We start from the raw sequence: 138,799 nt of genomic DNA, 5'->3' as shown, positions 1-138,799 counted from the left end.
TTAATGGCTGGCACTCATATATATGATGTATCATTTATTGTGTAATATGTTTCACTGTGTTTTTACCCAGGGTAGGCTTGAAGGGCAGTACCTGAGATCAAGTTTGACTTTTAGTATGTTTTATCTGGATAGAATGGAAATTAATTTGTTACACATGGTGGACACTTTGTTGCGGAACTTCACCTCCCCTCCCTTTTGGATGGACTAATCACTTTGTATCTGTTGGGGATTCATTTAACAATGACTATTACCCACTTAGCAGGATTTGGAGACACAGCTGCAACTAATTGAAGGGGAGGAGTTGGAGGTGGTTACATTGTTGGTGTTTTGTTATTTATGCTCACTTTTAATTGTACCACTCACACTTGGAAAAGGGTTCTACACCCGAAACATGTCATGTGAATAAAAGCACTTTACAGTAAATTGCTGCTTGGGCTTGGTCCTTCCTTAAGAATGTTGTAGTTAGGAATTCTCTACTCTATCTATACACAATAATTTAATTAGTCCACCAGCAAGGTCATGAGCAGCCTCAGACATGGTGTTTGGCTACTGATAAATTCACACTCGTTTACTGCTACGTTTAGTGAAGTCCCACTGTGTCTTGCCTGCACTGTGTTCAAAACAGCCTTCACTCCCCGCCAGGAGACTGCTTCTTATTTGGTTGCTATGAGTAAATCGGTCAAAAACAGAGAAATGCTTGTTTCAACAGGACTCCATGGGAAACGCCATTCCATCATTTTGGAGATTTCTGGACAATGATCCAATAATTGTATTTCCATCACTTACTGATACATTTGGAATAGTATTTACAGTATTACTCTTCTGCAGATACCGTTACTTATCACCGTTTGTAACAGTGCGTACTCTCAGCAGGAGGGATACAATGAATGATTGTTACTCCAGTGAATGTTATTATTTATCAGTATAATATACTCTTGGCAGGAGGGATACAATGAAGCTGAATGATAGTGTTACTCCAGTGAATGTTATTATTTATCAGTATAATATACTCTTGGCAGGAGGGATACAATGAATGATTGTTACTCCAGTGAATGTTATTATTTATCAGTATAATATACTCTTGGCAGGAGGGAAAGAATGAAGCTGAATGATAGTGTTACTCCAGTGAATGTTATTATTTATCAGTATAATATACTCTTGGCAGGAGGGATACAATGAATGATTGTTACTCCAGTGAATGTTATTATTTATCAGTATAATATACTCTTGGCAGGAGGGATACAATGAAGCTGAATGATAGTGTTACTCCAGTGAATGTTATTATTTATCAGTATAATATACTCTTGGCAGGAGGGATACAATGAATGATTGTTACTCCAGTGAATGTTATTATTTATCAGTATAATATACTCTTGGCAGGAGGGATACAATGAAGCTGAATGATAGTGTTACTCCAGTGAATGTTATTATTTATCAGTATAATATACTCTTGGCCGGAGGGATACAATGAAGAGGAATGATATTGTTACTCCAGTGAATGTTACTATGTATCAGTATAATGTACTCTTGGCAGGAGGGATACAATGAAGCAGAATGATAATGTTACTCCAGTGAATGTTACTATGTATCAGTATAACATACTCTCTGTAGCAGGGATACAATAAAGTGGAATGATAGTGTTACTCCAGTGACTGTTACTATGTATCATTATAACGTACTCTCTGCAGGAAGGATACAATAAAGTGGAATGATAGTGTTACTCCAGTGACTGTTACTATGTATCAGTATAACATAATCTCGGCAGGAGGGATATAAGGAAGTTGAATGATAGTGTTACTCCAGTGACTGTTACTATGTATCAGTATAACATAATCTCGGCAGGAGGGATATAAGGAAGTTGAATGATAGTGTTACTCCAGTGACTGTTATTATGTATCGATATAATGTACTCTTGGCAGGAAGGATACAATGAAGAGGAATGATGGTGTTACTCCAGCGAATGTTACTATGTATCAGCAGGACCATCATCAGGGGGGAGAGTTGTAGGGGGCCCTGAGGGTAAGGGGGGGCCCGGCCATGTCACACTTACTTGATTAGCCGCCCCCCCCTGCTTTCTGAGAGCTGCTGACTTCGGGAAGGCAGAGCAGGAGCACAGGGGGAGGTATCTTCTGTCCATTACTTTCCCTTATTGGTCACAGAGTTTAAGTCCTGGCTGAGCTGCTCAGGGATTGGATAGCTCCAGATCATCCAATCACCATGCAGCTTTACCAGGACTTGAAATTCTCTGACCAATAAGGGAAGAAAATGCTGTCACTGGAAGAACATGCAGCCACCTGTGCTCCCCTCTTCGCTTCTGAAGTTGGCAGCTCACTGACAGCAGTCAGTGAAGTAAGTGCAACATGGCAGGGCCCCCCTAAAGGTAACCCTTTGTGGTCCCTGTTGTGTGGTGGGGCCCTGGGCACCAAATTTTTTTTTAAACTTCTGGGGGGGGGGCAAGTTTTTTTATAATCCGTTCAAGGGGGGCTTGGCCACAATTTTTTTTTACCATGTGGGGTCCTAGCCACCAATATTTTTTATGGGGGGCCTTGACCACACATGTTGTTTTTTATGGGGGGCCCTGACCACAAATGTTTTTTATGGGGGGCCCTGACCACCAATATTTTTTTATTTTTTATTAACATGTGGGAACCCTAGCCAACAATGTTTTTTTTTTTTTTACTGTGTGGTGGGGGTGGACCTGTTGGGTGGGGAGGGCGGACTTGTAGGTGGGGCTTGTAGTGGGTGCAGCCCAGGGGGCCCAGGAAATCATGTTGTATGGGGCCCTGTGATTTCTGATGGCGGCCCGGTGTATCAGTATAATGTACTCTCGGCATGAGGGATACAATGAAGAGGATTTATAGTGTTACTCCAGTGACTGTTACTATATATCAGTATAACATACTCTCGGCAGGAGGGATATAATGAAGTTGAATGATAGTGAATGTTACTATGTATCAGTATAACATACTCTCGGCAGGAGGGATACAATGAAGAGGAATGATAGTGTTATTTCAGTGAATGTTACTACGTATCAGTATAATGCACTATTGGCAGGAGGGATACAATGAAACAGAATGATATTGTTCCTCCAGTGAATGTTACTATGTATCAGTATAACATACTCTCGGCAGGAGGAATACAATGAAGTGAAATGATAGTGTTACTCCAGTGACTGTTACTATATATCAGTATAACATACTCTCGGCAGGAGGAATACAATGAAGCTGAATGATAGTGTTACTCCAGTGACTGTTACTATGTATCAGTATAACGTACTCTCGGTAGGAGGATACAATGAAGAGGAATGATGTGTCCCTTCAGTGAATGTTACTATGTATCAGTATAATGTACTCTTGGCCGGAGGGATACAATGAAGAAGAATGATATTGTTACTCCAGTGAATGTTACTATGTATCAGTATAATGTACTCTTGGCCGGAGGGATACAATGAAGAAGAATGATATTGTTACTCCAGTGAATGTTACTATGTATCAGTATAATGTACTCTTGGTCGGAGGGATACAATTAAGAGGAATGATAGTGTTACTCCAGTGACTGTTACTATGTATCAGTATAACGTACTCTCGGCAGGAGGGATACAATGAAGAGGAATGATATTGTTACTCCAGTGACTGTTACTATGTATCAGTATAATGTACTCTTGGCCGGAGGGATACAATGAAGAGGAATGATAGTGTTACTCCAGTGACTGTTACTATGTATCAGTATAATGTACTCTTGGCTGGAGGGATACAATGGATGAAGCAGAATGACAGTGTTATTTTAATAAATGTTACAGTGTTTAGGGAAGTACAGCAAAGACAAATTTGCTCTGGTAGTTTCGCATGCAGCGTGTGTGTGTGTGGGGGGGGAGTTAGGGAGAGAGTTAGAGTTCTACTAATTAGGAGACACTAATGCTCCAGTACAAAGCTCTGGGTAAGAAAATGTGTGTCTGCTGAGGAAGAGATGAAAATTGGCAATTCCATAAGGATATTAGATATATTAAAATGCAATAGGAGCAGGAAATGAGAGAGGGCTGGGAGTGGGTGGCTGCATCTGATTGGCTGTGAGTTGAGTGGCTGGGCTCGGTTGCAGTCTTTCTCTTCTCTATGTGTGTGACAGCAAGCACACCGCCTCTGTCCTCTCCTCGGCTGCTGCTAAAACAGGGAGGAAATCTCCCCTGGACTGGAGGGCCCCTTTCTTGGGATGAGCTTGGTGAGTACTTGGGATGTTGGGGAAGGGGTAAGGAGGAGCGGGGAGTGTGCAAAGGGGAGAAACTCTTAACTTTCAGCTGCCCCCCTTGTTGTAACTCCATGCGGCTCTTGCATCAGCCAGCCCCTCCCATAACTGAAAATGAATCTCATCGTGGGAAGGCATCTTCTTATAAGGGGGTGTTCTAAAAATGGGTCGGAACAAGGTCTCGATCTAGGGTGCAATCTCTTGTGTATTCAGAGTGAGCACATGTTGCTGTTCCCCACTAACAGAATGTGTGCGAGTTGTCTGTGTGTAAAGTTGTTGTACTGTGTTAGCCAGTCAATATGTTACAGGGAAACATAAAAAAAATCACAAAATGCTATAAAGGTGATACCTTCATTGGCTAACTAATATAATCATAGCAAGCTTTCAGAGCATTTTAGTTCCTATTTCAAGCTGATTACAATGAAGCTGCGGAGTTCTCTGGTATAGATATATATACAACATAGGTCAAAGGACCAACAACAGGAATATTTGTAAGATGTCAAAGTAATTTGTGAGTCTCCCAGAGAGAAAGAGTGAGTTTAATTTTATGTTTCTGAGAGACTGGGGGGGAGTTAAACCTGCTCAGTTTAAACCTGAGACTCCCAGAGAGACTCTGCTGGTAGGGGGGGTCTGATTTCAGGCTGAAGAATCCACAGAGAGAGAGAGAGAAGCTGGGGAGTTTCCTAAGAATTGCCTGACAACGTGTCCACTCCCTGCGAGAGCTGCCCTGTAGCTAAACAGACAGGAGTCAAATAGCTCAGTACTGGGAACATGTCGTGCCACTAGAGTTGCCACCATTTCTCAGAAGAAATACCGGCCTTCCTTTATGTTTATCTTTTTTCCATGTTAAGGGAGCTAGCACACGGGCAGCCTGGCAACTAATCGCCTCTTCTGCGGGGCGACAATCTCCCCGAACTGCCTTCCCCGTGCCTGCCGCCTGCTATAACGACAAAACACTAGCGCCAATGCACTCGCAGCACTTCAATTTACGAAGTTGCCGCACGAGGAAACTTCGGATGACTTCGGAAATCGTATCGCCGCTGGCGTTTTGTCATTATAGCAGGCAGCAGGCATGGCGAAGGAATGTTCGGGGAGATCGTTGCCCCGCAGAAGAGGCGATTAGTCGCCAGGTGACTAAATCTCCCCAAAACTGCCCGTGTGCTTGAGGCCTAATAGCATTTGGATCAACCATCATTCTTACCGACCAGCCAGATGGCAACCCTACCTGCTGCTGAAATTGGGAGCACGCAGCAATAAAATTGCCGCTCGACTTACACATGATTTAAGTCTTCCCTAGTGTCATTCCTGGTGTTTGTGTGCGAGTGACATGTGCACCCTATTCTTTCAGAAGCAACTCTATTGACATAGGGTGCTGAGGGAGCCCTGGAACTACCACTTGGTCTGGAGGTGTCATCAATACTGCATCTTTATACCGATGTTTGAGAACTGTCTTATTGGTTCCTTTAATGCACAATGATGTTATAGGTTATTGTTTGCCCTTCTCTGTATATTTGTATTTATACATATGGGAGGAAGGAGGTGCCAAATTGATTCCCTTAGACAGTACAGTATGAAGGTGTAGCTTATTGTGTGCCCAGAACATTCCTTCTCTGTATATTTGTATTTATACATATGGGAGGAGGGAGGTGCCATATTGATTCCCATAGACAGTACAGTATGAGGGTATAGCTTATTGTGTGCCCAGAACATTCCTTCTCTGTATATTTGAATTATACATATGGGAGGTGTATTGATTCCCATAGACCAGGGGTAGGCAACCTGCGGCTCCGGAGCCTCATGCGGCTCTTCATCCTGCTTGCTGTGGCTCAGTCTTGTGGCTATGCCTGTCACATCGTCTATGCAGCCCTCGCACCTGCTGGCGGCTTCTTGAGTGTGTGACCACGGTAAGCTATCGGCTTGCTTACCGCGGTCGCACACCCAGGAAGCCGCCAGCAGGTGTGAGGGCTGCATAGACGTCCCAGGAGTGACAGGCAAGACCGAGCCGCAGCAAGATGATTCATCGTGGTCCTTACCGCGGTCACACACTCAAGACAAGAGAGGGAAGATCAGCAGAATTCACATTAATCAGATGAGAACACCAGCATTTAATAGGGCTATTCAGTGTTTAATTTATTTCAAAGTAGCCCTACACATACACACTGCACTTCTGTTTGTTGTATTCTGTTGTTGTAACAGTTAAGATTACAAAAAGGTTAAAATTTTATAAGCTGTGTTTTATGTTTTGCGGCTCCAGAATATTTTTCTTTAGTGGAAGAGGGGGCAAAATGGATCTTTTGATAGTAAAGGTTGCTGACCCCTGCCATAGACAGTACAGTATGAGGATATAGTTTATTGTGTGCCAAGAACATTCCTTCTCTGTATATTTGTATTTATACATATGGGAGGAGGGAATTTTATTTAAAATGATTCAGATTTACAAAATATATGTATATTGTCAGTATTTTGATACTTTCCTCCAACTGCTCCTCCGTACAGTCTCTAACCCCAATTGGAGATACAATTCCCAAATTTGATTCCCAAGTTCTTAACTAAACCTGGGGCCACTGAAAATTTTCCAAGCTTATAGCTTGGTTCTTTGTCTAAAGTACAAAAAGCTTCTGACTTTTCCTGGTTTATCTGAGGCCCCAGAGTAGCCTCCTCTTCAGGTTTTGATATTACGAGAGTGACATCATCCACATAGGCGACAGACTTAAAGGATCCCCCCAAGCGGAAAAGGGACCCCCCAAGGCCACTCTCCTGTAGTTTCCTCAGGAAAGGATCCAAAGAAAACACAAACAGGAGCAGACTCAGTGGACACCCCTGTCTCAGACCAGCCTTCACCAAAAAGTCTTTGCCTTTCCAACCATTAATTAGTGGGAAGCTCTTAGCCCCTTCATACAATACTTTATTCCATTCTACAAATTCTTCTGGTATGCTGTATCTATGCACGATGGCCCATAGATACTCATGATTAACCTTATTAAAGGCTTTTGCCTGATCCAAGGACAGAAAGTACTTGTTTTTACCTTCTACTGAACAGAGTTGAGAGTCTGAGAGAATAGATCCAGTCACCGTACCCAACCTTTGTGCAAGCTCCTTAGCCAGAATCTTTCTATCACAGTTGAGAAGGGCAATTGGCCTTGAGTTCTCAATGTGCATTGAATCCTTTCCCTTTGATATCAAAACCAAAGAAGAGGACTGCATAGATTGCGGGAGATGTTTTGGTAACAGGCAGGAATTAAAGTGGACCTGTCACCCAGACATTAAAAGCTGTATAATAAAAGTCCTTTTCAAATTAAACATGAAATCCAAATTCTTTTTTTTTTTTATTTAAGAATTCATAGCTGTTGTAAACTCATTTAAAAATCTTAGCAGTCAATCAAATATTGTCTGCCCCTCCTTTATGCCTTAGGCATAGAGGTGTGGCAGACAAATACTTTCACTTTCCATTCAGCACTTACTAGAAGTCACTGCTTTCCCCACATTCCTCCAGTTCTCAATGGCTTCTACCAGCTTGCTATAATTATGAATTCCCAGATGGAAGGAAACAAGATTCAAATATTTTTTTTACTGTGTAATTAAAGTTTATTTTGCTTGACTAACATGATAAAATAGGATTTGGAATATTTTTTTTTGGGTGACAGGTCCCCTTGGGCTAACACTGGAACCATATCTTCCTTAAAGGGATCCTGTCATGGGAAAACATGTTTTTTTTCAAAACGCATCAGTTAATAGTGCTACTCCAGCAGAATTCTGCACTGAAATCCATTTCTCAAAAGAGCAAACAGATTTTTTTTATATTCAATTTTGAAATCTGACATGGGGCTAGACATTTTGTCAATTTCCCAGCTGCCCCTGGTCATGTGACTTGTGCCTGCACTTTAGGAGAGAAATGCTTTCTGGCAGGCTGCTGTTTTTCCTTCTCAATGTAACTGAATGTGTCTCAGTGGGACATGGGTTTTTACTATTGAGTGTTGTTCTTAGATCTACCAGGCAGCTGTTATCTTGTGTTAGGGAGCTGTTATCTGGTTACCTTCCCATTGTTCTTTTGTTTGGCTGCTGGGGGGGAAAGGGAGGGGAGTGATATCACTCCAACTTTCAGTACAGCAGTAAAGAGTGATTGAAGTTTATCAGAGCACAAGTCACATGACTTGGGCAGCTGGGAAATTGACAATATGTCTAGCCCCATGTCAGATTTCAAAATTGAATATAAAAAAATCTGTTTGCTCTTTTGAGAAATGGATTTCAGTGCAGAATTCTGCTGGAGCAGCACTATTAACTGATTCATTTTGAAAAACATTTTTTTTCCCTTGACAGTATCCCTTTAAAAGTAATGTAGAATTCAGCTGTCAACCCATCTGGTCGATGAGCCTTCATTTTCTGCTGTTTATCAATTGCCTGCCTTACTTCCTCCTCTGTTATTTCTGACAGCAAATGGAGAAAGTTCAAATTATTAGTATTCAAAACTGGGGTTACATTTAGGAAAGTGTGAATCTTTCCCTCATCCAGAACTTTTTCTTTGTAAAGATCAGCATAGTAAGCTCTTATAACCTCCAGGAAACCCTCCCTTGATACTTATAATTTATCCTGTGAGTTATAAAGGCTATCAACTTGCTTTTTCTTAATGGTCACCTTACAGTTCCGGCAAGGCTCCAGGGAACAAGATGTTCCGTAATCCCTTTCCAGAACCAGGGACTTAAGCCAGTTCAATTTTTCCCCCTCCTCCCCTTTCAAAACACAGATCTCAAGTTTCCTTCTCAAAGACTGCCTCTCTTTCTTTTCTGCCATCCTTTTTTAAGAGGCAGAAATGAAAAAGGTCTGGAAAGTATCCTTAACCGAGTCCCACCATTCTGCAACAGAATCAAAAAAATCCAATCTTGATCCATAACTTCAAGACATCTCCAAACCCTGCCTTTATCTCATCATCTTCTAAAACCTCCTTACCAATCCTCCACAACCTTTTTCTGACCTACCAAAGTGAACAGAAAGGCCTTAATGGCCTGAAAATTCTACAGCATATTCTTTTTACAAAAATAAAGTCAATCCTACTGCTCCTAGTTCTGCACCTGTATGTGTGTCAACCTTCTCTCCCATCACAGGTTGCAAGATTTTTCAGATCAGCATCAGTTAAACTTTTGAAAAATAAACATTTGTACTTATTTATTTACCCATTCTGTCTTTCTCACAAAAAACTTGATCAAAATCTCCTGCACAAATAATGTGAATTGAGGTGAAAAGAAATGGCTTAATGTCATTTAACAGTGACCTCCTATCTGAGATTGCCTGAGGTCCAAAAATGGACATAAGTCTCAATAAACATCCTTCTATAGAAACATCTAATAATAGATAGAAACATCTTCCTATTAATACATCTTCCACCTTCTTAACTATAACATGTTTGTCCCCTTTAAACAAGATGCCCACACCTCCTGCTGGTTCTGTGGCTAGGGACCAACAGGGCTGGGTTTATATAGTGGGCTCCCTAGGCGTGCTGTCGTTCATCGCCCCCATCCTCTCCCTTTTATTTGCTCAAATTTTCATCATCGTTACAGGAGCAATGGGGAAATATAAGAAAAACTATAGTATCTCTGTGCATCCCTAGTGTTTCTGCATCAGTGTGGGTGAGGTTGGGCAGCATGCCACCCCCTAAACTCCTGCTGCCCTAGGTCAGGGCCTTGGTGGCCTCTCCACAAATCCGGACATGAGAACCAATAAGAAAGACCTTCTTTCCAATCCCTTTTGGCCATTTTAATCTCATTTAAAGATTCTAGTCTAGTTTCTTGAAGAAACAGAATATCAGCTGTTGTCTCTTTAAGATATTCATAAGCTATAAACCTTGTTTTCCTATTCTTGATACTATACAGGTTAAGAGTGTAAAAAATCAACTGATAAGTTCATTTGTTTTCTTTTAAGTACAGACCTTACTTTCTAACCCTGACCTTTTTACTTGAATTCTTGAACCTAAATCTGTTTCCATTTCCTCCTCCCCCTCCTCTGTAGAATCCCATTCTAAGTCCAGAGATACATCGTCATCATCTTTTTTTACTTTTTTTTTTCTACTGACATCGTCAACTTGATTTATTCTTTTTCCCTCTCCTACTCCTCTTCCATCCTCTCCAATTATTCAGATTCCTCCTCCTCTCTCCCCAACTTTCCTCCTAATGCTTCAAACCTATGTTGATTCTCAGTGATCATCTTACCAACCACAGTGTTTTTTTTACTATTCCTATTCTATTGCCATTACTCACTATGAATTATTTTTTCCTGAGTTTTCTTACTATTGTTTGATTGTCCGCCTGTATTTGCAATTCTGTTTCACCACTAGTCATATCCTCTCTTAATTGTTCCGCAATATTGGGAACAGATTTTTTCACATTGCGCCAGGCCTCTGGGTAATTTCTGTAGGCATGACCAGTTTTGAGACAAAGGTTGCACCATATTTGCTTGTCACAATCTTAACCTGTATGGCCTGTCTCTCTGCAAAAAGTCTGCATTTATCTGTCAAATGAGTTATTGCTCCACACTAAACTAAATCCTAAAAATGAATGTGGCTAAAAATCCCATGTTTTATATAGTGAACTTATTGCACCAGCCTAAAGTTTCAGCTTGTCAATAGCAGCAATGATCCAGGACTTCAAACTTGTCACAGGGGGTCACCATCTTGGAAAGTGTCTGTGGCACTCACATGCTCAGTGGGCTCTGAGCAGCTGTTGAGAAGCTAAGTTTAGGGGTTTTCACAAATTATCAAGCAGAAAATGAGTTTCGTCTGTAATATAAGCTGGTTCTACAAGTCTGGTTATTAAATTCTGATGCTAATTGCCCTGGTTTCTGTGCTGCCATGTAGTAATTATCTGTATTAATTACTAATCAGCCTTATATTGTGACATTTCTATTCTATGTGTACTGTATATTGTGAGTGGGTCCCTAAGCTCAGTTAGTGACAGCAGAACAGAGCATGTGTAGTAAATCAGCAGAAAAGAAGATGGGGAGCTACTGGGGCATCTTTGGAGTCACAGATCTTTGTACTTTATACCCACCTATAGAGATGGCGCGAACTTGTTCGCGCGAACATCGGGTGTTCGCGCTCGCCGGAAGTTCGCGAACGTCGCGCGACGTTCGCCATTTTGGGTTCGCCATTGTTGGCGCTTTTTTTGCCCTCTCACCCCAGACCAGCAGGTACATGGCAGCCAATCAGGAAGCTCTCCCCTGGACCACTCCCCTTCCCTATAAAAACCGAAGCCCTGCAGCGTTTTTTCACTCTGCCTGTGTGTGCTGAAGAGATAGTGTAGGGAGAGAGCTGCTGCCTGTTAGTGATTTCAGGGACAGTTGAAAGTTTGCTGGCTAGTAATCGTTTTGATACTGCTCTGTTATTGGAGGGACAGAAGTCTGCAGGGGTTTGAGGGACATTTAAGCTTAGGTAGCTTTGCTGGCTAGTAATCTACCTTCTACTGCAGTGCTCTGTATGTAGCTGCAGTGGGCAGCTGTCCTGCTTCTGATCTCATCTGCTGACTGCTGCAATAACAGTAGTCCTTGTAAGGACTGCTTTTATTTATTTTTTTGTTGTTTTACTACTACTACTACTACTACTATAAGAGCCCAGTGCTATTAGTCTAGCAGTGTTGGGGAGTGGGACTGGTGTGCTAATCTGCTGCTCCTAGTAGTTCAGCAGCACCAACTTTAATTTTTTTTTTTTAATATTCATTTTTTTTTTATTTTACTTTTTTTTATTTTACTACCGCTGTAGTAGTGTATAAGTTGACCTTTTAGGCATTATTTGCCCTGTAGGCATTTTTTGCCCAGTGTGTTATTCAACCAACTGCCATCTAGCTGTGTGACCTTGTTCACATTCTGTCTAAATATCCATAATATTACCGTCTCCAGAAAAAACACCGGAGTGACTTTTTTCAAGCAGCATTCATATATTTTACGTAATCCGTATCCACCGCTGTAGTAGTGTATACGTTGATCTTGTGGGCAGTATTTGCACAGTGTTTTCTTCAAACCGCCATCTAGCTGTGTGAGCTTGTTCACATTTTGTCTAAATATTGATAATATTATCGTCTCTAGAAAAACCACTTGAGTTACTTTTTTTCAAGCAGCATTCATATATTTTACGTAATCCGTATCCACCGCTGTAGTAGTGTATACGTTGACCTTGTAGGCATTATTTGCACAGTGTTTTCTTCAAACCGCCATCTAGCTGTGTGAGCTTGTTCACATTTTGTCTAAATATTGATAATATTATCGTCTCTAGAAAAACCACTTGAGTTACTTTTTTTCAAGCAGCATTCATATATTTTACGTAATCCGTATCCACCGCTGTAGTAGTGTATACGTTGACCTTGTAGGCATTGTTTGCCCAGTTTTTTTGGCCGCAGCCACTGAAGCACAGAGGCCAGAAAAAATATGCCATATAAATGCTGAAAATAGTCATTTTTTGCCATACGTTGACTCAACGTATATGGCAAAAATTACTATTTTCAGCATTTATATGGCATATTTTTTCTGGCAACTGTGCTTCAGTGGCTGCGACCAAAAAAACTGGGCAAACAATGCCTACAAGGTCAACGTATGGCAAAAAATGACTATTTTCAGCATTTATATGGCATATTTTTTCTGGCAACTGTGCTTCAGTGGCTGCAACCAAAAAAACTGGGCAAACAATGTCTACAAGGTCAACGTATGGCGAAAAATTACTATTTTCAGCATTTATATGGCATATTTTTTCTGGCAACTGTGCTTCAGTGGCTGCGTCCAAAAAAACTGGGCAAACAATGCCTACAAGGTCAACGTATGGCAGTTGTTTAAAGAGAACAGTAGATTACTAGCCAGCAAAGCTACCTAAGCTAAAATGTCCCTCAAATCCCTGCAGACTTCTGTCCCTCCAATACAGAGCAGTATCAAGCAGATTACTAGCCAGCAAACTTACTATCATCTGTCCCTGAAATCACTAACAGCTCTCCCCCTACACTATCTCTTCCAAGCACACACAGGCAGATTTTTCAGATACATTTTTGCCCTTGATCCCCCTCTGGCATGCCACTGTCCAGGTCGTTGCACCCTTTAAACAACTTTAAAATCATTTTTCTGGCCAGAAATGTCTTTTTTAGATGTTAAAGTTCGCCTTCCCATTGAAGTCTATGGGGTTCGCGAACCGTTCGCGAACCGCTCGCATTTTTGCGCAAGTTCGCGAATATGTTCGCGAACTTTTTTTCCGACGTTCGCTACATCCCTACCCACCTACCCACAAATCCTCTTCAACATAACTCTTAACAAGGGATGACATCACCATACACTGTCTTTTAAGCCAAACTAAAATATTCTCTGGGTGTACAGATTCCTTTTTCATTATTATTGTTATGTTTTTAAGTTCTGACTTGGATATGGGAATAACCTTAAAGTTTTGCCATTCCTTAACATTTTTTTAAATTATACTGTTTCCAAAACTCCTCCAGCCCTTGTGATAATTGAAAGCTCAAATTAAAGTCAGTATCCATTATACTGATCATTGCATGTACATCTTCTGCAGGAAAAACTAGAACTTGCTTTAACAGGTTTCTGGCTAAAAATCTTCTACCTGGGAATTCCTCTCTTTCGCCTTCCCATTTGATTTTTACAGCATTCCTCCTTTTAACAGATTCCTCCTCCTCCCCCTTTTCCTGAAACAATTTATTTTTCCCCCAAATACTTTCCAAAACCTTTGCATAGGATATACTTGGGTTATTGGCCTTTTTATGATTACTTGTTTGATTTAGTTCAGGAACAATACACACTTCACCTGCTAGTTCATCCTCTAAATCTTTAAGCCAGTTCCATACCTCCCAACTGTCCCGTTTTCAGCAGGACAGTCCCTCTTTTGACAGCTCAACCCGTACAGGTTTGTATTGGAAAGTCCAGAATTTCTCTGCACTGAACAGCTAAAAAAAGAAACAATGTTTCTAACTTGTTGGCTTTTGGCAGAGAGCCCAGAACAGCCACCAAGGTGCACTTGGAAACTTTTGTAACAATTTTGAGATAAACAAATAAGTAATTATAACAATTTAGAAAACAGGTCCCTTGGTAGAAGTTAAACTAACAGCTTAAAGGGCAATTCACCTTCATTAGCAAAACTGTAATAACTGAAAAAAACACAGAAATATGTTCAAACTTTCATAAACTGCTACATTTTGTAAAATTAACATGGTAATTAGGGGGTGTGGCCACAAAAACAGGTGCGGTCTTTTGGCCGCAAATTTTTTGTCCCTCTTTTTATTTCCAAAATGTTGGGAAGTATGCAGTTCTCATACAGCTTTTGTTCTACTTTCTCCTTTCAGCAACTTGAAATCCCTTATCAGTAAATCAATTCCTTTAGTAAGGGTAGAACTACACAGGCATTTTGACATCCAATACCTTCCATTCCAACGTGACGCGAGGAAGCGCAGGTGTCACATCGGATGTGCCGAATCTAAGGTAAGTAATAGGAATGTCGGACGTTGTCTCAGTGTGCATCAGAAATGACATCACTGTCTGATGCGAACGCTGCATGTTGCGTCTTCAAAAGTCTTGTCGTGCCGGATGCACGATGCGATACCGTCCAACATTCCTATTACTTACCTTAGATATACATCCGACGTGACACCTGCGCTTCCTCGTGACGCATCAGGTATCGGATGTCAAAATGCCAGTGTAGTTCTGCCCCAAGGGTGGATTGCTTTTTCTCCAGATACTTAAATCATTTAGGGTATCAATAATCTTGTCATTTTCAATCACGGCACTCCCCTCTCCTCCCCCACAGTCATTTTCTATAGCATTTTTATTATCTGCTAGTTTTGAAAAAACAGTCTAACTTTTTTTGTCGAGTCTCTTGTGAGAGATCTCCCTCTGCAGTCTTTCTTCTTAATGAGCACAGTGTGAGTCTCAGAGCTCTGTTCCCCCAGTGTCTCTCACAGCAGCACCCTCCATGTTAGGACTGTTTTCTCCAGCAGTCTGCACCTCTGTATTCTGGTCAGTATTGCTTCCCAGTGCATTTTCTGCTACATTTTGTGCCACTGCTGCCATCGCTTCCTCCATTGCTGAGGTTTCCCCCAAGTTTTGCGGTACCTTCTGGTTTTTCGCTGATGGAACTTTGCAAACTTCCTGATCCGGTTCCTCTACCACCGCACCACAGCTCCCCACAGTTATACTAGCGCCAGGAACCTGATCTGAGCCACCATCAACTTTTTCTTTGGCTTCACTTTCCGAGGACAAGTCACTTCCCGATATTTCTTTTACTGGGGATTTATCTCTAGCGCTTCTCCTGCTGTGCTCTGCAGCTACTGCCATGCTGGCTTCTGCAGCCTTCCTTCCAAAGCCCAGACTGGATCGCTGGCTAACAGGGGCAGTATCTCTCCTCGTTCTCATTGTTCAGCTAGGAAGAGGGTTTTTTTTCCAAAGTGAAACAAAATTAAGATACCGAGATATGAACCCCCAGACCTGCAAGGACCCAGGAGAAACACTGCTTTCAGAGAACACACCAAACACAACTGCACAGTATGAGGGTATAGCTTATTGTGTGTCCAGAACATTCATTCTCTGTATAATTGTATTTATACATATGGGAGGAGGGATTGGCTATTTGGTAGCCCCTGTGTGGACTGGCAGCCCTACAGAAAGTTCTATTTGGCAATAAAACTGTTTTTTATGCAAACCAAAAGTTCCCTCCAAGCCTGGAATATAAAAATAAGCAACTGCTTTGAAGCCACTGGGAGCAACATGCAAGGGGTTGGGGAGCAACATGTTACTCACAAGCTACTGGTTGGGGATCACTGCCTTAGACAGTACAGTATGAGGGTATAGCTTATTGTGTGCCCAGAACATTCCTTCTCTGAATATTTGTATTTATACATATGCGAGGAGGTGCCATATTGATTCCCTTATACAGTATAGTATGAGGGTATAGCTTATTGTGTGCCCAGAACATTTCTTCTCTGTATATTTGTATTTATATATATATATATATATATATATATATATATATATATATATATATATATATATATATATATATATATATATATATAACAAGGGAAAGTTGTGCTCACCACTATTTTTTAAAACCATTAGGCGGGGGTGCAATGAGGGTGTGACCACAAAATACATATAGTCAACTACAAGAGGTCCTCTGCACTCAACCCATTATCAATATATTTAAGACAGAGACATTTTGTGCATACTGCTACTAAAAAATGCCTTACCCTTTAAACAAAACAGGGATTGTTTGTCCATGTATTGCAATATATTTAAGCTGGCCAACTACGTCAAAGTCATCCCATATCTGGCCAGTCCTATGCTTAATTTTCATCTGATTCATTAAGAATTCAATTGCTTCATTATACATTTTACAAAGGGACTAAGTTTTACCTGCAACTTACTAGCTGCTTTCAAGGTTAAAACTCCCAAACTTGGCTGCCCTTTTATTAGACACCAGTGGGATCACCTGACTATAGCTGGGAAGGGTGGGAGCTACAACATGGAGCTGGTCACTGCTCCTGTATAACTATAACAAACAAGGGAAAGTTGTGCTCACCACTATTTTTTAAAAAATGTCTTAAATATATTGATAATGGGTTGAGTGCAGAGGACCTCTTGTAGTTGACTATATATATATATATATATATATATATATATATATATATATATATGGGAGGAGGTGCCATATTGATTCAATTAGACAATACAATATGAGGATATAGCTTATTGTGTGCTTCTCTGTATATTTATATTTATATATATTTATGGGAGGGTGGTACTATATTATTCCCTGGAGGGTGGTACTATATTATTCCCCTACAGTATGATGGTTTAGCTCATTGTGTGCCCAAAACATTCCTTCTCTGTATATATTTTTGTATTTATAGATATCGAAGGATATTGATTCCTTTAGACAGTACAGTATGAGGGTATAGCTTTAGTGTCCAGAGCATTAATTCTCTTCATATTTGTAGCTATATATATATATATATATATAGACAAATACAAGATTCCTCTGCACTCAACCCATTATCAATATATTTAAGACAGAGACATTTTGTGCATACTGCTACTGAAAAATGCCTTACCCTTTAAACAAAACAGGGATTGTTTGTCCATATATTGCAATATATTTAAGCTGGCCAACTACGTCAAAGTCATCCCATATCTGGCCAGTCCTATGCTCAATTTTCATTTGATTCATTAAGAATTCTATTGCTTCATTATACATTTTATAAAAGGGACGAATACGTTTTACCTGCAACTTACTAGCTGCTTTCAAAGTAAAACTCCCAAACTTGGCTGCCCTTTTATTAGACACCAGTGGGATCACCTGACTATAGTTGGAGGGGGTGGGAGCTACAACATGGAGCTGGTCACTGCTCTTGTAGAACTATAACAAACAAGGGAAAGTTGTGCTCACCACTAGTTTTTAAAATCATTAGGCGGGAGTGCAATGAGTGTATATATGAGTGGGGGGTTATTATGGGTTAGTGCTCAGTTATCAGGCCCAATCACTAAGAGCCAGCAAAGTGCAAGAATCAGAGTTAATCGGATAAAGTACTGGATAACCCTGCAAACACTGCCTACTTGGTAATGTATTGGTAATATTGGTATTGGTAATAAAGAAACCCTAAACTTTGTGAGACATTGAGTTATAGTAGGTAGGAGAGGAAGCCCTCATAGATGCCCACAAAGGTCCTGATGTCTCATACGTTTCCCTTGCAGGTCATCTTACACTCAACACCTCCTTCTCCTATACCATCCTACTGTAACCAGCAGTTCACTGAACCCATTTGGCACCCACCATGGAGTTGGATAATTTAGCTGATGGAGAAGATGCGCACATGTTAAAAGGCAGCATTTCAGAGAGCCTGAATACGGACAGACTAAACATGGAGGAAGGGTGAGCACTATCATCATTACATAATGGAATGTGATGTGGAATGTGACAGGGAAGTGGCAGGATACTATGTTGGCCCTGTGTGTGGGGGCCCAGGGAAACAGTCAATCTACCCTAGAACCAGCCTTCAGTACCTCTAGTGACTTCTTGGTAACTGGAGGATATGTGAGAGAGCTAATATTATTATAATATGTAGACACAAAATTTGCTACTATGCTAAAATAGGTCTCCAGACCAGGCAACTGGGCTAATTCTGGAGTGTTTGGGCCCACAAATGATTTTACTGGTACAGTTGGTTGTACCAACTACTCACCTCCCAACTGGGGCCGTTCTGTGCCACTTAAGTATAACATTTCCTTTGGTAAAGAGCACCAGTGAGTAATGATGTCACCTGTACCGCAGTAGGGATGTCCCCCCCCCCCTTGCCCCAATAGGCCGGTTTAAATGAGCACAGTTTGTCTGTTCCTGGGTCCCTCCTAGTCACAAATCTGCCCTGAGCAGGCACTGTTGGAAATTATGCAGCACACTTGCTAGCTACAGATGCAGCAGGCTTTATTGAGGAATCTGGTGTGGCTTTCATTTAGTAATGCTGCACTTATAATATATTGTAATTCTTAGTGCCATTAGAGAGTAAGAATTTGGGAGCACCCACATGTTTGCATTATTAAGTGTACTAGGGGGTGGGGGGGTATTCTGCTTTTTGCTACATAAACCATTGAGGGGCATCATTCCAGGACCATAAGAAGGGTGCCCTTTCTGCCATACTCTAGAAGAGGCCCTTGATTCTGAGAGCTGCAGTTTGGTGGCATCTGTAGTACCAAAGGCTACCCCTAACCCATGCCCAAAGGGGCAGCAATTGAACCGAGGCCTAGGATGCTAATTGCCATCCTTTCCAGACACAAATACGTTGTGGGGAGAATAAGGCTATCCCCTCTTCTAGGAACAGATATATTTGAGGGCTAGCCCCTCCCATTCCCACAAACCGCTCCCAACTGGGTTTCTTTTGTAGGTATGAAGCAGAAGAACCAGCTCTTGAAGAACGGGAAAAGTTTCTGTCACATGTGGTTGCCCAGAAATCAAACTTCACTGATGTAAGAACCATGGATATATTTCTTATTCCCCCCCCCCATGCTCATCCTTTTTATGCCGTAAACTCCCTACATCTCTCCAACACAGCCAAATTCCTTCATATTGCCCTCCCTGCACCCTCCTATGCATGCCCCTACCTCCACATACCTTTCCTTGTACCTTCCTTAGCCAACCACTTCTATTTTATTCCAACAGTTCGAAGGGAAGACGTCATTTGGCATGTCTGTGTTTAACCTCAGCAATGCGATTATGGGCAGCGGGATTCTAGGCCTGGCCTATGCCATGGCTAACACAGGCATCATTCTCTTTTTGTGAGTACCCCTGCTGCACGATTGCACTTAGCACTAACACTCCAGCCATGCCCTCTACTCAGCCCACAGCTTATCAGCATGGGAAACAACATACCACTGACACATCATCTCGTACAACAGCTGCTTGGTTTCCACACAGGCATATAGACAGGCTAAATGAATCAAAGAATGCTGAACCCTGCTGAACCCTGCTGAACTGTACCAGCTGCACAAAGTGCATTGGTCCCACTTTATAAATGAGCTGTACAGATACACAGGCCAATCTTGTCATGTCAGTGCCACCACAAAATGTACATATGATCATTGGGCACAGCGGAGCCATGATGCATATATACGTATTATTAGCTGGATGTCCTTGGTTGGTACTACTGCGTTGAGTTGATGTGCTGAGCCTGGGCCTTATGGCTTTTTTTTGCTCTACAGAATCCTTCTGATCTCCATCGCTCTACTGTCTTGTTACTCCATCCACCTGCTTCTCAAGTGCTCTGGAGTTGTGGGTAAGCAAACTGTTGGTGTCCTCACAACAAGCCTCCTGCATCATCTCCTCCTCAATCACTTGTTTGTTTCTATTTTATCTGAAGTGTAAAATCTCCCATCTCCTCACCATTTCAAACAACCCACTCCTTGTCCCTCTCCTTATAGGAATTCGGGCTTATGAGCAGCTAGGATTTAGGGCATTTGGCACTGGTGGGAAGATTCTGGCAGCAACGATTATAACAATGCACAATGTGGGAGGTAAGAAACCCTACTACTTTCTGCTGTCTAGTCAATTCTTCTATTTAGTCGTGTTCTGCAAAATGTCTCCCCTCTACCCATGACCATTATACTTCTCTTGTAACTTGTCTTCTCTCTCATATCGACCCTCCTCTTGTATCAGACTTTCTATCTTCCTCTCACATATCCATCTTCATATTCAACAAACTGCTTTCGATTAGCCTTATATACACCTTTCATATTCTGCATTCCAGCAATGTCCAGTTATTTGTACATCATCAAATCTGAACTGCCACTTGTTATCCAAACCTTCATGGGCCTGACCAGTAACTCTGGGTAAGAATGGTTGCCACGTATGTAAGATTAGCATGTCCAAGCTCATATCTTTATCTACATGTGAGCCAAATCTTGCGTTTCTTTGTCCCTGTGCCTCATATGTGAGTTTTCTCTTCTCTACAGGGCCTGGTATATGAATGGCAACTACCTCATCATTATAGTCAGTGTCCTCATCATTCTTCCTCTGGCTCTTATGAAACATCTAGGTAAGTTGTGAAATCTCTCAGCTCCCTCTTACAGGCCAATGGTTAGATTCTCTATAGTCTTTAAGCAAGACACTGGGCAGTTTGTGAGTTTACTGTAGCACACTGACAATGCTAGGTAACACAAATGTACCCAGCACACTAGGGGGTTTCTCTTATTGAGTTGTGTTGTGTGATAAAGGGCCCAACGGTGTCTGTGGCAGTTGACAGCTGGGTGTATACAGTTTGCTAATGGATAGCCAGATACTTCTCAACCAATATTTGTGGCCACATGTAACTTGGAACAGATAGGTGGTCAGCATTCTAACATCACACTGTCCTTATTTCTGCAGGATACTTGGGATACACCAGTGGTTTCTCCCTCACTTGCATGGTCTTCTTTTTGTGTTCGGTAAGTGAAAGCCAACACTAGAACATTTCTTCCTTTACTAATACAGGGCAAAACTAGACAGCCATTCCCTAATTTCCTAGTCAGTACATGTAAGCCCACACTGTCTCAGTAAATCAAAATAGTAAAGGAAGGAGAACTCCAGCAGACTCTCTGCAAAACTTTTATTCCAGGTTGTGGTTACACCCCACACTTCATCCATTTTGTACTTGTAATTATTTTCCCCTGCTCCTCACACAAATCTAAATCTTTAAAGCTGTACCCATCTCCACATCCACAGCAAGATTGCGATTCTCTTCACGTTTTCCATCTTATCCTCCTCTTTCCTTTTTATTCTTCTCTAAGAATCCATTTCCACTTCCAGTGCAGGTTGCCACACTGAGCTCTCGTGCAAGTGTCACATGCCTGCACCTGATACTACTTACCTTGCCACTGGCTCATGCCAATTCCTTCTTCTTCTTCTCAGGTTATATACAAATACTCTATAATTCCTTGCCCGCTGAACACCACAACTACAGAAGGCCTCTACACCAATGGAAACAATGTAACAGAGAAGTGGGAGGATAAAGACATTTGCACAGCTAAACTGTTCACAGTCAATTCTCAGGTGAGTGTGAGCCAGGCCCGGACTGGCAATCTGTGGGTTCTGGCAAATGCCAGAGGGGCTGCTGTATGGTTCCATAGAAAGTTACCATAGAGTTGGCTGGTAGGGGGCTGTTTGGGCCTCTGCATACTTGGAATGGCAGGGCCTATTTTGACTCTCAGCCCAGGCCTGGTGTGAGCAGCTCATTTTACAAATGTGCCAGTGATACAACACAAAGCTCCTAGTGGCATATAATCAGGGCCGCCATCAGGGGGGGACAAGCGTACCGGGCCCGGGCATGAAGGGGGGCCCGGCAGCGCTGCATTTTTTTGAAGATCCGGGCCCCCCTTACGAGCGCCCGAGCCGTACGTCTTGCCTCTTCAGTGCCGAATGCGGAAGTGCCGAAAAGCCGAAGCCGATGCGACGAAAAGACCCGAAGTCACGGAAAAAGCCGAAGTCACGAAGCGCCGAAAAGACCCGAAGTCACGAAAACAGCCGAAGCCGAAGTCCTGAAGCAGCGCAAAGACCCGAAGTCACGAAAAACAGCCGAAGCCGAAGTCCTGAAGCGGTGAAAAGACCCGAAGTCACGAAAGGAGGCGAAGTTGAAGTACTGAAGCCATGAGTTCAATTCTACTGAACACCAGTTTGTGTTTTTTTTTTTTAATCCCCTGGCCACCAATGTATTATTTTAATATTCTATAGGCCCCTGCCACCAATCTTTTTTTTTAAAACTTTTGTTTTTGGGGCCCCAATTTTTTTTTTTAACTCGTAAGGGGCCCCTTGCCACCATTGTTTTTTTTTGGGTTTTTTTTTTTAAAAAAAAAATTAATTTTCTTTTTTGGTGGCCCCAAATTTTTTTAACTTGTAAGGGGGCCCCTGCCACCATTTTTTTTTTTTCAAAAAAATTTTTTTTTCTCCAAATTTTTTTTTTGGGGCCCAATTTGTTTTTAACTTATAAGGGGGCCCCTGCCGCCAATGTTTTTTTTTTTTTTTCAAAAAAAAATTAATTTTTTTTCAAATTTTTTTTTGGGGCCCCAATTTGTTTTTAACTTATAAGGGGGCCCCTGCCGCCAATGTTTTTTTTTTTTTCAAAAAAAAATTAATTTTTTTTCAAATTTTTTTTTGGGGCCCCAATTTGTTTTTAACTTAGAAGGGGGCCCCTGCCACCAATGTTTGTTTATTTTTTAGTTTTTTTTACATTTTTTTTTGTTGGGGCCCCAAGTTTTTTTTAACAGGGGGCCCCTGCCACCAATGTTTTTAAAAAAAAAAAATTTTAATTTTTTTTTTTGGGGGCCCCAATTTTTTTTATAAGGGGGCCCTGACCATCAATAGCTTTTTACAACTTGTGTGGGGGGGGGGTTACTTTTTTAGCGCTGATGTCTGTGTGGTCTTTTAACTGCGATGTGGGCGGGATATGGGGCGGAGCTTGGTCGTCAGTGTGGGCGGGGCCCAGGGGGCCCCAAAAATTTTGTTGTACGGGGCCCCGTGATTTCTAATGGCGGCCCTGCATATAATGCAACACAAATTTGTTAGTGTCATTTAATATAACACAAATCTTCAAGTGTCATATACTGCCCTGTGTAAGGCAGCTGTGGACAGAGAACTCCAACTCCTTGCAGAGTCTCCAGCTGAGTTTTGGATATTTCTAACTCCTCTTTACTCCTTGCAGACAGCTTATTCCATCCCAATTGTGGCTTTTGCCTTTGTGTGCCATCCTGAGGTTCTGCCCATATACACAGAGCTACGCAGGTATGTATACAATCATATGCGACTTTGCCGGTAATACAATTCTTACTAGCCACATCATTCATTTATTTGTCACCTGCAGGGCTACCAAGTCACGAATGCAGAATGTGGCCAACGTCTCCATCTTTGCCATGTTTATCATGTACCTGATAACTGCTGTCTTTGGCTACTTAACCTTTTCTGGTGAGTGCTAAGTATGGACTCTTTTGGGTATCTGTCTGCTGCACTCTAGAACATCATGGGTGAGTTCTGGGAGATTAAAGAGGTTAGAATGTAGCAAACAGCAGCAAGCTGTTTAGGAGAGAAAACATGACAGCACAGGGTGGTGAGAGGAAAGCAAAAGGATGCTTTTGGTTTTAAAAGTATTTCTGTGGGTACACCACAGGTTTATGCATTATTACAAACAAAACATAATGCCCTAGAACGTTAAAATACAATTTTAAAGGGGAAGTAAAGTCTAAAATAGAATAAGGCTAGAAATGCTGTTTTTTGTATACTAAACATGAAAATTAACTTACTGCACCACAAGCCTAATCAAACGAATGATTTATGCTTTCAAAGTTGGCCACAGGGGGTCACCATCTTGTAACTTTCTTAAACATCTTTGCAAGACTAAAACTGTGCACATGCTCAGTGTGGTCTGGGCTGCTTAGGGATCGTCATAAATTATCAAAACAGCACAACTCAAATAATATCTGCTGATACAGCAAGACTGATTAATAATCAGAATAGGCAGACTGCACTGGGTCCTGTGTTGTCATGTAATCTAATGTGGATTTTATATTTTTTGTATTGTTTAATACAAACTTTTTCCAACTCTGCAGAACCAGTGGCTGCAGCAAAATAATCCTCCAAATAGAATCCCAGTTTATTTGTTTAAATCTGGCTCCATAATCTTTGTCCCTGCAGCTGGAGTTGGAAACAGTAAAAATAAAATCCAATACAAATCTCTACACAGTCACCGACTGCTCTACAGGGAAACAAACAAAGCTGCTTGAGTTCTGCATGGCTTGGAAGTAAGGCAGGGGCTCCCCCTGCTGTTCATAAGTATGATTGTTTCCCTGCAGAGCAGTTAGGGACCGTCTGACAATTCCTATCCACAGCAGTAAATGAAGGGAGAATTTCATGTCGGGTAGATCCACGAATATCAATGTTAGAAGACTCTACACCAATTTATTTATCCAACAGGAAAAAATGGGAAAAATGGGACATAGAGCAGTGGCTTCACTAGACTCAGCAAATGCATTCCACTCTATAGATGGCTTCAGATGCTATACCACCAGCCAAGAGCAAGGATCAGATTAAATAGCTTGATATCTGCCCCATTTCGCTTAGGCAGAGGCACCCGCCAGGGCTGTCCCGTCTCCCCTTTTCTCTTTGCCTCAGCAATAGAACCACTAGCCATTGCAATCCAAGCATCAGACCAAATAAATGGCCTCAACCGAGACCCCATTACAGAAAAAATATCCCTATATGCAGATAATATACTCATCTATTTAGCAGACACCCAAAGCGCTCCTCAATGTAGTGGAGCAGTTTGGATTAATATCTTTTCTCAAAATAAACTGGGACAAGTCCCTTCTATTCCCACTAGATCTTCAAGCCCCCCAACCTCCCACCCAATGCCCTGCTAAAATGGGTCTATGAGTTTTAAGTACCAAGGCCTTACTGTACATTTAGACCTCACACATCATTATATCACCTAACAAAGCTTGTAAAGTTGTGTTCCCTGTTGTTTCCACTGAGTGAACAAAGCCAGAGACAAATGTCATTTCAAGTACAACTGTTTATTGCTTGTTTTGTTACAAAATGAAAAGTAATAAAAAAAAGTAGTAGTTCAGTGGGTGAACCATGCCTATTGTCCTTCACTGTAGATTCTGTGGAATCTGAGATGTTACACACTTACATCAAGGTGGATCCCCTGGACAAGCTCATGCTCTGTGTACGTCTTGCTGTTTTGGTGGCTGTCACACTTACTGTACCTGTTGTTCTGTTTCCAGTAAGTACCATCTGGCTCTCTTTTTTTTAAATGTGTGTTACACAATTTGCCCATCCTCACATTGTTCTCCCTTCTCTAGATTCGTAGAGCTATCCAGCAACTTCTTTGTCCAAAAGCAGCATTTAAGTGGTGGCGTCATATTCTTATAGCTGTGGTGTTGCTTATTGCTGTTAATTTTCTCGTCATCTTCGTCCCCAACATCAAGGATATTTTTGGAGTTATTGGTAATGATGCCATTTACTCTAAGAGGGAGACCCCCTCCACACACACACACACACACACACACACACACATATATATACACACACACACAGACACACATATATATACACAACACACACACACATATATATATACACACTGTAGAATTGTCTGATTATTGATGACTTTGTTCTCTGCTATTACAGGAGCCACATCAGCCCCCAGCCTTATCTTCATCCTGCCAAGCATTTTCTACATCCGCATCGTCCCCAATGATAAGGAACCACTCCGGTCACGTCCCAAAATACAGGTCATTACTGTCTTCATTCTCCACACTTGCACTCACTCTCTTTATCCTCCATAATGTCCCCACCTTTGTTTGTCCCTATTACTACTTTTCCTCAATACCCTTCTTCTCATTATTGTCTCATCCAGGCTGCTGTGTTTGCCTTTCTGGGATTCATTTTCATGATAACGAGCCTGAGTTTCATCATAGTCGACTGGGTGACGACAGGAAAGAGCAACGTTGGGGGGCACTAACCAAACCCACCCTCCTCTCCCTCTAAATATGAACATTAGGACATCTCTCCTAGGGACCCATATATCCAAAGTGATGCAGAAGCACCTCTGCAAGTGGAAGGAACAATCTTTATTTAAACCTGAGAGCCAAAGGACCCAAATAAACTAAATGAGGGGAGAAGGGCCTCCTCAAGTAACAGCACAAGATAAAGCCATATGTGCCCAAACAGACTCCGGGGGTGGAGTCACACTGTTCTCATGCTTCCCTCTCACATGACCCTCTGACACTACAGGGATGCAAAACTCTATATTACCTTATAACAGGCCCTATCTGTCTGTCCTTGGAGAAGGCACTAGGTTGGACATTAACCCCAAGCACCTGTGGTTGTGTCCCTCACCTCTGCAGCCTGAGTGTTACCAAAACTTCATTGAATCACAGTGTATCTACCTCACTATGCCCCCTCCAAGAGAGGGCACGAGTGTGTGCTGCACTCAGGGGGATAGTTAATCGCTCTCTTTAAGAGGACACTAGAGCAGCAACACAATAAAAGGCATGCTATATCATCTATCCCTACATATCACAACAGCATTTTCATTTCTACTATTTGAAAATATGTGTGCTGGTGTGCAACGTGGCTCACTACTCAACCCACATCCCCGCAGCTGGAAACACAATTCAACAAGACTAATCATTAGTGAAGGCACCAGTTCTTTTATAATCAACTGTAACTTCTCTGTAGTCACACAACTATAGTATATGTAGTCTACAGTGCAGAGTTTTACGTGTATTTGGCTCATAGTTCACTTAAGCCCCACCCTCTGGGAAGTTGGCATCAGATCTTCCTCAACCCTTTCCTCCTGATCACTGTGAATTCATTGGGATTTCCAATGCTTTGGTGCTGGATCGTGCCAAATAGCGCAGCGCCCTCCAGTTTTACACACTCCACAAACATACTATGCTGTGAGGGCAAGATCCCAGACTGTTACAAAGGCCACAAAAAGCAATGTGTAAATGTAGAATGTATGCAGAAAAGAGGTAAATAAATAATTTTATGTGAAACCTGGCTGCTATTTTCTAAACACACAATGGGAAACTGACCGCTGAATCATTTCATAGTGATAAATGGGGTTATTCATGACTATTAGGCCACAGCAGAAGGACTCACAGCAAATCAATGAGGTTCTTATTTGCCAGCTGTTCAGGGGAGACCAGAAAATTAACAGACATCTGCATGCACAGCATTTCTTGTATTTGCAATGTACTACAGAATTTCATGTCTTGGTCCTCATGCCCCCAGTACTCTCACAGGGACTTGCAATAACCCAGATTTTGGGAGAGCTGACTCCAGGGAGAGACATATATTCATTACTATATCGAGTTACCTCCTTCCAATTTGATATTACTCTAGGGCAGTGATCCCCAACCAGTAGCTTGTGAGCAACATGTTGCTCTTTGATCCTTTGGATGTTGCTCCCAGTGGCCTCCAAGCAGGTACTTATTTTTAAATGCCTGGCTTAAAGGCAAGCTTTAGTTGCATAAAAAAAACATGTATACTGCCAAACAGAGCCTCCTGTTGGCTGCAAGTCCACATAGGTGCTACCAATCACAACCCTTATTTGGAGTCCCCATTAACTTTTTGCATGCTTGTGTTGCTCTCCAACATTATTTTATACTTGACTGTGGCTCATGGGTAAAAATGGTTGGGGCTGCTCGAGGGCATTCCCATATTAGATGGAGAAACCCTGCCTCCCCTGCATCGCATTTTGCACATTTAGCTCCTTCTGATCTATCCATGACCTTGAGCCTCTGGGGTGTGATGTATAATTGGTGGATCATCTTAAATGGTACCATTTTATCCCTTCAGGGAGATTTGGAAGGTATTCACCTCTGGGTCTTTGACATGTAAACAGTTACCTGGTCCTAGAACCTAAATCATAGAAACAATGTTTTACAGAAGGCAAAGCAACAAGCCTCACTGTAATCATAACACTGGACCTTAAAAACCACCCCAACTGTCATATATCTGATACCCAAACAGACAGTTAGATTGCTGGAACTAGTGGAAGCCAAAACACACCCTCCAGGATTGTAGTATATTACCTGGTCACCTAGCTTTGGAAACACAACTCACAGACTTCCCCAAGCACATCGCCCTGCTCTGCATTCAGTTGTATGACACTGCTTCCTTCCCCTCGCCCTCTGTGCAATATCAGGCCAGTGTCTGAGTTTCACTCACTGGTGGTTTTTCAGCTTCCGTTTTATTTCTCACATACATATAGAGCAAGTTCCCCTTTCGTGTCTTCACATTAAAGGAGACAGGCAGCTCCAAGCATGAGCCGAGGGGGGCCTAAAATGGGAGCCCGCTTGCAGGACAACATCTCTTCCAGTCTCCTTTTGCCCCAGGAGAACCAGAAATTATTCCAGCTGCTTGGACGGAAGTGCACGGTGAGAGATGGGTGGCACATTGCTAAGATGGTGCTGGGTGGGGTTGGATTAGAGTAATGCAAGATCACCCCACTATTGGAGCACATACAGCACCTGGGTGTAGCTATAATTCACCTGAACTGGTCTGCAGCTCTGACCCCAGACATTGCCCCAGACACTGCTCCTGGACCCTCATGGGGGCCAGTTGCACAGTTTGGTTGATGGCCTATGCATTACGGCCATAGCGTAGTCTGTTGGCCCTGACGATGGGCTTATTAGTGGCACAGGGTAGGCCTTTGGCTGGAGGGGAGCCTGAATGCCAGCAAGGGTGAAATTAGGGTAGAAAATAATTTCCTCGATAGTCCTGGAGGTCCAGCCTAAGCACAAATTATTATTCTTGGGTGAACGACACATATGAAGTCCATAACCTGGTTGGCTACGTAGTAATTCAAGTGGATGTACATTTTAACAAGTACTGGTTTCTACATCTGAGTTGCTAACATCCAATGTTTGCTTCCCATCTTAGTTAGAATTCAGTCAGCGTGAGTTGCTATGTGACTGCTACTGACGGTGAGCTCTGTGCCCAAATTTTTCATTTATGGTGAGGTACACATTCCCCTACAAATGCGAAATGATTAGCTGGATTTGTTGTGCTGCTGTGACAAGTATTCAAGTTAAGGGAGGGGGAAGGGTGCAAACAGTTTTAATAACTCCCCTGCTTCTGCTTTCCTGTCTCTGCCCCTAGTGCAAACAAAGGAAGCTTTATTTGCAGAGTGAGAAGCAAAGGCCTGCCTTGCACAGGCAGCAGTATCACCCATATAGCTGCTCTCCCGGTTAATATAAGATACTTTCTGCTTGCTGAAGAGCTGCCACAGGGTAGAACTGGCAAAGATGCCCCTATGCAAAAGATGTAATGCAAACAGATGAAAAAGGAAAGCATATTATTCTATGAGCAGAGCATGTTCCCTGTTCTGGTTTGTGTATCTTTTCCAGCACAACTGCAAGAGAGCACAAGTGCTGTAACCCAAAGCAACCAGCCAGTCAATGGGTAATTGTTTTGTATAGGAAAAAATGTCAGCCGAAGTTAAGAAGAAAAAAACCCAAAGTCACGAAAACAGATGAAATTGAAGTCCTGAAGCTGCAAAAAGGAGGCGAAGTTGAAGTCCTGAAGCCATGAGTTCAATTCGACTGAACACCAATTTGTGTTTTTAATCCCCTGGCCACCGATGTTTTTTTTTAAAAAATATTTTTTTGGGGCCTCAATTTTTTTTAACTTGTAAGGGGGGCCCTGGCACCAATGTTTTTTTTTAAAAAAAAATTTTGGGGCCCCAATTTTTTTAACTTATACGGGGCCCTGACCATCAATAGCTTTTTATAACATGTGTGTGTGGGGGGGTTATTTTTTAGCGCTGATGTCTGTGTGGTCTTTTAACTGTGATGTGGAGTGGGTGGGATCTGGGGTGGGGCTTGGGCGCCGGTGTGGGCCATGTGTTGTATGGGGCCCCGTGATTTCTAATGGTGGCCCTGATTGTGCAGTAGGGTAAGAGACACTGCACTATTGTTAGGAACAAGGAGGGAGAAGTCACAATAAAGGAGGCCATAAATGAACTCCAAGGTGCGTGTTTATAAATTTATAAACATACAAAACCGCAAAATGTAGCATAAAATTAACTGCATATTGATATTGCTGCCATCTTGTGTATAAAAGCTGCAGGGTTTAGACATTGTCAGTATAGAACAGGAATTCCCTTTGATGAAGGCTTTTTCTCCGAAACGTCGGGGTGATTCTCATTCTCTGACAAGGGTGTCTGCTCACTGCGTGATATTCTAATTACAATTTGGTGGTATGTAAATGCAAAAAATCTTTTCTTTAACATGTTAAATGTCTGATTTACACTGACTGTATAAAGTACTGTTTTGTATGCATTTATATTACATTTAAAGAACTTTTTTAAGAATACCAATGTGTGAAATAGTTAATGACAAAACAATGTCATTACCTAGGCCATTCAATGGGAACAAAAAAAAATCATACTGCAGGGGATTGTAGGAAATTTAGAGATGGAGTCTGCTGGGAAAATGTAGAGAGCTGAGGCAAGGCAACAATACATTTGGCACTTAGGCTCATAGAATAATCATGATGGTGGCCTCTGCACCTCAGCCTGCTGCATTTAGGTTAGGCCCTGGACACACATGCCACTGGCCTCACATGGAAGCTCTAGCAATCCCATAGGTTAATGCCAGACGGGGCTGAATATCTGCCCACTGAAATACGTAAGCTGAGAAACAGCCCCTACGCTGGCATTAGGCTCCTGTCCCACAATGGCTCCAGATGCAGGCACGACAAAAGCCTAATGGCAGCGTAGGGGCTTACTCTCGGCCTGCCTATATCAGTGGGCAGATATTCAGTCCCATCTGGCATTAACCCAATGGAGAGTAGGAACCAGACTGGGAAACTTGTGGGTGACCATGATGACTGACAGCAAATGGGCTGCTGTAAGATGCCACAGACACTCACTGTTTTTGGGGCCTTTGGGGGGTTATTTTTAATCTCAGTCCAGATCTGCCTGGTCAGCGACGGTGACTGAACTCCCTAACAGGAATAGAGAGGCCCAAACAGCCCCAAAGACTATGACAACAACATACATCTGCCCCTTTGGCTACAAACCGGTTGCCTGGGCCTAATCAAACATGTGAGGTTACGGCCGTCTTTCTGGTTATTTACCTTTTATTTAATTAATTTATTTCGCTTAATAATACAACTCTGCCCAGGGTCTGTCTCCCAGTGCCCCAAATCCTGTCAGAGAGACCCCAGTATGGGGAAGATTTCTGCATGACGCCATACAGACAAAGAGCTGCCTCACACACACACAACTTTTTACTTTACTGCGGAGTATCTGTTTCCAGCGCTGACACCTCAAGCAATTTACATGCTTTAAGTGCTGCCCAGAGATAGCCAATCAGCAAATGTTAAGTGAGAGCAACACTACGTAGGGCCAATTAATGGACAGAAAGTGCGGGTGTAAGGCTACCGCATCCTCTAAGGACTGTGGTGCTGATGGGCCGAGTTATAGTGAGGCAAGGACTGTGAAGCGGAGTGATAATGGTGCTGTGTGTGGACGCAGGGTGGAATGTATGGAGGCTACAGCACTTATAAGGTCTGTAGTATGTAATCTGCCAATCACATTTTAGTAATGATGCCTTTCTGTTTACTACCACTCTAAGTACCCTTGTTTTACTAGTCCCACCCCCAGATTTTTCCGCCTCTCTAGCAGCCCATTGTTTTCCAATAGAAACCCCTCCCCCAGACTGGTTTTGCCACTTTTTCCAGCAACCAGCCCATTGTTTACAAATAAGAAACCCCCATTGCCTTTTCCAGCAGCCCATTGTTTCCACAAAACAGATTGGTGTCTTCTGGCATGTTACTACACACATTTATTTCCCTTGTTTTGTCCCAACACTTCCCATAACTACTGGGCCTCACAGGCTTCTGATGAAAGTTAAACACCTGACTAACTTATTGGTGTTTTATCCGAATTATATTACCTGCCTTGTTGGTTGAGGGGATAATGTTCTTCAAAGGTGGGGAGAAACCATTGTACCCATTGAGACTGTTGTGGAACTATTCAATGAAAAGAGCTGATAAGGGATGCCATTCCGATATTGGCACAGACAATCCTGTGTGGTAAATAAATTCCTTGCCATGGGGACACACATGAAAGACAGAAAGACACCTGGCTAGTTCATAGGCCCCATGAGAGGAGTGTGGGACTAGGTCTGCGCTTCTCTGCCCAAACTCTTCCCAATACTGACAGGTTTCCCCTTTTTACCCAGACACTGGCAACCACGGTGGTTCAGCTGTTAGTGGCGCAAGGCAGAGATTGGTGGACAAAGCAATTTGTGGGGGTCATGTGCTTGGTGAAGGACAATCCCAGGCGTTCCTACTTCTTCCAGCTGTTTGACCTGCGGGTAAGTTGTTTTCACTGAGTGTGTGCCAAACACACAACCATGTTGGGTAAGGTATGTGTAGCCCAGTAACCCCGCCTAGACAGAGAGACTGTGGATGGGGGTCACTTTGCATGGACATGCACTTGATTTTGTACATGGCTACAAGGCCTCTCTGTAATTTTGGTGTTTCTTTTGCAGGCAGAGAAGATGGTGTGGGAGCAGGAGATATACGAGCAGCTAAATTACAACACTCCCCGCCTCTACTTCCATACTTTATGCTCAAATGTGAGTTCCTTGTGACAGTCTATGTGTGCCTAGTGAGGTCTGGTCTTGCATGAGCACAAAATGGTAACCAGTTGGGGCACTTTAAATTCGACTATCCAAATTGGTCCCCATGTGTTGAAAATTGGAATGAGAGGGCTTATGCTCTTCTAATATATACATTTGGCTAGTTAGCCAGTGTAAAGCTGGCCACAGACGCAAAGATCCGATCGTACAAATCAATGTACGATTAGACTTTCCCATTTCCCGACCTGCCACTAACCATTCAGATCAAAGTCTTACCATTCCGACCAAATAAAGTGGTAAAAGAACAGATCAGCCGATGTTCTGCCCCTGACAGCAATCGTACGATAGACAAAGCTGGTGACAGTCTCCCACTGAAAATCGTACGATCGGCAATACACGCAGAGATATTACCTGCAGCCGACAGAAATTTTGTAACCTGTCCGATCGACCAAACGACCGATCTCCGCCGGACGAAAAATGTCGGGACTCTCCACAAATGTTCCGAAAATCGTACGAATCCTCGATTCAAACGATGAGATCTTTGCGTCTATGGCCAGCTTAAGTGTTCAGTTGCCAAACAGGCTGCATGGCTTCTTCAGTGATTGGCCAAAGTTCAGCAGATTGGATCTGTGCCTTTATATGTGTTTGTAAGACTAATTTCTCCTTTTCTCTCAATCCTGTCCCTCCCTTCTTCCTCTTTCTCTCATTCATCTCTTCTCTTTATTATTTTCTCTTTACTTGTTCCTTTCTCTCCTTATCCTTTTCTCTCATCTTCCCCTTATCTCTTCTTCTATACCTCTTTTCGCTCTTTCTCCCTTTGTCATTTTCCTCCAACTTCCCTCTATTCTCCCCCTTAATTCTTCTTGTTCTCTTTTTATATGCCATTTCTTTCTTTTTTACTCTCATTAACTTCTAACCCAACTATGTTCTTTTGTCTCTCTCTTTCCTCTTCTCTCTTCCATTTACCCTATTTCTGTTCTGTTCTCCCTTTTCTCTCTCCCCGTCCTATACTTTTTCTTTTCTTCACCCTCTCTCTTTCCCCTCTATCTTGTAGGATTGCCAGACTGGGCTCAATTTTGCAGATGAGGTTGAAGCTGCAGCTTTTCAATTGGTTATAGAAGAGAAACTAAAGAAAAAACAGCACAGACAAGGTAAAGAAGGGGCAGTTTGGTATCTGGCCTGGAGGCACTTGTAGGGAAATGTTAGAAGTGTAGGAGTCTCTCACTAGAGACCTATGCAAAGTGTATTGCATGTGGCACCAATCAGGGGATGGGAATGGTATAACATTATCTTTTCTCTACTCAGACAGACGACAGAATTTACCTCCTCCTCCTCCAGTATCAGATGGTAGGTGTGTCACTTATCTGCTCTCCTGTGCATATCCAGGTAGTTCCAACTACTGACCTTCTGTCTTCTTTGCAGATCGACGGACCTCTCTACCCCTACCGCTACCACCAGGACCTTTCCCTAATGGTAAGATGTCTAATTAAGGGGGATGTCAAGATGAAAGGGCTTGTTAGTAAGGTGAGAGTAGGGGGGAGATCACTGAGACCATAACAAAATTAAATAATGCAATCTATGTACAGTTTATTAATACAGAGAACCACCAGTGTACACTGTACTTTATAGAAAGACTAGCTTTAGGATACAAGGGTGATGGTTAAAAATAGCCATCACTCAGGGCCTGTTAGATGGAAAGTACAGAAGGCAAGCAGGGCAGTAGGGGTGGTTGGAAATAGAACGTGGAGAAGTGAATTCAACAGAGGAACTGGATGGGATGCCACAAGAGAAAAGGGGGAGTGACACTTACAAAAGAGCAGGAAGTGGCATGGCTGTAGAATATATAGACAAAAAAGGTTGTAAAGCTCAGGTGAGCACTGGATGGTGGTCTAAAAAGTCAGTGATAAGATGTGTAGACTCAGGCAAGCAGGCCCAAACTGCCATTCTGTATGTTCTGGCAAATGGCGGAGGGGCTGGAGTAAGATGCTACAGACAGACACAATGCCTGTGGGGCTGTTTGGGCTTCTGTATATTTGAAATTCTAATGCCTTTTTGAATCTGGCTGGCTAGAGAGATGATAAATAACTTTGGGTGGATTTACTAAAAGGGAGGAGCATGGTGAGAAACTAGGAAAAGTTAGGTGGTTATTGTTGGTAGCTGCATTTGGTTGCACAAATATTAAACTGTTAAATGTTTGCTTAGGACCCACCAGCCCGCTTCCTCTGGCCCCCTCCCAAAGCCTTAACATGCCAGCAGTCAACATTCCCAACCCAGATGTCACTTCTGCCAGGTACCGGGCCCTGACTGCACCCGCTGACAAGGGCAAGAACAAGAAAGGCAAGAAGAAGTTCTCCAAGGCCGATATTGGGGCACCAAGTGGCTTCAAGTAAGAATACTGTGATCCAAGAGAAGACAGGCCAGGGAAATGGGGTTCAGGGAGAGAGGGATATGAATCTAGGTTCTATGTGGAATGAAGTCTTCGTGGGAGATGATTTTTGGGGGTACATCCTGACATGTTGTATCTAATTCCTATTTGCAGGCATGTCAGTCACGTTGGCTGGGATCCCAACAGTGGGTTTGATGTAAGTGCTTTTCCCATAACTCTTCTGCATCCCAGGCGACATTTGGCCTTGTCCTGCACCCTCCCCCTAATTATCATCAAATTTGAAATTACGAGACTCTTCCTTACTTTTTTAGGTGAACCAGCTGGATCCCGACATCCATGATCTATTCAGTCGTGCAGGGATCAGTGATGCTCAGCTAGAAGATGCTGAAACCTCCAAACTCATCTATGACTTTATAGAGCAGCAGGGTGGGGTGGAGGCAGTGAAGCAGGAAATGAGGAAAGGAGGTAAGGAGACCTGTGCACAGGTGTCACTCTCATTATATTGATATCACTGTGGCATCCCAATGGCAGAGAGAAAACTGGGGGAATGTTTTGGGAGGAAGCGCGAAAATGACTGAAATACCTGATGCCAATGAAGCTCTTGTTTTCTCTCTGTAGAGCCTATACCTCCACCACCTCCTCCTTCCCGCAATGCACCTCCAGCACCTTCCCAGAGTCGCGGAAGGACTGGCCCATTACCGCCTCCTCCTGTTCGTGGATCAAGTGCTCCCCCACTTCCTCCTCCATCCCGAAGCACCCCACCTACTCCACCTCCAACTGTACGCTCTGGAGGTCCCCCACCTCCACCTCCTCCACCCCCACCATCAGCCCCAGCACTTCCTGCAACAGGTGGCCCAGCACCTCCTCCACCCCTGCCAGTAAGTCAGAGCACCCCATCCGCAGCACCTTCAGGAGGACGTGGAGCCCTTTTGGATCAGATTCGTCATGGGATCCAGTTGAATAAGGTAGAAGCTGGGACAATGAATGAGTGACACAACACCAGGAAAGTTCTCTGACTTCATGTTCCATGTTTCAGGTCACAGATTCTGCAGAACCTCCTTTATCTCCTCAGCCCAGCACTGAGGGTTTAGTGGGGGCTTTGATGCATGTCATGCAGAAACGCAGCAAAGCCATTCATTCATCAGGTATTTTACTTGGTCCTACTTGTGCCTCAACTACTCCCTCTGCTGGTACCAACAATACCTTCTACCATGCCTCATTCTTCCTTACTTGCCATAGCACTATACCTTGCCTTCCTCTCTGCTGGTACTAACAATACCTTCTTCTCTGTCTCATTTTTCTTTACTGCTATAGCACTGTGCCTCTCCTCTAATTCATGAATATGAAATTGTCTGGTGATCATTCGTGGGGCCATACTGTACAGTGTAGAACAACACTACAGCTTCTTCTACATGCCATCTGACTCCATTGTCACAAAGCTCCCATTAATAAGGTGCTTTCTTTCCTCTTTCCATCTCCAGATGATGATGAGGAAGATGGAGCTGATGATGATGACGATGATGAATGGGACGACTGATTGTTGCTTTTTCTCTTTGACTACTGTGATTTATCCTTATGAAGGGACCCGTAATGAGATACTGCCACCAAAATAAATGTGGCCCGAAACGTTGCCCTGTTTGAAATGCTTTGATACAATAAATTTCACGTTTGTTCAAATCTACGGTGTGCTGCTGATAACTGCTTTGACTGTCTTTGTATGTGGGTGTCATGCTGAGTGCTGGAAGTGTATTTTATGTTATTAATATTCAATCTTTATTGCCTGGCCCCATATGCCCGCTACATAGGTGAAATAAGCTTTCCAAAAATAGCAATGTGACAGCTACCACGCACAGATGCAAAAGAAATTTAGTTTATGGTTGGGAGGATCTGGCAGCACTTTCCCATATATATAACTACAGAGAAGAAATGTTCTGGGCACACAATAAGCTATACCCTCATACTGTACTGTCTAAGGGAAACAATATGGCACCTCCTCCCATATGTATGTGGGCAGACTATATGGGAGCTTCGTCCCATAGTTGCAGGCAAGGTTGGACTGGAATGGTGAGACACCGGGAAAAAAACTTATGGCCCCCCAGCTGTTCAGACTTGCTACCTGCATGAAGCCTCCCTCCCTCCTTGACCCTCTGTGAGCCTGCAAGAAAGAGAAGGTAGGCGTGGGGTGCCGGTGGTAGGGTTGCCACCTTTTCGGGAAAGTGGGTGGAAGGCGGGGTGGATATCGTCAGGGGCGAGCCAGTTACATCTCGAGAGGGACTGATGATGTGGCAATCAGTGATTGGCTGATCACCATGTCATTAAGTTCCGTGTCCTGCCCGGATTTCCCAATTTGGATATCTGGACAGGCACTTTTCACCCAGACAGCCCTTCCAAAAATGAGACTGTCCATGTGAAACCCGGACAAGTGGCAACCCCAGCTGGAGCCAGGGGGTTGTGGCTAGGGCAGGGAGGGGCTTTGTGGCTGGGTGGAGGGCCTCCGGGGGGGTACTGGGGCCCCCCAGTCCAACGCTGGTTGCAGTTGAGCCCGGAGAAGTGAGGATAAAGTTGGTTGGGGTAGAGGGATTCTATGGGGGGCAAAGTAGTGTCATTTATGAATGAGTTTTTGGCCCTGATCTCTGTGTCACAAACTGAGTATAAGTCACACTGCCCCAGGGGCTGGAATATGTTGGGAAGAGATGAAGACCCTACCTTATAACTTGTGTGACACAGTGTGGGGACTGAGGAGGAAGAAAATGGTGATACCTCCTAAAATTTTGGAAACAAAATGAGGGACTAAAAAGTTGGCGCGCATAGCACGGCATTTTTTGATCACGCCCATTGTTGTGGCCACATCCCCTAATTACCATGTCCATTTTACAAAATCTGGCAGGTTATGAAAGATTATTACAGTTTCGCTAATGACGGTGAATTTCCCGAACTTCTGCCAAGAGACCTGGTATCTTATATTGTTACTTATTTGCTTATCTCAAAATTGTTACAAAAGTATCTTATCTGAACGTTGTGGCTGTTCTGCGCTCTCTGCCAAAAGCCAATTAAGTTAGAAACTTTGTTTAATTTTCTGGCTGTTTAGTGCAGAGGAAAAACTGGACTTTCTAGTACAAACGAGGGATTGCTCTGTCAAAAGAGGGACTGTCCCTCTAAAAACAATAACAGACGGGCAAAGAAACAAGGGGAAAAAGTGATATTACAGATAGGACTTTATTTGCACAGGGAATAATGAATAATGAATAATGTGTTACAATTACGTTGTATTTTGGCAGTGTCGGACTGGGATGCCAGAGGCCCATCAGAAAACCTTAGATCTTGGGCCCACTGGAAAACTGTAGACTGCGGGACCACTTTTCAAACTATTTTTCCTCCCCCCATAAAGAAATAGGGAATGACCATGAAATAGGCTAAATGGTTAGAAGCAAGAGGGCCACTGACACCTGGGCCCACCGGGAGTTTTCCTGGTATCCCGGTGGGCCAGTCCGACACTGGAAGCCAGTGTTAGCCACTCCCTGTTTGTAGACCACACCCACTTTAAACCACACCCATGTTGCCACAAGACCACATCCACATTAATAGCACACCAAAAAACCAAATGGTTGGTGCTCACTGCAGGGAGGGATGTCACTCATATGTGAAAAAAGTTAAGTCATATTAAGACATACCCTTAAATCCATATGCCTCCTCCTCCCCTGTGTATAATACAGTATCCCCAGCATATGATTAAACACCTTAGGGGCCCCTAACAATTATTTTTAATTGCTAACAAACCCCCAGAACAAATACCAGGCTTGTGTTCAATTGGGATCATAGGCCAGGCAGAGTATGACACACACAGGGAGTATAAATCAGGCAATGTATGGCACACACAGTGAGCATAGGGGAGGCAGAGTATGACACACAGCTTGATAAAGAGTGAAGTGCCACTCATAACGTTGCATGCTTATGTGGCACCAAGATGAAATAAATAAAGCCAAATTTTAAATAAGAATTTGGAGTGCTGTCTGTGCAGAGAAATGTGTCAAAGTCAAGTCACTGCATGTTAACAATTTGCCAAATCTTTAACCTCAATTTCTTGCCTCTTGAAATTAATTTTTAGAACAAAAGGAAAACTGCCATTTTAACTGCTTGGGTTGTATCAAGGACCAGAACCCCGAGAACAGCAGCCTATCAGGTAGCACCAGTTCAGGCATAATGTTTAGAGTGGACCCACTAGCTCCTTTACACAGCCGCCCCCCAACCTATCCATAAGGGCAGGCAAGCTAAAGCAAAATAAGTGGCTGGGGGTGGTACCATACAGCTAGCCACTTGAATTGTAAAATACCAGCCAGGGCATGCTGGGGGTGGGCTGATGACATAGAAGTGTTGGAATAGTGATGTAAGTGGTAGAGCAATTACATTAATGGGAGTGGGGGTGGCATTACCAGCCAGATGCCAATCTTATATGCAACAAATACCCCCCACAGCAGGGCTGGATTTCTATTGGAAGCCAGGATTCTCCGTTGTCACCCAAGGATCACACATGTGAACCCTTTGTTCCTACATCTGGAGAACAGGGGACAGAGAGCTTGTAGAGTCAAATAACCCACAAAATCTTCTACGTGCCTAGTCCCTAATGCTCCAGAATAGCATGTCGCCTATTCATTTGTTCCACCCTGAGCCTGGGCCTTTGTGGCCTTGGCACAAATCTGTCCCCACAGGCAAACGTATCAGTCACATGGCAGTGATTGGGTTTTTCTGATAATAATGATATTTACAACACTATTCCATAAGCTGCAAGAATGGGCCAGTTGTAGCCAAGAAGCCCTGTCTCAGAGAAAGGCCTGAGCTACAGAGAACACATCAGCTAATGCAAAATAAACATGCTCCCAATGGGTGTTGTCCTGCAGTGAAAAACACACAAATATTCAACATAAAAATGTAGCCACTTGTTAGTATTTTATTTTAATACACAACAAAATAAGATTTGTACCTTCATTCATTGTAGCATTATAATAGAGATGTAGCATTAGATCCTCTCCTGTTCTGTAAAAACGTGTATTGGGATGGGGTTAATGTCTTAAAATGGACACCGTCTATATAGTCTGATTATCCTCTTTCATTTTAGGGCCCCCCTAATCAGATCAGTCAGTATCCCACTGGGCCCTCTATATCTCTTGCTCTCCCCCCCCAGAAGATGGGGGGGGAGAGCTTCTTCTAAATTAACCTTCTTCTAAATTAACACCCTGCCTAGAGCTTGTAGCACTGTGGACTTACCACTATACTCAGCCACTATCACAGGGGAGAGGGGGTCCTGTTGTGGATCAAAGTTTGACCCTAAGGGGGGGCCTGGCTGGATAGCGCAAATGTATGTAAATTGGGTAACTTACGCTAAAACATAAACTAAATCTTAAAGGGGTTGTTCACCTTTAAACACTTTCAGGTCAGTTGTTATCAGATCATTCACCAGAAATAAAAATATACTTTTCATTTTCTATTTGTGACCGTTTTTCTAAAGTGTAAAGTTTATTTTTAACGTCTTATGTATTTCTAAACAGCTCTGGGAGGGGGGTCACTGACCCTTTAAATTGTGAATCTCACAGAAATAAGGAAAGGCGTTTAAGGTGTTCCCGTGTATTTTATTACTCAAGTCATTAGAAAATAAAGCTGGTATACTTTTATACAATGGTTTATTTTTTTTAAGTGTAACAATATAAACAGGAAAAAAAAACATTATAATGTTATCAATGTTTAAAGGTCACACTGATTCTAAAGCTCCCCATAGACGCGACGATTCTTCTTGCCGAACGACCGATTTTAGGGAAGCCCGACTAATCCTTCGAAATTATCGTGTAGTTAGTGGTATTCGAACAATCGTACATCTTATGATTTTTCGGCCGACATCTGTTGGGAAATTGATCGGCCAGGTCAAAAAATCTTTGTCGGTCCCAGTGCAATGTATCTATGTTTGCAGGGCCAAGCAAGCAGCTCCCCTTTGTTTTCCTGCCACATTGGTCTTTTTAGTTGATGGTAAATTCGTACGATCGTTCTGAGAGGATCTGATCTTTTAAAAATCTCAACATCTATGGCCAGCTTAAGTCTCTGGCCACACAGGCAGATTCGGGGAGATTAGCCGCCAGGCGACAAATCTCCTTTTCTTTACGGCGACTAATCCTCCCCCTGCCTTCCGCCGGCTAAAATGTAAATGGTTTTCCAAAGTCGCCCGTAATTGCCTCACGAGGAAAGGGCTGCCGTTATTCCATTTTTTATTTTTAACTGCTCCTCCTTCGGCTTTGGTTTTTATTTCGGGAGAAGTGTCATTTCTGCCCTTTTCTTTTTCCATTTCCATTTCCATATTCTTTTTTTCTTCTTCTTATCAACTTCCTCTACTTGCGTTTCATGAACTTTCTTGTTCTGTTCACCTGTTTCCTCTGCTAATTCTGGTTTTCGTGGTTTTACTAGTTTTAGTAGTTTTAGTAGTTTTAGTAGTTTCTTCCCACCTACAAGATAATATTGATTAGTATAACGTGTAACCACCCCCCATACTGCTGAGCCTTATACATAGTGGATTGTGGTTGTAGATTGGAAGAGTGAGGAAAATCAGGTTTAGTCGGTAAAGTCGGCAGCAGTAGGACAAGATGGTAAAAGTAAGAAAACGATGTCAGTGTTACCCTACATGTAGTTCTTTAGTTCTGGTTAGAGACCAAAACTCTGCTCCAACCCATTATCTTAGAGGCTGGAATTGTTTGTTTTAATTTTACATATTTTTTCCTTAATTTAAATTCTCATCCTTTATATTATAAAGCTGATATATTTAACCTTTATCTCCCCCTTTCACTTAGTTGTACTTACTTTCCTTTAGCTCTTTATCTGTTTCCACACCGTTCTCAGGAGGTGGATTGGTTTTTTTAGTAAAAGGAAGATATTTCCTCCAGTTTTTCTTTTTTTGTTTTTCAGTGGTATCTTCGTTCATGTGCTGTGATTCAACTGTAAAGAAAAGTTCCATTAATTAATGAGGTTACTATGATAATGGGCAAACCTTTGCTCCATGGAAACCCATATTAACCAGTCAGATTTGTGATTTAAACAGCAGATTAGAAAATAGTAACTGCCGGTTGATATGGGTTACTGGATCTCAAGTTTAAGGGGGTTATTTATTAAAGTCCCAATTTATCTCCATATTTTCTGCTCCGATCAAATCCGCTGAGGTTTTTTATGCTTATTTATTACATTTTCCCAAAAATATGCTTTGGGGGAAAAAATCCGATTTTCACAATTTTTCATCCGATTTTCATGATTTTTTTCGGATTTTTAACCCGAAAACTCAGATTCTTGCCTGAAAACTCTGAAAACTTCACGGTATTGCACAAAACCCAGCACACATCAAAAAATTATTGGGACTTATTTGCAACCTTGACAGGTCTGAGATGCCAGATTTTCTGATTTGGACTTTTCCTTCCTCTAGGTTTAATGAATTCCCGAAAAATTCATGATTTTTTAAAAGTCCGATTTTTATATTAAAAAATCTAAATTTTTTCGTGATTTTTTTATTCAGAGTTTAGTAAATTACCCCCTTAGAGTCTGCTGTTTTAGCTGTTTGCTGACCAAAAATAACTCCTCTTCCCCTTCACTCATCTTAGTTTGTACTTACCATCTATAATCTCTTTATCTGTTTCAGCACAGTTCTCTTGAGGGACATCCGTTATTGTAGCAGACTCTGATATTTCTCCCACTTTATTATTATTTTCTTTATTAGGAGTCACTTCATTTTCCTTACAGTTTCCTTCTTCTCCTATGTGTATTTTTACTCCTAAAAAGTAAAAGTTTAGACATTTTATCTCTGATTTTGCTTTACGGCAACCTATAATAACCAGTCAAATGTCTGCTCTCAAAAATCCCATTAGACCAAAATGCTAACTGCTAATTGGTTGTTAGGGGTTACTAGATATATTATAATAGATATTAATAATTATATAGTTGCTTTATTGCACGCTCATTTTTGTGATGATGACTGTCAGTCAACTTCAGTTTAGAGAGCCTTCCTAATCACTCCAGCAGCCCTCCTATTTGTTATAATGCTTCTCATCAGTCCTGGATATTCTTACTCTATAGGGGCATTGCCATTTGATCTATATGAACCCATTTCAGAGATTTATTGGGGAAAACCTTCACAGACAAAAATAAACAGACAGAATTTTACCTGGTACAACTACTTGAAGACTCCGCACCTCTTCCTCACGTTTTTTTAATGCTTTCACATGCTTGTTGCTGGGAAAGAAAAGATAAAATGATTTGTTTCTGTGCAAATTAAACCCTACACTGTCTCTAGAAATCTAAAAGGGGAGCTAAACCTCAAAATATGAATTGGTGTAAATTTATTCTGAGAACTGAGATATTCAATTTCATACTGATTGGCTTGGCTCAACAGCAAGATGTTATAAAGACCAGAATATAGAAATCACTACATGTACTGTATAGCTTTATATAACAATCTTACTATGGCAATATATTTTAATTAGAAGTTGAAGAGCAATTTAATGAATGTTAGGGGGTTATTTATCAAAGTCCGATTTTATCTCAATATTTTCTGCTCCAAAATCAAATCTGCTTGGCTTTTTTACGCTTATTTAATATTAAATTTTCCCGAAAATTAGCTTTGCATGGAAAAAAAATATCAGATTTTCACGATGTTTTGTGGATTTTACACCCGAAAACTCCGATTTCTTATGTTTTTTTTGCCTGAAAACCCCCGAAAATATTGGGGTATTGACCATCAAAAAATCATTGGGACTCCTGTTGACTTATATGCAACCTCGACAGGCTTGAGATGTTTAGTAAATAACCCCTAACTATTTATCTATAGGGGCTATAAAATCCCTTTAAGCACTATGAAAAAGTCCAAGGTTTGCCCAAGGTGTGGTAACCAACCAAATAGTAGATAGCATTTACTGATCATCTGTTTAAACTGAAGATCTGGTTTTTATTGTAGGTTACTAGACCTGGTGCAAAAATAAGTCGAACCCCAGGATTCTCACACTATTTTTAAAAAGTCAGTATCCCTTTAAAGAACTCACCAGAAACGAATGCTTAATGCCAGAAGTCCAATTATCAACAAACTAATGCATGCTCCAGCCAAACGGATATACGGTTTAGGGATCTCTAAAACTAAACAAGAAAATAAGTTAATGAAGAGTATGAATGTGTAAGTGCTAGAAATATGTAGAATAGGTTTATCATATATCACTATAGAAGTGTAGGGCTGAGAGAGCATTTGTCCTGAGATACCAGAATAAAGGGGAAATGTGGTTGGTGGAAAAAGCAAATGGAAAAGGGAAATATTACAGTTTAGTGAATAAATATAATGGAATTAACACAATCAATAGAGAATAGGAATAAACAGGACTAGAAATAAAATGTAAAATTCATTTGAAATGACAGGGAAAATAGAAGAGGTGAAGAAAAATAGAAATACAAATAAAACTAATAGAGGCCCATTATGTATTAATGATTAGGGTTATTGCAAGTGACATGTAATTGGCATGTTTCAATAAGTTGTGCAACTTTACCTAATTGTTTCATAGAATCGGATGTAGTACAATCTGCCTTCTGATCACTGGGTCCTGTAAGGAATAAATACCATTAGTTGAGACATTACAATTAGATGAATGCAATGAAAATGAATTAATATATAGATACACACAGTGGCATAACTATAGAGGAAACAGACCCTGTGGGGTGGCCCAGGGAATAGGGGATCCTGTTTAACCCTTCATTAAAGGGTGATCTTTTCATTAAGGGTAAGGGCACACGCTGCTTTTTCGGGAGATTAGTCCCCCAGCGACAAATCGATTCTTCTTCAGGCGACTAATCTCCCTGAAATGCCCAGCTTCATTTTCCGGAGTCACCCGAAGGAAATATTGGGTGACTACGGAAACCCAAAGCGATACGACAGCCATCCCACCGGCGATTTACATTCTAGCCAGCAGGAAGGCAGGTCGGGGAGATTAGTAACGCGAAGTAGAAGCGATTTGTCGCTGGGCGACTAATTTCCCAAAATAGCGGCGTGTGCCCTGGCCCTAAAGGGTTTTCATTGAAGGGTGATTACAGTATCTTGTGCATTGTGCAAAATACTGCCTTTATAACATTTATTGTTATATGAACGTAAAGAAAAAAACATACAAACAAAATTCCCCTGTGCCACAGTTACAGCTCCTTTTCGTGACACCCTCCCACCTTACTATACACACTACTTCTCACTTACATCTCTTCCCAAATTAAAAAAGATAAATCTGACAAAATAAATATCATTTCAAGATACATTTGGGATACATTACCATCCAGTCTCCAAACTGGGAAGCCCACAGCAAAAATAATGAAATAATTTAATAATAAAGAAATAAGAATTTGAATAGAGAATAAACAAGCCATGACTGTCTCATTCACTCTTCTACTCCAACTGACAAGTGAGTGGTTAGAGCTCAGGATACAGGATGGGGAAATGTCACTGGGCATTGTGATGTCATAATTAACACTGTCAGGGCTGCAGTATGACCAGTAACTGGCACAGTGCAGTTAATAATGTAATGAAAATAGTTATAAGAATAATAGCTAAGGATAGTTTGTGCCAATAAAATACATTTATAATTATTTTAATATTGATTTAGTTATATCTTACTGTGTAATGTTATAATAATATTAAATATTTAATCTTTCATTAAAGGGTGATTACAGTCTCTTGTACATTGTGCAAAATACTGTCTTTATAACATTTGTTGTTATATGAAGTAAAGAAAAAAACATATACAAACAAAATTCCCCTGTGCCACAGTTACAGCTCCTTTTCCCGACACCCTCCCACCTTACTATACACACTACTTCTTACTTACATCTCTTCCCAAAATAAAAAAAAATAAATCTGACTCAAAATAAATATAATTACCATCCAGTCTCCAAACCGGGAAGCCCACAGCAAAATTGATGAAATAATTTAGTAATATAGAAATAATAATTTGGATAGAGATTGAATAAGCCATGACTGACTTGTTCACTCTTCTTCTCCAACTGACAAATGAGTAGTTAGAGCTCAGGATACAGGATGGGGAAATTTCACTGGGCATTGTGATGTCATCACAGGGCATTGTGATGTAATCACTGGGCATTGTGATATAATCACTGGGCATTATGATGTCATCACTGGGCATTGTGATGTCATCACTCACATTGTGATGTCCTCACTTATAATGGTCAAGGCTGCAATATGGCTAGTAACTGGCACATTATAGTTAAAGAGATACTGACACCAGAAATTAAATAATGTTTTCTTTACACATGCTTCATAATTTAATTGATTAAAATGTAATTTAAAATTTCATTTTAAAAGGATTCGTTCAATGTTGTTACATTACCAATCTCATTCCCAATGTTCCAGTATAAAGGATCTACCATATTTGTGCTGCAGTAGTCAAAGTCCGAATTTATCTCAATATTTTCTGCTACAAACTCCGAAAATCCGCTCGGGTTTTTTACAGTTATTTATTATTACATTTTCCCGAAAATTTGCTTTGCGGGACAAAATAGGATCTTCACAATGTTTTTGGATGTTTTTTACCCGAAAACTCAAATTTTTGTCCGGAGGTATTGCACAAAACCCAGCGCACATCAAAAAATCATCGGGACTTCTCCCATTGACTTATATGCAACCTCAACAGGTCTGAGATGCGGATTTTCAGGTTCAGACTTTTCCATCCTTGGGGTTTAATAAATTCTGAAAAAATTGTGTTTTTTTTTTAAAAGTCAGATGTTATGAAAAAAATTATGATTTTTGCATTTGGAGTTTAGCAAATAACCCCTTTAATGTTAGTAGTTTTAACATAATATATCGGGTAGTAGTGAAGAGAAAAAAGAGAATTTGTTGATGCACCCGCAAGTTACAAAAATCTGTATCAAACGAAAATAAACAATTGCGAATTCATGAGGTAGAATACTGGGTAACTCCCAGATTCACTCAATGGTTCACAAGGTAACTAGTTCAGGTGCTGTAGTGAATTAGTCATTAAAACTTAACTTTTAATTGTTTTCATTAAGAAACCGCACTTGCCGAATATGAACAAACACACAGAAAATCTCTGAGACCAAAGTCTGAATGCTACAGAGATACAGGGCTGTGCCCTTAAAAAACATATAAACTCATTAAAACCACATAGGTGGATTGGTGTAAAGTGAAGGTAGTGCACTTTAGTTTAACTTCGCCCCTACTGAGGCGTACATGTAAAGTGAAGAAGTATCCAAATAGCTACCCACTAGTATTGGTCAGGTCAACTGTTATCCATTCACAGTTGCTCTATTAATAGCAAATTTGGTTGTAAATGCAACCATGCAAAGTGCCCACACAAGACCGCTGCTACCCGCACCTCCCTTCCGTTCCGTTCTATTGTTCCCCAGAATTTCTACCTGGCTACGTAGGGAGAGGATAGGAGCTGATCTCCCACCGTCCACATATGCCCCTGAAGAAGCCGGTGCTACCGGTGAAACGCGTCGGGTGTGCATAGGTGGACGGTGGGAGATCAGCTCCTATCCGCTCCCTACGTAAGTTTTAAAATTTTGGAAAAACAGTAAAGAATAAAAGACAGAAAGCAATTGCAAAAAGTCTTTATTTGTAGTGAAAAATCTGAAAACAACCCAACTGTAAAAAGTGTTTGGAAGTTGAGCAACCACTTATGTAGACACATAGTCAGTCATTCATAACATAAGTCATAACATAAAGGAAACTTATGTCTTACAAAATGAAGTTCAATCCTATAAGCAGCAAAGAATGTTCATAATAAGTGAGCAAACGAATGCCCTGTTTAGTGTTTCTGCTATGCTGCAAGTGGTTATTAGAATTAACTTACCTATTACCCTTATTGATCTGTCAGTGAGCTGAGCCAGCGGATTCCTGTGCCAGCTGCACGGGCCCAGATCTCATCAAGGTTTGCCCTAAATGCACTGGCCCAAATGCCTATTTGAGGAATACATGGCTCAATAATAAGTTTATTTTTGTCTGTAATGTTCCATCATATTGCTCAGGAGCGAGGGAATAACCTATTGGTAGGGCTCAAAAGCAAGAGGCTGTCCCTAGCAGGTCCGGACTGAGAATTAAAATAGGCCCTGGCATTTCAGATACACAGAGGCCCAAATAGCCCCCACCAGCCCACTAAACACTGACTTTCTATGGCACCTTATAGCAGCCCCTCTGGCATTTGCCAGAACCCACAGATTGCCAGTCCGGGCCTGGTCCCTAGCCTATAAGCTACACCAGTGCTGTCCAACTTCTATGGTACAGAGGGCCAGAATGTTTCTGTTCTACATGGTGGAGGGCCGATAACAGAAGCAATTTTGGTGCAATTTTAATCAGCTTCACCCTGAATTGTTAGACGCTTGGCCTTGCAAGCCCAGAGACTGTTGCTATGGTTACAAATGGTGTATTAAAGCCCGGAACTTTGGCGTATATTTTGACCACTACCTACAGGGCTTCTTAGTAAAAAGGCGCGCTCTTCTAACTAGCCACGCCTCTTAGTGATGAAGGCATTAGGGGACAGCCAATGGCAGGACGGTCTAGTTGTGCGCGCCGGGTGGTTTTAGCCTGTGAGAGGAGGGAATGGGGGAAAAGCACACGACTGTCACCGTACAAACATGGCGGAAAATTCAAACGGCGCGCTAGGTGAGAGCGGGAGCTGAACTCGGCGTCACGGGGATGAGGGAAAATGTAGCGCCTCTCGTGATAGTAACAGGGAGTCGAGAGAGTGATGTGCGGGGAGGTTACAGCTATTCTGTGGCGCGCACACACTACAGACTGCAGCTCCCGTCATCCCCTCCGGCCCGGACTGACTGAGCCTCATAAGACTGGAGTGTAGAATGGGAAAAGTTCCTTGGGAATGAAGGGGGGGGAGAAGGGCACGTGAGCCGTGTATAACGGAGCGAGACATTCGGGGGACACGTCTGCTAATCTGTGGGTTCTGACCAGTGGTAGAGGGTCTGATGTGTGATGCCACCGACACCCGCAGTTTATTAGGGTTGCGCCTATTAAATGTGTGAGGCCTGTGCCCTCCCCTGTTACACGATTGGTACATTCACAAGTGGACTGACATCCAATAGGACCTTTCTGCTTGAGCCTGAATCCCACACATTATGTACTTGCAGGACCGCCATCAGAAATCACAGGGCCCCATACGACAAAATTTCCTGGGCTGCGCCCACCGCAAGCCCCACCTACAGGTCCGCCCCCCACCACACAGTAAAAAAAACAAAAAAAATATTGGTGGCTAGGGTTCCCACATGTTAATAAAAAATAAAAAGAAATTGGTGGCCAGAGCCCCCCATAAAAAAACATTTGTGGCCAGGGCCCCCCATTAAAAAATATTGGTGGCTAGGACCCCACATGAGAAAAAAAATTGGTGGCAAGGGCCCCCACCCCCACATTATAAGAAAATTGGTGGCCAGGGCCCCTTAAACGTCCATACCTTCCCGAAGTCAGCAGCTCTCAGAAAGATGGGGGGCCGGCTAATCAAGTATGTGTGGTGTGGCAGGGCCCCCCTTACCCTCGGGCCCCATACAACTCTCCCCCCTGTCCCCCCCTGATGGCTGCCCTGTGTACTTGGGATGTGCCACTGTGATATCAGAGGTGCTGGACAAACAAAATAACATATGATCCCTCTATTGACAGATAATCATAGCAGCTTTCTGAACATTTTCATGCTGAATATCAAAGTCAAAGTAAACTTTATTGTCATCTCAGCAGTATACAAATACACAGTTTGACGAGACGACGTGGCCCCAGCTAGTACATATCACAAAAAGGCACTTAAAAATACACAATAAATATGTAAACATGAAATGTGCAATATCAGAATACGGTGCTGGACAGAGGGAGATTATTGGAGTCAGGCTGTCTCTTGAGCTGCGGATGACGTGTCTCGGGCTGCATGGTGGCCTGTCTTTTCTTGAGCAGCAATTACGGTTGCCACCTGGCCGGTATTTTTTATGGCCAGTAAAAATGATGGTTGATCCCAATGTTATTAATAGGGAAAAAAGATAAATATATAGGAAGGCCAGTATATTTTGCCAGAAAAGATGGCAACCCTGGCAGCGGATGTGTGTCTCCAGCTGCATGGTGGCCTGTCTCTTCTTGAGCAGAGGATAACGTGCGTCTCGGACTGCATGGTGGCTTGTCTCTTCTTGAGCAGCGGATGGGGTTGCCACCTGGCCAGTATTTTTTTTTATGGCCGGTAAAAATGATGGTTGATCCCAATGTTATTAATAGGCAGAAAAGATAAATATATAGGAAGGCCAGTATTTTTTTTACAGAAAAGGCGGCAACTCTGGCAGCGTACGACGTGTCTCGGGCTGCATGGTGGCCTGTCTCTTCCTGAGAAGCGGATGACGTGTGTCTCGGACTGCATGGTGGCCTGTTTCTTCTTGAGAAGCGGATGACGTGTGTCTCAGACTGCATGGTATCCTGTCTCTTTTTGAGTAGCGGATGACGTGTGTCTGGCTGCATGGTGGCCTGTCTCTTTTTTTGAGCAGCGGGTGACGTGTGTGTGGCTGCATGGTGGCCTGTCTGTATTGTGTAGGAGGTAATGTGTGTCTCTGCCTCAGGCTGCATGGTGAGGTGCCTCTTGTCGGAGTCAGAACTACAGGAGCTGTGTCGGGTGGAGCAGCTGTGCTGTGCTGAGCTGGGAGTCACTCGCAAGAACATTAGTGATTTTGAAGTGGAATATCTGTGGAACTACAAGAAAATGCAGGTACAGTTGGATTGCACAGCAGCGACAGGGAGGTGGGAGACATGGCTGGCGCTGGTCACTTGGGGAAAGAGATGGCTGTGTATAGTAAGTATTAGTTGGTGAGCATGGCATCATGAATGGTGCCTAACAGGATAACGATTAGAAGTGTTTCTGTAGCAGGGTATTATTTACAAATAGGGGCCAGAGTTTCTGTCATTAGGGCCATGTATTATTTTATCTCCTGCAGGACCAGGAGCTGTACCTTGTGAAGTGGAAATATTACCCTGATTCCGAAAGCACCTGGGAACCCCGACATCACCTCAAGTGCAACAATCTCCTGAAGCAGTTCCACTTGGACCTGGAGCGGGAGCTGCTACGGCGAGCAAAGGCTGCTGGGATAAAGAAGGCGGCGGCGCGGTGTCCCCGCAGGTTGGACCAGAGCCTTTCCCACTATTTAGTGCTAAAAGCCAAGCAGAGGAAGCGATTGCGCCAGTGGGAACAGCAACTCAATGCCAAGCGCTCACACCATGGTCTTATCCTCGTGGCTAATGAAGTGGACCTGGAGGGCCCACCCCTTGACTTTGTTTACATTAATGAGTACAGGGTGGGAGACGGGGTGGCAATCAACCAAAGTTCAGTAGGATGCAAATGCCGGGACTGTTTTTCAGATGAAGGGGGCTGCTGTCCAGGGGCCTTCCAGCACAAAAAGGCCTACAATAATGAGGGGCAGGTGAAGGTGAAGCCTGGCTTTCCAATCTACGAATGTAACTCACACTGCCGCTGTGGCCCCTCTTGCCCTAATCGTGTGGTTCAAAAGGGAATCCAGTACAAATTCTGTATATTCAGGACATCAGATAGGAGAGGGTGGGGTGTGCGTACGCTGGAAAAGATTCGCAAGAACAGCTTTGTTATGGAGTATGTGGGAGAGGTAAGTTGCTCCTCAGCCAAGTGGGGCCTGATCTGTTCAACAAAAAACTGTACAAAGTAACTTGCTAGGGACCAATCAGTCAAGTTCAGGTGGACTCTCGTGTATGAGAAACCCCTCTTGCTTAGCTGTATACATATTATAGAACCTGACTTGCAAATTGCTCTCTTAATCCCTATGCAACATCTTAGTTGGGAAGATTTAGGGGATGTACAGGGACCTTGTGCTCCTGCCTGCACATATTTCCTGGCATATTATCATAACCATGTACTGAGTCCCCTCATCTGATAATTTATATGGGAAGATGGGGGTTCATAGAGATTTTGGGGTGCAGCTTTATCTACATAAATGTGAGACTATTGAGCCATCAATCTTGTGGCATGTGTATATATGTAAATCGGCTTGGGAGTAGAGTCTGGTAAACATTATAGTAGCATGCTGGAGTCCTCTAGTGACCAAACAGAGGTACAACCATATATACTTAAATAATTTTCCAGAGCATGATTAAACAGAAATTGCCTATGACTTAAGGTGCCCATACATGGAGAGATCCGCTCGTTTGGCGATGTTGCCAAACGAGCGGATCTCCCTCCGATATGCCCACCTTGAGGTGGGCAATATCGGCTGATCTGATCGTGGGCCCTAGGGCCCAACGATCGGATCCTAACGATGCCCAAACTGGCGGTCGGATCGCGGGACCCCATCAACGAATAGATGCGGCCGCGATCCGACGGGATTTTCTGTCCCATCCGATCGAGATCTGGCCGACTTTTGGCCAGATCTCGATTGGTGAAGCCCGTCGCGGGGCCCCATACACGGGCCAATAAGCTGCCGACACGGTCTGTCGGCAGCTTTTATCGGCCCGTGTATGGCCACCTTAAGTGCCAGGTAAGCATGAAACGCGTTAGGCGCTATAAGGGGATTTTTGAATAATGTTTTTTATAATATTGATGTAATGATGTAATAAACTAACTTTTTACTTACTAGCATGCTCTGGAAAATTATTTAAGTATGCATGTGTATATATGGTGCTTATTGATATGTTGGTACCTGCTGGAATCCATTTCCTCTCTAGCTGCACAGTAGCTCACATTTGAATAGTGGGACATGTAGCAGAGGCAATGGTGTAACCTGCTCTGTGGATCTCTATTTAGATAATAACCTCTGAAGAAGCGGAACGGAGGGGCCAAGTCTATGACCGTCAAGGAGCCACCTACCTGTTTGACCTGGATTATGTGGAAGATGTTTATACAGTGGATGCTGCTCGTTATGGAAATATATCGCACTTTGTAAACCACAGTGTAAGTGCCTGTAGTGCAAATGTCTGATCGATTCGTCAACATCTGGCATGGTCGTGAGGTCTTTTTTATTTATTTATTTTTTCTCCCCACAGTGTAAGCCGAATCTTCAGGTGTACAACATATTTATCGATAACCTGGATGAAAGGTTACCCCGTATTGCTTTCTTTGCTACCCGAACAATCCGCACAGGGGAGGAGTTGACATTTGACTACAATATGCAGGGTAAGTAGTTCTAAGAGTGTAGTATGGGCACTGGGTGCGGATTGTTGGAAAAAGACCCATTTTTTCCTTTACTCTCTTTTTTTAGTGGACCCAGTGGATGTGGAAAGTAGCAAAATGGATTCTAACTTTGGCTTAGCAGGTCTCCCTGCATCTCCCAAGAAGCGAGTTCGGATGGAATGCAAGTGTGGAGAAAGCAGCTGCCGCAAGTACCTCTTCTGAGAGATGGACCAGTCCCAGCTCTGCCTCTACCGCCTGGACTTGATTGGTTCCTACATACACTTAAATCATCTGCTGCTCCAGCCAGCACAATGAGAACATTGCCACCCTTTGCAGTGAGAGCAGTTCCTAAATGGAAAACCCTAGCAAGTAACTGCACAGTACTGACTTGATGAAATATTGGTGCTAAAGTCTTTGAGACGTGAGAGTTGCTGCCTGGTCCTCATCTGTGAATTGCTCCATACTGCTAGTGTTACTGGCTCATAATCTGTTTTTACTTGAACTTTCCTGTTCCCTGATACTGTCTGTGATGCCCAGCGGGCAGTCGGTGATTCACCAGAGGGAAAGTGGGCTATGAAATAATGCCTGCATCCTTTCAGGTAGTTGTTTTTTTTTTACCGGTTACGGATTTTTAGTCTATTTTCTGAACATGTGTTTTTATGCATGGGGGCGGAGGAAAATGACTTGGAGTTGTGCAGTGACAGGGTTCATGTGCAAGTTATCAGTGGTTTACGCAGCCTGGGCTACAGCCTGGATTCTCTGCTCATAGCCAATGGCTTCAATCTGTACCCACAACTAACAGTGTTGGAACAAAAGGGGCAAGGTTTTTATTGCAAACTGTCCAAAGCCTGAGCTCTTGTTCCTAACGTGACCTCCCAAGTTCCTGTGTAAGGACTTTGTATCTGTGTGGCTACTGTGCCTCCTGTCCGTTTTAACAACATTTTTATATGTCTGCTTCTTGTTTTAAAAGTGAAAATACATTGTTTTATTTGTGACTCTAATTGTTGGTCTGTTCATGCCGCAGCGTGGGTAAGCACAGGTAAATGAATAGAAACCCTGTGCCCCACAGCTGCTTCTGTTCTGTATGACAGCTGTTGCCTTGGTAAGGATGCCACGTCCCAGCCCACCATCTGTCTAAACATAGGGTAAAAGGCAATGTTGATGTTGCACTCACGGAATATCTAGGTCTATGTGGAATGGATCTTTATCCTGTGGAGATGTTTAACCTTATGATCTGGCCTACTCCAGGTTTGGCATTTACACAGTTTTGTTGTTGGGGTCCTACTACTACTACTAGCAACCTCTGCAGTGATTGGAGTTAGAGACTGCAGGATGAATGAAGGTATCTGAACAGAACTATAAGTAATTAAAAATACCAGTTTTAGCCTCAATGAATCTAGTTTGCTCGCTATCACTGCCCTTAGCAACCACAGTGTTTTCTGCTGAAGGGAAACCAGCCCCAGTAAAACAATGGCTGCATTACCTTGGCACTGGTTTGGGAGGGTGGCTTTAGGGCACAGTTCCAGCTATTGCTACAGACTGCTCCAGGTGCTGCCTGGAGTGATCTATTTATTGAATGCACAGAAATCTAAATTAAAGGTACAAGTGAGAGTGGTTGTAGTGTGAGGCGTCTCTGCTGAGACTGTACCAGGGTGACTTAATGCAGGAGGGTAGTGGGTGCTTATTTCTGCTCACGTCTCCAGATGCTCACCAAGCAGGTTTTCATCACTGTTAAAGCTGACATAAAACGGCTGTGCTGTGTCCCTGGAGCTTATTCACAATGGCTTTAGTTGCTCTTTCCACATCAAAGAAGTAGACGCACATGTCTTTGCTGCCAGTCACTGGGAGGGAATTGGAAGAGGTGATGAACAGAACTGCGTACAGTACCACTCTGTTGCATTGGTTTGCCACTGTCCCTTCTGCTTCATTCAAAGCCCTGCCCTGTGGACTGGCATGGGTCTGTGTACCCTCCACCAGCAAGGGAAAATAAATCTAAACACTCAGATGCAAAAAGTCACCTACACACGCTCCCTGTCTGAAGGACATGAGAGGACAGAATATGCTGCGAATGGCATGCGGTCTGCTGGATTTGGAAAGTTTGTTTCAATTGCAAGGTGCCCTCGTTATCCACCACCCAGCGGCCGCGGGGTAAAAGGATGTGAGGTGTGATATAGGGGAGGGGCCATTATATGGGACAGAGAGACAAACGAAAGAATCCGATGGCACTCAGGGCTAATGCAAACCCCTAATTGTTTATTGTGGAGTGCGGTGCAACGTTTCGGGGCGGACCTCTTTGTCAAGCATACACAAAAAAACAATAATTAACCAAATAAACCACCCACAGATCATCCTCCAACAGTGGAGAGCAAAACTCACAGGGGTAAAACCTTCAATTTTGGTACTTAATCACCTTAAAATTCAATGGAAAAATATCTGTGTGAAAAAAATATAAAATTCTCCAGTATAAAAAAATATTTGTTTAAAAATTTTTTCTTCAGTATAAAAATTGTCCAATCCTCCATCTTGATTCCTTACTTCACACAAATTGTGGGCGAAATACACAAAGTAATAAAAAAACAATAAAGAATGCAAAAATAGTACCAAAATTTAATATACTGAAAACATACAAAAATTATACAATATTTATACCAAATGTAGAACAAAATAATAAACCATTTTAGATAATAATTATGGTATCTTACCCTATATAAGGACAATGGAGAGTGTGATAAACTTTCCCTGATTCAATAGAAGAATATTGAATGTTCATCTCTAAAAAAAAATAAAACTAATAATTATTTACAAAAAACAACTTATTCCTAGTTCAATACTTTAGAATATTTTGTTACCAGAAGCCATATCCAGTAGCATTCCCTTTGATGTAATCTTTTTATAACCTGACCTTGCTTAACCAGGACGGAGAGACACCTACTTGTACAAAAGTAGTTTATTAATACAAGCATTCACCAGCAGTGAGGGGTCCCTGGCCTCTCGACTGATCCATGAGCAGGCAGAAATGCTGGTTATGGCTCTACCTTCTGACACTACAATCCGTTTGGCCTTCGTCAGCTTGCCTGTAAGATTATGAGGGGGGACACAGTCAGGACTAACTACTAACTCTCGCAGAGGAGGGATTATTTTAGCTGCATCTCACAGGCTTGGCTTGATATTCTGGATACTGGCCAATACTTCACTATTTTGATTCCAGACCTGACACTGTTGGGTGAGGCCAGGCAATGAGTAGCTGTGTGTTTCTATCTTGGGTGACTGTGTCTGATTCAACCATCTCCTGTATGTATTGGTGCTACCACAATCACAAATGGGTACCACTGAACGCTACCTATTCTCCACCTAAAGATTTCATATAGACTCCACTTGTACATGTATTCTTTACTTTGCTCCCCTAAGTTAATCCACCCTTTCCCAGTTATCCTCCATCTCCTCTGCCAGAACATGGCACTATACTAGCTCCATCTGCATATGCTCGGCACTCACCGATTGCCATGTCGAAAAGGAAAGACAAATTACGGCTGCAATCGTCACCAGCTCAAAGGATCCACCCATCGGAGTCAAACGACAGTGAAAGCACCCGGCCATTGATCTTATTGCTTACTCCCTTCACCTTCTTACCAGTAGAGATGTTCATTACATGAATGGTGTGCTTCTCGTTGCCAACCTGTGGGCAGGACAGGAGAGCTTTGGGAAGCGGATGCTCCTCTGGCACAAAGGTCACCGTGTACTCACCACTGTCAGATTGTTATGAGCCCATCCTGGGTGTTCCAGATTCGCATGCTGCCATCCAGTGAGGTGGAGACAATGATAGCATTGGATAGTGACCAGGCAAAGTCACTAACAGGTTCGGTGTGCCCACGAAGAGTCTGGAGCACAGAAGGAGGTGTGGGCACCAGCTGGCACACAGAGATGGTCCCATCCAAGGAGCAGCAAGCCAGGAGGTGTTTGTCATCGTTAGCAAATTGTACCTTGGGGACTATGAATATTGAGCGATGATGGGATTGTGTGAAGTGATTGGCAGCACAAGCATGTTGACCTTTCTTATATGCTTATTTTGTGCCACCAGAAAATTTTCCCACCAGTCTCCCCAAAACTCACCTTCCTGGGCTACATGTTGGTCAAAGATATGGCACATGCCAGCAAGCAGATTCTCACTCAGGGTGGTACCTCCCGCAATTGGCCAACTTGAATCTGCCAGTGGAGTTGGCACTAGACTGCCCGGATCGCTTAGTAAGGAAAGACAATGTTAAACCCCTTCCAGGAGGGTATCGGTTTCTCTGTGACTGCTGCTTCTCACCTGTCCTCCTGTGCCATGCGGTTCATTTGAGCCTGCAGTTGGTACGAGCCACAGCTGACAGACCGCCTGTGCCCATGAAATCCCTGGGATCAAGGCTCTTCCTCTAAATCCTTTAAAGATTGGGGTTCAGGTCAGGAAAACTGAGGCGGGAAAGTTCTAAAAGCTGAGTATGGAGGAGGCAGCTGGCAGGTAATCAGGCAAATCATAGGCGGAATATTTTTCTAAGTTCTCCCATTCGGAAGGGGGTGTAAGGCCAGTGAGAGTGCGCTGAGCAAGTCCTTGCACGACGGCACTGCTGCAAAAGATCGACCTTTCAACTGACTGCCCCCAGGAGACATTACAGGAATGATAGGCCACACAGGCCAGCTGCTTGTAAGGTGGACTTGGGCCTGGGGCTTCAGAACCTTTAAGACAGTAAAACTGTGGCCTGATCTCCTGAACCCCGAAAGATCTTGGGCAGCAAATAGGCAGAGGGTTATAGTTAAACATAGTAAATGGACATGTACCCAAACAAACACCCCTATCACTTGGCCCACGTGCCTGGGGCTGCAGGTCTCACTCACTGTGCTGGGGACCAACCAGTCCAGAGAAATGCTTCATAGACTTGTATGGCGGCATGCGTCAAAAAACAAAAGACACGCGTCAAAAATTTTGGACAATTTTTTGACACTCATACACTATAATGGGTCTCAGCGACATTTCGCTGGCTGTGAATTTTTGACGAAACGGGTCAAATTCGCCCATCCCTACTCCAGAGCAAGGGAAAGTGCTGCTGCCTGGGCCATTGCTTCTCTGGTAGCCCCTGTGTCTCCCCAGCACAGATAGGGGTATCTCAGCTGAAGCCGGTATAGAGTGGCCCTGAGACATGGGCACAGAGCTGTAATATGCCAGTGCTGGTGTGTGCACCCTGTATGGCTGTGCCACTGTTCATAATGCCCAGTGTGAAGATGTTTGTGGGTACCTGTTTGTGAATGTACAGAAGTGCCAGGTCCATATCCAGCAGTTACAGGACACATTAGAGAAGCTGGAGCAGTCTTTGGATGGTTGGATACAAACTGTGAGCTGGTGAGAGAGGGAGCTGACCCTCTACCAATACCAGGGCTGCAGGAAGCACCACCTCTAACATGTACTTTTTTCTATCAGGAACTCACAACTCTGCCGTCTCCTTCAGACCCTCCATGGTTAGCATAGGGGACAGTGAACTCGTACTGCATTTGAATGTGGATGAAAAAAGTGAGACCCCTAAGCTTCAAGTAAAGCTGGCCATAGATGTTGAGATTTTTAAAAGATCAGATCCTGATCGTGAGACCACGATCTTCTCAGAACGATCGTACGAATTGACCATCAACTAAAAAGACCAATTTGCCAGGAAAACAAAGGGGAGCTGCCTGCTTGGCCCTGCAAACATAGATACATTGCACTGGGACCGACGGATTTTTTGACCTGGCCGATCAATTTCCTGACAGATGTTGGCCGAAAAATCGTAAGATCGTTCGAATCCCACTAACCACACGATAATTTCGAAGTATTGGTCGGGCTTCCCTAAAATCGGTCGTTCGGCAAGAAGAATCGTTGCGTCTATGGGGAGCTTAACTCTGCACTGGACTAATTTCTTTTTGTAGCCTCCTATAGAGACTCCCTCTCTCAATGACTGACTGGAGTATCTGCATCCTGACCACTGACTGCACCTTCCCTGCAACCAATCACATCTGTGGAAATATACTTAAGATGGACATGGGGTGATGCATATAAAATGCCAGATAATACACAGTCTCTGCGTGGTCAGTGTATGCTCAACTATGCCCACTTATTGGACCAGATTTTTGTATTATACTAATAAATATGAATATTGTTTCCCTCCTATGTTTTTTAAGGGATTTATTGCCCCTTTGTGCTGCCCATTTTCCCCCATCCAGGCTGTTGTATGGAGTTACATACATCACAACCAATACGGTACAAAAGGTGAGGAGGGCCCTATGCAAAGGAGCTTTCAATCTAAAGGGAAGGGAATAAGACACAAGATGTGGGAGTGGGCAAGATCAGAATTGAGTAGAGGAATATGTGTAACCATGCAGCAGGCATGTAAAGTATAAGGCATTAGCTGGAATGTATGTGCAGTTGATCTAACATCCAACCATAGTCCATGAAATCATTGAAGGAGGTAGCTTCTCCTCCCCGGTGAATATAATCCCTTGCCTTGCACCCCTACTTACTGAATAGTGCACCAGGGCCCCATCTCTGCCGAGTGTGATGCACTTTCACTAGCATGGTACATGTGTGGCCCTGGAGAGCAGTGGGGCCACATGAGGCCGCTGAACACTCACCAGTTGCACATGGCTGCACTAAATCCCATTGTTGCTGAGATTAGAGATTAGGATCCCTTGTGACAATGTGCCCCCCACCCCCTGTTTGTACCAGAGAGAAGCAATGACATTTGGGTTTCTGCTGCTAGGATCCTGGGGAGGGGGTTAATGGACACAAATTCGTCCCTGTTCCTCTCTGGGATGCCACTCCCATTCACCCCTGGCCAATGGGGGGGGGGGGTGAGTGGACACAAATTCTTCCCTGTGCCTCTCTGGGATGCCACTCCCACTCACCCCTGGCCAATGGGGGAGGGGGGCTTGAAGATTAGGAAATATCCCAACCCACTGAGACGCTCCTACACAGCTCCAGCCTGAGGGGCTCACTCAACCCACCCTCCCTCTTAAACTAACTTGCACTCGGCAACTTCCACTAAGTGAGTGTATATTACTTTCTATCTTTGTGTTGTCAGTGTGCCAATAAGTGTGATTTTGTGTGTAATGAATCTGTCTATAGCTGTGTGTATAGTAAGAGTGCCTATAGCTGTGATTGTGTGTATAGTGAGGGTGCCTATAGCTGTGATTGTGTGTATAATGAGGGTGCCTGTAGCTGTGATTGTGTGTATAATGAGGGTGCCTGTAGCTGTGATTGTGTGTATAATGAGGGTGCCTGTAGCTGTGTGTGATTGTGTGTATAGTAAGGGTGCCTGTAGCTGTGTGTGTGTATAATGAGGGTGCTTGTAGCTGTGTGAGTAGTGAGGGTGCCTATAGCTTTGATTGTGTGTATAGTAAGGGTGCCTGTAGCTGTGATTGTGTGTATAGTGAGGGTGCCTATAGTTGTGATTGTGTGTATAGTAAAGGTGCCTATAGCTGTGATTGTGTGTATAATGAGGGTGCCTGTAGCTGTGTGTGTGTGTGTATAATGAGGGTGCCTATAGCTGTGAGTGTGTGTATAGTGAGGGTGCCTATAGCTTTGATTGTGTGTATAATGAGGGTGCCTGTAGCTGTGTGTGTGTGATTGTGTGTATAGTTAGGGTGCCTATAGCTGTGATTGTGTGTATAATGAGGCTGTGACCACAAAATACATATAGTCAAACACAAGAGTCCTCTGCACTCAACCCATTATCAATATATTTAAGACAGAGACATTTTGTGCATACTGCTACTAAAAAATGCCTTACCCTTTAAACAAAACAGGGATTGTTTGTCCATATATTGCAATATATTTAAGCTGGCCAACTACGTCAAAGTCATCCCATATCTGGCCAGTCCTACGCTTAATTTTATCTGATTCATTAAGAATTCTATTGCTTCATTATACATTTTACAAAGGGACTTGGTTTTACCTGCAACTTAACTTGCTGCTTTCAAAGTAAACCTCCATACTTGGCTGCCCTTTTATTAGACACCAGTGGGATCACCTGACTATAGCTGGGAAGGGTGGGAGCTACAACATGGAGCTGGTCACTGCTCCTGTATAACTATAACAAACAAGGGAAAGTTGTGCTCACCACTATTTTTTAAAAACCATTAGGCGGGGGTGCAATGAGGCTGTGACCACAAAATACATATAGTCAAACACAAGAGTCCTCTGCACTCAACCCATTATCAATATATTTAAGACAGAGACATTTTGTGCATACTGCTACTGAAAAATGCCTTACCCTTTAAACAAAACAGGGATTGTTTGTCCATATATTGCAATATATTTAAGCTGGCCAACTACGTCAAAGTCATCCCATATCTGGCCAGTCCTATGCTCAATTTTCATCTGATTCATTAAGAATTCTATTGCTTCATTATACATTTTACAAAGGGACTTGGTTTTACCTGCAACTTAACTTGCTGCTTTCAAAGTATGGAGGTTTACTTTGAAAGCAGCAAGTTAAGTTGCAGGTAAAACCAAAACCAAGTCCCTTTGTAAAATGTATAATGAAGCAATAGAATTCTTAATGAATCAGATTCATTAATGGTTTTAAAAAATAGTGGTGAGCACAACTTTCCCTTGTTTGTATAATGAGGGTGCCTATAGCTTTGATTGTGTGTATAGTGAGGGTGCCTATAGCTTTGATTGTGTGTATAGTAAGGGTGCCTATAGCTTTGATTGTGTGTATAGTGAGGGTGCCTATAGCTTTGATTGTGTGTATAGTGAGGGTGCCTATAGCTGTGATTGTGTGTATAGTGAGGGTGCCTATAGCTGTGATTGTGTGTATAGTGAGGGTACCTATAGCTGTGATTGTGTGTATAGTGAGGGTGCCTATAGCTGTGATTGTGTGTATAGTGAGGGTGCCTATAGCTGTGATTGTGTGAATAGTGAGGGTGCCTATAGCTGTGATTGTGTGTATAGTGAGGGTGCCTATAGCTGTGATTGTGTGTATAGTGAGGGTGCCTATAGCTGTGATTGTGTGTATAGTGAGGGTGCCTATAGCTGTGATTGTGTGTATAGTAAGGGTGCCTATAGTGTCGATAGCTGTAACGTGTCTCTGTGCCAGTCTGCAGGTGCTTCTCCAGGGCACAAAATGCTGCCTATCTTGCTGGCAGTGTGCATGGGAGCCCTGACTCTGCTCCTGTTTGTGGTGTGGCGAGTTCGTACCGATGGCACGTGGGCACTGTGGTGGCATGATAATTATCTGGAGAGACTGCGTGACTTCACGAGTGGTAAAAGCCGTCCCATGCGGATCCTGCAGTACGTACAGAACACAGCCGTGCAGGGTGATGCCAACAGTGTCATAAGTGCCGTGGATTCCTACTGTGCCAATGTAGAGTGGGCAATGAATGTGGGAGACAAGAAAGGTAAGAGGCATTTTCTGTTCCACCCATTCATTACATATGCCAACCCCTCATCTCTGCAATCCCATGGCACTATGGTCACCCTGCATTCAGGGGCCGAATGACTGGGCCCCATTTGGAAGCATTATTTAGGGCCCCTGGTGTAAATCCTGCGCTGTGGGATATGTCGGTGCTATATAAATATAGGGCAATAATCTGGTATCCATGGCTGGACGTGGGTGCATCTCTAGATATGGGCATGCAATGGCTTCAACACTCCCTTCTGGCTTCAGACATAGGGAACCCTGCCACTGCCAGGCACATCTAGAGACCTCTGCCACCTGCCTGGGGCATTAGGACTCTCAGCTGATTCTACAATGAGGCCCTTTCTCTGTGTCTGGGCGTGACATGCCCACTAGCCTCTCCATCCTCTTGTCCCCATGCCACCCTCCTTCTCTTGCCTCCAGCCCAGCCCACTTTTACCTGGATTCCTGTGCCCTCACCTTCTACCCTGTGCATTATTTCCAGGTGAGATTCTGGACGCAGTGGTGCTGGATGTTCGCCCTCGCTGGGTGCTGGAACTGGGCACATACTGTGGTTATTCCACCATGAGGATTGCCCGACTTCTGCCCCCAGGGGCACGGCTTATCACGCTGGAGATGAACCATCACTATGCGCAGGTGGCTAAACAAATTCTTGGCCATGCTGGACTCGATAGTCAGGTGAGCAGGGGGATATTCTTCATGGGGAGGGGGCTCTGGTTCCATTATGCAACTTACACCTTTCTCTTATCTTCCACTCTGATTCCTTATTTTACCGGCCCACTTTAGCTGAGCCCTAGCCCTCCCTCTGTCCCTCACTCTAGCACTCAGGGGGAGCAGCCAGTAGGGGGCGCCACTCACTCATCCCATAGCCGGTGGTGCTTGCAGGAAGCTCTGATTTACACCACCCTGCACTGTCTGCAACTGCCCCTGCAGCTCTTCTCTCGCACCTCCCAAAACCCCCTGGCCACCTCTGCACCCAAATCTCAGGAAGAGACAGCTGAGAGGCAGACGACAATGCGGAACAGCACCTGTAAGGTGAGAGCTCGCAGGTCCCCGGCCTTGTTGTCTCTGGTCCTACAGCTGGGGTAATGACAACAGCACAAATTGAGTCCGGTGTGTGGCCAGCACATTGGGTCTCTGACTTGGCCAGTTACATATTGATTACTGGTTTTAGCCTATTGGGGTTTTGTCTGCCACCAATCACAAAATTGACAGCACTGGCTCATCTGTCAGTGTTCTATATTCTGCATCTTTGGGATTTCCCTTTATTCTATGCTATGTCTTGTCTGGGTACATGCGGTGAAGATCAAAGAGGTTGCACTAAACAGGTTAAAGGGATTCTGTCATGATTTTTATGGTGTAGTTTTCTTTTTATTTCTAAATTACACTGTTTACACTGCAAATAATTTAATTTACAATAATAAAATGTAATTTCTGAACCAACAAGTGTATTTTTTTAAGTTGTGATATTGGTGTGTAGGCAGCCATCTCAGGTAATTTTGCCTGGTCATGTGCTTTCAGAAAGAGCCAGCACTTTAGGATGGAACTGCTTTCTGACAGGCTGTTGTTTCTCCTTCTCAATGTAACTGAATGTGTCTCAGTGGGACCTGGATTTTACCATTGAGTACTGTTCTTAGATCTACCAGGGAGCTGTTATCTTGCGTTAGGGAGCTGTTATCTGGTTACCTTCCCATTGTTCTGTTGTTAGGCTAATGGGGGGAGGGGGGTGATATATAACTCTAACTTGCAGTACAGAAGTAAAGAGTGCACATGACTCTTGAAGTCACATGACTGGGGGCAGCTGGGAAATGGACAATATGTCTAGCCCCATGTCAGATTTCAAAATTAAATATAAAAACATCTGTTTGCTCTATTGAGAACAAATTTCAGTGCAGAATTCTGCTGGAACAGCACTATTAACGGATGCGTTTTAAAAAAAGGAAATTCCCATGACAGTATCCCTTTAAACTAGGGCAAACAAAATATGGAATGGTAAGAGTTAAAGAGACAGATAATAACATGCCCTCTCTCTGTGCCACAGGTTGATCTGCTGGTTGGTGCCAGTTCTGCTCTCATTCCTCAGCTGAAGAAGAAGTTTGACATGGACAAGTTTGACTTGGTCTTTATAGATCACTGGAAGACCAGCTACCTGCCCGACACCAAACTACTTGAGGTGAGTGGGATGCCCCAAACAAACCCCAGTGCAACTTCCCTTGTAGTAAGATGCAGGGGTTAGAGAGGCCAAGCAATAGTTGGCTGTGTTTATGTGGGGCAGGGAAGGGCCATGTAGCACCAGTTGTACTGGGTATAAATATTCCCAAAATGCCATCCTGGCAGATGACTGTGCCAATGTCATTGTGTCACAACTGCTGAAGTAAAATCTGCAGCCATCTGCTCCTGCCAGTTGGTGGTGGAATTGGCAATGCAGGAGGCACGCAGAGGTTCATCTAATGTATTGGGTGAGAATTTAAACAACCCCACCTGTTGCCATTTTGCATTCCTCCCACCATCCTCTTTATCTGCTGCTCTTTCCTCTAGGAATGTGACTTGCTGGCTTCTGGCACTGTTCTTCTGGCAGATAATGTTACCTGCCCAGGAGCCCCCGAATACCTACACTACGTGAGAAACAGCCCCCGATATAAAAGCCTCTATTTCCCATCCCAGCTGGAGTATTTGCGGGTGGAGGATGGCATGGAGAAGTCTGTCTTCCTTGGGTGATGAATGGATGGCATGACTGTGCCAAAACTCTGCCGATCTCCTGCTGTGCAATGTGTAATCTCCTTAGCTAATCAGGTAGGGGGCACCAGACCGTATACGTTCTCTATTACACAGGGTCACATGATGTACTGGAAGAAATCCCATGTGGGTGATAGTTTCCCCTGCTACACCTGCTCAGAAACTGATTCTGTGATAACCCCGTACTTGCTGCAGGTCTCTGTATTGGGCAGCTGGTCGGCAGGGTCAGTTAAAGGGACTTGCCCCATCATTTCCCCAATGTTCTGAATCACATGAGCCCCCAGCTCCTCCCTTTACACCCTAATAATCACTGTAGGCACCAGCATGTCCCCTCTGGAACATACACAGTCCTTCAGTTTAGTTCCATTATCCATAGGGAGTCAAGTGGAGGGCATGCCAGTATTTTGCAATCCTTGTGATGCCCATTATTTCAAGCACAATGTGCCCTGGCATGGTTGCACCATAACACTGGCAAAAACCTGTTTTCTAATAAAATTCTTCATTCTCTCATTTCTCGTTTTTGCTTTTGGGGAGTCAGCTCATACTTGGGGGGCATTTAGAGAAAACACAGCTGCTTGATGTGGCACTGCCCCTTTGTTGTTGGCAATGCCAGGGGCAGACATGGAATGTTCCTATATTTTCCCTTAGCAAACACCTCCTGCTTCATTTGGCAGTATAATCTGCAGAGACAATTCTCCCCAATTTCTGGAAATAAGGAAAACTAATTGGAGGGGGGGGGTCAGGCTCCCAGAAGCCAAATCTGATTCTGATCTGTGGCATGTGTCTCATCAGTAAAGGTGCCCTGGCAGTGTCACCCAAGGGTGTGAGAGGGTTTAGCAGAGGTTTATGTCCTGCCTCATTACAGCTCAGTAAGTAGCAGCCTAATCCAATCAACCGCCTCCCCCGACTTGGCTTTCTGCTTTGACCTACATTCCTGGATCTCGTTACACAAATTAGCCCTCAACACCCCCCCCCTGTTAAAATAGGGCATATGCACCAAACCTGAGGGATCGCCCCATGTATTTGCTCCCACGCTGTATGCACATATTCACTGGCTCTTGCTATTGTGTGTGTGTGTGTGTGGAGAGCGGGCATGGTTACAGGGTGGATTGGGATGTGACCCGTTGTGCATGGGCCTCATTCTACTTCTGTCCTGGGAGGGTCCTCCTCCTGCCAATCCTATCACTCGTATTACACCCTCCCACTGGCACTCGTGTTTCCTGCCCTGCCAATCACCCCATTTATTAAACTCGTTGCACTACATGAAGGAAACAATTGGTGCCCGAAATGGTCACCATGGAAACCAATATGAATACATGATTCAAATGGGACACTTTCCATCCGTCCCATGTTAAAGGTTCCGTGCAGGGCAGCCATCAGGGGGGGACTGGGGGGGAGAGTTGTAGGGGGCCCGAGGGTAAGGGGGGCCCGGCCACTCCACACTTACTTGATTACATGGGCCCCCAATCTTTCTGAGAGCTGCTGATTTTGGGAAGGCATGGACAGTTAAGGGGCCCTGGCCACCAATTTTCTTATAATGTGGGGGGGGGGGCTGGCCACCAATTTTGGCCACCAATTTTTTTTACTCATGTGGGGTCCTAGCCACCAATATTTTTTAATGGGGGGCCCTGGCCACAAATGTATTTTTATGGGGGGCCCTGACCACCAATATCTTTTTATTTTTTATTAACATGTGGGAACCCTAGCCACCAAATATTTTTTTGGTTTTTTTACTGTGTGGTGGGGGGCGGACCTGTGGGGTGGGGAGGGTGGACCTGTAGGTGGGCCTTGCGGTGGGCGCAGCCCAGGGGGCCCAGGAAATTTTGTCGTATGGGGCCCTGTGGTTTCTGATGGCAGTCCTGGTTCCGTGCCACACTAGTTTCATGCCCAACACAATGTGAATGCCCATATCCAGTTGGCTGAAGTGGGCAGTGGTAGCCTCCCTGGGTAATGCCAAGGCGTTTGCTTTGGCAGCCTGGCACTCCCTATGGCAGAAATAGTGCAAATGATTTGCTATTTGATCAAGTGTACGTGCTGTGAGTAGGGGTACATACCAGGGTTGCCCCCTGTTCTGCCAATGCAGTTTTAAATTCCCCCAAACCCCAGTGATTTGACACATTTTGGTGGTCAGCAGATTTTTGCCCCAAAATTTTCTAAAATTGAGGAAAATCACAGGAAAATGAGAGAATGCTTAAGAGTGATGGGAGACTAGGGTACAGAGCCCAAAATCTGGTAACTCCTGACTTCTACACAAGTCAGTCCCATTGCATGCTGGGTATTATAGTCTTACATTAAACTTGGCAGTTGGCAAATTGTTAAACAAAAACTACATTACCCAAATAGAATTGTGACCTGGCCAGTATTTTACCGGCCTGGCAGGTAAAAATGATGGTTGATCCCATGTATTAATAGGGAAAAAAAAGAAATATATAGGAAGGCTGGTATTTTTTTCCAGAAAAGGTGGCAACCCTATACCCAACATGCATTGGGAGACGCAGGCTTGGCACATTAGGGCAAGAAAAAACTTTGGCAAACCAGCCAAAGGCCCAAAAGTAGCCCAAAACCGTACCTTGGCTAGTTTGTACTTTCAAAACCCTGGGCTTTAAGTTAGTAGTGCAATTTGGCTGAAAAACCACCAACCTGGCAACCTTGTTACGTGGGACTCAACCCACCATGACCCACATGCCCCCAGATCCAGGCCACTCCCCCTCGCAGTGGGAATTGGGCTGGAGGGCTTGATTGTAGCCTGTGATTGGCAGTCACACTTGGGAGGACACATACCGATATACTGCAGTATTGTATAGGGGGGGGGGGTGTGCAGCTCAATATTCATTCTGGTCTGGATCAGTCAGTGACATGGAAGCGCTACTTGCCCTTTATTTACCCCCTTCCTTGCAGAGACTGACACGGCATAAAGCCCAGCGCCTATCCAGCTCACGTCGCGCCCCCTGCAGGGTTACAAATGTTGTGCAGCAGCGAACGATATCCACACCAGTCAGTTGAACTGAAGAAGCTGCTCAGATGAGTAGTGAAACGTCTTCAATGATAACTCAACAAATACAGTTGTTTTATAATTACTTATCCTAGATATACCATGACCTGGATGAATGAAAATCTTCGTAGATTGGCTCTCTCAGCCACTTCCAGTCTCTTTCTCAGTCGCACTTTATCTCCAGCTTTGCCCACCGACTGCATGCGCTGAATCTCCTCCTCCATCCTGCGCTGAGTAAAGTTCCACTGCTTGTTGCCCGCTCCACTGTCCGCTTTGCCGGCTCTCTTGCGCTCCGCTTTGATGAACTTCTTGCTCGGCTCCACGTTCTGCAAATATAAGTTGGTCTCCCTCTTGGCTTGCGACACCTCCGCCCTCATGTGCTGTTGCCTCATCTGCCGCTTCATGGCCAGGCGCTCACTTAGATGAGACCAGGCGCTCACTTAGATGAGACCACTTGAAACGGTGCAGCCCGTGCAGGTACTGTATGACAATGACAGGGAGACGTCAGACATTGCACTTAGGCAAAGGGGGAATGGGCTGAGAGGAGGAGGTTCTGTTAGGGAATGGATCATAAAGTGGTGCTGGTACTGAATGAGAATGAGACAGGGAAATCGGCTGAGAGGAGGAGGTTCTGTAAGGGAATGGACATAAAGTGGTGCAGGTACCGATTGAGAATGAGAAATGGGCTGGGAGATCTTCTGTTAGGGAATGAATCATAAAGTGGTGCAGGTACTGAATGAGAATGAGACAGGGAAATGGGCTGAGAGAGGTTTTGTTAGGGAATGGACATAAAGTGGTGCAGGTACTGATTGAGAATGAGACGGAAATGGGCTGAGAAGAGAAGGTTCTGTTAGGGAATGAATCATAAAGTGGTGCAGGTATTGAATGAGAATGAGACAGGGAAATGGGCTGACAGAGGTTATGTTAGGGAATGGACATAAAGTGGTGCGGGTACTGAATGAGACACGGAAATAGGCTAGGAGGTCAAATTTGACACAGTGACTTAACAGACTTGCCACCAGTTAGCCTGCAGAAGGTTGACCAATGGTCAACAATGGCACGTTATTTCCAGGTCACACCTGTGAATGACACTGCTCCCAAACAGGACAAGATTCAACAATGGTTAGAATCAGTTCTAGTTGATTTGTGTTTTTTTTTTTGATTTGTGTTTTATTTACACATCATTGGACAGAGTTCCAGAAGAAAATCACTAAAAGGAATGGACAAATTGTAGTCAGTAATGTACATTCTGTGCTGATCAGAATACCACACAGTGAGTAGTCAATTTTATTAGAAAACCAACAAAAATTACAAAAACACAAGGACAATGAGGTTCTCTCCAATATATGTTCCATTAAACTGCCAAGCACATATCCCTTGCTCTTCATCTGATTACCTAAGAAAAAGAAAGATGAAGTAAAGAATGAAACAAAGATTAGTAGTTTGCACGAATAGCAAGCTTAGTCTGCATACAAGCCTCATTCAAAACAGTCTAGTGTACCATCCTTTCTCAGTCAGGTCTGCATATGAACCGGCTAAACATGCAATACTGGCTTTTCTTCTGAATAATTTGAAAGGGGTGTGGGTGATGGGTCTCTAAAGTTGCAAAGACCTTTCTCCACTTTTTATATGGAAAGAGCTACAATGTGATATTCTGGAAAATTAGAGTGCTGCTATATTAAACTCATTAACACTTCCTATTTGCATACCAAAGACAATCTGAAAAGGCTGGTTCCTAAAGCAACTTTGGCACATGGAGAGAATAGCCGCCCCTCTGTCCCATTTAAATCTCAGCTCCCAGGGGCAACTAATCTCCTCAACATTCCTTCCCACTGGCAATGAAGTGGATTGCAAATGAGAAGAAAACACAGAAACTTATTGCCGACATGAATTTCCCTGCTCAGGAAGATAACTTGCCTGTGTCAACCAAGATCTACATCCAGTCAACTAATCTTATCGTGTGGTATTGGTATTCAGACAAAAGAAATCATATGTATAAGACAAGCAAAAAAAACAGGCAATAACAAAAACATAGGCTGAGAGCAGCAGACCAAACACTCCATGTGTCCTTATGTAAATAAAGCACAAAGGTAGATGGTGAGCAGAAATGTCAAGGGGCAGACGGAAAAGAGCCACAAAAGAAGGCTATAAAAATATAGCAAGGGGCTAAGCAAGGATAGAACAAAACACAAAGGGGCAAATTTACTTACCTCCGAAGTTGCGCCAGCGTTGACTTCACTGTACTTCGCCAGGCGTAGATTCACCAGGGCTGCGCAAATTCACGAAGATCCGAATTAGCGCACAAGTTACCGATCGTTTACGAAGTTGCGCCAGCAATGTTACGATCACCGGTTCGAAGTTACGCTAGCGATCGGAAATTTGCATACGGGGTGCAGTTAAAGTACAATGGCCGTATATGCAGCAGCAACTATATTACACTACACAAGGCCAGGGAACCTTAATAAATGTGTTCTAATGCCCTACACATGTGCCCACAGTATAGTTTAGGTGCCATATGTTGTCAAATGTAAGGGGGAAGGAGGGTACCCTAAAAATAAATTCTATGTTTTTCAGCCTATCACCCTATAAAAAGTAAAAGACGCCAGCGTTTTTTTTGGGACTTAGAAAAAATGTCACCTTCTTTTGGAACCTTTTTTTGCGGAAAATCCGATTAGTGAATTAGCGTAGTTAGGTTCCTTCGCCAGAGCGCAACTTCACCTGGCGTAAGGTTGCGAAGTAGCGCTAGAGTAGGTCCACTTCGCTAGTGAATTTACGCCAGCACCCGTTAGTAAATTGGCGAGGTGGCAAAATGACATCACGCTGGCAAATTTTCGCTAGCGTTAGCCACTTCGCCCTTTAGTAAATTTGCTCACCTTTTCTGGAAAAAAATACCGGCCTATTTAACTTTTTTTCCCTATTAACAACATTGGTATCCATCGTCATTTTTACCGGCCAGGTGGAAACCCGAATAACACAGTGGAAAGGGAGCAAATAGCAACTGGAAACAAGGGTAATAAATAAATGAGTAAGAAATATAGCATAGCAAAAGAGTGGTGAAATAGAAAGATTTATGTGTAACTGAATAGTAAAGTGAAAAAATGGCCACAGACAATATTTAAACAGCCATACTAAGATATTTAACAGTGGAACAACAATAAAAAAAAAAAGAAAATTAAAATATGGATAAGGAAAATCATAAAGGAGAGAGACTAGAAAAATGGCAAACCAAGAACTATAACCTTATTAAGTTGGTGAGGGGAATAGGACAGAAAAGCTCAATGAGCTATTACACAAAGCCAACAAATACATACCGTATATACTCGAGTATAAGCCGAGTTTTTCAGCCCCCATAATATGCTGAAAAACTCTACCTCGGCTTATACTCGGGTCAAGCGCAAAAACGGTCGCCGGCGCCTAAGAATAATCACCGGTGTCCAAGAATAGTCGCCGGCGCCTAAGAATAGTCTCCAAGAATATTCGCTGGCGTCCAAGAATGGTCGCGGACAAACGAGAGTCTGGCACCTCCAATGGGAGCAAAAACCCTCAATTTTTTGATTGAAACTTACCAGAAGCTGCTGCATTTCTCACCCTAGGCTTATACTCGCGTCAATAAACGTTCCCAGTTTTTGGAGGTAAAATTAGGTACCTCGGCTTATACTCGGGACGGCTTATACTCGAGTATATACGGTATTCTAAAAATGAACTGGGTACTGATCTAACAATCAATACTGAAGGCCAAAGCACCAGTGCCCTGTAACAAACTATGGGAAAACAAAGCAATTAGCCGATTTCTTTGCTGTATATTGGGACAGTTTAGGCCCATTTAGAGCTGTTATTGGATCGGCTCTTGTTGAGGAATAGCAGATGCACCCCCAAAGGGTCTCCCCAAACCTCTGATGCCTCCAACTGCAAATGAATGGAAATGAAACCAGGTTATCCTAATGGGGCTGCAGCCGTCTCCTATACACAATGGCTATTCACAGTGTTATTAACTATGGGATGCATGAGTCAGAACCAGCAGTGACAGAGATTAACGTGACGTCAGTGCACTTTCTGGCTGAAGATCTTTGCCTAGCAGCCGGGTACAGATCAAAAAACATGGGGTACCCCTAATTATTACTAATTGATGTATAGCCCATGAACAGCAGAAACCCTTTCTGTTACCCCCTCATACGGGATCAAAACCACTGGGAAAGCACAAAGCACAGTAACCGTTACTGTATAGAAATGTACTATTTTTGTTTTTTTATGATATGAGACAAAGTAGCAAAGGTCTTTGGGTTCATTTAAAGTTTGTTTTGTTATTGCTTTTCATGATGGCTGTGCATTTTTTCTGCATTTAGTAGGTTACGTCTGTTATTTTATTTTTATGCTTGTTTTAATCTGTAATTTGTATTAATCTAATAAATAAATAAAAAAAATTCCATCATGCAGGCTCAAAGCCAAAGCCTGTACGCCCTCTGCTGGAAAAAATGGTGGAAAATGTATCTATTAAGGGCACCATGTGACAGTAACTGACGCCCACAAGAATGTGTGGAAGCCTGAACACCCCGTTTTCCCATGAGTTAAAGCCCAAACTCTGGCCTACTGAGTGCAGGAGCACCTGTCATATCTGCTCATTCCATGTTAAAAACAAGGACTGATGAGATCACCCAGAAGGGGGTTCTGTTTGAGCCTCCTCTGGACCAGCTAGAAATAGGGAGGAATTTATTAGGCAAAACATTGAATACAATTGATGTGGTGTCTTTTCTTTTAACCGCAGCTGCAGAGATTGACACACGGGCAAAGCTTGTTATGTAAGAGCATCAGTGCATGGAGTGTGATACAGTGTGGGCGCATGGTCAGAGAAGGATGGGGGTGTATGGTTAGAGAAGGAAGGGGGCACATGGACAGAGAAGGATGGGGGCACATGGGCAGAGAGGGATGGAGGTTCATGTTTAGAGAGGGATGGGGCACATAAGCAGAGAGGGGTGGGGCACATGGGCAGATAATGATGGGGCGCATGGGCAGAGAAGGATGGGGGCACATGGGCAGAGAGGGAAGGGGGCACATGGACAGAGAAGGATGGGGGCACATGGGCAGAGAGGGAAGGGGGCACATAGACAGAGAAGGATGGGGCACATGGGCAGAGAGGGAAGGGGGCACATGGACAGAGAAGGATGGGGGCACATGGGCAGAGAGGGAAGGGGGCACATGGGCAGAGAGGGAAGGGGGCACATAGACAGAGAAGGATGGGGCACATGGGCAGAGAGGGAAGGGGGCACATGGACAGAGAAGGATGGGGGCACATGGGCAGAGAGGGAAGGGGGCACATGGGCAGAGAAGGATGGAGGTGCATGGTTAGAGAGGGATGGGGCACATAAGCAGAGAGGGATGGGGCACATGGGCAGATAATGATGGGGGCGCATGGGCAGAGAGGCATTGGGGTGCATGGTCAGAGAAGGATGTGGGCACATGGGCAGATAATGATGGGGGCGCATGGGCAGAGAGGCATTGGGGTGCATGGTCAGAGAAGGATGGGGGCACATGGTCAGAGAAGGATGTGGGCACATGGGCAGAAAGGGAGATGGGCACATGGTCAGAGAAGGATGGGGCACATGGGCAGAGAGGGATGGGGGGCATGAGCAAAGCACAATTTCACTGATGAGATCATTAGGAAATTAAAAAGCTTCTTCTTAATTAGAAGCAAGATGTTAGGGGTGGGGGGAGGGTATCATGATGCCAGGAGGGTATAATTAATGTGAATGCAGCCCAGTGTGGCAGGGGGAGGGCAGGGATTTGGGAGAAAGTTAATCGGGAGCAGACAGCTGCCACCCATCCAGGGATTATAGGCATAGAGCTGCGCTGCTCATACAAAGTCTCTCCCTGTCCTGCTCTGCCCATTATACTTTATTACATGTCCTTTAACTTCCCGGCCACCTGTACACTGTGGGGCTGTTGGTTACTGTATATTACCCACATACAGGCCCCATAGCCCCTGCACCTTCCTCTGTCTCCTGATTTTTCCTGCTATCTCACCTTTCCCTATTCCTGGAGTGACAGCACTGAATGCCATTGCCTGTCCCTTTGTTGTTCCTGCCCCTGCCAATCTCTCTGCTGTTCCTGCCCCGTTTGTTCCTCTGCTGTTCCTGCCCTGACTCTCTGCATGTGGCATTCACTTGCTGACTAGGTGCCCCAGGGCCACTCAGTGAGTAATGACGCTGCTCTCTATTCTGGGGATTTCTAGGCTGATTTATTGTAGACAATAAGAAGCCACTCAGCGTAAGAGAGAGCCTGGGGCAGTCTGTATATTATTTCTGCTCTATTATTCCTGCCTCCTTTAGAGAAACAAAAGTGCCCACATCCCCTTCTGTTAGCCTCTCTTCTTCACTCGCTGCCCTTCACTTCTTCTCCCCCCCGTGCCCCCAGAATATGATAGAGGTCTTTGCTCTCCTGTAGCCAAATGCATATATTAATATGAGAGGTGTGCCCCAAATAACTTGCCCCAGAACATCTCATGAGGCACAGGTAATGCTGAGCAGGAATAGGAGGCACAGATAATGCTGAATGATAATAGGAGGCACAGGTAATGCTGAGCAGGAATAGGAGGCACAGGTAATGCTGAACAAGAATAGGAGGCACGGGTAATGCTGAGCAGGAATAGAAGGCAGAGGTAATGCTGAACAAGAATAGGAGGCACAGGTAATGCTGAACAGGAATAGGAGGCACATATAATGCTGAACAGGAATAGGAGGCACATATAATGCTGAGCAGGAATAGGAGGCACAGGTAATGCTGAACAAGAATAGGAGGCAACGGTAATGCTGAAGAAGAATAGGAGGCTCAGGTAATGCTCATCAAGAATAGGAGGCACAGGTAATGCTCATCAAGAATAGGAGGCACATATAATGCTGAGCAGGAATATGAGGCACAGGTAACGCTGAACAAGAATAGGAGGCACAGGTAATGCTGAGCAGGAATAGAGGCAGAGGTAATTCTGAACAAGAATAGGAGGCACAGGTAATGCTGAACAGGAATAGGAGGCACATATAATGCTGAGCAGGAATAGGAGGCACAGGTGATGCTGAACAAGAATAGGAGGCACGGTTAATGCTAAGCAGGAATATGAGGCACAGGTGATGCTGAACAAGAATAGGAGGCACAGGTAATGCTGAACAAAAATAGGAGGCACGGATGAGCTTGAACAAAAATAGGAGGCACAGGTGATGCTGAACAAAAATAGGAGGCACAGCTGATGCTGAACAAGAATAGGAGGCACAGGTAATGCTGAGAAGGAGTAGGAGGCACAGGTAATGCTGAGAAGGAGTAGGAGGCACAGGTAATGCTGAACAAGAGTAGGAGGCACAGGTAATGCTGAGAAGGAATTGAAGGCAGAGGTAATGCTGAGCAGGAATAGGAGGCACAGGTAACACTGAACAAGAGTAGGAGGCACAGGTAATGCTGAGCAGAAATAGGAGGCACAGGTAACACTGAACAAGAGTAGGAGGCACAGGTAATGCTGAACAAAAATAGGAGGCACGAGTGATGCTGAACAAGAATAGGAGGCACAGGTAATGCTGAGCAGGAATAGGAGGCACAGATAATGCTGAACAAAAATAGGAGGCACAGGTGAGCTTGAACAAGAATATGAGGCACAGGTGATGCTGAACAAGAATATGAGGCACATATGATGCTGAACAAGAATAGGAGGCACAGGTAATGCTGAGCAGTAATAGGAGGCACAGGTAATGCTGAACAAGAGGTAACCCCTGCATGACCCTGTGGCTTCTGTTGCCCCCCTGTCAGTTTCCCATGACACCCCGTGCCTATGTGGCTGTGGGCAGCAGCCCTGTGCCTCCCCCTCCCCCTGCACTTAGCCGGGCTGGATATAATGGAAGGGCAGAGGCTTTTCCCACATTAAATCTGTGCAGCTTTTAAAGGATTTAGTGGCACTCAAATTGTAAAGTGACCTCAGAATGAGGAGGGAGAGGGGCTCCATGGCTCGGGGGGCTGATAGGAATGAGGGAATAGAGAGCACAGAGAAAGGAGGGCAGGACTGAGAGGCAGGAGGGAAGGACTGGGCGCTAATAATAGGAGAACATTCATACAGGAGAGAGCCCAGCGGAGAGAGCAGCACCTGAGCATGTGGGGAAGCAAGAGTTAACTGGAAGCCAGAAGACAAAATGAGAGGCTGCTGGAGTACAAGGTATAGGGGGAAATTAACCCCATAAACTCAGATGATACCCCACTCCCATGGGAAGAATATGTTTTCTACCTGTGTCCCTATAGGCTGCACTTGTAACCCTGTCTGTCTGTATCTCTGCCCTGGCACTCACCTAATGCCCATTGTGTTAGGCGTCCCATGGTGGGCAAAAGTGTGGAGCCCACATGTATCACTGGGAGTGCGTATCTCATACAGGTGCCATTGTGCCCAATCTGCTTTGGGTAGGTGTATGGGTATGTGTTTCCCATACAGATGACAATGTGCTTGTGGGGCATTAGTGCCCAGCGTATTGTGGATATGGGGTCTAGTGGTGTGTGTGGCCATCTGTGTAAGTAAGACTGTGGCAGGTGTGGGGCTTTGTGCATGACCCAGATAGTGGGTGTAACCTGAGTCTTATCTTTATATGTGTATATATATATATATATATATATATATATATATATATATATATATATATATATATATATACTCCCCCCCCCACCGAGGAAGAAAAGCAAGAGATGTCTCACAGCTTAAAGAAAAATGTGTTATCTTCACACTGATCCCACGCCGTCTCCTCTCCCTGCCCCACATTCACTGAATTGTGAACGTCTGTACAGAACCACACTGACACCAGCACAGCAAGGAGATTGGATCCCCCCCCCAGGTTTTGTGTCCAAGCCACATTTAGACACAGTGTCTGTCATTCATTCAAAGCTATGTTTCTATTGGTCGGCTTTTATTGTTATGCCATTTTCCCATTTTTATGATTATTCTTTAATATTGGTTACAGGATATAACTGGGCCCCTTACCATAAACCCGAGCTCAGAATTATATGGTGGTGCTATTGGCAAAGAACCAGTCCCTATTATTAAAGCTTTGACTCCCTCTTAAGGTCATGACACCCTATTATCAATGTGCTAAACCCTTTTACTAAAGCGATGACCACCTATTATCAAAGCAGTGCCCCCTGTTATTAATGTAATGACCCCTATTATTAAAGACTAGGGATGCACTGAATCCAGGATTTGGTTTGGGATTCGGCCAGGATTCGGCCTTTTTCAGCAGGATTCTACCAGGCCAAATCCTAATTTGCATATGCAAATTAGGGACTGGGAAGGAAATTGTGTGACTTTTTGTCACAAAACAAGGAAGTAAAAAATGTTTTCCCCTTACCATAACTAATTTGCAAATGCAAATTAGGATTCGGATTTGGTTCAGTATTTGGCCGAATCTTTTGCGAAGGATTCAGGGGTTCGGCCAAATCCAAGATAGTGGATTCGGTGCATCCCTATTATTATCAAAGCAGTGCCCCCTGTTATTAATGTAACAACCCCTATTATTAAACTACAACTCCCTGCCATTAAGGTCATGACACCCCATTATCAATGTGATAAACCTTTTTACTAAAGTGATGACCACCTATTATCAAAGCAGTGCCCCTTGTTTTTAATGTAATGACCCCAATTGTTAAAGCTACGACTCCCTGTTATTAAGGTTGTGACTCCTTATTTTAAAGCGATGACCCCTGTTATTAAAGGGCATGTAAAGGCAAAAAACAAAATCCCATTTTTACTTTCTTTAATGAAAAAGAAACCTATCTCCAATATGTGTACCGTTTTTATAAGAAACCTGACTGTATGCAGTGAGATTCTCCCTTCATTTACTGCTGTGGATAGGAATTGTCAGATGGTCCCTAACTGCTGAGTAGGGAAACAATCATACTTATGAACAGCAGGGGGAGCCCATTACTTCCCAGCCATGCAGAACTCAAGCAGCTTAGTATATGACGATCCCTAAGCAGCCCAGACCATACTGAGCATGTGCACAGTCTTAGTCTTGCAAAGATGTTTAACAAAGTTACAAGGTGGTGACGCCCTGTGGCCAACTTTGAAAGAATAAACCATTTGTTTGATTAGGCAGTAAGTTCATGTTTATATTTATTATAAAAAATACAGCATTTGTAGCCCTATTCTATTTTAGACTTTACATGCCCTTTAAGAATCAGGCACCCAGCAGAGACCTTAGACTGTTCACCCAGCACCACAACATGGTAAGGTGTGTTTATTGGTGGGCTAACTGTTTTGTTGCTCTGGCCAGTTGTCAGTAGCACAACATGCTGTGTGAATGGCCCTGCTGAGCCTACCCAGTACCCCCACTTACTAGGGTCCCCATGTGTTGTGCCCCCCGGTGTTTAGAAGGTAAAGGACGTGTATGCTGTCCTATGGCTGAGCAGCACAAAACTAGCCTAGTGAGTTCCTGCAGTCTTGGCTGCCATATGGATTGTGCCATTGTGTGGTAAGTGCCAGATACAAGTGCCCCCTCCTCTAGTTTCTCTCTTGGGTCCCCCATTCATGGACTTGCTTCTGCTCCATTGCACATAGGCCCTAGAGCAGGCCTGTAACTGAATGTCCCATTTCTTTCCACAGACCATCGTCGGCCTTCTAGCCATGGATGCAGCCTGAATGCCAGACGCAACTAATTGCCCCACCCTCTTTGGAGGGAATCACACAGAACTATGGGACCCCTGCCATCTCCCAGAATCCTCTTCTTTCTGCTCCTGCAGAGAAGCGTTGGGGTGGAGACGAGCACTGCCCAGCACTCGATAAAGATAGATGGAGACGTTACGTTGGGGGGGCTCTTCCCTGTACATGCCAAGGGCCCAGCAGGAGCCCCTTGCGGGGAGGTGAAGAAGGAAGCTGGAGTGCACCGCCTGGAGGCCATGTTATACGCCTTAGATCAAATCAATGGGGACCCTGAGCTGCTCCCTAATCTGACCCTGGGGGCTCGCATTCTGGACACGTGCTCAAGAGACACTTATGCACTGGAGCAGTCGCTCACCTTTGTGCAAGCTCTGATTCAAAAAGATACGTCTGATATTCGCTGTTCCAACGGAGAGCCCCCCATCCTCAGTCGACCAGAGAGGGTAGTAGGGGTCATTGGAGCTTCGGCGAGCTCTGTGTCCATCATGGTGGCTAACGTGCTGCGCCTCTTTTCTGTAAGCGATTCCTTAGCTCCTGTAGCTTCCCATAACTACTGAGCTGCACCATGTTGGAAGGTAGTAGAGTAACACCACATGCCTAAAGGCCTCTCATCCTTATTTCACTTGTATTGTAAAAGCTGAATGGAAGTGAGCATTTATATTAGTTGGGTTACACTGCCCCTAGTGGAGTTTTGAGGGTATGGCAGATATAGATATATGCCCCTAGTCGAGCTGTGAGGGTGTGGCAGATTTAGCAAGAGTGCCCCTAGTGGAGCTTGTGGGTATGGCAGATGTAGCAAGACTCCCCCCCAGTGAAGATGTTTCAGAGCATCCTGAGTCTCTAAGCAGAATGTGTGTTTTTGTTCCAGATTCCACAGATAAGTTATGCCTCTACAGCCCCTGAGCTCAGTGACAATAACCGCTATGACTTCTTCTCCCGCGTGGTCCCCCCAGACTCTTACCAGGCACAGGCTATGGTGGATATTGTCAAAGCCCTCGGCTGGAATTATGTCTCCACGCTGGCGTCTGAAGGAAACTACGGAGAAAGCGGGGTGGAGGCCTTTGTGCAGATTTCACGTGAGGCAGGTAAGTGCCTCCTTCCTTCATTCACCCCTGGCCAAATGGGCAGCTAGAATGAGACACAGGGCAAATGCCTGGATAGTAAGGGCCACAATACTTAGGGCCACTTCAGTGCATTCCTTGGGGTGATAGAGGCACATGAAATACATTGGCTACTCGCCCCCTTACGTGGTTTCACAAGGATTTGGGCGATAGCTGTGAATTAGGGGCACGTGTCTTGTTTCCCATAGGGGGCGTGTGTATCGCTCAGTCCATTAAGATCCCGCGGGAGCCACGTCCTGGAGAGTTTGATAAAGTGATTCGAAGGCTCCTGGAGACGCCCAATGCCCGAGGCATCATTATCTTTGCCAACGAGGATGATATCAAGTGAGGAAACTCTGACATTCCATTCCCCCCTCTGCAAGATGTTTTCCTTTGCCCATGTCTTTATTTCCCCCACCTGTCCTGTAGTTACACTCTCCCTTCAGACACTGCCCCCTCTCCTCTGTTGCACCACCATTGCCCCTTATATCAACTCCCTGCTACCCTTCTCAGTAACACTCCCTACAAAAGCTTTTTCTCTTGGTAGGCGTGTGCTTGAGGCCACCCAAAGAGCCAATCAGACAGGACATTTCTTGTGGGTGGGATCAGACAGTTGGGGTTCCAAGACTTCCCCAATACTGAGTCTGGAGGAAGTTGCAGAGGGTGCTGTGACCATCCTACCCAAGAGGGCCTCTATTGATGGTAAGTGCAGCCCTAGCCAACACTGTCTGTAACCCAAATGGGCCCCTGACTGCAATTCTTTCTTACCCTAGGCTTTGATCAGTATTTCACCAGTAGGACATTAGAGAACAACAGGCGCAACATCTGGTTTGCAGAATTCTGGGAGGATGACTTCAAGTGTAGATTAACCCGATCAGTAGCCCGGCCAGAGGACACCAGGCGCAAGTGTACAGGTAACATACAGCCTGGCTCTAGTCTTCTATGGTCAATGTCTACCAGTCCAGGTGCCCCTGTATGCTTCTGATGCCCCTGTAGTCTAAATATTTCATGGGGCAAATAAAGTGTAACATTACTTTAGTACATGGATTCTGGGGCAGAAAAAAAAGCCACTTGCAACTTGCATGTACTCTGGGGCTAACCTACTGCTAGGGGGCTGCAAGCATGGGGCTGTATTCTGTACTGTAGCCGCTACATGGAAGCCAAAGCCCCAAACTCTCGCCTATATAAAAACAGTGGGATCTTTCAACCCATAGGAGACAGGATTTGGCAGTCTCAAACCAGTCTCAAAGAAATAGTGCACGTTTTAGGGGAGGGTAGGTGTGCTCCTCAAGCTTTGTATATGTAACCCTAACCCTGCTCTAGTTGACTTGCCCACATGTACCCACGTACATGACTGGCAAGCTCAGTGTTAAAAAAGAGAAGCAAGGAAAGTACCCTTTAAACAGCTGTCAGAAAGGGGCAGTTTTGGGGTCCTGGTGCAACTTCTGCTCATGTTCTGTAAATGTATGAATAGAGATGTCTTTCCTATAGCAGTATGGTAAGTTATACCCCCACCTCATTAAGAAAGTATAAATATTGTGACAGAGGCTTTTTATTCATCTCTGGGATGTGGGCATCAGTTGTATTGAATGTCACTGGATACAGCTCCACCAATTCTGTGGGGGGCCTCCTGTTTATAAACACAGGGCTGGGAGTCCCTGCACATGGAGGCATAATGACACCATTACTTGATGCCACTGAGTTGTGCCCAATCTGTTGAGTATGGCACAGGCCCACGGTTACACCGTGATGCACAGGGCCCCGTGGAGCCACAGGCAGATTAAGGTGCCATACAGACTGTCAGCATCTCCCTTTGCAGGGGGAGAAAGAATCGCCAAGGACTCGGTGTATGAGCAGGAGGGGAAGGTGCAGTTTGTCATTGATGCCGTCTATGCCATGGCCCATGCCCTGCACAACATGCACATGGATATGTGCCCTGGGCACATTGGTGTCTGTGATAAGATGGACCCTATCGAAGGCCGGCTACTCCTGAAGTATATACACAAGGTCAACTTCAATGGTAAGATCATTTCCTTGCTTGCACACTTACATACTTAGTTGGGTTCAAAAAAGGCAATAGTCCATCAAGTTCAACCCCTCCAAATGAAACCCAGTGCACATACATACTGTATATACACACACACACACACTCTAATGACCTATCTGTATACTCACATATATACACTTACCTTATACAATTACATTTTACATTTTTGACAGATATCACCCCATGCTTCGTGTGGTCCCCTGAACAGAATGCGTGTGTGTGTGTGTATATATATATATATATATATATATATATATATATATATATATATATATATATATATATATATATTTAAACAATAAATTGTGACATCTACTGGTGACATGGTATATTGCAGTTTATGTAAACTGTAAGCATTGTGCACCATTGAATTGAATGCCATTGATTCACTGGCACTATCTTGCATACCTTTGCATTTATGAACACTAAACCTAATTTTCCAGTTTGCTGCCAGTTTCCCAATTTAGTCAAACCTCTATGCAGCATCCTGCATGGGACTTATAGTTCTGCACCATTTAGTTTCATCAGCAAACATAGAAACAGTAATTACAGTGCCCACCACCAGGCCATCCATAAACAAGTTAAACAGCAATGTTCCATTTATCACCTCTCATTGTAATCTATCCTTTTAGCCAATTCTCTGTACAAATACTATATTCCAGGCCATTATTCCTTAATTTACCCAGGAATCTTCTGTGTGGCACTGTATCAGATGCTTAAGCAAAGTCTAAGTAGATCCCATCCACTGCCATCCCAGAGTCTAGGTTCCTGCTCACCTCCTCATAAAAGGCAAATAAATTATTGTTTGGCAAGATGTGGTACACATAAAAGCATTTGGCCCAAACTCATAGTATTGTGATTCGCAATGTAGTCAAGTATCTTACCCCTTATTACCACTTATTACCCCTTCCAAAAGCTTTCCTACCCCTGATGTCAAATTAACCGGCCTATAGTTTTCGGCTGAGAACAAGATCCTTTCTTGAATAGGGCCACCACACTGATAATGTACATATCTACCTGAATGTACCTACCTGTGAGTGTCCTGCAGTGATTGGAGAGGTGTATTTGTTTATGTGATTGGAGAACAGCCCTGTTGTTGTATAGATCACCCCGTAACTGAGAGCAAGTTCATTATCACCTCCAGATCCACTCAGAACAGAGACAGCCTTTTGGTTTTCATTCCAGATGTGTAGCATTAGACCCACCCAAATACCCCCACCTACACTCCTGTCTGGCAACACTTCCATACCCTGTCACCAGTTATAGCTCAGCACATTGCCCTACAGATGGTCACCCCTGCTTGGTTAGTGTTTCTGAGGGACCAATGCCATCCCCATGCCACCACCTCTTTACACCTGGGTGCCCAGTTGTGTCTATAGTTATAACAAGGTAGTGCTCCAGCCACCATACCCACCTCTCTGTGACTAGGGTGTCTCTTTATTACCTGTTCTCTGTGCCCAATTAGCTTGGCTCTTGGAAACTTGAGTGAAGGTGTCGCTCTGAATTTCTCATGTGGGATGACTCGTGAATTTTTGTACTCTAGGGAGCGCTGGGACCCCAGTGATGTTTAATGAGAATGGAGATGCTCCGGGTCGCTACGATATCTTCCAGTACCAGATGGCTAATGACACTGCCCCTTCCTATCGGATCATTGGACAGTGGACAGAGTATCTGCGGCTCAGTGTGAGTGACTAGCATTCCAGTGCCTGGGAGAAAACTCTTGATATTATGTTATGCCAAGTCAACCTTTACCCTGTCTCTTTCAGATTGAGGAGATGCAGTGGTCGGGTGGGCAGTCAGATATCCCCTCCTCCGTGTGCAGCCTCCCCTGCCTGCCTGGAGAGCGGAAGAAGATGGTCAAAGGAGTGACCTGCTGTTGGCACTGTGAGTTATGTGATGGTTACCAGTTCCAGCTGGATGACTTTACCTGCCAGCTTTGCCCATTTGACATGAGACCCAATCTGAACCGCACCGCCTGCAGGCCGACACCAATTGTCAAGCTGGAGTGGACTTCTGCCTGGGCAATTCTGCCCCTCTTCCTGGCCATTGTGGGCATCCTCAGTACCCTGTCTGTGGTGGGCACTCTGATGCGATTTAATGACACACCAATTGTGCGGGCCTCAGGGCGGGAACTGAGCTATGTGCTGCTGACGGGCATCTTTCTGATGTATGCTATAACCTTCCTGATGATGGCAGAGCCAGGGGTGGCTGTGTGTGCCCTCCGCAGATTGTTCCTGGGACTGGGAATGTGCATATCTTATGCTGCTCTCCTCACTAAGACCAACCGCATCTACCGCATTTTTGAGCAAGGAAAGCGCTCAGTGACTCCTCCGCGTTTCATTAGTCCTGCCTCCCAGTTGGTCATCACATTCAGCCTTATTGGGGTCCAGTTGGTGGGGACCTCCGTGTGGCTGGCAGTGCTCCCCCCTCACAGCTTCATTGACTTCGAGGAGCAGCGCACGCAAAACCCTGAGAACGCCAGAGGGGTTCTGAAGTGCGACATGTCCGACCTGTCCCTGGTCAGCTGCTTAATGTACTCCATCCTTCTCATGGTCACGTGCACGGTATATGCAGTCAAGGCCCGCGGGGTCCCGGAAAACTTCAACGAGGCTAAGCCGATCGGCTTCACCATGTACACGACATGCATTGTATGGCTGGCATTTGTGCCCATCTTCTTTGGCACTGCACAGTCTGCAGAGAAGGTGAATGATGATGAGGGGCATATGTGTGTATATATATAAATATATGTATAATATATATATATTAGGATCATAATCCAATTACATCATCCTGTCACATGACTGTTCCTCATGGCATCACACCGGCTGTCATCCATGTTTCTCATTACATCACAGCATCATCTCCACTCCAATCCATTGGTCCACTGACTCGTCCCTCCAGCTGTTGCACTTACCTCTCGGTGGGTGGAATGATGAGCCCATGTTGCCTCCTTCATTCAGATCTATATCCAGACCACCACCTTGACGGTGTCCATGAGCCTGAGTGCGTCGGTCTCGCTGGGGATGCTTTACGTGCCCAAGGTCTACGTCATCATCTTCCACCCTGAGCAGAACGTGCAGAAACGCAAGCGCAGCTTCAAGGCTGTGGCCACGGCAGCCACCATGTCTACTCGTCTGTCCCAAAAGAACAACGAGCAACAGAACGGGGAGAGCAAACCCACGGGGAAGAGCCTGCCTGAAAGCAAGTGACCCAAATGAAGGTAAGTCCCTAAGTCAGGAGTGTCCATAGTTTACTAATGCGAGGTCTACTTTTAGTGATGTTGTCCCAAATATGCTCTACATCCATAAAAGCTTTGTAAGCATTCTGTTCCATGGACAATATTACTTAAATATTGATTAATGAGAATAAAAATGTAAAGTGTTATATTTAAACATTTATTTCTTATGTAACCTAAACATTAATATCTGAATGAAAATCTCGAAACAGTAGGTTTGTTGACAGTGTCTTGAGATCTACTGATTACCAAGTCCTACTGGAAGATCCAGATCTACCTTTTGGACACCCCTGACCTAATTTATGTACCACTTACCTTATTACAAACAGACCCCGCCTCAAAGGAGACATGGTTCTGTTAATGAGTGCAAGCTCTTGGGGCATCTGACAGAACTGTGACACTAATTTGTTACAGCATAAGAGTTTGAGTCATGAGGTGCCTGGAAACTGGGCCAGAGGAGCAGCCTCAAGTGTAGTACAGGGGGTGCTGGTGGGGATTGCCTTAGTGTACTGATTATGGGCAGCAAATGAGAAGTAACTGTACAGTGGGAGCCAGTTTGTTACTACCCTTTGGGGATGGGGTATAGAGGATTGTACAGTACTGAAATGTTCCTTTGTTCACACACAGGTCTTTGGGCAGTGCCACCCTCCCATGGCAAGGGCATTAAAGGGATAAACTACCACAGGAACCCAGAAAGTGACTCCATCTGGGATTCAGCTGGGCCAATGGAACAAGCACACAGATACCCTCATCTCCTGCTACCACTGCTACAGCTCACCCTCCAGAACCTCTTATCCTTTACCCTCATTATGGCAACTTTGGAGCAAACTTGGTCCCCTAAAGCAAAAGTCTTTGCTAATGTCTTTGGGAGGGGGGCACAGTGGCACCTTGTGTTCTTTACTCCATCTGTGTCCTGTCTGGCACTTTTCTATGATCCGTGGACCGAGATTCTGAGGCCAGCCTTTCTGGCCATCAGTTTCTGGACTCTTCAGACTGCAGGGGGAGGGGGAGGGTTTCTTATGTTCTGCAATAAACCAGTCCAGCTCCACCCAGTGGATTGATAATTTGCCCCTTCCCCTCTTCTCAGAACCCCGGTGGGTAGCAATTGCTATTTATGATGGTGCATATGTTGAGTGCTGGTGTGGATTAAGTGCACATAGAGTAATAGCGTGGTACTTTGCCTTTATTAGGGTTCAGCCTGTCACTGCTTTGGGGTCCAGCCTGTGGCAGTTGAGAGCATAATGTGAAAACATGCAGTTGCAATGTGCAGAGTCACCCACCCTGAGTCAAATCTTAGAATTGTTCCCCTCCCCTGGGAAACAGGAAGAGATGGGGCAAGGGGGAATTGTCTGGAATGTGATGCAGGTCCCTAAATAAGGACCTGGGTAGCCCCCACCCCAGTTGCATCCTTTCCGATCTAATGAAACCCTTGGGGTACCTGAATGCCCTACCTGCTCTCCTTTGCCCATGGGGAATGTCCAGCAGGGCCCTGCATGGGGCCTAAATTAGTCTGTAGGGGGCTGGGGAAGACGTTTGTCCTTTGTGCAGCTCTTTCCCCTCTAGGGGAGGGAGGATGATGAAGGGGCACAAGGGCCCCCCTGCTTTGGCTGCTCAGTGTGGGGCTCCAAACTATCACATGGGTCAGAACGACAGTTTGGGTTACTGTCATCTCTGCAGGGCGAGTGATGAGAAGGGGAAGGAGTGTGGGAAGAAGAGCTGGCCTCCACCATCACCTCATGGGACACGCTCATGGAGGAACGGGGGGTGACGGGGAGACGACCGCTGGCACCTTCTGGGGCTTTCAGTCGCTGCATGAAGGTGGTAACACGTATGGCTTTCTGTGGGGGAGAGAACCAAATGGTTATTATAAGTAAGACCATACATTACACCTATATATATATAATAATCACTTCTATACCAGGTGGGTGATTTCCTAGGCACACTGAGGAAAGCCCCCCTCCCACTGGCAAATGTGCATTGAATGTGCATATGGAAGGGGCAGCTTCACTTATTCATGGGCACAATTTCATATCCTGCACCTAATTTCCTGCCCCTCCCCCTTATTAGACTCCCAGGCCCATAGATCTCAGGCTGAGAGCAAGACCCCCTTTAAGAATAGTGCCACCGCATTGGCCACTTTCTGGGCAACATGCCAGGCCTCAAGGAATCCTGGGAAATTAAGTAAAGAGGTTAGCCAATCACAGAGCTAGGGGTGAACCCCAACAGGTCTTGGAATGTGCCCCTGAGCCAACCTGTCATCAGCCGTACTGAGATCCCTGCCCACGTGTGCCCATTTGTACTCACTCTCCACTTGGCTTTGGCAAAGTTCTTCTCAATCTGGGCACAGACTCCCTCCTTCAGGTTCCGTTCTGATGCGGCATTCCCTGATATCCTGTAGTGGGTGAGAGTGGGTCAATCGCCCCAACAGTGGAGAAGGGTTTCATGGAAATAAAAGTAGCCCCATCACATTAATGATTTTAACACATCACTCCGAGTGCTCCGTTTTGGATAAAAACTCCATCACAGAGCCCTATAATACCCAGGCCTTACCCGGACAATACCCCCACCCTAGGGCACCACACAGCCCTATAATAACCAGGCTTCACCCAGCAATCCCCCATAGCCATGGGCATCCCGTAGCCCCATAATACCCAGGCCTCATCTGCATAATACCTACACCCCAGGACATTACATTCAGACCTCACCCTGACAATACCCCCCTGGGCATCCCACAGTCCCCTAATACTCAAAGTCAGACCCCTAACAGCAAATGTTGTGTCTCCAGCAGTTTATGGGGGCAACAACACATACAAGGGAGCCTATGGGCGGCATCATTTTTTCAGGATCTTTTGTACTTAAATGGCTCTTGAGACCCCCTGCTGGCAAAAGTTTGGTCACTCTCTGAGGATGCACCTGCCCATGTGGGTACAGCTCTAAATACAAGTGTACCCCACAGCCAGGCACAGAGTGGAACTTACCAGGTGTGGCTGAGGGCATCCTGTGCTGTGATTCGCTGCTCCTGATCCAACTCCATGAGCCGCGACACAAGGTCCTTTGCTGCAACACAGAATATTCTATATTACCCCCAGAACAACCTGCCCCTCTCTCCTCCCTTGTGCCAATTACCCTTGGTTACCTCTTATTTCACTATGCAACTTCCCAGTATTACAGTGGCACAAATGTATATGAAAGTGGGGTGCACTGGATTTGTCGGGGTTCCTTATAGAGAAAGGACACAATATGGAGCCCCTGTATGGGTTGGGGACAGGGTGCAAATGATTCTCAGTTTACTGTGTACTGCCGTGATACAAGGTGCCACTTACTGGCCAAAATGGAAACATATTGCCATTATGTTTCATTTGGGGCAGAGCTCTTGGGCAGCTACCAGAAGGATTTGGGGAAGTAATAGGAATTGTGATAGACTGCAGACCCTGTGGGCACATACAGCAGCAACAAGACAGATTTGTGTTTTATTTGGCACCCAGGGAACCAGCCAATCAGGAAGTGTCCAGCAGGGAATCAATAATAAGCCCCAAATCTTCCGTCTCGGATTCTTTTCCGCTTGCCAGAGGGACTAGGCAGGGCTGCCCCTTGTCTCCTCTCCTTTTCGCATTGGCCATAGAGCCTGTAGCAATTCTTCTTCGGCAGTCGGCTCGGGTGATGGGCCTGAGACGGGGGCCGTTGGAGGACAAGCTGGCTCTCTACGCTGATGACCTCCTACTATTCTTGGCGGACCCGTACAACTCCCTACAAACTGCACTTGATATCCTAGATCGCTTCGGTACCTACTCAGGCCTCACAATCAACAAGTCGAAGTCAGTCCTCCTGCCGATTGATCCGATCCCGGCTCCATCTCCCGAAGGGAATGTGATTCCTTGGGTCACGAGTTTCAAATACCTGGGCATAGTGATCTCCCTCCAGACTTCACGCTACTTGGCTGATAATTTAGAGCCCCTTCAACAACAACTCAAGTTGTCCCTAGCCAGATGGACCCCTCTACCAATCACTCTTTGGGGGAGAGTGAATCTCTACAAAATGATCTTCCTGCCGAAATTGCTGTACCGCTTGCATAATTCGCCAGTATGGGTTCCCCAAAAAATCTTTGTTCAGATTGTGTCCATGCTCTCGTCCTTCATCTGGGCAAATAGGGCGCCCCGTTTGTCTTGGAAAAGTCTGACGGCTACTGTGGAACACGGTGGCCTGGCTCTCCCACATCTGCAACTCTACTTTCTGGCTGGCCAGCTCTACCATATCCATACATGGTTCCATTTGCAGGAGGAGGACCCGGGTGCAGTCCTACTGGCGCAGCTGGTGGGCTCTTGGGCTGGACTCCGCAATCTTCCTTATAGACGCCTGACTGACTACAACAAGCTGCCAACTACGATCACGACTCCCGTTAAGGCTTGGAGGGCTGCATCCAAGATACTGCAGTGTGACCCCCCAATCCTCTCCCCCTATCTGCCACTTTGGTTAAACAGCAACCTTGCCCACCTCAGAGACTTACAAGACTTTAGCTACTGGCCTCTACGGGGCGTTAAGCTGCTGGGGGAGCTGTTGGTGGACATGCAGTTCCCCACCCTCTCTCAAATTAAAGACCAAACCGGGCATCGGGATGTTCAATTATACCGCTACATGCAACTTCGACACGCATTCCGATCCCAGTTTTCGGGGTTGACTATACAATATGTCACTCCCTCCTTCGAACTTGTCCTCCGAAACCCGCAGCGCAAGGGGCTGATCTCCAGGCTCTATAAAGCCCTGCTCAAAACAGGCACTACTCCCTTTGACAGGGCTTTGCCCAAATGGCAAACTATGCTTCCAGCACTAACAGACGAAACATGGGAGGAGGCCAAGGACTCGATCTACTCTGGCCTGATTGCTCTGAAAGATAAACTTGTCCAACTTAAATTTCTGCATCAAATATATATCACGCCAAGCAAATTGGAGAAAATGGGCAGGAACCCGGGAGCCATTTGCCCTAAATGTGGTGGGAGAGGAGCGGACTTTGCCCATATGACCTGGTCATGCCCTAGGATCAGATCCTTTTGGAACTCCATTATACTATACCTGTCTGAAGAACTGGCCTTCCCAGGACCATGTACGCCGGAAGTATGCCTCCTTGGGCTGATAGACGAAATTATTCCTCTCAATAGGTTCAGACTCTTGTTTCGTGCTCTGTTATTTTATGCGAAGAAACTGCTGATGACCAAATGGATGGCCCCCCAGCCACCTACGAAGCAGGCATGGATCCAGCAGACCAACAAAGCACTGCCCCTGATCAAGTTAACATACGAAGCCAGAGGGTGCCCGGGGAAGTTTACTCAGATATGGTTGCCCTGGCTGGAGGCAAACCCGGATCATGACCTGGTGCTTCCCCCCCTCCTGCAGGGACCCGAATAGGCCGTTAAGCCCCTGACTGTTTCCTGTCCCACCCACTGAGCTACACTTGTTAAATGCCACTACTGATTTTATGATATATGTACTTCTGTATTACTGAGCGATGCAATGTGTGATGGTTCACTACTGCTGTTCTTACTCTCTGTTGTAAGTTAAAATGTATAAATAAACACTTTAAAAAAAAATAATAAGCCCCAAATCTTCCTATACTGTAGGGGGTCTGCACTGTATTGGGTCTGTGCTGCGGGGGGAGGGTATACTGTTGGGGGGTCTATATTGTATGGGATTTGTACTATATGGGGGTCTGTACCGTTGGGGGGGGGGCTATACTGTATGGGTGTCTGTACTATAAGGAGTCTTTATTGTAGGGTGGTCTGTACTGTAAAGGTTCTATACTATTAGGGGGGCTACACTCTATGGGATTAATACTGTATGAGGGTCTGTACTGTAAGGGTTCTGTACTTTTTGGGGGCTATACTGTATGAGGGTCTTTCTGTATGGGATTTGTATTCTGTACCGTAAGTAGACAGTACTGAAAGGAGGGGGGGTCTGTAAAGAAGTGTAGTTAAAAGAACACAAACCCACCTGAATGCATTGAGCATGGTGCTGCTAAGGCAAGTGGGGCATTAATTCTACCTTCTAATAATCTGTAAACCATGCTGCGATTTGCCCTGACGTGGGGGTGCCAGGCTGCCAGTTATACACATTACTCTGAGTGATGAGCAGCTTTAACCTTCACATCTGCCTGTGCCCAGGGGCCTAATTGTCCTCCCAGGAAGCACTGGCACAGAAGGGGGAGGTTTGCTGGGAGGTGGTAGAATGGCCATGGCGCCGGTCCCTGTGCAATCTGTGCCACATGGCATGTCCCTATGGGGGTGGGCCAAGGAGAGTTGGAAAGGACACTTTTATTTTTATTCATATCAGTCACAATCACCCACCCACTGCTCCCAAGAGCCACCTACAAGCCCAGTTTCCTACTGGAAGCTGCCAACAGCTCTAATGTAAGAGACACATACATGCCTTGCCTAAGTGACCTGCTTTTAGAGACAGACTACTACTGGATAATATGTGACATATATAAACTACAACATAAAAAGAATATATACGGCTCTGTGATCATTTCACATTGTTAACCCATAATAATTGACAGGTAGCCACGGTAATACTAGCGTTGAGAAACACGAGATTACGGCAATATGCTATAGATATCTCAGAAGTGATGCGCTCAGGAGGTGCAGAGACAGACGGAGACGGCAGAACGAAAATAGAACAAAAGAATAAAGAATGAAAAATAATGGAAGTTTCGTGAAGGTACTGTGGCACAGGTCCCTTTGTGAAACTTCCATTTTTCATTTCATTTTCTTTCTTCTATTTTTATTTTTCATTCTTTATTCTTTTGTTCTGTTTTCATTCTTTTTGTTCTACCGTCTCCGTCTGTCTCTGCACCTCCTCAGCACATCACTTCTGAGATATCTATAGCATATTATCGTGGCTACCTGTCAATTATTATGGGTTAACAATGTGAAATTATCAGAGCCGTATATTCTTATGTTGTAGTTTATAAATGTCACATTTATTTCTGCTCACTGTCCCTACTGCTTGGGTCGAGGGAATGTTTTCTAGGTACACTGTTTTACCGGTTTTATGTAACAATTAACGAGAGATCACGTCGGGTTCCTGCCACGAGGTGTATTTAAAAATGCTGTTTGTACTACCTGTTGCACTTTGATAAAGGCTGGGTTACAGCTAGGGTTGCCACCTGGCCGGTATTCTACCAGCCTGGCCAGTAAAAATTATGGCTGATCCCAATGTTATTAATAGGGAAAAAAGATAAATATATAGGAAGGCCGGTTTTTTTCCCAGAAAAGGTGGCAACCCTAGTTACAGCCGAAACGTTAGTCGCGCTCACTAGATCGATCACAATAAAAATGCTTTTACTTTCATTATAAGTCCTGTGAGTGCTGCTTCACCACGAGATCTGCGCACAACCAACCAGAGGATTGCACCCAGGCAAACGATACCACGTTATCGAGAATGTCGGTAAATCCCAGAGTGTATATATATATATATATATATGTAGGGAAATTTGGCTTCTGTGGGTGGCCTCATTGAGCTTGCATGGTGGTACTTTATTTCCCGAGGGACCCTCAAGCCCTTCCCAGAATTCCAGTCAGGAGCTACACCCCCCCCCCAATCAGGATAAAGATTTCTAGCGATGAAACAGTGAATGAGGGCTCAGCCGGCTAAGCAGGGATTTAGCCCTGAGGGGGATTACTGGGGGGAGGAAAGGTGCAGGATTATAGTATACACCAAACGATACCATAGAGCTGAACCCCTCCCCATCTCTGCCATGGGAGGAAGAAGAGGAACAGCCAGTGGCCCAAACAGCTCCTATTCCCCAATTCAATACAAAGGACCTGGCCTTGGCCTTGCAACATGGGGCTGTACTTTACTTGTAGCCCCCAAGAGAAATAAAGAATCATGGGAAGCTCCCAGGAGAACTAAGGAACCATGGGAAGGATACTGTGCCATTCTGGCCAGATGAGGAACAAGCCCAAATCCAAAACTAATGCTGGCCATCCTCGATTCGTACGATTTTCGTATCGTGTGTTGAGAGTGCCGACAGCTTTCGTCCGGCGGAGATCGGTCATTTCGTCGATCGGTCAGATTTGATTTTGACCCGACCGATCCCGCCGGAGCCCATTGCGCATCGTAATCGGATCATTCGGCCATACAATCAGATTACCCCTGATATAGCCATAGCCATGCTCGTTAATGGCATATCGGGGAAAGATCTGCTCATTTGGCGATGTTGCCAAACGAGCGGATCTTTGCATCTATGGCCACCTTTAGCTGCTCATTGCTTTAACCTCTGCCTAGTGAACTGGTACAAAGAATGTATAGCTGGAGCCCCACCCCAGTTGGTAGCCATTACACTTGCAGCAAGCTGTGGGACTGCTTGGCCCTTCTGTATCTTCAGCTGTAAGGGGAAATACAGGGCCCCCACAAGATATTAGCTCACACGGCCTCAGGCACTTTAGATAGCAAGCTCTGTGGGGCAGAGGCTCCCAATACTGGAGCCATTCTGGGTGCAGCCTAACATGCCAATGACTTCCAGGTTCGGGCAGTAGAGGGCAGCAGCTACCCAGCTCAACGTGGTCTGAAATCCTGAGGTTTGTCTGTGGGATCTGATGGAAGAGCAGGAATTAGTGAGAGGGGGCAAATCCCACACTGAGCTGCAGAGGCTACAGAGCAAGTGAATAATGAATGAGCTCAAAATGTGCGTCACTCATGCACCGATCCATATGCAGAACTCTCCAGGCATCTTGTGCCACCATGTGATGTGACCCCCTACCTATATGGCCACCCACTAGCTGCCCACGTGCTGCTGCTGTGTATGTTCATACTGGGCACCCCTGTTGGCTCCTTCTTTCTTCCCACATTCCTTACTGTCAGAAGCACCACGGATAGGTGTTTGCTTAGCACTGCTTAGGAGACCAGTGCCGGAAGCCTGGAGATTGCTGAGAAGGTGCAGGAGACATATGTTCAGAAGGAGGGTCTGAGCCAGATGTCTCCTCTCAGCAGCCAGCTGTGTGACTCTATGTGATAGTATACACAGGGATTCATGGGAACTGTAGTGCAATAGCAGGATGGACCATGCACACCCGTGGGGCTAGAAGAGACAGTACCTGGGGCAGAGATGACGTCCCAGTAGGGGGAATCAAATTCATACTCCCCGGCCAGAATCTTACGGAAGATTTTCCTGTTGTGATTCTCACTGTTTTCTTCTTCGTTCTCATCATAAAAGGGGGGGTTTCCTGAGAGACTGGAAAGGGAAAGGTGGGTCAGACTAAATGGGGGGTCACAAGTGGCTTTGTGATAGAAAGAAAGATGTTTGTAACACTCACAGTATGTACATCACAACTCCAACTGCCCAGCAGTCCACCGGGCGCCCATATCTGTGTCTCAATACCACCTCCGGGGCTGTGGGCACAGAGATTGGGTCAGTGTCGGACAGGGACACAAGGGGCCCACCTAAAAACCTTAGACCAGGGGCCCACTCTCAGTACTAATATTCTTCATCTCCTCAATCAACCTCTATTCTCTTAGTCTGTTCACTTTATACTATAATCAATTATTCCATCTATTTAACCTCTTAGTTCTCATAGAAATAGGGAATGGATATGAAATAGGTCAAATGTTTAGCAGCATGAGGGCTCACTGACACCTGAGCCCACCGGGAGTTTTCCTGGTATCCTGGTGGGCCAGTCTAACACTGGACTGTGTCACTCACTGGCACCAGAATCATTCTCTGCCCTGTAACTCTGCTTGTAGTCCCCTACTGTCCTACAACTCTTCTCACGCTACTCTCCTCCCAAATGTCTCATGTCCCTCCTACTGTCCTCTCACCCCTCCCACTTTTCTACACACTCCTCCTACTATCCTCATGCCCCTCCAACTATACTCCCCCCTTGTCGGACTGGGATACCAGGGGCTCATCAGAAAACCTTAGGCTGAGGGCCCACTTTCCAAACTACTTTACCTCCTCTCCTCACTCAGCCTCTTTATTTTCCTAGTCTCTTTTCTCTACATACTATACTCTATTCTTCCATTATTAAGCCTCTTTATTCCCATAAAGAAATAGGGAATGACAATGAAATAGGCCAAATGGTTAGAAACAAGAGGCCCACCGGGAGTTTTCCCGGTGGGCCAGTCTCACACTGTACTCCCGTACTACTCCCCTCACGCACTTCCTACTATCCTCATACCCCTTCTACTGTACTCATGCCCCTCCTCCTCTTGCAACTTTCCCACATGCTCCTCCTACTATCATCATGCCCCTCCTACTGTACTCCCCTACTACTCCCCTTCACGCACTTCCTACTATCCTTATACCCCTTATACTGTACTCATGCCCTCCTCCTCTTGCCCCTCCCCCTTCTCCACATGTTCATCCTATTATCACTGCCTGCGACTTTTACTGTACATTCCAACAATTCCCCTCATGCCCTTCCTACTATCCTTGTTCCGCTTCTACTATGCTCATGCCACCTCCTACGTCCTCCCACCACTCCCACTTTCATCAGGCCCCTCCTAGTGTACTCCCCTACTAGCCTCATGCACTCACATGCCTTTCCTACTATTCTCAAGCCCCTTCTACTGTCCTCATGCCCCTCCTGTACTTTCTGCCCCACTCTGCTCTTCTGATACAAAACCCCTTGTAAGTATCACCCCACTTAATATTGTTTAAGAAAAAAGAAACCCCACCAAATAGAGGGTTACTATATCTATACCAAGTAGACTCAAACCATAAATGACAAAACCAAAATAATTAATGATAATAATTCATTCATAAAGGTGCTGACTAATAAATTAGGTAAAGTGCTAGTGCAAATAAATAAGGTGAGATCAATCAGTCCAAGGACTGATAAAAAAAGTTGATTATTCCTGAATAATTATTATTATTATCATTAATTATTTTGGTTTTGTAATTTATGGGTTGAGTCTACTTGGTATAGATATAGTAACCCTCTATTTGGTGGGGTTTCTTTTTTCTTAAACATTAACACTTTTTCATCTGACTTTGTCAGACCTCTACCTATAGTTTGGGTTAAATAAGGATCAAAAAAAAAAAAAAAAAAATATATATATATATATATATATATATATATATATATATATATATACACACACACAGGGATACCAATCAGTGTTGTTTCTAAGTATCACCCCACTAACCACTTACCCAGGTACTCGGGGGTCCCACAAGGCTCTGTGATTTCCGCACTTTCGAAGCATGACAGATAGAAATCTCGCAGAACCACTTTTGAGGGATTATTCTGATTATAATACATCAAATTCTCCAGCTAGGGCACAAACAAACAGTGAGTGACTCAGATCTGCCCCAAATAACCCCCTGCCATAAAGTGACTTCATTAACATCAATGCATTGCTTCCCTTTATCAGTTAACCCCTGCCTACCTCATTCACTCTACCCAAAATGCAGTCAGTACAGCACTAACAATATAAATATACAGAGAAGGCATGTTCTGGGAACACAATAAGCTATACCCTCATACTGTACTGTATAAGGGAATCAATATTGCCCCTCCCTCCTCCTATATGTATAAATACAAATATACAGAGAAGGAATGTTCTGGGCACACAATAAGCTATACCCTCGTACTGTACTGTCTATGGGAATCAATATGGCACCTCCTCCCACATGTATAAATACAAATATACAGAGAAGACATGCTGTGGGTGTGTGCCAGTGTGAGTAGTTTTGCAGGGCACATGGCAGATGGCCAGTTAACATAGCGATTAGCTGGGCAGTAATTATTTCCGTGCACTAATCACTGTTGCTAATGAGGGGCAGTTCCGGCAGGGAGATAAGAGGATGAGTTGCCCCAGTGACACTCAGAGATAATCGTGTGTAAAAGAGAAGCAGGAGCCCAGTACAGGAATGTAAGGGACTTGGTGAGAAGGTATTAAGTGTATCAGCCAATGAGAGGCCAATATAATGCTTTAACACTACTGGAGCAGCAATGTACATGGTACCCATATTAGACTACAAGTCCCATGATCCTTCTCCATCTGTGTGAGTTACAGTTGTGTGAGTTACAGTTGTGTGAGTTACAGTTGAAGAGAAGAAGTTGGACTGCTGGTTACCTCACCCCCCTGGGACAGAGGCACAATCCTTGCACCGGTGGCCTCAGAGAGAAGGGGGTCAATTGGGGCAGATGCATGCTGGGAGATGAATATAATGGGACTTTTTGTTCTAAAAGAAAGAAAAGGTGCAGGGACAGTAAAGGTGGGTGCTGCTCCCATTGCTGTGTGTTTGTAGGGGAACAACTTCATCTGAAGGTGGCAGAGACACTCTTGGTCACAAAGCTGCCAGTCAGCTGCTGGTACATGTGCTCTCTGCTCAGGTAAAGAGGTCAGGGCTACTCCCATGAGCAGAGCCATCACAGTGGTGCCAGGCTGGAGCTGTGACGCTCTTTAATATTTCATCGGCGCCAGTTCCCCGAAGGCAACAAAATGTTGCACGCCCAACACTGACCCCTTCCTGCCATCAGTTCCAGCAACATCCTGGTGCCTCCTCATTAGCAACAGCATCCTTGTACCTCCTACTTAACTACAGCATCCCTGTGCCTCCTCCTTAGCAACAGCATCCATGTCCCTCCTCCTTAACAACAGCATCCCTGTGCCTCCTTCTTAGCAACAGCATCCTTGCGCCTCCTCCTTAACAACAGCATCCCTGTGCCTATTCTTAAGGAACAGCATTATTGTGCCTCCTCTGAAGTAACAGCATCCATGTCCCTCCTCCTAAACAACAGCATCCCTGTCCCTCCTCCTTAGCAACAGTATCCTTGTGCCTCTTTCTTAGCAATAGTATCCTTGTGCCTCTTCCTTAGCAACAGTGTCCTTCTGCCTCCTTCTAAGTAAAATCATCCATGTCCCTCCTCCTTAACAAAAGCATCCGTGTCTCCTCCTTAGCAACAGTATCCTTGTACTTCCTCCTATACAACAGCATCCCTGTACCTCCTCCTTAGCAACAGTATCCCTGGTCCTCCTCCTTGACAATAGCATCCCTGTGCCTCCTCCTGAGCAACATCATTCCTGTGCATCCTCCTAAGCAACAGCATCTGTTTGCCTCCTCCTTAGCAACAGCATCCGTTTGCCTCCCTGCTCGGCATCAGTACCAGCAGCACCGTTAGTTCAGCTCTAACAAAGCACAGGCCCCCCAGTACCTTGAGATTTCGGTGCACAATATGCAGGCTGTGCAGGTAGGATACAGCTTCTAGGACTTGCCGGATGACATTACTGGCATCTTTCTCAGAGTAATATCCCTGCTCCAGGATCCAGTCAAACACATCTCCACCTGTGGCCCTGCGGAGACACAAGCACCCCATCTTGCTCTGATACATTCACTGACACACACATAACATGTATATACATATATTGTATATATATCCTTCTAGTTCATGGAAAATACCACTGGACAACTCACAGTTCTTGTATGATGTAGAATTCTTTCTTGGTTTCAAATGTGTCAATCAGCTGCAAGATGTTGGGGTGATTCACCCTGTAAAAGAGTGGCCAGACTCATCATCCTGGGCCTATAACCCCTCCTGCTCTAAATCATGAATCAGTGAATGGGTGGGCTCGTCCTGCCCCCACCCCATCTGCACCCCAACGTACCCACGTACCCAATGCACAGTGAGAGCTTGGGACAGTGCAGAGAAAGGAATCTCAATTAATTAGGGCGGGTTTCTCAGAGGACTCTGCCTGGAAATCAGGTTTGTGACCCCAAAATAGATTTAGCACTCATTTAAATATTATCCTGTATTGCAGCAAGACATTCCCCTTTATCATTGCTTTGACTAATGCTCTTTAATGAGCAGCACCGGGATCCAACTTTGGGTGCTTAGTGATGTTAGTGAGGACAGTGGGTGACACTCAGGGTATAATTCAGAATAATGTATGGCATTGTGTGCCCTTCAGCCGACATGGAGCCCCCAACAACCTCAGTCAGGCACTGCCCCAGCTCTCAATTACAGAAGGTGAAGGAGCCCCCTGTGACTGACAGTACAGGAGAAGCACCTTATCCCCGGCAGCCACATGCCATCCCATAATAATAACAATAATATATATATATATATATATATATATATATATAATACAAAGCTCTTTCAAATAGGGTTAGAGATAGAGTTTGAGCTAGAGATAGGGTTAGAGTTAAGGTTAGAATTAGGATCAGAACTAGAGATAGGGTTATAGTTAGATATAGGGTTAGAAATGGAGTTAGAAAGAGGGTTTGAGCTAAAGATAGGGTTACAGTTAGGATCAGAGCTAGAGATAGGGTTAGAGTTAGATATAGGGTTAGAAATAAAGTTTGAGATAGGGTTAGAAGTTAGGGTTAGATATAGGGTTAGAGTTAGAGATAGGGTTAGACAGAGGGTTAGGAAGTCAGGGTTAGGGTTAGAGTTAGAAGTTAGGGTTGAAGGTTTATCGGCTCCTAATACCCCTGGTCAAGGCAGGGGTGATTCTCTGCCCCTAGTGACCTGAGGTGGCTCCTGTGATGTGACCCTCCTCACTCCCCAGCACTTACCCTTGTTGCGCAGGAGCGGGTCCAGGGGGGCACAACTGTCTCTCTCTGCACTTGTAGAGCTGAATTTAATAAGTGGAAACTCCAGTTAGAGGAGCAGCTTTTTGTGACCGCTGGCAATTTTGGGGTTGTTGGGCAAGTTTGTCACTTCAGGGCAGCAGCACCCCTGCCTCATGTACATGCCCACCCACAGGCTGGGGATCCAACCACAACCCCGAGGGCAGTTACCCAGTGCCGTGCCCATAGGGTGCCATTCCTTCCCCAACTCACATTTTCAGGATCAGGATCTCATTCTTGGCGGCTCTGCGCACCTTGCGCCCGTCCTTCTTGAGGAATTTCTTACAGATGAAGAGTCGGTCAGTCTGTATCTCCCGCGCCAGGCAGATCTCACAGAATTCCTTCCTGTGGGGGGAGATTTACACTGAGTGAGACACACGGGCTCCCCAAATAACCTGCATGTAACTGCTGTGGCCCTTAAAGAGACATGCACTAGACTCACGTGCACAGGAGCTGCCCAATCTCATATTTGTCTGCGATATCAGAGAAGCAGTTGTAGGTTTTCTCATTCCTGATGCACCCAAACGGCATGGCAGCATCTGCAAGAGAGACACAATGGGGCACGGTCACCCGGGGGGGCATCTTCACTGCACAATAGTATCACCCCAGGACCTGCAGGAGCCTGGGAAAACACCTGGGGGAGCCCGACCTTTATGGGCCCCACCAACCCAGACCTGGGTCATGGACACCCTAGTTTGATGCTCTATTGTGCCTCCCATTCCCTATCAGTTCTTTCAACTGCCCCCCATGCTCTAGAAGCAGTACACCCAGAACATTGATGCCTGCAGAGCAACTACACCCAGAGCATTATGCCTGCAGAAAAACTACACCCAGAACATTACTGTCTGCAGAGCAACTACACCCAGAGCATTGCAGCCTGCAGAGCAACTACACACAGAGCATTAGTGCAGAGCAACACAACTACACCCAGAGCATTACTGTCTGCAGAGCAACTACACCCAGAGCATTACTGTCTGCAGAGCAACATACACCTAGAGCATTGCAGCCTGGAGAGCAACTACACCCAGAACAGTAGTGCAGACCAACACAACTACAAACCGAGAATTACAGCCTGGAGAGCAACTACACCCAGAGCATTTGTACAGAGCAGTGATTTCTAAATAAGAGGAGACAGAGCATTTCCCAATAGGGAGGAGGGCGCGGAGCCAGTGCGCGGGGCGCTGGAGGAGCGCAGTTCGCGGAATAATTGCGCGCAGGGTCCCTGGGACTCGCTTTAGGGCCGTTACTGCGCAGCAGATCAGGGTTTAGGGAGAGGAGCGGAGGGACCCAAGGAACATCAGGCAATGGGCAGCAGAATTGTCGGGTTAGGGAGGGGGTGGATGTGCGGAGTTTCTGGGAGCAGTCCCCCCAACTCCTTATCCCGATTCCCGCGCAGAGGGACCTACCTGAGCCGGACAGGTGTTGGCTGGCAGAGACACGGCTGGAGCAGAGTGAGAGAATGTGCGCGTGTTGTGGAGCCCACGGGAGAAGCTGAGCTGCACTTCCCACAAAGCGCCGCACGGAGGCAGCAGAGTCGCACAGAGCCGGTCACAGGCAGGAGCAGGGCTGACCCAGTCGCCAGGTCACACGCGGGCATCGGCAGCAACTGGACTCCGGCTCTCGGGCAGCAAAGGGTGTGTCAATGGGGATAAGAGATGCGCAGCTCCCCTGCCCCCGCTGGCACGGCAGGAGTTAATAGCGCAAAATAAAGTCTTGCCAAGTGCAGCTGCCCGGGGATCTGCTGGGAAACTGTTTCTGCCTCACAAGGGGTTAAGTGCTGCTGCCCAGGACTGGCTGGGTGTTACCATGACAACTCCCCTCCCAGGGCCCCACTTACTGCCATTATGTAGTTTGCCCTTGGGAGGTACGTGGAAGCCAGTTAGTAGCCCCTGTGCCAGGCAGCTCCCTTACACCCCCACCCAAACTAACAGCCACACCCTTCCCCGTACCCCCAGGTTATTGTTCTGCACACAGAGCCTGGCACTGACCCGTCACCTCATTCAATGGGCCTTATCCTCCCCCCCCCCCACCATGTTCATTGGCCTCACTCCTTGTCACTCACCTGCCTCTTCCAGGAACTCGCTGCTCCCCCAGTTCAGGGGCCCTTCCTCCCCCACTTGCTGCTGATGCAGAGAAACATGGGGCTCAACCGGAAGCCTCCCTTCTAATTTCTCCTTATTGCTCTGCTTGGGGGCAAGTGTGTGGCAGTTATACACACAGGATCTCACAGTGGATCTGACTGGGCCCCACACCTTATTGGCACCCGAGCCCACACCTGAAACACTGCCCCTGGTACAGCCATGAGCCCCTCCATATGCCTATAAAGGGCAAGTTGGGGATATGTTTCTGTTCTGTACCCATCACCTGACCTGCACCCTCCAACCTGACACCCACAAACTGCGATACCTTGGGGGTCACATCTTCTCTAAGAGAGGGTACACATGGCACCCATTGCCGCAGTTTGGACTCCCCCTTTCTTGCGGAGCACAGACTGGGAGTTGGTGCAATTATTCGTTGGCTCCTGTAACCTGCATGGGCAGTGCCAGTCTATAGTCTCTGTCAGTAGATTTCAGCACTTGTCCCACTGAGCAGCCCATTAACCCTCCTGTTACTCCCAAAGACCAGAGGACACAAGTTTTGTCTTTCACACACTTTATTAGTTCAGAGCCGAGGCACAGGGTGGGGGCAATCACTTTTCTTCAGAGGGCAAAACAATCTTCTCTGGGTCATAATAGTTTGGGTCAATAGCCGGCAGGCCCAGGGCTTCCCTCTGTACCAGTTTCCTCTCTGCTTCCCTGCGAGCCCACTGACGCATCCTATGGGAGACACACAATGTCACTGGGGCACAACACTTTGTACAGGAGCAAATGAGGAGCCCCTTGTACCCCCCTCAGTTACTAGTAAGGGGCAGGAGGATGGGGGGGGGGCAGGAGGATGGGGGGGAGCGGTGGATGCCAGTAAGGGGCAGGAGGATGGGGGGAGCAGTGTATGCCAGTGAGGGGCAGGAGGATGGGGAGGGGAGTGGATGCCAGTGAGGGGCAGGAGGATGTGGGGGAGGAGTGGATGCCAGTGAGGAGGATGGGGGGGCAGTGGATGCCAGTAAGGGGCAGGAGGATGGGGAGCGGATGCCAGTGAGGAGGATGGGGGGGCAGTGGATGCCAGTAAGGGGCAGGAGGATGGGGAGGGGATGCCAGTGAAGGGCAGGAGGATGGGGAGGGGAGTGGATGCCAGTGAGGGGCAGGAGGATGGGGGGGAGCAGTGGATGCCAGTGAGGAGGATGGGGGGGCAGTGGATGCCAATAAGGGGCAGGAGGATGGGGGGGCAGTGGATGCCAGTAAGGGGCAGGAGGATGGGGGGCAGTAGATGCCAGTAAGCGGCAGCGGATGCCAGTAAGGGGCAGGAGGATGGGGAGGGGGGCAGTGGATGCCAGTAAGGGGCAGGAGGATGGGGTGAGTAAATGATGCCAGTGGGGGGAGGGAGACAGACAGAGGCTGTAGCAGTGCTGTGAGTGGAATATATGCAGGTGGCAGTTGGATCAGCGAGTAGATTAATAATTGATTGGTGCTTGAGAGTTGCAGGCTGGGCACTAATTACTCCCAGGGCAGGACAGATCCCTTTCATAAATGAGGTGCCGGTGCCTTTGTGCCCCCCCTCCTGCTCCTCTTCTTCCTCCAGCTCCCAACAAGCAATTAGCGGCTATTTATAGGCTTACAGCTCCACCGGGGTTTGCTCCAAATTTCCCAAACCCCCAGCTTGGGTTTAGGAGAGGAGCATTGTGGGTAGGCTGGTGTCAGAGGAGAGTTATGGAAGCAATATAGTCGCTCCCTCCCAGGCACCAGAGTTATAGGGAAAGGACGGCTCAGGGAATATTGCGGCACAGAGCGATGTGATTGCAGCGAGGGGAGGGGGCACTTACCCGTGGTCAGGCTGGTAATAGACAAAGACAGAGCCCAGCACTATACACACAGAGAAACCAAAGAAAAACACCAGCCGCATGTTCCACACGTCCACCACCGGGTCTTCATGGTATCCGTGCCAGTCTGGGTTCTGCAGGGGAGACAAGAGGCGTGAGGGTGGCACTGTGCCCACATACCCAGGAGACTGCGGGGGGGGTGAGAAGAAAAGGAGCCCTAGTTCCTCGTGCTATAGATACCAGGGTGCCCCACTGCAGGTCCCCACAGTAGCCAATCACATTCCAGTTTGAAAGAACAAAGAAAACAGCTGATTGGTCACTCTGGTTACTGGATATTTTGCCCACATGGCAGTGCCAACATTCACTCACATGCACCACCCAACAAGCCCAATGACTATGCCAAGGGGATTCTGGGAGTTTTATGATCAAAGTGCCATAGGTGGGCTGCCAAGCAGGTAACCTTAATGCAGAACTGCCCCCCATCCAATCTAGCCACACACACACTTGCCAGATGCTGATCAACATGAGAGATCTGGGCCAGTGTGAAGGAGTGGCCATGCTGACTGAGCTCATACATACATCACATTGCAGGCCAGACACCATTGGACAACAGAGAAAGGCTGTGGGGCAGAGCCAATGGGTATGAAGGGGCACAAAACTTGCCCTGCAGGAAAGGGTGGCGAAGAGGAATGGGAGACAGACAGAGGAGAGAAGGAACCATGATTATTGTAACGATGTGCAGTGAAGCCCCCGCCTGGAGTAGCTCAATAATCAGATAAAAGGGTGCCAGGCTGTTATAGGAGCCGAGCAGGCGTGGGCCCAACAGAGCCGGGCGCACACAACTTCAAAGCTGCCAGCGCTGCATGACACAGGCACTTTATGGGGAGACGGCTGAGCATGTGGATAATGAGCTGGGGGGGGGGGAAGACAATGTGATCCTGTGCCTTAAGGAGAATGAAACCAGGAACATCTGAAGCTGCTCCCTCTGCTGATACCAACGATCACTGCTACCACTACATCCACCTCTATACTGTGTATCTATCTATCTATATATATATATATATATATATATATATATATATATATATATATATATATATATATATATATATATCTCTACCGTACATCTCTTAACTGTATATACATATCTTTTGCTACTATATACAGTCATATGAAAAAGTTTGGGAACCCCTCTTAATTCTTGGAAGTTTTGGTTATCATTGGCTGAGCTTTCAAGGGAGAAACTTCCTTTTACTAAATAACATGCCTTATGGAAACAGTAGTATTTCAGCAGTGACAAAGTTTATTGGATTAACAGAAAATATACAATATGCATCAGAACAAAATTAGACAGGTGCATAAATGTGGGCACCACAACAGAGATATTACATTAATACTTAGTTGAGCCTTTTGAAAATGTAACAGCCTCTAGACGCCTCCTATAGCCTTTGATGAGTGTCTGGATTGTGGATGTTGGTATTTTTGACCATTCGTCAATAAAAAATCTCTCCAATTCAGTTAAATTTGATGACTGCCGAGCATGGACAGTCTGCTTCAAATCATCCCATAGATTTTCCATGATATTCAAGTCGGGGGACTGTGACGGCCATTCCAGAATATTGTACTTCTCCCTCTGCACAAGTGTGTTTAGGGTCATTGTCTTGTTGGAATATCCGACCCCTGTGTAACTTCAACTTTGTGACTGATGCTTGAACATTATCCTGAAGAATTTGTTGATATTGGGTTGAATTCATCCGACCCTCTACTTTAACAAAGGTCCCAGTCCCTGAACTAGCCACACAGCCCCACAGCATGATGGAACCTTCACCAAATTTGACAGTAGCAGGTGTTTCTTGGAATGCGGTGTTCTTCTTCCGCATGCAAAGCGCTTTTTGTTATGACCAAATAACTAATTTTTTGTCTCATCAGTCCAAAGCGCTTTGTTCCAAAATGACTGACTTGTCTAAATGAGCTTTTGCAAACAACAAGCGACTCGGTTTGTGGTGTGAGTGCAGAAAGGGTTTCTTTCTCATCCCCCTGCCATACAGATGTTCTTTGTGCAAATTGTGCTGAATTGTAGAACGATGTACAGATACACCATCTGTAGCAAGATGTTCTTGCAGGTCTTTGGGTGATCTTTGGGTTGTCTGTAACATTTCTCACAATCCTCCGCATATGCTGCTCCTGTATTTTTCTTGGCCTGCCAGACCTGGGGTTTACAGCAACTGTGCCTGTGGCCTTCCATTTCCTGATTACATTCCTTACAGTTGAAACTGACAGTTTAGACCTCTGAGATAGCTTTTTGTTGCCTTCCCCTAAACCATGATACTGAACAATCTTTGTTTTCAGATCTTTTGAGAGTTGCTTTGAGGATCCCACGTTGTCACTCTTCATAGGAGAATCAAACAGAAGCACAACTTGCAATTGGTCACCTGAAATACCCTTTCTCATGATTGGACACACCTGCCTTTGAAGTTCAAGGTTTAACAAGCTAATCCAACCAATTTTGGTGTTGCCAGTAATCAGTATTGAGCATTTACATGCATTCAAATTAGCAAAATTACGAGGCGACCCAAATTTTAGCACATTTGATTTAATTACATACAACCGATTACTGCTTCACTAAAAATCTTTGTTCAGAAAACACCCCAGTACTCGGATGTTCCTGGGAAATGAAAGACATACCACTGTTATCTTTTTTTGTTGAAAGTGGAGTAAATTATTATGCAGACTGAGAGGGGTTCTCAAACTTTTTCTTGTGTGTGTCTGTGTCTCTAAATACCCACTTTTATTCTTTGGCAAAAGAAGGGCAATCCAGAAACTTTTTGTGAATAGTCTGTGAAAATTGCAGAGCTCAGTACATGAACTCTGCCTTGTTTTACCCTGTTTCAGTGACAGTATTGGGGTCTCATTAGCATATTCATAGGCACCAGCAGCCGACTGGCCGGGTACAAACCTCCCCCTTTCTCTCTAAATATAAAATAGGGTGGGACAGACTCATATTTCTAATTTTTGCTTAATGCAGGCAATATTAGCATGTGAGTGAATATATTGTATAACTCTTAAAGGGGAAGTAAAGCCTCCCTGGCACGTGTTTGGTTTTAGCAGCAGCCCCTCTCTAACATGGTCCCAGCCTTGGCTGTGCACCTCCTGTTCTCACACTGCCACCCAAACTAAGTCACATAGTCAAGGCAAATGTTGATTAAAGTGTTGTAAAAAAAAAAAAAAAACCTGGAAGTGTCTGTTGAAAAGACAAAAGACAGAGGTCTCTGTGATTATGGCGGGAGCAATTTATTCTCTACTTTTATTTATCTCAATATTGGAAAGTGAATTCCCCTCAAGTGGGAGGAAGAGGATAGAGTTTGTGGGACACAGAAGAAACACAAGGGGAGGAGAAGAAGCAAAAGGAAGGGCCCACACACACACACACCAACTTATACCCTAATAGGAGAAACAATATGGCACCTCCTCCCATATGTATAAATACAGATAAGTAATGTTCTGGGCCAGAGTTGCCAGGTTACATAGTTACATAGTTAAATTGGGTTGAAAAAAGACAAAGTCCATCAAGTTCAACCCCTCCAAATGAAAACCCAGCATCCATACACACACCCCTCCCTACTTTTAATTAAAATTTGGCGGTTTTCCAGCCAAATTGGGCTACTAATTTAAAGCCCAGGCGGGTTTTGGAAAGTACCAACTAGCCATGGTACATATTTGGGCTAATTTTTGGGCCTTTGCTTGTTTTTACTTTGGAAACCAGCTAAAAAAAATTTTCTTCCCCTAATGTGCCAATGCAATGTATGTTGGGTAATGTAGTTTTTGTTTAACAAGATTAATGTAAGACTACAATACCCAGCATGCAATGGGTCTGACTTGTGTAGAAGTCAGGAGTTAACAGATTTGGGGCTCTGTACCCCAGTCTCCCTTCCCATTCTAACATTTCCAGTGACTTTCCTTAATTTTGGGGAAAAACTCTGCTGGCCACCAAAATGTCTAGAGTTTGACCTGTATTTCCAATATTTATTGAAAATTGTATATGTATTAGGCCTTATACCTCCCGGGCCCCCCTCTGTAGTTACCCCCAGATGATGGGTGAATGTCACATTTTGCTTCATGGAAAAATATGCATTTGTTTTTTAGACTTTTTTGTTTCACTGCAAATATTGGGCTATTTATGGGCTACTTTTGAAGCGACTCTTGGCTAGTGCTGGGCTGGTTTTGTAGCCGACCTTGGCTGGTTTTGAAAATTAGACCTGGCCAACCTGTTCTGGGCACACAATAAAGCTATACCCACAAACAGTACTGTGTAAGGGATACAGACAAGGGATATATATGATAATATACAATTTAAAGTTGTTCCTATGCAAGTAAATGTTTCCCTGGCAGTGGAACAGAGAGCAGAATCACCACAGGCACATGGAGCAGGTATATATAGAGGTGGGTGGGTTCTGAGAGCCACAGCAGGGTGTATGGAAGTGTAGCGTCTCCTTTCTGGCGCACAGCAGCACCGCCTTGCTTTACGGCAAAGATCTGAGAGCCCCTCTGGCACAGAAGCCCTTCCCCGTCATTATTTTCTGCACTGCTGCGCTGTCCTTGCGGTGGTGGTATAAAGAATCATTATGAGGGTAAATGGGAGGAGAGGGAAAGAGAGTTAGTGGTAAAACGTGGGCCCCTCACCTTCTCATACACGTTGACCTCCTCGTGGTCCCCATGGGCGGCAGTGGGCCCGCTGCTTGTCAGGGCTGAGACGGTGGAGGCAGGACGGATAGTGGGCACAAAGCGAGGAGCCCGGTGGAGACGCAGAGCCCGGAGAGAGGCGGGGAGCAGTCCCCGAAAGCACAAGGGCATCGCCATGACAACTTGTACAGGATGTGCCCACTCGCACTCGCCGGAAACGGAAGGATAAACTGCTCTGGCCAGTCAGCGACAGCGGAAAAAAATCCAGCCAATCTGCAACAGTCAAATAGGTCACTGTCAGAAATTGCACCAATCAGGAGCCAGGACGAATAAAACCGCACTGGAGGGTTTCATCCATCTTTACTAAGGGCACCGCTCCTGTTCGCATTTGCGCTCTCATCCCAGCAGAGACCTCCCCAAACTGTATTTAGCCAAGGACCAGTAACATCAAAAAATGAAATTGTTTTAAAGTAATGAAAATAAAAAGCAGTGTTGCCCTGTACTATTAAAACTGCTGTGTTTGCTTCAGAAACACTACTATTGTTTATATAAATAAGCTGCTGTGTAGCCATGGGGGCAGCCATTCACAGGAGAAAAGGCTCAGGTTACACAGCAGATAAACTCTGTAGAACATAATGGTGTTATCTGTTATCTACTATTTATCCTATGCCATGTAGACTTTTTTCAATTTCCTCCATTGCTACACAGCAGCTTGTTTATATGAACTATAGTAGTGTTTCTGAAGCAAACAGCAGTTTTACCAGTGCAGGGCAACACTACATGATATTTTCATTACTTTATAAGACTTTCTTTTATGATGTTACTGGTCCTTTAAATGCTGTCTCTCCCCACTTCACTGCACTGCTCCACTCAACCCACGGGTCATTTCTGCTCCTCAGGGGCCAGAGACTTACCCCCCCCATTCATGGTTACTAGGCTCTTCCACCCATAGCAACAAAATTTATAAACTGTCCCTTGATGCCCCCAGATCACGTCCTGCTCTCTGTCACTCTAGGCGCACCCACACTTTTCCCAGCGCCTCAACCGCCAGCAATGTAAGCAGGTAAAGTTTTGTTCAACACAATCACTTTTATTCCAGAATGCATCCAGACAGATGGGTGGGCGCACACACACACACACAGACGGCAGCCAGGCAGGGAAGGGGGCACAAGCAACTGTACAGCAGTAACACATCACAATCAATAGGGGGCAGCAATGATCCTATTCCAGCTCTTTATTGCGCGACGCCTCTGCGTTGGCCCTCAGGACGGCCCCTGGGCTGGGATATGGTCTCTGTTGGAACAGGGGCCCCGCGGCTGTGGTGTCAGCACCAGTCTTGGCCTCGTTTCTCTTGGGCAGCCCAGTGGACCATGTGCCCCTTGATAGAAGAAAAGTGACATCAGTAAACGGGGGCAGGTTACAGACCAACACTTTTGCCCACAGCACGTTTGAAAAGAACTTACCGAGGGGCATCAGAATAGGCACTTGGGTCCATGGGATCCAGTTCTTCTTCTTTTCTCCCTGTAAGAAGACAAGGGGTTAAAACACTCCAAAGCTTGAATCAGATGAATCCATACAGAGGCAAACATCTCATGCAGTTTCCATCCCCCCCCCCCAATTTTTTTCGTGCCAGTTTTTGTTCACGAGTTACAAGTGTCACGAAGAAAGTAAAACACACACATTCTGAATCAGCATGAAATGTTTCCTCATTGGCAAATGTTATATGTTATGAGTATATGCCAGGTGGTTTCCAATTTAACACCAGTAACTGCTTCTAAAAGAACACCCGGCCCTTCCTTAAAATGATCTACTGTATCTGGCCCTGGGAGGCAACTCTGATTGCCAAGGGTTTATACTGTAGAGAATTCAAGTCTGTGCAGTGGGAATGTTTCATAAGATTTTACCTTTTTTGGATTTGGGGTATGGAGCCACTTCATCCCGCCAAGAAAACCTCCTTTCCTTCGTAAGCAGCTCCTCCCGCTCTGCCTTCTCCTCTGGTTCTGTAAGGGAAAGAGAAATCAATTCTCCTCCCCAGCAGGCTCAGCAAAGGCAGTGGCACCAATTAGTGTCTCAGTCAGCAAACAACATACCTTTCTGCTTGGAGGCAGCTTTGGTTAAGACTGCACTTGGGTCATTGGGGGAGAGCCAGGTGACCAGGTCGGTCTCCACATTCCAGTAATAAGGCAGACCACTGGGGAAAAGAAAGAACAGGACTTACAGACTGTTCAGTGTGGGACCTATGCCTACTGAGGCCACAGCAGAATCACAAAGTCTCTTACCAAATAGGATCAAAGACCTTGTACCAACTGGGGGGCAGGTTTTCTATGCGTGTGGCTTCATAATCCACATGGTCGTCATCATAATCTTCTGCGATGATCTCCTCTGCTGGCTCTGAGACAGGAAAACACAGACGCTCAGTCCATCCAGTTCCGACTCCTGACACATTTTCCTGTGACTGTCAAGAAGTCACTTGTATAAAGGAAAGACCGGGAACCCTCTCCAAGCAGCCATTGCTCACACCTGCACAGCTCCACTGACATCTCACAGCACAGAGAAGACTTCTCAGCACTCCAGAGAGTCAGGACAATCGCCAACTTTATTCTAGTAATATAAAAGAGACACCAATACCTTTAGATGCTGCAAACAGGGGTGATCCCAAATTTATTCCATGGTGCTATCACACAATATAACCACAATCAAACATTTCGGGACCACATGTCCCTGATCGTGGTTATAGTGTCTGATAGCACCATGGAATAAATTTGGGATCACCCCGGTTTGCAGCATCTAAAGGTATGGGTCTCTTTTATATTGCATTAATTACTGGCATGTGGCTTGACAAGTGCCATTACCTCTCACTCCATCCATCCCTATTGAAACCTTATTCTAGTACCAACAGTGTTTAAGTGCACCACACAGCCCTCTATTTGCCTCCTAGGAGGTCATGCACTTGCCCCTTGCTCTCTGGGGTACCCAGTAGTCCCTTTAGTGTTCCTGGTGGGGTTGCACGGCCGTCACTTGTGTGTGTGGATTTAATAAACCAAACATGAGCATAACCTACACAATGTGCATCACAAATTGCCACTATATTTAGACAGCTAAAGATAGGATTGGTTGCTATGGGGACTAGACGTGAGCAATTCTGCATTCAGTGTGGGACATTGGTGCCACTAGTGTGAAACAGCAGTGCAGTGTGCTGCCCAAGGTCCTGGGGGGGGATAAAAAAAATGTTACAAAAGTAAATAGATTCCATAATTTGTGTATACAGTTAGGTCCATAAATCTAATTTTGGTTATGTACATTACCACAATTAATTTTAAATGAAACAACTCAAATGCAGACTTTCAGCTTTAATTCAGTGGGTTGAACAAAAAGATTGCATAAAAATTTGAGGAACTAAAGCCTTTTTTTTTTTTTAACACAAACACTTCATTTCAGGGGCTAAATTAAAAAAATCAGTGACAAATTAAAAAAACTGAAAATAAAATGTTTGTTTCTAATACTTGGTTGAAACCTCTCTGCTGGCAATGACAGCCTGAAGTCTTGAACTCATGGACATCACCAGATTCCGGGTTTCCTCCTTTTTAATGCTCTGCCAGGCCTTTACTGCAGCGGCTTTCAGTTGCTGTTTGTTTGTGGGCCTTTCTGTCCAAAGTTTAGTCTTCAACAAGTGAAATGCAGCTCAATTGGATTCAGATCAGGTGACTGACTTGGCCATTCAAGAATATTCCACTTCTTTGCTTTAATAAACTCCTGGGTTGCTTTGGTTGTATGTTTTGGGTCATTATGAAACGCCTCCCAATTAATTTGATTGCATTTAGCTGGATTTGAGCAGACAGTGTCTCTGAACATCTCAGAATTCATTCTTGTGCTTCTGTCCTGTGTCACATGATGGATAAACACTAGTGTCCCAGTGCCACTGGCAGCCATGCACGCCCAAGCCATCACACTGCCTCCCAAATGTTTTATAGAGATGTGCTATGCTTTGGATCATGAGCTGTTCCACGCCTTCTCCATACTTTTTTTATTGCCATCATTCTGGTAGAGGTTGATCTTGGTTTCACCTGTCCAAAGAATGTTTTTCCAGAACTGTGCTGGCTTTTTTAGATTTTTTTTTAACAAATTCTAATCTAGCCTTTCTATTCTTGATGCTTATAAGTGGCTTGTACCTTGCAGTGCACCCTCTGTATTTACTTTCATGCAGTCTTCTCTTTATGGTAGACTTGAATATTGATACACCTACCTCCTGGATTGTTTGGCTGTTGTGAAGGGGTTTCTCTTCACCATGGAAATGATTCAACAATCATCCACCACTGTAGTCTTCCGTGGACATCCAGGTTTTTTTTTGCGTTGCTGAGTTCACCAGTGCTTTCTTTCTCGGGATGTACCAAACTGTAGATTTTGCCACTCCTAATATTGTAGCAATTTCTCGGATGGGTTTTTTCTGTTTTTGCAGCTTAAGGATGGCTTGTTTCACCTGCATGGAGAGCTCCTTTGACCGCATGTTGTCTGTTCACAGCAAAATCTTCCAGATACAAGCTTCATTGATAATAAAATAACAAAGCCTGCCCATGAAATAGCCTTTGAGTCAATTGTCCAATTGCTTTTGAGCCCCTGAAATGAAGTGATTGTGTTAAAAAAGGCTATAGTTCCTCACATTTTTATGCAACCCTTTTGTTCAACCCACTGAATTAAGGCTGAAAGTCTGCAGTTCAACTGCATCTGAGTTGTTTCATTTAAAAGTCATTGCGGTCATGTACAGAACCAAAAATAAGAAAAACGTTGTCTCTGTCCAACTATTTATGGCCTGTATAGGGAGAAGCACAGATGTTCATGTCCAGCTGATTCCTTTCTAAATCCTGGGGAGACACACACAGAGCTTCAGTCCCTCACCTGAATCCACGTGCTTCAGAATCCCCCTCTTTGCAAGCCGAGCCTGAAGCGCTAAAGGGAGAGGCATCCTGGCCACCCACCTGTAAAGAGATGGAAAGTTAGTCTTCTGATCCCAGGAACGAACAGCACTGGGCTATGATTGGGCCAACGGGCACTCTCTGTAAGATCAGTGCACATTATAATAAATCCACCCTCAGTGCCTGTGCGGGAGACTCTGGGGACAATGAGGCACAGCGATCAGTTCCTGGCCAGCGAGGGACAGAAGAGAAAGTTGTTGCACGGGTCACTTGCCCAGCCAAGACTATTGTCACCACAGTGGGGGGGAGCAGGCCCGGACTGGCAATCTGTGGGTTCTGGCAAATGCCAGAGGGGCTGCTATAAGGTGCCATAGACAGTCACTATTCAGTGGGCTGGTGGGCCTATGTAATTTCTCAGTCCAGACCTGAGGGGGAGACTAAGCAGAAGGCTACACCACACCGATTTCTCCCTGAGCTGCTGCTTACAAACATACGTTTCCTTTTAACACATGGGAGGCAGAGTTGGGGAGCCCTTGGGCAAGTGGGGGCCCCAATACAACTGCAGTAGCTCCTTATAGGGAAAATAATAATTGAATAATAATGAATGAATAATGAATTCGGAGGCTATATATGGGAAGGTGCAACTGTGAGGGCCAGCTCTTTCTATTTTCTCTCCCTTTTTTTGCATATAATTATTATTTGGCTTTGCACACCATATACTGTGTTTGATGGTTGGTGCTCCCCAACACCATATATTCTTTTCCAAAATAATAATTGAGATTGCAGAGGCCCACGCTCGCCGCGCACCCCACATTCCCTCACCACCACTCACCGATGGATGAGCTCTTGTTCTAACTCCCCGCCGTCCCCTGTTGATGACGCCAACGATCCACTTTTGCGTTTCAAGCCTCTTTCCGCTTGTAGGTACGTGTGAATGGCTGGAGGTTGAACCAATCAGCGTAGTCGCTAGATTCATGTGACCTGGCCGCGATGACGTCAAGTAGAGAGATAAACAAAGATCGTGAAAGCTCAGCTGTGCGCTCGGCAGGATGGAAGAGTACATGCGGGAGCCATGGTAACGCGCTTCATGCAAGGAGAACTGCTCTCTCTTTCAATGCCACGGGCATTCAGGGTAGTCTGGACCTGGTAACACACAGCCAGGCAGCGGCATTGTGGGTAATCTGAGCCAACAGCCAGCCGATTGCATGCTGGGAAATCCTTGGCAGCCCCAAGTCCAGTGACCCCTCAACCTGTCTGGTACAACAGGTTGTTTCTCGACCCCTTGGCTGAACTGCCAACAGCCAATGACAGCCCTTATTTGGCACCTCTAGCAATTTGTTTCAGTCTTGTGTTGCTTCCCAACTTTTATTTTACATTTGAATGTGGCTCATGGGTAAAAATCTTGGGGACCCCTGCTGTAGGAATTTTATTCAGGGCCCGGCCCACAGACAGAGCATTGTGGGTAATCTGTGCCTTCCCCTAGCCTGCTGGGTAATTTAGTGTCCCCACAACTCATTGTCTCTCTTTCCTTCCTGTGCTGCAGCCCCTGGAGAATTGTCGATGATTGTGGAGGAGCCTTCACCATGGGCATCATTGGCGGGGGGGTCTTCCAGGCGGTGAAAGGATTTAGAAACGCCCCAGCGGTGAGTAACTGCCACCCGTGCCCCCCATACTGTGTCTCATCACTAGTCTAACCCTCCCACTGTGATACCTGTGCCCCCATACTGTGTCTCATCACTAGTCTAACCCTCCCACTGTGATACCTGTGCCCCCCATACTGTCTCATCACTAGTCTAACCCTCCCACTGTGATACCTGTGCCCCCCATACTGTGTCTCATCACTAGTCTAACCCTCCCACTGTGATACCTGTGCCCCCCATACTGTGTCTGATACATGGGGCCCTACTGGTGACGCGACTCTGTGGCCAGGCTGTAACACAGAGTAAAATAGTTTTACTATTTTAGGAGCTGAATATAAAAAAGAGCAAATTCATTAGGTTCAGCCTCCATCACTTCTCTCTATCTCTCTCGTCACTGTTGGCAGGGAGTCGGCCATCGCCTCAGGGGCAGTATGAGTGCCGTAAGGATTCGAGCTCCACAGATCGGAGGTAACGGAGACACTCGCGCACCCCTCATTCACATGCACCCCATAAACAAGGGCCATTAAAATCCTCTGCTCTACCCACAGGTAGTTTTGCCGTGTGGGGGGGCCTCTTCTCCACCATCGACTGTGGATTGGTCAGACTGCGAGGGAAGGAGGACCCCTGGAACTCCATTACTAGTGGAGCTCTGACGGGGGCGGTGCTGGCATCTCGGAGTGAGTACCCCTAAACTGCAGCCTAATTGTAGGTTACTTCTGCGCATGGATGTGCTGTATTATCAGATGGTGGGGCCGCTCTACACTCCTCTTTGTGTTGCAGGTGGGCCCCTCGCTATGGTTGGCTCTGCACTGATGGGTGGCATCCTATTGGCTCTCATAGAGGGGGTGGGAATCCTCCTGACTCGCTACACGGCACAACAATTCCAAAACCGTGAGTCCCTCCAATATGAGCCAGTGTGGCTGTGAGAGCACCCCCACTTGTGTGTGTATGGAGGGGTTCCATGTGCATTGATATCTCTGTCACTTGCCTATTGGGGTGCTACTGATCCCCACCACAAAGCAAATGGAATTAGTCTCCCCAGAAATAGCAGAGCCCCCCCTTTACACAACTGGGGGCACCCAACCCCAAACAACCCAAATCTGTGGGTCTCTGTACTAAGAGGCACCTGCAGGGTCAGGGGTGGTTTGAGTACTTCCGGAGCCCCACATTCCTAATCTGTACCCCCCCCCCCAGCAGATTGAGGGGCATATTCTATTGCTTTCACTCCCATCACACAGTCACCCCCTCTCTGCAGCTATTAAACCAGGCAAAACCAATGGACTGTTAGAGCTTTTATTGTTGTCATGCATTGAGCAGCCAATCAGCAGATAGATGCACGGGAAGTGGCTTATTGATCCGCTGCCCCATTGTCTCCTACTGAACTCTGTTCTGATTGGGTGCTGATCAGATCCCGAGGGTGCCAGTTATTAATTAAGATTATGGCGCATAACGGTTTGAAGCCAATAGCACTTGTCATTTGTTTTTTAGCCAACCCGTTTGGAGAGGACACAAGTCACATGACGCACTGACCCAGGAGCCACAGTGATGGAAGGAGGAAGCCTTTGCACCGGCAGGATTGTGTGATGAATAAACTGAGTGTTGTTGCTTGGAAACCGCCTTCTCACTCTTTGCTGTCAGTGGGGGCAGGTTGTGAGCTTTTGTTTCCGGGGGTGACACATTTTATTCTAAACCCCCCCTACCCTGGTGCTTCTGTCAGGGAGGAAGGGGCAGCACTGGGTCCCACGGGCTCCATTCCAGGGGCAACAGGGATCAGTAGTGAGGCTGAATCTGCAGACAAAGAGAAAATGGAAAATCACTGAAATATGACAGTAGGCACAAATAGGTTAATCCCCTGTCATGTCACTCAGAATTAGAGTGCTCTTACCCATGCAGGTATAAAAGTCATCCATTGTGATGATAGGTGCTCACTAGTAGGTCCCAAGACTGCAACTGGAGACGTATTTGTAGACAAATTGAAGAATTAGCTGCACACTAATCATTGCAAAATAGTGAAGAGATTGTATTTAGCTCTCCAACTGACTGACATGTTGGAGGGCTAAATAGTTTTTTTTCATTTTGCAATGATTAGTGTGCCGCTAATTATTCAATTAATCCCCTGTCATGTGACACAACGTCGCAATCAATGCTCCCCACCCCCATAAATTCATTCTCGCTGACTGTGAGGTTCAGTCCAGGAAAATCTCTGGAAGTTGCACAGGATTTCCCTTCACGTGCCAGTGGCATGGGCTGTTACAAAGCAGTAAGGGGCAGTCGGGCATTTACCTTGGTGATTCTTATGTGGGTGCCCAGGGAGCAGATCCAGCCGGAGTTGTCGGGCAGAGCTTGGCATTCCTCGTCCCACAGGCACGGCTCCATGTCGCACCACCACTTCCCTGTGACGATTGAGACTGGAACCAAAACACAGGCCTTACTGCACGGGGTTAGTGTGGGGGGGTCATTCCCTTCATACACTCCCATCCCACTGTGACAGCAGGTACCACTGTACCCAGAATCCATTGGGACACATGGAATAAAGGCGGGGCACGTGGGATCACTTACCATCCACACAAGCAGGTTGGTCCCTGGTGGTGCCGGCCACTTTCCCGGGGAGACAGGAGCACAGCACAGTCTGACTTCTCTCCTCTATTCTCTCCCTATTGCAGCAACGATGAGTGGAGACCACCTGACAGCGCCCCCCGGCTACAAAGACAGAGAAACTTCAGGCATAGGGGCCCTTACAGAGATGGATTTAGGGGGGATGCGGGAGGGTGGGAGTTTAACCCTTACTATACCACCTCTGGCTCCAGTTCTGCCTTCCTGAGCTCTCCCATTGGTTTCTCCCCATTATATCCCTAAAATCCAGTGAGCTGGAGCCCCACCATATCTGTTCTGCACCCCCAGCTCTAGGGAGTCTGACTCTAAGACCAGTTGCCACCCGGGAGGAGCAAGTGGGTGCCAGAGGGTGGGTAGGGACATGGCAGTTGGGTGGGCATGGGGCACATGGCAGTCACTCACTCTCTCCATGGTACATATAGTGGGGGGTCCACAGCCGGGGCAGCGCCTGGATTTGATCCTGGTCCCGGGGAGAGGTAGCCACGAGCACCAGCCACAAGCAGCACAGGCACAGGAAGGCTGGGGGGCTGCAGAGACCAAGCAACGTATTAACCCCTCTTCTGCCACAATAATCACTGCCCAGCCTGATCCATACAGAACAGCACTTAAAGGGATACTGTCATGGGAAAAATGTTTTTTTTCAAAATGAATCAGTTAATAGTGCTGCTCCAGCAGAATTCTGCACTGAAATCCGTTTCTCAAAAGAGCAAACATTTTTTTGTTTTCTATTTTGAAATCTGACATAGGGCTAGACATATTGTTAATTTCCCAGCTGCCCCAAGTCATGTGACTTGTGCTCTGATAAACTTCAATCACTCTTTACTGCTGTACTGCAAGTTGGAGTGATATCACCCCCCCCTCCCTTTTCCCCCCCAGCAGCCAAACAAAAGAACAATAGGAAGGTAACCAGATAGCAGCTCCCTAACACAAGATAACAGCTGCCTGGTAGATCTAAGAACAACACTCAATAGTAAAAACCCATGTCCCACTGAGACACATTCAGTTACATTGAGAAGAAAAAACAGCAGCCTGCCAGAAAGCATTTCTCTCCTAAAGTGCAGGCACAAGTCACATGACAGCTGGGAAATTGACAATATGTCTAGCCCCGTGTCAGATTTCAAAATTGAAAATAAAAAAAATCTGTTTGCTCTTTTGAGAAATGTATTTCAGTGCAGAAGTCTACTGGAGCAGCACTATTAACTGGTGCGTTTTGAAAAAAAACATGTTTTCCGATGACAGGATCCCTTTAACGTCTTCCCTGCCAGATTCCCCTCACTGCTGGATGTGTTCCAGGGAAATTTCAGAACCAGCCTATAGTACCCAGTGTAAGTTCTCGGCTTCACCCCCAAGCAATCATTAACCCCACTGATGCCTGAATGCTACCGCTGCTAAGAAACTTTGACTAACCCCTCCCATGCCTGAGCCAAACAAATCAAAGCCCCCCACAACACCTTGGCAAGCAGAACCTTCTCCTCAGAGGCCAATCAGGGTGGTGCCCAAGAGGCATTTTTAAGTGCCCAGTAGAACCAGTCCTATCCCCATTTCTGTCACAACATGAATAAGGGGTTATGAATTAACCTTTGCAGAACATATCCCTTTATAAGATCAGTGAGCAGAGATTAACCCCAACTGTGGCTCACACACAACCGTAGGAAATTAACCCTATCCAAGCCAGATGTTATATAGAATTTTTTTCCCATGAAACCCCTCTGTGTCAGCAATTGTCCTGTCTCTCCTGGGGCCCTTAACACCTTCCTTTCCAATCTCTCCTGGCACACCCCAGCAGCAAATGCCTCTCATACGGAACTTCACCTGTTAACTACTTCCCTGCCAGAGCCAGCCCCTGAACTGCATGGCACTAACCTGTGCACTTTGATGCCCATCAGCTCCCCTGGCAGAGCAGAGCTGTGTGTTGGAGTTGGGGAGGTTGCAGTCCAACTGGGAGTGAGAGGGAGGAGGGGTAGGTGCCAGGTGGGAGCGCCAGGGAGTGACAAAGGATATCATGTGCTACCTGGGTGCTGGGGGGGGAAGTGGCACTGACATTCCCTGACTCCTCAATTATCCCCTTGTGCCCTGAGCCTCGCCCATAACTGTCTGCCTGGGTACAGTGGGGCAAATAATGGGCATCAGCAATGAAAATAGGAAGGAAAGGCTGGGGGTTGGGCAGTTGAAGGGTAGGGGTGCCAGTGGGTATATAGGGGTCACGGGCAATGATGGCAAATAAGGAAAATCCTGCAAGAGGCAAACTGAGCCCAGCAGAAAGTGGGGGGAAAATAGGAGTGGGGGGTACAGGGTGCCAGGATAAGAAGCATATCCCATTTACACCCATCTGAATGTGACCTCAAAATCAGCTCCCAGACTCTTGCACCCTAATAATCCAGTGCCAGGGGCTGCTCTGTAATATGCCGGGACAGTAACATGGCAGCTCCTGCTCCTCTTATCCAACTGCCCAGTGCAAGTGACAGTGGCAGAACCCTTATTGTTACCTTGTGCCCTCTTGGAGCTCCCTCTCCCTAAATTGGGCACAGACACACAGACTCAAAGGGACAGACAGACTGGGCATTGCTGATGCTTTTGCCCACACCAGATGCCCCCCCATATTTCCCATGATCCTAAACTGAGAGCCCCCACACTGACACCCAGCACAGAGGCCTTTCCTCATTATCACTCCCCCTCCCTGGTGCTAATGAGATGCTCAGGAGGTGAGAGAATCTTCTCTAATGAGCAAAACTGCCTCTGGGATCTGCTGTACTGAGAGCGGCTGGGAACCTGGGACTGAGGGGCCCCCACCCTGTGCAACCCCCCCCCAAACTATTTCTCCTGTACTACAGCCCCCCACCAGGGAACCCCCACTATTATGTTCCTTATCCAATATGCTCATACTGCTGCTTCCCTATAGGTGCCATCTTCTGTGCCCCTGAACCTGCACATTAATTAACATCCACAACCCACTTTCCCGGGCACCCAGAATTCTTCCCTCCCCTTCCCTGTACAGCAGTTAAAGTGTCACTCCCAATGTCTCCACCAGTGGCGCTCTCTGACCTACTTTCTCCATTTCCCTGTATAACAGCTAAAGTGTCACTCCCAATGTCTCCACCAGAGGCGCTCTCTGACCTACTTTCTCCCCTTCCCAGTACAGCAGCTTAAGTGTCACTCCCAATGTCTCCACCAGAGGCGCTCTCTGACCTGCTTTCTCCCTTTCCCTATATAGCAGCTAAAGTGTCACTCCCAATGTCTCCACCAGAAGGCGCTCTTCTCCTCAATGCGCCGCTTGCGCATGCGCATGCGCAGACGGTTTTAGGGAGGAAGAGGAGGCCCTGAAAACCGCGCTGTTGCCAGGAGACGCGACGCGCCGAACATGGAGCAGTACAGCTTGTTGGGTCGGATCGGGGAGGGAGCTCACGGCATTGTATTCAAAGCCAAACACATTGAGGTGCGCGGCGCCCCCACTCTCTGGGTTGGCGTTTATTTCCTCTGATATTATCTGTAGGGTTATATATTTCCCGCCCTGCTGCGGGCTGTACTGGAGTCTGGGGGCACTTGGGGTGTGTGGCGCCCCCTGCAGCTCCTCCTGTCACTGGCTGAAGGATTCTGGGAGTTGCTGAGAGGTGGGACAGAGAAATAAGACCCCACCCCCCAACTGCTGCATCTGGCACCTTAATCACTTTCCCAGGGGCCCCTCCTATGCACACACAGGAATCTCTGGCTCCTCCCCCTTCAGTCACATGGGGGTATTGTCACCCCTAAACATGAGGATTAGTACTACTGGTAATACTCTGTTCTTATTGGGGATCAGAGTCTCACTGGGGCAGTTCTGTGGCTTTGCTAGTGACAAGCTCCAAGTGTCACTCCCCCACTGTCAGTTGCCCCCTGTCTGCCCCACCACAATAACAGCTCTCTGTTCCCAGACAGGGGAAGTTGTGGCCCTGAAGAAAGTGGCCCTGCGGAAGCTGGAGGAGGGGATCCCCAACCAGGCGCTGAGAGAGATCAAAGCTCTGCGGGAGATAGAGGATAATCCTCACGTGAGTCTTGTACCCCCTGCTGTCATTTTCTCAATATTGGGGTGTCTTTCCTCCTCTATTCTTGGGGGTCTCCTGTTCTTCTCCACAATCACACAGTTATCCCCCCCATTGGGGTGCTGGGTATGAGTCAATAGGGGGTGTTTGTGCTTCGGCAGGTGGTGAAGCTGAGGGACGTGTTCCCCCATGGCACGGGCTTTGTGCTGGTGTTTGAGTACATGCTGTCCGATCTATCCGAGGTGATCCGGAATTCGGAGCAGCCCCTGACCGAGGCCCAGGTTAAAGGCTACATGATCATGCTGCTGAAAGGGGTCAGATTCTGCCACGACAATGCCATCATGCACAGGGTGAGTGCCAGCTCTGCCAATGCTCTTTCTTCAGCTCGGTGATCAGAGAAGTTGCAGTGATTGGATGTTGATTGATAGGTCCCTGCCCAATAGAAAGGGACCAATAGAAAAGCTCATCCAAGCCCAGACACAGAATCATTAGCCCATTAGCCAGTGAGAATCCTTCCCAAGCACTGGCAGTTCTCAGCCCACAAGCAGGAAGGTCAAGGAGCGAGCTAGTGGCCAGCATTTTCATCACAAGCTGACAGTCTCCCCTTGTGCATAATCTGGCACCCCACTTTCACTCCAACAGGACCTGAAACCGGCCAACCTGCTCATCAGCTCCACTGGCCAACTGAAGATTGCTGACTTTGGCCTGGCGAGGGTCTTCTCCAGTGAGCGGGGGCGTCTGTACAGCCATCAGGTGGCAACCAGGTCAGTGCAACTAGTCTGTTGGTACCGTGTTGCCCCGGGCGGGGGGAACCGCAGACCATACAGAGCTGGGTGGGTGTATGTGGGTTTCCTTGCTCTCGTATGTATGTCACTGCTCACTTACACACGCGTGTGTTTCTCGATGTGCTCGGATCATACAGTCTCTAATGTGTTTGTATGGCTCTATTACAGATGGTATCGAGCCCCGGAGTTGCTTTATGGGGCCCGGAAGTATGATGAGGGAGTTGACTTATGGTGAGTTTATTCTTCTCTTGGGAGCCATTCACCCACCCACAGAACCACCTGGTAATTGGTGCACATAGTGTCACCCAGTTGAGCAGTGCCCGTAGAATCACCCAGTTGAGCAGTGACCAGAGTCACCCAGTTGAGCAGTGCCCATGGAATGTCCCAGTTAACAGGCATTGGGCAAGCAAAACCCATCCAGCTGCTGATCTTTTTTTCCTTCAGGGCAGTCGGATGCATTTTTGGGGAGCTGCTGAATGGCTCCCCATTATTCCCAGGAGAGAATGACATTGAGCAGCTGTGCTGTGTACTTCGCACACTGGGGACCCCAAATCCCAAGACTTGGCCGGTGAGTAGGAGCTACAGGGACCCATTGAGTTTAAAGCTGGGGATCTCCTTCAGTTTCTCTGCAGTCCCTCTCTTGGGGTGCCATATATATTCGCTCTTTTGGCCACTGCCCTGATTTACCCTTGGCCGGGGCAGGACCCCCCAATGCTCACTATACTCTTATAACCTCACTCTCCCTGTGTAGGAGATCACCGACCTTCCCGATTATAATAAGATTTCCTTCAAGGAGCATCGGCCCCTCCCCCCAGAACGCATTGTCCCCGACACATCCCCCGAGGCGTTGCATCTGCTCATGCGCTTCCTTGTCTATCCGTCCAATCTGAGGATCCGGGCAGCCGAGGTAAGGAACCAATCCTTGGAGACCTTTCAGCTTCATCCCACTGCCCTGCCCTCTAACACTCTGCTTCTTGCTTCCAGGCTCTGCTGCACCCATATTTTTTTGGGGAGCCCTTACCTGCACACCATTCAGAGCTCCCTATTCCGCAGAGAGGGGGTAGAAGGGGCCGCCAGCTTCAGAGAGAATTCCATACGGAGCAGCCTCTATGCGACAGCCTTGTGGATCCAGGACTGATCAGCAGTTACCTGCAGGGACTGTGACTAACACCCACCTATGTACTGCCCCACCCCTAGTACAGGTGCATCAGGACTTTGGTCAACCCCAGTTTGGGACTTTGTGCCTAGAAAGTGATGCTGTACCTTGGCACTGGTGTATATAGTGTATGTAATTCTGCTGCCTTATTTAATAAACCCCGCCTTCATCATAATTTGTTTCCTATTTACCTTCCCAGCACCCAAATATTCACTTCTCTTTCCATGTGCCCAATAGGAGCACCCATTTATGCACTGTAAAACAACCAGTGCAGGTGGGCAAAACTAATCTGCTGCTGTATCTAATCTGGTGCTGTATGAACATCCAGCCTAAGTGAGGCACAATGGGCCGGTGCCTGGTTACAGGGTGACAGTAACAGCTCAGCATGCAGTGAAGCACAATGGGCCGGTGCCTGGAACCAGAGTGATGGTGTAGTGAGGCAGTAATGGCCAATCAGAAGGCGGCGAGTGAGGCACAGGGAAGCTGGGTGCTATGGCTGGGATGGGCTATATTTGGTGGCTATCTGGGAGGCAGAGATAAGGGCAGTTAGTCAGGCCCAGAGCACAGGGGTGTGGGGATAACTCAGCACTTTCTGTCACAGCCAAACACACACAATGACTGCAAGTGCTGTGAGAGTGGCCCTACACAACTCTGAGTAACCCCTCCACTGCCAGAGCCCTACACAACACTGAGTAACCCCTCCACTGCCAGAGCCCTACACAATACAGAGTAACCCCTCCACTGTCAGAGCCCTACGCAATACAGAGTAACCCCTCCACTGCCAGAGCCCTACGCAACACGAGTAACCCCTCCACTGCCAGAGCCCTACGCAACACAAGTAACCCCTCCACTGCCAGAGCCCTACACAGTGCAGAGTAATCCCTCTCTTGCCAGAAAGGTTCTCTTTCTAGAGTTCCTTGAGGACCTGCTATGGGAATAGATACTCCTTTCTCTTCCTCTGCCAGAGGGATTTACATAAACTCTTAGACTTTGCTTTGTCAGCTTTTCCCAGCATGGCAGGGGTTAACATTACAACTGCCAGTCAGTGGTGGATGAGGAGGAGTGAGGAGCTGTGGCTGAAGCCTGTGGCTGGCAGAGTGGTTGGTCCCTGTCTCCTCCTGCAGGCTGCTCACGCTTGATAAGATGATATCTGATAGCAGGGGACATGTTTGCCAGAGACTGACATCAGTGAGTGAGGGGGGGGGGGTGAGAGACAGCGGGAAATGCACAGTGAGGAGTTATGCATTCTCCATCCCTAAATCCTGGCACCCCCAGTGCAGCCTACCCTCATCCTTCATCCCCCAATGCAGCCTTCTCTATCCCCTGCATTCCCCAGTGTGGCCTACTCTATCCCCTGCATCCCCCAGTGCGGCCTTCTCTATCCCCTGCAAAAATACCGGCTTCCTATATATTTATCTTTTTTCCCTATTAATAACATTGGGATCAACCATAATTTTTACCGGCCAGGCCGGTAAAATACCTGCCAGGTGGCAACCCTAGCTGCATCCCCCAGTGCAGCCTTCTCTATCGCCTGCATCCCCCAGTGCAGCCTTCTCTATCGCCTGCATCCCCCAGTGCAGCCTTCTCTATCCCCTGCATCCCCCAGTGCAGCCTTCTCTATCCCCTGCATCCCCCAGTGTGGCCTTATCTATCCCCTGCATCCCCCAGTGTGGCCTCTAACCCCTGCGTTAGGAGTTATGCATGCTCCATCCCTAAATCCTGGCACCCCCAGTGCAGCCTACCCTCACCCTTCATCCCCCAATGCAGCCTTCTTATCCCCTGCATCCCCCAGTCCGGCCTTGTTTAAGCCCTGTGAGGCCTTCTCTATCCCCTGCATCCCCCAGTGCGGCCTTCTCTATCCCCTGCATCCCCCAGTGTGGCCTTCTCTATCCCCTGCATCCCCCAGTGCGGCCTTCTCTATCCCCTGCAAAAATACCGGCTTCCTATATATTTATCTTTTTTCCCTATTAATAACATTGGGATCAACCATAATTTTTACCGGCCAGGCCGGTAAAATACCTGCCAGGTGGCAACCCTAGCTGCATCCCCCAGTGCAGCCTTCTCTATCGCCTGCATCTCCCAGTGCAGCCTTCTCTATCCCCTGCATCCCCCAGTGCAGCCTTCTCTATCCCCTGCATCCCCCAGTGCAGCCTTCTCTATCCCCTGCATCCCCCAGTGTGGCCTTATCTATCCCCTGCATCCCCCAGTGTGGCCTTCTCTATCCCCTGCATCCCCCAGTGTGGCCTCTAACCCCTGCGTTAGGAGTTATGCATGCTCCATCCCTAAATCCTGGCACCCCCAGTGCAGCCTACCCTCACCCTTCATCCCCCAATGCAGCCTTCTTATCCCCTGCATCCCCCAGTCCGGCCTTGTTTAAGCCCTGTGAGGCCTTCTCTATCCCCTGCATCCCCCAGTGCGGCCTTCTCTATCCCCTGCATCCCCCAGTGTGGCCTTCTCTATCCCCTGCATCCCCCAGTGCGGCCTTCTCTATCCCCTGCAAAAATACCGGCTTCCTATATATTTATCTTTTTTCCCTATTAATAACATTGGGATCAACCATAATTTTTACCAGCCAGGCCGGTAAAATACCTGCCAGGTGGCAACCCTAGCTGCATCCCCCAGTGCAGCCTTCTCTATCGCCTGCATCCCCCAGTGCAGCCTTCTCTATCCCCTGCATCCCCCAGTGCAGCCTTCTCTATCCCCTGCATCCCCCAGTGCAGCCTTCTCTATCCCCTGCATCCCCCAGTGCAGCCTTCTCTATCCCCTGCATCCCCCAGTGTGGCCTTATCTATCCCCTGCATCCCCCAGTGTGGCCTTCTCTATCCCCTGCATCCCCCAGTGTGGCCTCTAACCCCTGCGTTAGGAGTTATGCATGCTCCATCCCTAAATCCTGGCACCCCCAGTGCAGCCTACCCTCACCCTTCATCCCCCAATGCAGCCTTCTTATCCCCTGCATCCCCCAGTCCGGCCTTGTTTAAGCCCTGTGAGGCCTTCTCTATCCCCTGCATCCCCCAGTGCGGCCTTCTCTATCCCCTGCATCCCCCAGTGTGGCCTTCTCTATCCCCTGCATCCCCCAGTGTGGCCTTCTCTATCCCCTGCATCCCCCAGTGCGGCCTTCTCTATCCCCTGCATCCCCCAGTGTGGCCTTCTCTATCCCCTGCATCCCCCAGTGTGGCCTTCTCTAACCCCTGCATCCCCCAGTGTGGCCTTCTCTATCCCCTGCATCCCCCAGTGTGGCCTTCTCTAACCCCTGCGTTACTCAGCACATCCAGCTATTGTTCTTGCTCTGTATCACCCAGCCCAGTACCAGTACCACTGCTCATGCTACAGCTGGGCACTGACACCTGATCCATGCCAAGGCCCCATAGTATCAATTAGCTCCTGAACAACTCAACTCAAGTTTAATTAGACAATTCTTACAGACATTAGGGTTCAGGCCCCCTTTGCAAAACAGTTGGTTGGTGTCCCCCTTTGCTTTTTCTCCTATAGCTGAAGGCAACACAGTATAAAGGCATTTACCCCGAAATCTCACCCTAATTACTTTCAGGCTGCCCCCCCCCATCTGGTTTTGGAGCCACTGCCTTTCTCTCCCAGAGCAGTACACTTACCCTTCCTATGCCACAGCACTGTACCATATCTCTTAATCTTTCATCTGCCACTGGTACTGCACCAGTTGCCTGTTACACCTCTACTAGAGCCCATACTTAGCATCTATTAACCAGACCCGGACTGGCAATCTGTGGGTTCTGGCAAATGCCAGAGGGGCTGTCATAAGGTCCCATAGAAAATCAATATTGTGGGGGCTGATTGGGCCTCTGTGGACCTAAAATGCCAAGGCCTATTTTAATTCTCAGTCCAGACCTGCTTTTAACCCTTCCTGCTCCAGTTCCTATGCTTTGCTTTCCTTTCTCTACCAGCTCAGCATTACTTCACCCTTCCTGTACCAAATCCCATTCTCGGCTTCAGGTAACCCCTCTGGAGCACTGGATCATGTAATTGCACCCTTTCCAGTCAGGATATAAGTGAATGTGTAAGTACAGAAAAAGTCCAGCATAAGAGTTGTTGGTTCTGTCGGTTTGTAGCTGGAATGGAACCGGTGTCTGACCAGAACTAGATGGAAAAGAAGATTGGATGGTTCCGTTCACCCTCTCCCCAAAGTCAGTGGCCAGTAAGATGTGTCAGTGACAAGGGCGGGGCGAAGGGTAGGGTCTGCCCATATCTGGGGACACAAGGGACAGAACAACTACTAGTTGGAACAAGGGGAAGATGTGACAGAGTTGGCAGGTCTGAGAGTGAGTGGAATACAGTAGATAGTGGGGACCCTGGGGCCCAAGGAAGGACTGTGGATAAAGAAGCGAGCAAGAGATAAGTCCTGGCATCAGATACAGTTGGAGATAAGGACGGACGTGTGGCAGCTCCCGCAGGAGGTGAGTGGGGCTCGGGGTTATCTCTATGGTGTGTGTCTGATAATGGGGTACCACTGTACATCCAGAAGCTGCACCCCCTGCTTTATAACCCAGGATGGGATTATGTGAGGGACCTGAGAAATAATTATATGCTTCAGGCACCGATACGCTTCATAGTGCAGCATGTGATAAGGACAGACACCAAACAGTTAATAATGGCAAAGGCTGAGTACTTTCCCTTTTACCCCAACTGCTTGAGGCAGTCACACTACAAGTCCCAGCATCCTCAGTTGTCCATTTGTATCAGAGGGGTGCTATAAACTGTGTGCTCAGGGGCGGCTGTATGACCAACAGGCAGAAGCAAGAACAAGGAACTAGGTTGGGTTCTGTATCATATCCATATTGCTTCCGTAAAGGGGATACAAACCCATGAAATAACATTCAACAGAATAAGAGAAAATTGAATTCTAACCATCTTCCCATTCCATTCCATTCATTCCTCATTCTCGCTGGATTTATAGTTCTGTGTAACTGTCATTGTGTCTGTCCTTTTCTCTGCACTGCTGCCTCTGACTCCTGATACGACTTCCCAATATCCATTCATTCCTCATTCTCCTACATATCTGTTAATCAGCAGGCTTCTGCTCCACGCTTTCAAGATTTAGAAACAGTGCCGAAAGGTTAATATGTTGCATGCATGTATATGAGAATTTGCTTAGAATCATTACAGGTATGGGACCTGTTATCCAGAATGCTCGGGACCTGTGGTTTTCCGGATAACGGATCTTTCCGGAATTTGGGTCTTCATGCCTTAAGTCTACTAGAAATTAATTTAAACATTAAATAAACCCAATAGGCTGGTTTTGCTTCCAATAAGGATTAATTATACCTTAGTTGGGATCAAGTACCAGCTACTGTTTTATTATTACAGAGAAAAAGGAAATCATTTTTAAAAATTTGGATTATTTGTCTAAAATTGAGCCATTCCGTAATTCGTAGCGTTCTGAATATTGGGTTTCCGCATAAGGGATCCTATACCTGTACCTTTCATTACGCAACAAGTGATTTTAGGGCTTACATGCCCTTTAATAAACTGTTAAATAGGAAGGACTGGATGCCTCTTTACTGTAGCTGTCAGTGCAACCACCTTTGTTTTTACACAACTAAAAGTAGCAGAATATAAAGGCTGTTTTGGCAGACTGTTGCTAGCACTAGAGCAGGGGTCCCCAACCTTTTTCAACCGCGAGCAACGTTCAGATGTAAAAAGAGTTGAAGAGCAACACAAGCATGAAAAATGTTCCTGGGTGGCCGTGATTGGCTATTGGTAGCCCCTATGTGGACTGGCAGCCTATAGGAGGCTCTGTTTGACAGTACATCTGTTTTTTATGCCCCAAAACTTGCCTCCAAGCCTGGAATTAAAAAATAAGCTCCTGTTTTGAGGCCACTGAGAGCAACATCCAAGGGGTTTGGGGAGCAACTTGTTGCTCAAGAGCTACTGGTTGGAGATCACTGCACTAGAGTAATGGTGCCCTAGCTAATAGGAGGCTAGTAGATCCATCTTAGAAGCTAGCAAATTCTCTTTGGGAAGCTAGAAGGTTCCACTCAGAAGCTAGAAGGTCCTTCTTGGAAGCAAGCAAATTCTCATTGGGAAGCTAGAAGTTCCTTCTTGGAAGCTACAAGGTCTCTTGCAGAGGCTATCAAATTCTCATTGGGAAGCTAGAAGGTCCCTCTCGGAAGTTAGAAGCTCCATTGCAGAGGTTATCAAATTCTCATTGGAAAGCTAGAAGGTCCCTCTCGGAAGTTAGAAGGTCCATCGCAGAGGTTATCAAATTCTCATTGGGAAGCTAGAAGGTCCCTCTCGACAGCTAGAAGGTCCCTCGCAGAGGTTATCAAATTCCCATTGGGAAGCTAGAAGGTTCCTCTCAAAAGCTAGAAGGTCCCTCACAGAAGCTAGCTAATCCCCATTAGGATGCTAGAAAGTTCCATTAAAAAAAAATGCATATTTCCAATGGGAAGCTAGGTCTCTCCCAGAACAATACAGATTCCCATTGGGAAGCTAGCAGTGCCTAGTACTAATGCATTTTGGATTCACTGAGACTATAACTACGATCATCTAAGCTCTAGCTTGAAACCATAGGAAAACCTCTTTGGCTCCTCAGAGAACCTTTTTATGGTCACGTTCCATGACAAATGTCTCCTCATTGTCCCCTCTTGTGCAGAACAGAACTCATGCCTGGATGGTGTACAGACCTTGGTTCAATTATTGCTTTCTCTTTGCCAGCATGCGCTCAGGCCATTATTATTATGGGGTGATAGGGCAGAGAGATCTTTTTGGAATAATGTTTTAATTCTGCACTTCACCATTCTGCGAGTTTTTGTTTGCTCTTTTTCGGTCGTTTCATTTCCCAGCCCCCTCCTTTCCCTTTAGTAAGCTACTGTTAGTTCCTTCTCATTTCTACCTTACAGTTGCCCCATGAGTAACTTCTTCCCTCCCAACAGAGGCGTAACAACAGAGGAAGCAGACCCAGTGGTTGCAGGGGGTCCAGGAGTGTAGGGGGCCTAAATTAATGAGAAATTTTAATATGTCTTGGTAGGCGAGGCCAACTTATCAATATTTTGGGGTCCTAAATTGAATTTGCTGTGGGGCCCAATAGCATCTATGTACGCCACTGCCTCCCAATTGACTTTGCATAGGGACAAAGCTGGACTAGTTCCCATTCTGTATCCCCCTTATTTATCGTAAGCCCTTCCCCTGCAGCTTAACCCTCCCCGCCCCCGTCAGCATTATTCTGTGGGGCGGTTGCTGTGCCCGTTTAGATTGCCCCCATCATTGCACTCTTATCTGTGCATCTTGAAATCCAACTCAAGACAAGCAAGAGAGTATTTTGTCACTGCTCTGCAGAAGTCAGATCTTGGCCAGATAAGTTCTTTGACTTCCTTTAACGGATCAGAGCTTCGTTGTTATGGGACAGCACATGAAAAGCCACGTTATTCCCCATATACCCCCATTATGTCCACTGTGTGTATGAATTCTACACAATCTATAGGAGACACACATCTGTCTGTGGGTTTCATCAAGGGGACTACATTCTAGCACTGCTTTTCTGCCTAATGAAAGATAATGAAAGGGCTGCAATTAATATCCTTTGCTCTTTTCTGACTCTTGAAACAATGTAGCAAAAACCAGCTCCCCTCCAGGCCAGCTAATCAGTTCCCTCCCTGTTTAAGGAGTCAGAACCTGCAGTGTACGTACTCAATATAAATATCGAGACAGATACTGCTTTCAACAGCAATAACATTAACAGTGAATAGGGGGATGTCCTCCCAAAGGGTTTCATTGGTATTAAACTGGAAGGCATTAAATGTCATGCAACTTATTCATAATAATCATTATTGGTGTCCCTCCCTGCTCCCCCTGACTGCCAACCCAACCTTGCACCCAACCCACTTACCTGCATCAGTGACCTGTTCATGAGTGGAACTAGGCCATAATGCCGTGGACACTTCTAGCAGAGCTGGGCTGGTCCAACGCATTGGCACCAGCAGTTCTGACTGGAAGCACAGGAACATACCATGGGGTAGTTGATCAAAGAATGAAGTTAGAGATCTCCATAGTCCCCAGAGTGAAATACCGCCTCTCTCCATTCATTCCTATGGGATTTTTAAAGGCGTATTTATCAAATGGTGAACTTTAACTATCACCCTTTAATAAATAGGCCTTTAAAAATCCCATAGAATGGAGAGAGGCAGTATGTCACTCTGCGGACTGTGAAGATCTCTAACTTTACTCTTTGATAAATATACTTCTATGTTATAAAGTGCCATGAACAGAGTTGGGCACTAGGGGGCACTAGATCTGCATGGAATAATTGCATTTGCTTCTCTTCTAGGATTCACTGGAAGTGCATTACCTATCCCATGGGAGCCATGGATTATACCACTCTGACTACACAGGACCCCCTCCAAAATTACACAGAGTCAGCTCTTGCGAGCACATCTGAGGACTCAGAGTTTCTGTATGGTTTGGGGGGTGAGAACAGCCCGGGTCATTATGGAGGGATTGTGAGCTCCAGAGCAGTGGGGGGATTCAGACATTCTCCAGGTGAGAAGCCCCAAAGTACTCTGTCCATGATGCACATCACTCTCCCTCATTCATATTGGTAGCGCTTAGGAATGTCTATAGTTGGTTGGATACTTAACACACGCTACCAGGTTCTCTCTCTTACGTCATTTACACTTTGGGTTCTTTCTTCCCCATATGCACTTTCTGGATTCTCCATACCCATTCTACATTTTTTTTCTTGGCTCTATAGGGTCTTTATCCTACAAGAGCGTTTTTATCATTCTTTCCATTTCCTACAGGAGCACTTTTTTTTTCTCTTTCTCCTGCGAGTGCTTTATTTTTCTCTTTCCACAAGAGAGCTTTATCCTTCTCTCTTTCCCGCAAAAGCACTTCATTCCTCTTTCCACAAGAGAGTTTATGCATCTCTTTTCCACAAGAGTGCTTTATCTTTCTCTGTTCCCCAAGAGTGCTCTATCCTTCTCTCTCCTGCAAGAGTGCTTTATCCTTCTCTCCCCCGCAAGAGTGCTTTAGCCTTCTCTCCCCCGCAAGAGTGCTTTATCCTTCTCTCCCCCGCAAGAGTGCTTTAGCCTTCTCTCTCCGGCAAGAGTGCTTTATCCTTCTCTCTCCTGCAAGAGTGCTTTATCCATCTCTCTCTCGCAAGAGTTCCTTAAACCTTCCTGCAAGAGTGCTTTACTCTTCTTTCTCTTTCCCGCAAAAGTGCTTTACCCTTCTCTCTCTTTCCAAGAGCACTTTACCCCTTCTTTCTCTTCCCCACAAGAGTGCGTTATCTCTCTCTGTCTCTTTCTCTTAACAGCACTTTATCCTTCTCTTTCTTTCCCAAAAGAGTGCTTTATCCTTCTTACTCTTTCCTGCAAGAGTGCTTTATCATTCTTACTCTTCCCTGCAAGAGTGCATTATCCTTCTCTCTCTTTCCAGCAAGAGTCCCTCTTTCTTTCCCACAAGAGTGCTTTATCCTTACTCTTTCCTGCTAGAGCACGTTATCCTTCTCTCCTTCCGCCACTTTATCTTTTTCAATCCTCTACAATAGAGACTTAGCACTATCCTTCTCTTTTTTACACAGGAGCGTTTTGTCTTTGTCTCCCTCTCACATTTTTGCACTTTAGTCTTCACTTTGTACTATAAAGGTGCTTTATATTTCTCTCTCCTGAAAAAGTGCATTATCTGCTCCACATTTAAGCTTTTCTCTCTCTCCTGCAAGGCTGCTTTATGGTTTTAGCACACTTGGGCTTTTTCCTACTCTCTCCCACACAGTTAAAGCTTTTTCAAACAGATTTTTGTACTTTCTTTCAGTGCTTCAGACATTCCCTTTACATTGGCCGGAAACCAGTGCAGGGATCCCCCAAAGCCTGACAACATATGGGAGAAGCCCAGGAACATTGCCCTTGTACCCCTCAGCTGCATCAGCCTTAGGCTCTATAACTTCTCCTCCTTTGTATAGTGCTACCCCTTTCTTATTGGGTTCAGCACCTCTAGCAGAACGTGACGGTAGCCCAAAGTTCCTGGAGACCCTGAAGACAGAGAGGACAAGTCCATTGACCAGTGATATTTTATCCTTGGAACCAAGAAGCCCCAGTTTGCTCCAGGTTGGGTACCTAGGAGGAGGAGGGCAGGAGTTCAGCCACAGTCTGTTTCAGTCCACAGGTAATACAGAATGTCTGTATACGACTCTTTGGATAGGCATGGGTGTTTGGTGGAGGGGGCATCACTGGAAGGGACAGGGGAATGAAAAAAAATACAATGAAGATTACTTGTTTTGCTTCTTTTTTTCAGAAGATCGTGAGTGTGTGAACTGTGGAGCCACAGTGACTCCATTGTGGAGACGGGATCTGAGTGGGCACTACTTGTGCAATGCCTGTGGCCTGTACCACAAAATGAATGGACAGAATCGTCCACTTATCCGGCCAAAGAAACGACTGGTATAACTATGTACTGAAACAGGAGGGGTGGGCACCATATTATTCTGGCACAATACACATCTCAGGAAAATGTTAGAGGGACAGGGAAGTGGTGAGCTAAAGGGGAAAATCCACTAATCTTTTGTGGGTGCCTGTGTCATAGTTTGCGTGTGAATTCATGATCGTGAAAACTTATAAGGAACTCTGGGGACATGACAGCCTTACTGAGTATCTCTCTATGAGGCAGTTGCATCAGGGGGGACCAATGTGGTAGGGCCAGACAAAATGCAACCCAAATAGCTGCCTTTGGACATATATGCTATGTAAGCCGTGCCCAGGCCATAGTGATAATTGAGGGGTTCTGCCTAGTTTCCATGTGTTGATGAGTTGCATGTTCATCTGTCTCCTACAGATCATAAGTAAGAGAGCTGGAACACAGTGCAGTAACTGCCACACGAGCACCACCACCCTGTGGAGACGGAACGCGAGTGGAGATCCTGTTTGTAACGCCTGTGGCCTCTACTACAAGCTTCACAATGTGAGGAATAAATCATGATCTGAGCATTCTCTCTCCCCATAACCTCTGCACTAGTGGGGGGACTGCCTCATGCTCTATATCCACAGTGGAATATATAAAGGCAACAAACTTTGCCCTAAAGGGAATTACCATTGCACCAGAGTGTGCATAACCTAAAGTACAGCCATAACGACTGTAACCTAATGCCAGCCAGGCACAAACCCATTCCCAAGTCTCTATATTGTATATATGATACTGATGCCACATAGTAAATGTCAGCGTGTAAATAACTATAATGATATAATTAGGTCCATAACGGTTTTAAATTACAAAACAAATGACCTTTTTTTAGGTGAACCGTCCCCTGACGATGAAGAAGGAAGGGATCCAGACGAGGAACAGAAAGGTGAGCAGCAAGTCCAAAAAGAAGAAGCAACTGGAAAATCCTTTTGAGCCTCCAAAAACAGGAGTTGAGGAACCATCTCCATATCAATATGGACCTCTACTGTTCCATGGCCAGATGCCAACTATGGGACACATGCTCTCTCCTCCACACCACTTTCTTCAGTCACCACGAATGTCTCATTCCACTCCAGCTGTCAGCTATCGATATTCAGCATCAGGGGTAACGCCCCCCGAGTTAGCATAAAGGTACACTTTTGATGGAAAGGCTCACGAGGGTCACCTCCAGGGCTGCCATCAGAAATTGCAGGGCCCGCACAACAACATTTTTTGGGCCCCCCCTTCCCCACCCATCAGTACAAAGGCTACACAATAATTGGTGGCCATGGAGCGCCCCTACAAGTTATTAAAACATTATTTGCCAGGACCCCTATACAAGTTATAAAAAAAACATTAGTACCTGGGCTCCTACAAATTATTAATAAAAACATAGTATAACAAAGATATATAAAGAAATTCCTGGGCAGGGCCCCTACAAGTTATATAGAAAAATGGTGGCCAGGGCCAATATATGTTATATAAAAAAATTGGTGGCCAGGGCCCCAACAAGTTATATAAAAAAGAAAGGTGCCAGGGTCCCTACAGGTAACATAAAAATTGGTGGCCAGGGCCCCTGTAAGGGGAAGCTCAGATGTCTGTGTCTTCAGAGTTCCTGTGCTCTGATTTGCCAATGAAATGTAAGTCCCGTTAATGTTGTATGATGATTGGATAAACTGGAGGGGAGGTTCAAATTTCACCCATCCAATCACTATGTGGCTTACTGACAAATCAGAGCAGTTAGAAGATGTAGGCTCCTGCCCACTCTCCCTTGGATGTTGTTCCCAGTGGCCTCAAAGCAGATGCTTATTTTTGAATTCCAGGCTTGGAAGCAAGATTTATTTGCATAAAAAATAAGTATAATGCCAAGTAGAACCTCCTGTAGGCTGCCAGTCCACAAAGGGGCTACCAAATAACCAATTACAGCCGTTATTTGGCACCCAAGGGATTTTTTCATGCTTGTGTTGCTCCTCAACTTACATTTGAATGTGGCCCATGGGTAAAAAAGGTTGGGGACCCCTGGTGTAGAGTATAGGGCTACCATATCAATGTACATATAATGACCTTTGTACCTATACTCACACTGCTTATACTCAAGCATAGCATCTAGGGAAGATTGGGTACAGTGAAAGGACAGACGGGTACACAAGTGAACAGGAGGACCTTGCCATGATTAAAGGACAAGCCGATGTTCCAGGTGACTATAGACAAAGCACAAAATATGTCAAATCCTTTCCTTACAATAAACAAGAACTTTTACTTTCTTGGTGTCTCCTTGGTGTGAATGTGACCATGCTGCTTGCTCCGTGGATGGAGCTACAATCCTCTCTCCTCTATCAACAACTTATATCCTATTAGGAGTCACGGCTGATCTGATCACGCACAAGGGCAGGGTAATTATCTTGTCTCCTCCCATGCCAGTGCACATTTAGCTGAGAATTTTTGCATTCCCAGCCAGGAGTGATGACATGAAGCTGTGCAATGCAGCTTGGTTATGATGTAGTTACCCCGAATGAAATAAAATCTGCCCTTACTTGTTTCAGTGAGAATGATGTAGTAAGTGGGGCAACAGGCCCTCAGAATGACCTTTGACAGACCGCTCCATACACTCACATAAATTATATATACCCATATTTATGTACCACCCTCTTAGCCACCCCCCTGGTGCCAAGGTTGTACCGTCTTACCAAGCCACTCAAATGCATTAACTAAATCAGCATCACAACATCACCCGGCAGTGCATTCCACAACCTCACTGTCCTGACTGTGAAGAATCCCCTACGTTGCTTCAAATGAAAGTTCTTTTCTTCTAGTCTAAAGGGGTGGCCTCTGGTACGGTGATCCACTTTATGGGTAAAAAGGTCCCCTGCTATTTGTCTATAATATCCTCTAATGTACTTGTAAAGTGTAATCATGTCCCCTCGCAAGCGCCTTTTTTCCAGAGAAAACAACCCCAACCTTGACAGTCTACCCACAATTTAAGTCCTCCATCCCTCTAACCAGTTTAGTTGCACTTAGTCTCTGCACTCTCTCCAGCTCATTTATATCCCTCTTAAGGACTGGAGTCCAAAACTGCACTGCATACTCCAGATGAGGCCTCACCAGGGACCTATAAAGAGGCATAATTATGTTTTCATCCCTTGAGTTAATATCCTTTTTATGCCAGTCAGAACTTTATTTGCTTTAGTAGTCACAGAATGACACTGCCCAGAATTAAGCTGGCCATAGACGCAAAGATCCGATCGTACGAATCATCGGATGATCGGACTTCCCCATCTCCAGACCTGCCACTAACCATTCCGATCAAATAAAGTAGAAAAGAACAGATCAGCCGATGTTCTGCCCCTGACAGCAATCGTACGAATGTTATGTCTGATGAAAACTAGTGACAGTCTCGACCAAACAACTGATCTCCGTCGGACGAAAAATGTCGGGGCTCTCCACACACGGTCCGAAAATCAGATCTTTGCGTCTATGGTCCACTTATCTACAAAAACCCCTAGATCCTTCTTAGTTAAGAAAACTCCCAACACACTGCCATTTAGTGTATAACTTGCATTTATATTATTTTTGCCAAAGTGCATAACCTGCATTTATCAACATTGAACCTCATTTTCCAGTTTTGCTGCCCAGTTTTCCAGTTTAGACAAATCACTGTGCAAAGTGGCAGCATCCTGCGTGAAACCTATAGTTCTGCACAATTTAGTATCATCTGCAAAAATAGAAAAAGTATCAATATATTTAAGACATTGAGACATTTTGTGCATACAGGGATTGTTTGTCCATATAATGCAATATATTTAAGCTGGCCAACTACGTCAAAGTCATCCCATATCTGGCCAGTCCTACACTCAAATAGCATCTGATTCATTAATCAGGTAAAACTTAGTCCCTGTGTAAAATGTATAATGAAGCAATAGAATTCGTAATGAATCTCCCTCCATGAGGAAGCGGACCAGCGAGTCTGTGAAACACATAGGAAAGGACATTGTGGCACCAATTGCTACTCCCTGAACACCACCCTATCTCCAAACAGCAGATCCTTCTGAGGAGTCAGTTCTTTTACATTGGAATGGGATGTGCTATTGAACTGTTTGTGAGTAGGCAATTGGCATTCTGGGATTGCTTTAAAAATATTTATTAAACGGAATTATACTATTATTATTTTCTCTTTTATCTTCACTTCAGTATTGCCCTATGTGCGCTTCCTTCTCTTTTCTCTTTTAGATATTTTGCAGCCCTGACCAACTTTGTGTGAGAGTTGGAATTAAGGAAGCAGCGGAGATAGTGAAGTGGCGCGGTATTGATAAAAGCCTCTCCCAGTGCTTTTAATTAGTCTTGAATAAAAGCATCTTTCCTGGGGAGTCACTGTTTCTGTTGCCCTTGACTCGAACAGCTGGTTCAAGTACTCCTGAACTGTCTTCCTGCTTGATTATCGGGCCTTCTTGGCTTTGTTTTCTTGAGGCG

General features: G+C 45.5%; 13 protein-coding genes and 1 long non-coding RNA gene across 24 annotated transcripts in view; 9 read left to right on the top strand and 5 right to left on the bottom strand.

Annotated features, from left to right (window-relative positions):
* The window catches only part of LOC121397792, a 4,739-nt gene extending 4,316 nt beyond the window's left edge, over window positions 1–423 (top strand). Inside the window, exon 4 of the long non-coding RNA XR_005963928.1 lies at window positions 71–423. This is a non-coding gene — a long non-coding RNA (uncharacterized LOC121397792). The remainder of the gene's footprint in view (window positions 1–70) is intronic.
* A 3,694-nt stretch (window positions 424–4,117) lies between these two features.
* On the top strand, window positions 4,118–27,279 carry slc38a5.S (solute carrier family 38 member 5 S homeolog). Of its 2 annotated transcripts, none has more exon segments than NM_001092358.1 (16): window positions 4,118–4,215; window positions 17,956–18,133; window positions 19,140–19,221; window positions 19,415–19,530; window positions 19,954–20,027; window positions 20,173–20,265; window positions 20,499–20,580; window positions 20,704–20,786; window positions 21,116–21,174; window positions 21,638–21,778; window positions 23,424–23,503; window positions 23,583–23,683; window positions 25,375–25,499; window positions 25,579–25,723; window positions 25,907–26,010; window positions 26,136–27,279. In NM_001092358.1, coding segments are annotated over 15 exon segments (1,488 nt in total). In that variant the 5' UTR covers window positions 4,118–4,215; window positions 17,956–18,035; the 3' UTR covers window positions 26,241–27,279.
* A 1,221-nt stretch (window positions 27,280–28,500) lies between these two features.
* was.S (WASP actin nucleation promoting factor S homeolog) lies at window positions 28,501–36,943 on the top strand. Of its 4 annotated transcripts, none has more exon segments than NM_001097654.1 (12): window positions 28,501–28,665; window positions 32,479–32,613; window positions 32,791–32,877; window positions 33,935–34,031; window positions 34,186–34,227; window positions 34,303–34,353; window positions 35,083–35,266; window positions 35,420–35,462; window positions 35,578–35,731; window positions 35,885–36,231; window positions 36,303–36,411; window positions 36,748–36,943. In NM_001097654.1, coding segments are annotated over 12 exon segments (1,419 nt in total). In that variant the 5' UTR covers window positions 28,501–28,551; the 3' UTR covers window positions 36,804–36,943.
* Window positions 36,944–41,433: 4,490 nt separating this feature from the next.
* LOC108700300 lies at window positions 41,434–48,440 on the bottom strand. Of its 2 annotated transcripts, none has more exons than XM_018233376.2 (7): window positions 46,191–46,300; window positions 44,818–44,871; window positions 44,326–44,416; window positions 43,452–43,519; window positions 42,903–43,061; window positions 42,104–42,238; window positions 41,434–41,751 (listed from the first exon to the last, which is right to left on the bottom strand). In XM_018233376.2, exons 1-7 carry the CDS (start codon window positions 46,282–46,284, stop codon window positions 41,552–41,554), a joined length of 801 nt encoding a protein of 266 aa, XP_018088865.2. In that variant the 5' UTR covers window positions 46,285–46,300; the 3' UTR covers window positions 41,434–41,551. The 2 variants fall into 2 exon arrangements, with proteins under 2 accessions (XP_018088865.2, XP_018088867.1); XM_018233378.2 differs by lacking the exon at window positions 46,191–46,300 and adding an exon at window positions 48,142–48,440 and having other exon boundaries at window positions 41,437–41,751.
* Window positions 48,441–48,631: 191 nt separating this feature from the next.
* On the top strand, window positions 48,632–54,449 carry suv39h1.S (suppressor of variegation 3-9 homolog 1 S homeolog). The gene is made up of 6 exons (XM_018233375.2): window positions 48,632–48,950; window positions 50,885–51,030; window positions 51,257–51,937; window positions 53,089–53,235; window positions 53,328–53,457; window positions 53,543–54,449. The coding sequence occupies exons 1-6, from the start codon at window positions 48,923–48,925 to the stop codon at window positions 53,674–53,676; spliced, it is 1,266 nt and encodes a 421-aa protein (XP_018088864.1). The 5' UTR covers window positions 48,632–48,922; the 3' UTR covers window positions 53,677–54,449.
* Window positions 54,450–60,341: 5,892 nt separating this feature from the next.
* LOC447781 (MGC84460 protein) lies at window positions 60,342–66,122 on the top strand. 2 transcript variants are annotated; one of them, XM_041575365.1, is made up of 6 exons: window positions 60,342–60,500; window positions 62,556–62,856; window positions 63,361–63,554; window positions 63,663–63,911; window positions 64,918–65,049; window positions 65,415–66,122. In XM_041575365.1, exons 2-6 carry the CDS (start codon window positions 62,583–62,585, stop codon window positions 65,592–65,594), a joined length of 1,029 nt encoding a protein of 342 aa, XP_041431299.1. In that variant the 5' UTR covers window positions 60,342–60,500; window positions 62,556–62,582; the 3' UTR covers window positions 65,595–66,122. The 2 variants fall into 2 exon arrangements, with proteins under 2 accessions (XP_041431299.1, XP_018087534.1); XM_018232045.2 differs by lacking the exon at window positions 63,663–63,911.
* Window positions 66,123–76,594: 10,472 nt separating this feature from the next.
* Window positions 76,595–86,700, top strand: grm8l.S (glutamate receptor, metabotropic 8 like S homeolog). Its single transcript, XM_041575362.1, has 11 exons — window positions 76,595–76,789; window positions 79,217–79,785; window positions 80,139–80,355; window positions 80,580–80,715; window positions 80,918–81,072; window positions 81,144–81,284; window positions 82,190–82,390; window positions 83,961–84,100; window positions 84,184–85,119; window positions 85,378–85,637; window positions 86,280–86,700. Exons 2-10 carry the CDS (start codon window positions 79,306–79,308, stop codon window positions 85,624–85,626), a joined length of 2,655 nt encoding a protein of 884 aa, XP_041431296.1. The 5' UTR covers window positions 76,595–76,789; window positions 79,217–79,305; the 3' UTR covers window positions 85,627–85,637; window positions 86,280–86,700.
* A 117-nt stretch (window positions 86,701–86,817) lies between these two features.
* On the bottom strand, window positions 86,818–102,302 carry XB22062963.S (provisional ortholog of CaM kinase like vesicle associated S homeolog). Of its 2 annotated transcripts, none has more exons than XM_041575364.1 (11): window positions 102,281–102,302; window positions 100,661–100,757; window positions 100,432–100,563; window positions 99,064–99,138; window positions 98,804–98,942; window positions 96,796–96,916; window positions 94,958–95,033; window positions 94,739–94,875; window positions 88,631–88,709; window positions 87,957–88,044; window positions 86,818–87,490 (listed from the first exon to the last, which is right to left on the bottom strand). In XM_041575364.1, exons 2-11 carry the CDS (start codon window positions 100,747–100,749, stop codon window positions 87,212–87,214), a joined length of 1,215 nt encoding a protein of 404 aa, XP_041431298.1. In that variant the 5' UTR covers window positions 100,750–100,757; window positions 102,281–102,302; the 3' UTR covers window positions 86,818–87,211. The 2 variants fall into 2 exon arrangements, with proteins under 2 accessions (XP_041431298.1, XP_041431297.1); XM_041575363.1 differs by lacking the exon at window positions 102,281–102,302 and adding an exon at window positions 101,625–102,100.
* A 551-nt stretch (window positions 102,303–102,853) lies between these two features.
* Window positions 102,854–109,075, bottom strand: LOC108700297 (NADH dehydrogenase [ubiquinone] 1 beta subcomplex subunit 11, mitochondrial). Its single transcript, XM_018233373.2, has 3 exons — window positions 108,812–109,075; window positions 104,135–104,265; window positions 102,854–103,034 (listed from the first exon to the last, which is right to left on the bottom strand). Exons 1-3 carry the CDS (start codon window positions 108,986–108,988, stop codon window positions 102,908–102,910), a joined length of 435 nt encoding a protein of 144 aa, XP_018088862.1. The 5' UTR covers window positions 108,989–109,075; the 3' UTR covers window positions 102,854–102,907.
* Window positions 109,076–109,715: 640 nt separating this feature from the next.
* pqbp1.S (polyglutamine binding protein 1 S homeolog) lies at window positions 109,716–114,586 on the bottom strand. Of its 2 annotated transcripts, none has more exon segments than NM_001091714.1 (7): window positions 109,716–110,189; window positions 110,275–110,332; window positions 110,716–110,811; window positions 110,902–111,002; window positions 111,091–111,202; window positions 113,705–113,784; window positions 114,554–114,586. In NM_001091714.1, coding segments are annotated over 6 exon segments (591 nt in total). In that variant the 5' UTR covers window positions 113,772–113,784; window positions 114,554–114,586; the 3' UTR covers window positions 109,716–110,032.
* An 84-nt stretch (window positions 114,587–114,670) lies between these two features.
* On the top strand, window positions 114,671–116,974 carry timm17b.S (translocase of inner mitochondrial membrane 17B S homeolog). The gene is given in 6 exon segments (NM_001096654.1): window positions 114,671–114,796; window positions 115,265–115,364; window positions 115,766–115,829; window positions 115,910–116,038; window positions 116,142–116,252; window positions 116,850–116,974. Coding segments are annotated over 6 exon segments (471 nt in total). The 5' UTR covers window positions 114,671–114,770; the 3' UTR covers window positions 116,891–116,974.
* LOC108700582 (chemokine-like protein TAFA-1) lies at window positions 116,641–120,717 on the bottom strand. Its single transcript, XM_041575361.1, has 5 exons — window positions 119,838–120,717; window positions 118,377–118,501; window positions 117,921–118,061; window positions 117,645–117,769; window positions 116,641–117,149 (listed from the first exon to the last, which is right to left on the bottom strand). Exons 1-5 carry the CDS (start codon window positions 119,855–119,857, stop codon window positions 117,132–117,134), a joined length of 429 nt encoding a protein of 142 aa, XP_041431295.1. The 5' UTR covers window positions 119,858–120,717; the 3' UTR covers window positions 116,641–117,131.
* A 605-nt stretch (window positions 120,718–121,322) lies between these two features.
* Window positions 121,323–124,106, top strand: cdk20.S (cyclin-dependent kinase 20 S homeolog). Its single transcript, NM_001096298.1, has 8 exons — window positions 121,323–121,407; window positions 121,883–121,996; window positions 122,152–122,340; window positions 122,633–122,754; window positions 122,944–123,006; window positions 123,220–123,343; window positions 123,527–123,682; window positions 123,760–124,106. The coding sequence occupies exons 1-8, from the start codon at window positions 121,333–121,335 to the stop codon at window positions 123,937–123,939; spliced, it is 1,023 nt and encodes a 340-aa protein (NP_001089767.1). The 5' UTR covers window positions 121,323–121,332; the 3' UTR covers window positions 123,940–124,106.
* Window positions 124,107–128,151: 4,045 nt separating this feature from the next.
* gata1.S (GATA binding protein 1 S homeolog) lies at window positions 128,152–135,563 on the top strand. Of its 3 annotated transcripts, none has more exons than XM_041574065.1 (6): window positions 128,152–128,358; window positions 132,228–132,439; window positions 133,712–134,062; window positions 134,195–134,337; window positions 134,729–134,854; window positions 135,186–135,550. In XM_041574065.1, exons 2-6 carry the CDS (start codon window positions 132,256–132,258, stop codon window positions 135,480–135,482), a joined length of 1,101 nt encoding a protein of 366 aa, XP_041429999.1. In that variant the 5' UTR covers window positions 128,152–128,358; window positions 132,228–132,255; the 3' UTR covers window positions 135,483–135,550.
* Window positions 135,564–138,799: the final 3,236 nt, after the last annotated feature.

Source organism: Xenopus laevis, chromosome 8S, assembly GCF_017654675.1.
Source record: "Xenopus laevis strain J_2021 chromosome 8S, Xenopus_laevis_v10.1, whole genome shotgun sequence".
Lineage (NCBI taxonomy): Eukaryota > Metazoa > Chordata > Amphibia > Anura > Pipidae > Xenopus > Xenopus laevis.
The sequence above is the reverse complement of the archived record's forward strand: the minus strand, read 5'-3'. Positions and strand labels throughout refer to the sequence as shown.

Excerpts from the sequence above, each read along its gene's own strand:
- slc38a5.S (XM_041574216.1), top strand. The coding sequence starts at position 18,036 with ATGGAGTTGGATAATTTAGCTGATGGAGAAGATGCGCACATGTTAAAA. Across the intron at positions 20,266-20,498 it reads AACAATGCACAATGTGGGAG|CAATGTCCAGTTATTTGTAC; the intron begins GTAAGAAACCCT and ends TCTGCATTCCAG. Across the intron at positions 21,779-23,423 it reads TGTTCACAGTCAATTCTCAG|ACAGCTTATTCCATCCCAAT; the intron begins GTGAGTGTGAGC and ends TACTCCTTGCAG.
- was.S (XM_018231758.2), top strand. The coding sequence starts at position 32,294 with ATGCCATTCCGATATTGGCACAGACAATCCTGTGTG. Across the intron at positions 32,614-32,790 it reads TCCAGCTGTTTGACCTGCGG|GCAGAGAAGATGGTGTGGGA; the intron begins GTAAGTTGTTTT and ends TTTCTTTTGCAG. Across the intron at positions 35,732-35,884 it reads GCAGGAAATGAGGAAAGGAG|AGCCTATACCTCCACCACCT; the intron begins GTAAGGAGACCT and ends TTCTCTCTGTAG.
- LOC108700300 (XM_018233376.2), bottom strand. The coding sequence starts at position 46,284 with ATGGCTTATTCAATCTCTATCCAAATTATTATTTCTATATTACTAAAT. Across the intron at positions 43,062-43,451 it reads TCTTCAAGTAGTTGTACCAG|GAGTAAAAATACACATAGGA; the intron begins GTAAAATTCTGT and ends TTTACTTTTTAG. Across the intron at positions 42,239-42,902 it reads AGATAAAGAGATTATAGATG|TTGAATCACAGCACATGAAC; the intron begins GTAAGTACAAAC and ends TTTTCTTTACAG.
- suv39h1.S (XM_018233375.2), top strand. The coding sequence starts at position 48,923 with ATGGCGGAAAATTCAAACGGCGCGCTAG. Across the intron at positions 51,938-53,088 it reads TTATGGAGTATGTGGGAGAG|ATAATAACCTCTGAAGAAGC; the intron begins GTAAGTTGCTCC and ends ATCTCTATTTAG. Across the intron at positions 53,458-53,542 it reads ATTTGACTACAATATGCAGG|TGGACCCAGTGGATGTGGAA; the intron begins GTAAGTAGTTCT and ends CTCTTTTTTTAG.
- LOC447781 (XM_041575365.1), top strand. The coding sequence starts at position 62,583 with ATGCTGCCTATCTTGCTGGCAGTGTGCATGGGAGCCCTGACTCTGCTC. Across the intron at positions 62,857-63,360 it reads GAATGTGGGAGACAAGAAAG|GTGAGATTCTGGACGCAGTG; the intron begins GTAAGAGGCATT and ends CATTATTTCCAG. Across the intron at positions 63,912-64,917 it reads TGCGGAACAGCACCTGTAAG|GTTGATCTGCTGGTTGGTGC; the intron begins GTGAGAGCTCGC and ends TCTGTGCCACAG.
- grm8l.S (XM_041575362.1), top strand. The coding sequence starts at position 79,306 with ATGGGACCCCTGCCATCTCCCAGAATCCTCTTCTTTCTGCTCCTGCAG. Across the intron at positions 79,786-80,138 it reads ACGTGCTGCGCCTCTTTTCT|ATTCCACAGATAAGTTATGC; the intron begins GTAAGCGATTCC and ends TTTTTGTTCCAG. Across the intron at positions 81,073-81,143 it reads CAAGAGGGCCTCTATTGATG|GCTTTGATCAGTATTTCACC; the intron begins GTAAGTGCAGCC and ends TTCTTACCCTAG.
- XB22062963.S (XM_041575364.1), bottom strand. The coding sequence starts at position 100,749 with ATGCCGTTTGGGTGCATCAGGAATGAGAAAACCTACAACTGCTTCTCT. Across the intron at positions 99,139-100,431 it reads GAGATCCTGATCCTGAAAAT|GGTGAATCACCCCAACATCT; the intron begins GTGAGTTGGGGA and ends ACTCTTTTACAG. Across the intron at positions 88,045-88,630 it reads GATGCCCTCAGCCACACCTG|GATATCAGGGAATGCCGCAT; the intron begins GTAAGTTCCACT and ends CACCCACTACAG.
- LOC108700297 (XM_018233373.2), bottom strand. The coding sequence starts at position 108,988 with ATGGCGATGCCCTTGTGCTTTCGGGGACTGCTCCCCGCCTCTCTCCGG. Across the intron at positions 104,266-108,811 it reads AGGTCAACGTGTATGAGAAG|AACCCAGACTGGCACGGATA; the intron begins GTGAGGGGCCCA and ends TCTCCCCTGCAG. Across the intron at positions 103,035-104,134 it reads TATTACCAGCCTGACCACGG|GATGCGTCAGTGGGCTCGCA; the intron begins GTAAGTGCCCCC and ends TGTCTCCCATAG.
- pqbp1.S (XM_018231969.2), bottom strand. The coding sequence starts at position 113,771 with ATGCCTCTCCCTTTAGCGCTTCAGGCTCGGCTTGCAAAGAGGGGGATT. Across the intron at positions 110,812-110,901 it reads AGCTGCCTCCAAGCAGAAAG|AACCAGAGGAGAAGGCAGAG; the intron begins GTATGTTGTTTG and ends TTTCCCTTACAG. Across the intron at positions 110,190-110,274 it reads GCCTATTCTGATGCCCCTCG|GGGCACATGGTCCACTGGGC; the intron begins GTAAGTTCTTTT and ends TCTTCTATCAAG.
- LOC108700582 (XM_041575361.1), bottom strand. The coding sequence starts at position 119,857 with ATGGGCATCAAAGTGCACAG. Across the intron at positions 118,062-118,376 it reads CTATATGTACCATGGAGAGA|CCGGGGGGCGCTGTCAGGTG; the intron begins GTGAGTGACTGC and ends CTGTCTTTGTAG. Across the intron at positions 117,770-117,920 it reads CCAACCTGCTTGTGTGGATG|TCTCAATCGTCACAGGGAAG; the intron begins GTAAGTGATCCC and ends TTTTGGTTCCAG.
- cdk20.S (NM_001096298.1), top strand. The coding sequence starts at position 121,333 with ATGGAGCAGTACAGCTTGTTGGGTCGGATCGGGGAGGGAGCTCACGGC. Across the intron at positions 121,997-122,151 it reads AGATAGAGGATAATCCTCAC|GTGGTGAAGCTGAGGGACGT; the intron begins GTGAGTCTTGTA and ends GTGCTTCGGCAG. Across the intron at positions 122,341-122,632 it reads ACAATGCCATCATGCACAGG|GACCTGAAACCGGCCAACCT; the intron begins GTGAGTGCCAGC and ends TCACTCCAACAG.
- gata1.S (XM_018231830.2), top strand. The coding sequence starts at position 132,256 with ATGGGAGCCATGGATTATACCACTCTGACTACACAGGACCCCCTCCAA. Across the intron at positions 132,440-133,711 it reads GGGATTCAGACATTCTCCAG|TGCTTCAGACATTCCCTTTA; the intron begins GTGAGAAGCCCC and ends ACTTTCTTTCAG. Across the intron at positions 134,063-134,191 it reads CAGTCTGTTTCAGTCCACAG|AAGATCGTGAGTGTGTGAAC; the intron begins GTAATACAGAAT and ends TCTTTTTTTCAG.